Genomic DNA, 144,179 nt, shown 5'->3' with positions numbered 1-144,179 from the left:
TCTGGTTGTACAAAATAAATCGTCTGGTGGTAAAAAACCGTCTGGTGGTAACAAAATATAAATCGTCTGGTGGTAAAAAATCGTCTGATGGGAGTACAAATGGATTGTCTCGTGATAATCACAATAAATCGTCTGGATGTAGTAAAGATTAATCGTCTGGTGGTAGTCAACAAATGATCTAATATCTGCCCGAATAAATCGTCTGGGGTAGAATAAATCGTCTGCGTATAGGGAAAATTTGTTACAAGTTAAAATAAATCCCGGAATAAATCGTCTGGTGGTTGTAGGAATATCTACCGGTCGAAGAGAAAATCGTCCGGTGGTAGTAAAATCGACTGATGGTAGTAAGTTGTCTAATGGTTAAATAAATCGTCTGGTGGCAGTGAAATCGTCTGGTAGTAAAAACCGCCGGTGGTAGTCAAAACAAATCGTTTGGTGGTACGGTAGTAAAATAAATCGTCTGGTGGTAATTTAAAATCTGGCCAGTCAAAATAAATTGTCTGTTGGTAGTCAAAAGAAGTCGGCTGGTGATAAAGGTAAATCGTCTTGGTAGTCAAAATAGACCGTCTGTTCGTGGTTAAAATAAATCGTCTGGTGAGATAAACGGTGTAGGAAATCAAAATTAATCGACTGTTGACGTCAAAATAAGTCTTTTGAGTCAATATAAATCGTCTGGTAAGAAATAAACATGTTGGTCATTAAAATAAATCGTCAGTTGAGTCAAAATAAATCGTCCGGTGGCAGTCAAAAATAAATCTCCTAGTAGCAGTAAAATTCGCTTGGAGGATGTCGAAATAAATTATGTGACAGTAGTAAAAAATCATCTGGTTTGAATAAATCGTCTGGTGGGAGGCTAGGCACAATAAAAACTAGAAATCACTAAGAGAGCGCATACCTCCGCCAATGCCATTAAAAAGGATCCGGATCCGGATCCGGATCCGTGGAAATATTGTGTGGAATACATAGGATCCTGATCCGCCCCCAAATTTAATCCAATGTTTCTTGACCCATGGCCCACTCTTCCACAAAGTTCTACTGAAATTAACTGAGAACTTGGAGATCTTGTGGGGGATACTCCGGATCCGGATCCGGGTCCGCCCCCAAATTTAACCAATTCTTTTTTGGCCCATGACCCACCCTTCCACAAAATTTCATTAAAATTATCTGAGAACTTTTGGAGATATCGTGTGGACAGACTAACATAGGCGAATACATAACCTCCAACTTCGCTGGCGGAGGTAAAAATGATTGCAGTGATGGGGTTAATGGATGCTTTCTGGCCGAGAATTCCTGAACTGGTAGAGACTGGCGATTTTAATCCGGCAATCCAAAAGAAGAAAAAATATTGGAATGATGAAATAAAGGAGACAGAAAAATAAATCAATAAATAAAGATACAGATATAAAGCAAGGTTTCAGAGGCAATAAGCACTAATTGCAGTTCTGAGACGTCTTCACTATGAACGAGCCTTCTGTTCTTGTTATTACGTACTACCCGATACTATGATTAAACTCAGACAACGTCTGAAGAGCTAGAAACGGTCTCCATTAACCCCGTGGTTTCCAACCTTTTCTAATTCTGGCCCCCCCCCCACTGAATGACACGTTCCCTGCGCCCCCTCCCCCCTTCCTCAAATACTGAATTTTACTGGCATAGTTGGCACGTGTCAATAAATATAGATTCTTAACCTCTGAAATTGTTTATATATTCAGATAACTAGATTTTTTATTCATATCTGAAATATTTTCTCCATATTTAGAAATTACTGAATTCCATCATAATTCATAGTTTTCAAAAATAATTGCCCTCTTTATCAAGCCTTCGCGCTCCCCCAGGCAGCCCTTCGTGTCCCCCTAGGGGGGCGCGCCCCACAGGTTGGAAACCACTGCATTAAGCCATTCAGGGCGAGGACGTTTTACTATTGCTGCCAATACCCGTAAACGGATTATTTAAAGGAAAGAACGCTTGAATGAAGGGATTAACGTGAGTAATACTGGGTTTATGGAGAGAGAGAGAGAGAGAGAGAGAGAGAGAGAGAGAGAGAATAATTTTTAATCAAACCACACATATTGTTTAGGTCCTTGACGATAATGCAGTCTTTTCGTCCGGTACCTCCTTTATCTAATTAATGTTACCATCACACATCTTTGTTCAGCTGCGGGGAGGCCTCTCGTGGAAAAGGTGTTTCCTTTAACCTTCTCATGCTCGGAACAACTCTTAGTATTCTATTGTTGCTAACGATTCGAGTACATTCAGCTCAGTGAGTGAGTTGTAGGAGACTAAGTGCTGAAGTTGGTGCCACTAACACGTTCATGGTCGGGACAACTCAAATATTTCACCGCTGATAACGCCTGATGATTTCACTGATATGTGAGTCATAGGAGCCTGAGAGTGTTAATCATCAGTGCGATAACGTCTTTGTATAGGTGCGTGGCTATCTTTCATACTGAAGAGGTTCACCCGCAGGGCGACTAGGTCATTCGTAATTTATTCTACCTGCTACCATCCAATTGCACTGAACTGTGTGTGAGAGAGAGAGAGAACTGTCACTGGATGAGTTAATATATATATATATATATATATATATATATATATATATATATATATATATATATATATATATATTGCCTTCATTAATCCATATACAGCAAAATGCTCTCCCGCAATGAATGAAACCGTCTAATGGTAGCAATAAGCCATAACGAAGATGTTAATTACAGAGTTCCGAGACAACTGTGGATGCAATAATCAAATTTAGGAATAAACAGCTCGTATATTTCTCATCGAATCATAAACATATCTTGAAGTTTTGAATAATGTTAATTTAGAGCTCACTCATTTTACGTGGGCGGAGATTTTTGTCCCATGTCACGTAGTTCAGTGGCATAAAACGACACTGCCACGGCTCTAAAGCCTTCACATTAGCACTTCCGGACTGGCACCACAGTCTACTGTTTATGTCGTTTTGGCTAAACACTGAAGACGGAGAAGTTAAAATTACGCATAGTTAAAGCGAATCGGGTATCGTATATTTTTAACCAATATACCTCTATACTTATATTATCTCTTGAAAACTGAAAGCTCTGGTTTGATTCACACACACACACACACACACACACACACACACACACACACACACACACACACACACCTTACGATAATTTACCTCAGCAAATTTCGTTTTCACCGGGTTAAGTGAATCGATCGGTATGGTCAAATATGGGACAAGCTGTTCAAACTCTTCTTGGCATCGCCAGACGATTTTATTCAGCTTAGAAAACTTGAGAGCTGAGGATCCTATTCGTAACTACATATCCCCTTCATTACGTGAACTCTTCCCTCTAAAAATAATAAATAAATAATCCCTTCATTACGAGAACTCCACAATAAGCATCACCATCATAAAAAAAAAAAAAAATTCTTTTAGTACGAGAATGCCCTCTCAGAACTCCCCTGAACAAAACAAAAAATCGTATGTAGCCAGTAAGACGTCCTCGTGCTGAAGGGGTGGGCAAACAAATGCAGTGTACAACCTGAAATCCAATTAATCCCCTCAGAGGTGCTCATGTCCTCAGCTGAAATCCACTCACGTGTTATTTTATTTATTCTTGATATTTCAATTTCATTAACCTTAAGGGAACGTCTCTCGTACCGGATTACTGGGATGGGATTCTCGAACATAAATACGATCGATTCCCTATCTTACCTGTGATATTTTGTTTCTGCACGATGGACAAGGAAAATGCACAATATTCCCATATATCTTGTTCTTGCGGGAAAAAAAAAAAAATCAGAAAAAAGTTATCTCGATTTTGTACTCAGCGCAAGAACAGTAAAATCCTTCCGTCTCTCTCGTTCTTCCTGGATAAAAAAGTCACACCAGGATATCGATCGTAAATATGTTAAAGAATTCCATCCCAGTCTTACTCCTCAACAGTAAAATGCGTCTCCCAAGTTAAATATAATCGTCTTATTAAAAAGCATTACTCCAAATAATAGAGTACTTTATCATAGTGAAGGGGTTCAAAAAATAACTATCGCAGTGAAAATATTTGTTAACTGCAGCAATAAAGAGTAAAGACAAATGGTACAGTACGGCATCGTGATGAAAGGATTTATAAAATACATGGTACATCGTCGTAGTGAGTGTCAAATAAGGATAAAGTACCAGACCTTCAGGAATAGTGTAAATAACTGGTATGTCGTAGCAAATGGTGTACGGTACTCAGAACGCCGAGAGCGAGGGACGGAAAAGAGTAGAGAGCAGCTGTTCGATTTACCGGGGTCGGGGAGGTGCCAGGCTTCACGTTAACGGGGCTCTGGGGGGTAACTCATGTATTCTCTATGCAATTATAATGTAAATGATGTGTAATTGAACCGTGATATTTCGCCGACTACCTATTTAAAAGCTTCCCAAATGAGTATAATTTGGTGTCTGCTCGAAGTAAAGAGGTCTTGGGAGATTTAAAAAAAAAAAAAAATCTGCTTTACAAGAGAAAATTTCTACTACATATACAACGAAAGGCTATATAATTACGTTCGTTAATGTCGTAGCTATTGACAAGGCCCATCAATTATTACTAAGGTAAAAGGAAGTGCAATTACACCTTATTACTTATGCAATGACGCTAATTTACATATGACAATAATATATGAATGCTAGCGGCTGTTATGTCCTGCCTGCACGTGTTGCAAATTTCCGGCAAAGCTAATTTCTGCCACGGTTCGATCTAGTTCACTTCCAATGCACGCCAAAACGGATAGTTAATCTTTATTAATTACATAATCCGGTCATCAATTAACACAAACGAATTAACAAGTAATGCAAGAGACAAACTTTATAGGTAACTGATGCCATGTGTAATGGAGGAAAAAAAAAAGAGGAGGCGCCCATGGAACACACTTTACTACGAGGTGATCATGAATGAAACTGTACACGCCCACCCACCTCGGCTTTGTGTGTGTGTGCGTGTGTGGTATGCAATTTTCACATGCACATCTAGATGCGTGAGAGGGTAAAAAAAAATATATATATATATATATATAAGAAAAAAAGAACAGCTTCAAAATCCCACCTCGACTGTATAGCTTTGGTTCCGAAGTAGTAGCCTCACTGCGAAATTAACTTCTCGCTAAATATTCATTCTCCTGTTCAATGTCAAGGCCGACTCAGCACGTGTAGTTCACGAGACTAATCGCGAAAATAAGAACCCACCAAAAGCCGGCATGCAGAACCCTAAGTGAAAACTGAAAACAAAACCAGTGAAGGAAGCAGTGATACACGCACTTCCAACTCCGCAGTCGATAATTATAAGATGAATTACAGACTGCACACATTATCACCTCGTAATCATAAGCACAGGATATCGTAAACTAGTCACCGAGAACCGCTGGTATGATTTGAAACCAGGATAGGGCGAGTGAGAAGGAAAACACGGGTTGAGGAGGTGGGCGGGCGGTGGGATTGGGGTGAGTTGGCTGGGTTGCTGCACCTTAACTCGACAAAGACTTGGTCGGTCGGGAGGGAGTATGTCTGGCGCTTAGGCTTAACAAGGCAACACACGTCACTAATTTATGTCCCTCAACAAACAGTCCCAATCTACATAATCCCACCTACCTGGCTGCCGGGGTGGTGATGCAGCTTCTTGGATAGGCAGGGAGTCGGGATTCGCCTGATTAATGGTGTTTTAGAGTGAAAATGTGGGGAGATATGGGCCGTACCTGCTACCCGCGGAGAAAACTGTTCGGACTTGAGCGCTCTCGCACACACACAGGACGGCAGCGTGACGTCACAGGGCTTCCAACCAGCTCTGCTCTTTTTCACATTCATTTAGCCTCTCTACTGATGTGTTTCTCGGCGTACACACGCTATTTACACCTCCGGAGCCGCTGCATGTAGGGGAATCGGTATGGGATGTACGGATAAGACTGTGGATGAGCGGTACAAGGTGATGGATGTAATTGGTGTTTGTATGCAATGAATATGATGATATGGTGACACAATGAACTTAACACCCCGCTCCCTTTGCCTCAAACATGGCGAACTTATTTGGCGTTGGCGTGCCGCATTTGGAGGGTATTTTTTCCCTAGCGTGGCCTATCCTTTGCATCCGTTCATTGCCACTTCTGAGGTATTACCTCAATCTGCGCGGTGTCGATGCTGTCCGAACCATTTTGGAAAGTACGAAAAGAAACGAATCAAGGCGGAGTGACGCATATCTTTGTTCAGAAGCTCGCTGTATAAAAACGGTGAATTGATTGAAGGTTTTCGCAGCCATCCGCCCGTGCTCTTGTAACCAACTTCCTCTAAAATTTACTCCCACTGCTGTAGCGACTCTAAACACGGGTTCATTACAGAGTTTTCCCACCGTAGTGAAGGGTGAGAACAGGTGTATTTTAATGCGATATTTATGATGCGAGGAGCATTGTGCGACGTTTTAGAGCAAGACACTTGTATCAAAACGATCAGCCAGCAACTCTCTACTTTCCCTGCAGTTATCGTGTACTTGTATTTGGTGGGGCCGGGGGGAGGGGCGGAGAAGGTAGTGTTGTGGTGGTGGCGGTGCGAGGCTTGGCTTGGGTACTCGGGCGGGGAAATGAGGCGATGCAAAAAGAAACGGGCGGAAAAAGAATGATGACATAGGCGCTCTGGGAGACAATGGTGATGGTTTTGATGAAGAAAGGAGTATGGAGTGCGGCCTGGCGGTGATGCTCTTCTTATAAATTATAAAACCCTTGCCATGACACATGTATAGGTGACTATTGCTTACATGAAGAGAGAGATATATTACTCACTCTCACCGCTAAGAAAGAGAGGACAAGAGGTACAGAGGGAGGGAGGGAGAGTGGGAAGGAAAGTGGATGGTGGGAAGGGGGACTGGGGAGAAGAGCTGGAGTCAGGAGCGCTGTCTCAACGAAAACGGAAATATTTCATATCTGGCGGACGCAAGTGGGATTCGTTCATTACGGTATGGATGTCGTTGCTTCAATATCATATACCGGGGCGCTGTTACTACGCTACACACGCCCGCGCACTCAATATGTATGCCTGCGTCTGTGCGTATACATATTTACCAGAGAGGAGAAGGCGGGAGGGAGATAGAAGGGAAACAGTTGGTGGTGGGAATGTAGCGGCCATGATGGAGACTGTGTGGTAAGCCTTGTTTGGTGGCAGTGCGGTGGTGGGGTTGTTCTAAGCGTGACGGGCCACATATCCACTCATCCCTCCCTCCCTATCATCTCATCATCTACCGTCCCTCCCACCATGTCTCTCCCAATTCATCATCCTCTCTCTTTTCCCTGCCACCATTACCAAACTTAATGCATCCACTCATCCGCCCTTCCTTCCACACTTACTCCATCCACTATTCTATGTCTCATCCCTCTCTCCGCCTCTTCCATTATTCCCTCCTCCTGCTCTTCCACACTGCCATTATTCATACATTTCTTCTACCACCCCTCTACATCTCTCCAATTCCCCAACCAGATTCCATCCTCCTATCATCTACTATCTTCCCCATCGTCTACTGTACTATCTTCTGCTACCTTCTCCATTACTTCCGTCTCACCTCTACCCAATTCTCCCACACCACTAGTCTCCATCCCCCACACTCCCCATCATCGTCTACCGAACCACTATCACCACTACTCAACCAGCTGCACCACAACCACCACCCACCCAAAACTATCAGCACCACCACCAACCACCCTCCTAACCATCACTATCATTACCAACCATCACTATCAACCACCCTCCTAACCATCACTATCATTACCAACCGTCACTATCAGGAACCACCCTCCTAACCACCACTATCATTACCAGCCATCACTATCACCAACCACCCTCCTACCCACCACTATCATTACCAGCCATCATTATTACCAACCACCCTCCTAACCACCACTATACCAACAATGATCACCAGTCGCCAATCATCATCCTCTACCACTATCACCGCTCCATTCCCACCACCACTATCATTACCATTACAACCACCTCTGTCACCACACCACCTCCAATCATCCTTCTAACACCATCACCGCCACCACCAACAACCACCACCCTCCTAACCCCCTATCACCACCATCACAACAAACACCCTCCTAACGACCTAACCATCACTATCACCACCATCAATCACACTCCTAACCACCAGCATCACCACCACCAAGTCAACCCACCGCATGTGGCGTCATAGTCACCACGTACTCTACCGTATTATCGAGCACTTGGGAGACTCGCTAGTGTCTTCTAAACACCAGCCCATTTCAGTGTGCAGCACGTCAATGTAGTTTGTTATACAAACTACGTCGTATCGTTTCGTCGCATCGCATTATTTATACAAATTACGTCAGTTATAAAAGAAAACCATACAAAACAACAGCAAGCCTTTCGTTACCAGGGGGTCTTCCTTCAGCAGCTGAATAAAATTGCCTACCGGTGGTAATGTAAGAGATTTTATTCTGAGTGACTCGAGATACTGCGTAACACATCCGATTTGTTCTACACATTACACTTCAAAATCCCTTCGCAAGCAATTGGTGAAAACTACTACCCGTACGACATAACACAATAGAATGCTAGGGTGTCATATATCGCTTAGGAGGAAGTGCCAGTCTCCTATGCTATCTAAAATGTGGCCCTAAATGGATCACACAAACTTCTAAGTACCTTTCACGAGGAGTGTTCTGTTCCAAACAAAATCTACGTAACCTATAAAACTGTAATGGCGTTCACTTTATTCTTGCATCCACCAAAACGGTTTAATCTTACCTGGGAATTTTCTATCTGAAAACAAAGAAGATCGTCTGGAGCCAAAAAGTCAGAGCCAAACAGCGGGTCATAATATCAAGGGGGCACATTCTTACCCGTACTGGAGGGGTAACACCGTAAAATATTTTAAACTGTGCGGCTTGGAATTCAGAGGCGAGATTTTTTTTTTTTTTTTTTTTTTTTTTTAGAACTTGAAATCAACTCGAATAAGTTTTTAAAGGAAGGACGAGCGTACGAAATATCACGTGTCTCGTTCCTCGAGTAACAAGTAATAATAATAATAATAATAATAATAATAATAATTAATAAATGTAAATTTTAATTACGAGGAAAATTTCACGCTAATTTGTTTTATAAGGATGACAAATGCGAATATCAAATATTGCCACAGCTCTTGTTCTCACAAAAACGAATCATGGTGTATGCTTAAATGTTTACCCGTGAGTCACTCAATGGTGACTGGTATGCTGAAACACACTGTGGATTCGACATTTGTATGATATTTGCATACTGTTACGTCCCCGTCCCCACACTGCCACAGGCTCCAACAGCAATAGTACAGTACAGGAAGGACGTTGCCCAGTGAGTTGTTCTTCTTATGGTCAGTCTTTAGCTGTGCGGTACACAAGATCAGCTGAGGCGAAAATAAACACTGGCTCCTTAAAGTTCACTGTCTTTATTTTCCAAATAATTCCACTTAATGCTTTTCAACTTCACTGTTCTCACAAACACTGGAGTTACAGAATACACACTTTACTAACTGCTATTACACCTAATGCTTAACAACACTTCACAGTTAGTACACTTAATGCTTGCTAACACTTCATTTATTACACAAGTACTGAAAATAATCTTCACTGACAGTAATTACACTTAATACACTTCACTGTCTTCTCAAGTTCCACTGATATACAAACTTCGATAACCCGTCACTGCCACTGTTTTCACAAATACCAAAAATATACGATCTTCACTGACACCGACTGCATTTCATACAAACTGACCTGAAACCAGACTAAACTCCAAACTGACTGACTAAGCTCTTCCTCATCCTTATATAAGCTTGCATTGTTCTAGAAACGTCCACTTCTCCAACATTCAAGGACATACTGTCTTGGATCAGCCCCTAGCAACAACAGTTACGTTACATAACACTCCAAATCATTTACAATACGAACTGGAATTACATAATTTAACAAGCAAATACTTAAATAAACATTATAAAGAAAAAGAGCACAAAAATAAATGAATGTTTAACTTACGAAATAACTACGCTCACAAACACCAGGCAAACTGGCAACTCTGACTACTCGTACCGAATTTACGGTACCAGAAACGTCTCGAAGGTACGAGACTACCTAACTAGCAAATCCCCCTTCACAATACTAACCCCTCCCTAGTTCTTTGTCTTCCCGACAAAACTACACAGTATACACAAACATAAACCTTAATCTTAAAAAAAAAAAAAAAATCTAACTATACACAAGATAATCTTTCAACTTATCAGGTCTTCTATGCCGCTTCTGACGATGTCCTTGCTCTTCCGCACAGTTCACTCCTCCAGGAAGGTCTTGGTCCTCTTCTTGACACAGCACACATCACAGGTCCGACACCACTCTTCAACATCCTGACGCATGCCAATCCAGTAGAACTTGTGTCGCAGCCGGCGTGGAATTGTCTTCACTCCCAGGTGCCCACTAGGTTATGGGACTCATCCAAGATCTTGGACCTCATCTTCTTCGGAACCACCAGTTGCCAACATTCCCTGAGGCCATTAAGTGTCTCCCACTGACGCTCCAGTAGTCCGTTGCAACAAAGAAGGTCCCACTGACTCCAGCAGCTTTTGGTCACAGGGCCCAACCTGGAAACTTCTCCCCATGATGGTCCCACTGCACTCTGCTGCAGCCACCCCAGCACCGCTGGTAAATCTGCACCCTCCATCTGCATCCTCCCCAGGTCTTCTTCGTCCGATGCCAGCCTCGTCACTACAGTACAGCTGCATTTCTTCCTATGATTCCCATTCCTCCTATGCTGCATGTCATCTGTCCTGTCTTCTCGCACACTATTCATCAAGGTTCTCTTGCATTTCTTCAGTGGTGGGTCTTCTGCACCCTTCCTCTTATCATCCCAACCATTCTGATCCGCAAGTAACTCAAACTGTGCACGGTAAGCTTCCCAAAATACACTACCATCACTTTCTTGAGGTTTCTTCTTAACTGGATCCCCATTATAGCCATGCACTTCACTGGTTTGGGGCCTAATAACTGAGGCTGTGGGAAATATTTTCCCCCAGAGCAGTTGCGCTCTATACTTTTATCATAGTTATCCCTGGTTAAAGGCAGAGGAAAACTTGAGACCATTGTTAATTGTTCAAGCGGTTTTAATAACCCAGAAATTACGTTCTCTTTAATAATTCTTGTTATTGATAAATTAAATGCTACTGCGTTTAACCCCCGTGGACAACTATACATTGTAAATACATGTAATTATATGGAATTTTCCACTTCTCTAAACTGCGTCTGCGTGTTAGATGACGTGGCGAGTAGGAAAAGATTCTCGTGTTAAGCAGATGTGGAATTAAGATATTTACACAGTTTAAGGGAATATTTGGTTTAACTTTAGTTTAATTAAAACTAAGATCAATTTGTTAGATTTAACCTGTACATATCATGATGTAATCTAACTGTATTTGGTACTGTAAATAATTAAGAGTTGGCAACCTACCATTCTATGACGGAGGTAGATCCTGCCGCACACACTCTGTTCCTAGTCTTACTCAAGCTAGCAATGTTGTACAGTACATAAACACCTAAAGGACGCTTGATTGCTCAAGCAATTACACTAAGCAGCCTCATCGTCATCGGTTATCGATCACTCCCTCTTCACTAGCTAAGTAACCTTTACGAACTGGCCAATTCAAGGGGGGATTAGCTATGAGATAGAAGAGAAATAGTTATTGTAGGTGAGTTAAGGTTAAGTTACGTTTCACCTAACTCTGAGACTTGTTTGATTTACTTAGTAACGACCTACGAGTTTACCAGAAATTTCTTGCATAGCGGTGCCCCGGCAGGGATACCGACTTGTATACATTAAATATTTTTCATATTTTGGTGCCCAGAAAGAGGGCCCCGATTTTAATACCATAACCTATTAAACATCTTTCACATTTATGGTGCCCAGAAAGAGGGCCCCGATTTGTTTACCAGACCTATTAAATATTTTTCATAGAGGCATCATAATTAAGTCCAGGACTTACAACTTCTGCATTCTGATTATTCACCCCTGTAATGCCATCTTCAGATGCCCGGGATCCGTCAAGATTCACCATACACTGTCCATTCCCTTCATACACTCCCTGTACACTAACCTGAGGCTCAGCAGTGCAATATTTCTCTATAGCCTCAAATTTCTCACTAATTATCTTCTCATGATTGACTACATGCTTCAACTGGTTATCTACATGCTGTCTGCACTCCATCACTATTTCCTCACTAATTGACATAAACTGGTCGTCTACATGCTGTCTGCACTCCGCCACTATTCCCTCACTAATCTTCAGCTGGTTGTCCACATGCTGTCTGCACTCCGTCACTATTTCATCATTAACTGTCTTCAATTGTTCATCTACAAGCTGTTTACACTCTGTCACATTATTGCTTACCTCATACTTCTGCTGTTCACGCTTGGCATCTTCCTCCTTAACCCTTCTCAGTTAAACCTATAATTTTACCGTACTTAGGTAATGTGGGGTCTGTCAGACCCCAATCTTTAAAAAATCGTCAAAAATAGTTACAACTTTATTGAAACAATCGCTTTTACACAGCTTCTGTAGGCCTTTTCCTTCAATTTAGTGCAAAATGTATGGAAATATAAGTGACGAAATATTTTATGGAAAATTAAATGAAAAAACATTGACAAATTTTATACCATCTGAAATTAGTGGCTGCCATACCAACACTGTTATGTTCCACCAGTGTTCTATCATTGCATGCTGTACAGTAATGGCCAATGTTTCTGTAAGCAGTAAGAGAAGCACGTCATAAAAAAAAAAAAATGTATGGAAGATATATATATGGGAAAATAATCATAGGTTAGGTAAAGTGGGGTCCACTGGACCCCAAAGGCCCTTTATCGCGAAAACAGAGCCAGATCCCGAACTGACCCCATCACCTCCCTAAACTATCAGGAAGGTAGAGGGAAAACCAGATCCCAAGACCTTATAGTAATATATGAAAAACACTAAGAAAAATAGCGTGGGGTCCCACAGACCCACATTACTTGAGGAGGGTTAAGCTGTTGCTGTTCTTCCTTCATTTCCCCCATGAATCCATCTAGCTGTCCTTGGACCCTCAGTTGTACTTCCCTCTGTTGCCTTTTGAAGTTGCTCATATCGTTCTCTTTGTTCTTCACGTTGTGCCTCTAGTTGTTCCCTCTGTGCCTTCACTACTAGAGTTCGTGCCTCTATTAGTTCTTTGAGTTCTTTCTCTCCTTCAATCATTGCCAGTAGTTAGACACTTCGTGCTTCCAATAGCTTCATGATTGCAACCAATGTCTCCTTGTCTTCCTGCCCTGCTCGGCCTCTTGTCTGGACACCTTCTTGCTCCATGTCAAAGATTAGACTCACTGCAGCCCTGAATCAATAATCCAACACTCCTGACACCAGTGTTACGTCCCCGTCCCCACACTGCCACAGGCTCCAACAGCAGTAATACAGTACAGGAAGGACGTTGCCCAGCAAGTTGTTCTTCTTATGGTCAGCCTTTAGGTGTGCGGTACACAAGATCAGCTGTGGCGAAAATAAACACTGGCTCCTTAAAGTTTACTGTCTTTATTTTCCAAATAATTCCACTTAATGCTTTTCAACTTCACTGTTCTCACAAGCACTGGAACTACAGTATACACACTTTACTAACTGCTATTACACTTATTGCTTAACAACACTTCACAGTTAGTACATTTAATGCTTGCTAACAGTTCACTTATTACACAAGTACTGAAAATAATCTTCACTGACTGTAATTACACTTAATACACTTTACTGTCTTCTCAAGTTCCACTGATATACAAACTTCAATAACCCGTCACTGTTTGCCAGTTTTCACAAATACCAAAATTATACAATCTTCACTGACACCGACTGCACTTCACACAAACTGACCTGAAACCCGATTAAACTCCAAACTGACTGACTAACTAAGCTCTTCCCCATCCTTATATAAGCTTGCATTGTTCTAGAAACGTCCACTTCTCCAACATTCAAGGACATACTGTCTTGGGTCAGCCCCTACCGTAGCAACAACAGTTACCAACTACGAGACACCAAAACATGCTAGAGTTTTCCTACATTACATAACACTCCAAATCATTTACCATACGAACTTGAATTACATAATTTAACAAGCAATCACTTAAATATAACATTATAAAGAAAAAGAGCACAAAAATAAATGAATGTTTAACTTACGAAATAACTACGCTCACAAACACCAAGCAAACTGGGAACTCTGACGACTCGTACCGAAGCTTACGGTACCAGAAACGTCTCGAAGGTACGAGACTACCTAACTAGCAAATCCCCCTTCATAACAATATCAAAGTTGCCAAGAAAATGTGACGCACATAAAGGTTCAAAACCGTTCTTAGATATAATGCAGTGAAATACCATAAAACCACACTTATTCGCCGTCATGCCACAGGTGTGACCAAGCATACGAATCCACTCGTGGAGCGCGCCGATCTCACAATAATGTGGAATGCCACAAACAATAAATAATAATAATGATAATAATAAGCATCCGATCATTAGTTACGAAAGAAAAATTATAACAAATTTGTTGATGAATCCGGGCCCGGATGTGTGGGTATTAGGACCTGAGCTTGTCAAATTTTTATCACTTGTGCCCGGTCCCTTCATGCATTTTCGTTGTTTTTCATTAGTCCTAACATACGATTTCATAAGGCAGAACTAACCCCCCCTCCAATAGCGAACAGGTTGATGAAAAATATTTTCACTCCATTTGGTAATTACTTCTCGGTCGATGAAAACCATCTGGGAGTGGAAAGAAATGACTAAATCAATGAAGAACATGTCATATTTAACTTCTCGAGTTCCCAGTGTTTCTCCCAAAACTGCGTAAATTCATCTGGAATTAGTTACAAGAAACAACAAAAAAATGTCAGCGGTTGAAAGGATTAATAACATCTGAACTGTTTGAGTGGTCGTATTCTAACCGACAGCTGAAATGTAACACCATTTCCTTCGTGATTTATTCTGCACAAGGCACCATATAATAAAATGTTAGTGTGTAATAAGCTAGATAAATCACTGAAGATGATTTACTAGGAAACCACTTATGCCACAGAGAATACGGCTGTGTGCACCATCCCGCTTATTAATCTATCATATAAAAAAGATTGTGTCTCCCTTAACCCCTTCATCATGATGACATTTTTCACGATTCTTGTTGCCTCCAGGACGATTTTATTCAGCTCAAAAGACACTTCCCCTACTGTAGGTGTTATGTCCTTCATTTGTCCTTTCAGTACGAAATCTGTCCTAAGTAAAACAAAATCATCTGGAGGAAGCAAGATTACAGCATAAATAATCGTCTTCAAGGGGTTAAACTAAATAAAATCGTCTCGACGTCAAAATGAGAATAGAAAAAGAAAAAGCGCCACCGTAATGAAGAAGTACAATGGCAAATCAACGGTACGAATAAACTGACTGGCGGTAGCAACACCGCACTAAAATGGAGGTGATTCCAGGTAAGGGGTTACGGTAAGTGTACCTAAATTTGTGGCCAGATTCAGTACATGAATTTCATAAAAACCATCCGGCAGTCTAAGGTTCATACTCCATGTGGTTTTGGAGATTTCGTAACTCTTCTTCCTGAGCAATTTATAATGCATATAACATCTAAATATCTGCTTGTATGTTTATGTATGCTATGGGGATAATATAACAATATCAATAGTGGAAGAGAACTGTAAGTGTAATATGCAAATTAAATCGCTGAGGTGCTACGAATTCTCCTATGCCACTTGGAATAATGGTTTAACGAACTTACAATCGATTTTCTGTCGTAACTAAGAATGGATCACGAGGACTCTCTCTCTCTCTCTCTCTCTCTCTCTCAATACGATTTTCAATTTTTTTCAATCATTTCCTGTGGCACCCCACGGGATGCATAGGGCCTCAATGAACTCTCTCCACCAATATTTGTCTCTTCCCATCTCCTTCAGGTCCCACCAACACTCCTCTCCTGCTTCTTTTTTCATCGTCCTCAACCAGGTTTCCCTCGGCATTCCTCTACCTCTTCTTCCTCTAGCAGTCCACTCTGGCACATCCTGCATTAAACTACCTTCTTTTCTGTATATGTGCCCCAGCCACTTCCAGCGAGACAGTCTCACGTTAAAAAGTTTCAAAAACGCATTCATCAACTCGACATTTTCCACCTTAAGCATTTCAGGGAATATTCCATCCTCTCCTGGGGCCTTAAAATTCTTTAACTCCTTTATAGATTTTGCTACCTCTTCCAAAGTTATATCCCCTGTTTCTATCTGCAAATCTCTCTTGGCTGGCAAAATGTCCTTTTCAGCTGGGATTGGTCTATTTAGAACAGATTCAAAGTGCTCTTTCCACCTTCTTTTATATCCAAATCTTTAGTCATCAAATTACCATTTCTGTCTCGTACAGGTATTTCCTTCCTTCTCTTTTCAGTCCCAGTTAACTCCTTTATGGCCTGATACGCTGCTCGTGTGCTCTGACTGTCATTTTTACTTAATTTAATTTCTGTCTTTGTCGCCTTTTCATCATATAGTCTCCTCTTATCACGTCTAACGAGTCTTTTTACTTCAGAATGTAAACTCCAGTACTTTGCTCTAAGTACTTCAACTACCTGGCCATCAACATGTTGTTCTTCACTTCTTAACTTAGCCTCTTTCCTTTTCTGAATTGCATTCCATGTTTCATCTGACATCCACTTTTTCCTTCTCGCTTTTCCCTTTTTCTTAATAGTAACCTTAGCACTGTCATGCAAAACCTCTTTTACCTCTCTCCACATTTGATTAATATCATTGTCTTCAGATTCCATCAAAGTCTGCAGGACTAGAAACCTGTTCCTACATTCCCACCGAAACTTTTCCCTCGTGCTCTCATCACTTCTCAGCTCATCAAAATCATAATTATTACCTCCTGTACAATTACAATTAACGTTTCTCTTAAGTTTTATTTTAATCTTTGACACAAGTTGATGATCACTACCTATATCTGCCCCCCTCCTTACGCAAACATCTTGCAAATAACTCCTGTGCCTTCTGCTAATTGCAATGTGGTCAATCTGGTTACAATATCCACCACATGGTGAAATCCAAGTAGTCTTATGTATTTTTCTATGCTCAAAGATAGTTCCACCAATTATAAGGTCATTTGCCAAACAAAAACTTCCAAGACGCACCCCATTTTCGTTTCTTACACCATCATCCTCCTTACCCATACATTCTTCAAAGCCATCCCTACTACTGCCAACAATCGCATTAAAATCACCAATGCAAACTAACACATCATGTCTTGCCACTCTATTCACTACATCCTGCAGCTTCTCATAAAAGTCATCCTTCATTTCATCAGCAGCCTCATTTGTTGGAGCGTACCCTACAACCATACTGATATTACCATGGTCAGATTTTAAACGAGCATAAAGCAAGCGCTCATTAATTGGTTCAAACTCACATACTGCCTTACAAGCATCTCTACTCAGCAGTAAGCTTACTCCTTGGTAATGATTGTCATCACTCCTACCAGAAACAAACATAGTAATACCATCTTCCAAATTCATTTAACAATTCCAAGCAACCTCGTTTCTGTAAGAGCACAAATATCCGTCTTGTATTCCTTGAACACTGAAATAAGCTCTTCCATTTTACCAGCCTGATTGAGAGTTCGAACATTCCAGTTTCCTATTCTTAAGGTTCTTTTTGGATGTATAAACTTATTTTTACACCGTGGGGTTCTTAGCACCCCCTGCCCACGTAAGGGCTGCACGGAACTGAGGGCCATTGCTTCGTCACCGGAGTTCGTCAAGATTTCTTAGGCAGAAAAATATTTTACCCTGGAGCCAATGCCAGTGACTCGCAGGAACCAGACAGTGGAGAGAGGAAATTAACTAAATGAAAGTAAAATGCAGAGGGTTTGGACAAAGTACAAGGGAAAGAAAGAGAGCAAAAAGAATGTAGATAAAAGTGTCCCTTTTAGTCGCCTCTTACGACAAGCAGGGAATACTGGGGAAGTATTATCCAGGTTAAAAGCGCTTCAGTAATAGATTTACGAAGGCTAACTCGCCCAATTCGAAGTCTCACTATGCTTAAAAAAAAAAAAAAAAAAAAAAAAAAAAAAAAAAAAATCTCAGGTCCACTGGATTAAAGGTCTTCATAAACCTCCGACTCTATAAAGCATCGCAACATCTACAGTATATGCCAAACTTTTTAGTGCTTAGGTCAAATAAAGAAGAAACATGTGCAAAAGGTGCGTGCGTGTGTCGTGTTTGGAATGTTGCGAACGCGTCATCGAAAATGTTGCTTTAAGGCAAACTTAGGTATTATGTAAAATGATTATTGGACACTATTTCGTATTTCCCTGACAAATGTCATTTTTAACACTGATCCAACGAACAGACTGCTGTATTTGTTTTGTATATTTACTTGCATATGGTTCTCAGAAAGTCTTAGTAAATTCTGAGACAAGTATCGGACATCCTTCTATATGAGTACTGCCGACTGAGCTTTATAATATGAAGAAGGTTTCTCATGCGTAACAGCGTAATTTATGTAGCCGCCGCCAGGGCGGCGCTGGTGTAGTGGCAGCCATGTTACACCATGCTTGATGCCCATGGTTTTTTAGCACTGCTTGCCGGCCTACAAGCCTGCACCTCAGTTCCTGACTTTGTCTTCCTTGTGAGTGGTCACGATTGCAAGTATGGCTGTGTATGCAGTTGCGTTTGTGGTGGTCCCCTATCTCCTCCAGGTTGTGGCCCTCCTCTGCTGCATTCTTGTGTGTGTGATGATGGCCGCACCAACACCTGAGAAGCGGAAGAGGAAGGTTTTGACTCTCGAGAAGAGGCATGAGATACTGAGCAAGGTAGATGTGCACTGGATCAAAGGACGCATTCTGTGGGAATATGGTCTAGCCGTTCAACACTGTTTGATATCAAGAAGTCATACGACAAGCTTACGCAGTACGGACAGGATTTCAGTGAAAGCACACATAGGGGCGACAGGAAGGTCGTGGCCCAGGCCCAGCATGCCGTTATTGACCGGTCGACTTTGTTGTGGTTTCACTGGCAACATGGTGCCAGTGTACTTGTGTGTGGGACTGAGGTGAAGGCTGCAGCTGAGAAGTGTGCACGCCTGCACAATGTACATGACTTTAAGGCTTCCAAAGGATGGATCTTTCGCTTCAAGCTTCACCATGGACTTGTGGGCCATAAGGCACATGGTGAGGCCTTGGATGCAGCAACGAAGGATGTAGACCCGTTTTCCCAGATAGTGCAGCACGTGATCAAAGACGAGGGCCTTGCCCTTGGGCAAGTCTATAATACTGATGAAACTGGTCTATTCTACCACTCATTGCCCACCAACTCCCTTCCAGAGGAAAATGAGAAGGCTGTGCCTGGTCGAAAGTTATCCAAACAGCATGTCTCTGTATTGTGCTGTGCTAATGCTAACGGGATGCATCGGCTCAAACCCGTTATTGCTGGGTATTCCAAACAACCGCATTGTCTGCATGATTTGATGGATAGCCTGACTGTTGTGTGGTACCATTTTGTGAAGGCCTAGTTTACTGCCAAGATCTTCAGAGACTGGTTCTGCAGACACTTCATCAAGGAGGTTATCTGATATCAAACGGAGGTCCTTTGTATCACTCGCGGCTAAGTGAAGGCACTCCTGCTCCTTGACAATGCCCCTGCGCATCTGTCTGAGAAGGCTTTGGTTGCTGGTGATGGGCACATTAGGTGCATGTTTCTGCCACCTAATAAGACTGCTCTGATGGACCAGGGTGTTATCATGGCTGCAAAGAGACTGTACTGGTGGAGGTAACTCAACAAGGTGATGGTGATGTTGGAGGGCAAAGATGCACGTGGGGAGCAGACCTTGCAGAATCTTCAGCGTTACGACCTGAAGTCTGCATTGTTCAACTGGGCAAACGCATGGAAGGAAGTGTCCATGAAAACCCTCAAAAGCAGTTAGTCTCATCTCCTCCAGGGAATCAAAGCTGAGCACGACTTTGAGGGGTTTGATGCAGATGATTTCCACCGCCATCTTCAAACAGCAGGAGTGCAGGTGGATGTCGACAACGTGAGGGATTGGCTGGACAACAACGGCAGCAATTTTTTGTTATCAGACCATGTCTGATGAGAAGACCACCGATGCAGCCTCTGCAGGCACAAAAGAGGTCATCGACACTGATGAGGACGAGTATGAGGATCCTGACTCACAGCCCTCCGCAACTCCATCACTCCCTCATCTCAGTGCCCTACGTGCCATTCTGGAGGAGGTGCTGGAGTATGCCGAGCACCCGCACTGTGACAGGGAGTTGGTGCTGCTCAGTCTGGTGATAGAGCTGTGGACAGTCAGGGATGCTGTCATCCTTCGGCAGAATCGTTGGTCCTATCGTCAGACCAGAATTAACTCCTTCTTCAAGCCTGCCACCACCACGGGTGCCAACCCATTCTCACCACCACCACCACCACCATCACCATCAGACCTGCGACCGAGCCCATCGACAGCCATTGAGTCTCCGTTGGACGTTAAGTTTGCAGCTGTCTTTGGAGTCTCCTGAGGTTGGTAGGCCACCATCGCCGCACCGCACGTCACTACTTATCGCTCAGCCCCAGCAGGTAGAGGAGGAGGAGAAGGAGAAGGTCTTTGACCTTCGCTAAATGCGAAGGTTAGCCACTAGACCACATGGGATAACTGTACACCTGCTGGAGGTGTGTGGGTTACGAAGCCTGTCAGCAGTGCACTGGGTGGTAAATACCTCAATCGAATATTTTTTTCGCCGGGAACTTTTGTTTTTTTCGTAGATTCCTTGGTGTTTAAATTAATTTAGGATATTCCCATGTGTATTTTGGTGTCAAAATATAGCAGATTGACCTGAAAACAGTGCCAAAATTAGGAGTGGTACTGTACATTCAGTAGTGTATAGGTAGGGTGATTTATAGTTTTCAGTGTTTTTTTTTTTATGATCTTCTTGGTGTTAATAATTGCTTTAGATATTCCCATGTGTGTTTTGATGTCTAAATATGGCAGAATGACCGGAAAACATTGCCAAAATTAGGAGAGGTACTGTATATACAGTAGTGTATAGGTACGGTGTTTTTTTGGTCTTCACTAGTTTTTTTGCATGTTTTTCTTGGTGTTAAAAATTACTTTTGATATTCCTATATGTGTTTTGATGTCTAAATATGACAGAATGACCGGAAAACACTGCCAAAATTATGAGGGGTACTGTACATACAGTAGTGTATTGGTAGGGTGTTTTTTTATGTTCATTTTTTTTTTTTTTTTTTTTTTTGCATGGTTTTCTTGGTGTTAAAAATTATTTTCGATATTCCCCCCCGCCAGGGGTAGGGGGGTTTCAGGAATACTCCCTCAGTATCCCTCCTTGACGTATGAGGCGTATGAGGCGACTAAAAGAGTTGGTGGTGGGTTGTGCCCCACCCCGTAAAAAGAACTAAACAAGCGAACAAAGCGCGGACCAGGACGGACCATACGTTGACGAACAAGGAACGGACAAAGGACATTCTAAGGATGGGAACGTGAAATGTGAGAAGAGTGAATGATGAAGCGAAAGAAAGAGTGTTCAGGTGCTTGAGGATGCAAGAATGGATGTACTGTATGTGGATTGACTGAAAGTAAATGAAAAGGTGAAAGGGTGAGAGAATGGGAGTATGGTTTAGGAATATGTGCAGGAGTTAATGAGAATGGGAGGGCAAGAGAGGGAGTATGCCTGATGATAAGCAAGAAGTGGAAGGAGAATATAAAAGAGTATGGAACAGTGGGTGCAAGGATTGTATGGGTGAGGATTAAAGTTGGTATACAAGCTTGGGCGATTGTATGTGCATATGCGTCGACAGAGGACCGAGTGGCAAGAGTGAAAGATGAGTTTTGGGCGAGTGTAGAAGCATGTATGGATAAGTTTGAGAGGAGCGAGAGAGTGTTTTTGATTGGAGACAAGACTGGCAAAGTTGGGAATGTATGAGTGGATGGTCAGTGGGGTGTACCAGCTGAAGTAGATGGGAATGGTAGTGCTTTGGTGGACACTTGTGCTAGTAAGGGGTTGGCAATAGCCAGCACCTTCTTCCGGCATAAGATGATCCACAGGTATACATGGAGAGTCGTGAAAAGGATGGACGGTGAACTTGTTGAACGAAAGGCAGTGATAGATTACGTGTGTGTGGATGAGCGAATGAGAAGGCAAATGTTGGATGCAAGAGTGTGGACAGGGTAGGGGTATGGAATCTCGGACCATCACTTAGTGACAGCCAAGGTAAGGCTGCGAAGAAAATGGATGAAAAGACGATGGGGAAGACAGGAGGAAACAGCTCCTGTGAAAAGAATGCGGAAGTTGCAAGACGGTGAGAAAATGGCAGAGTGTAAGAGCACAGTGGAAGAAAGATTGGGAAGGTATGAGTTAGAGAAGATGAAAGGGGTGGAAGAAGTATGCAAGATGTTCATGGAAGAGATAGGCGCAGCGTGCGAGGTGGCTTGTGGAGTGAAGAGGAGATGCAGGGGTGTGCAAGGGATAGCATGGTGGAGTGATGAGGTGAAACGAGCTATGGAACAAAAGTAGGCATATTGTAACTGGCTAGCAAGTATAGGTAGGGGAGAAGATGAGACAGAGAAGAGAGAGGTATATGTGAGCAGGAGAAGGGAGGTGAAGAGATTGGTAAGAAGAGAGTGAACGAAGAGTTTGGGAGGAATTTGAGTGTGAAATGGAGGGAGAATAAGAAATTGTTTTGGAAGGAGGTAAAGAAAGTAAAACTGTGTGAAAAGGAAAATAGTAGGGGAGTGAAAGATGGGAATAATAGATTGCTGGTGCAGAAGAGAGAAAATGAGGAGATGGAAGGAGCACTTTGAGGAATTTGAGAGGAGAGAGGAAGAGATCAGTAGGGCGGAAGTAGTTGATGCAGTGAAGATCAAGATGAGAAAGGTCCCATTGAAGGAGTGTGTGGTAAAATGCTGAAGGATTGGGGTAAGATTGTTGTGGAGTGGATATGGAAGTTCTGTAGATTGGCTTGGGAAGAGGGAAAGGTTCCAGAGGACTGGAAATCAGGTATAATTGTTCCTTTATGCAAAGGAAATGGGGAGAGAGAAGTATGTGGTAACCATAGGGGTATTAGCCTTCTTAATGTGATTGGAAAAATATATGGTAGAATACTTATTTATAGGGTTAGACATAACAGAGGAGCTAGCTGGTGAAGAACAAGGGGGATTTAGGAAGGGAAAAGGGTGTGTAGATCAGATATTTGTTCTAAGATGTTTAGCGGAGAAGTATCTGGAGAAGGGAAAGACAGTGTATGCTGCCTTCATGGACTTGGAAAAAGCATATGACAGAGGAGATAGGCATCGTATGTGGAAAGTATTAAGACTATATGGAGCGGATGGGAAATTGTTGAGTGCTGGGAAGAATATGTATGAGGGAGCTAGGGCTACGGTGCGAGTGGATGGTGAGCTGAGTGAATTCTTTGATCTAAATGTGGGACTGAAACAGGGGTGTGTGATGTCTCCATGGCTGGTTAATATATTCATGGATGGGGCTCTAAAAGAAGTGCAAGTTAGGGCAGTGGATGCAGGAGTGGCTCTAATGAATGAGGGTGAGGTGTGGAAGATTCCGGTGTTGCTGTTTGCTGATGATACAGTATTGTTGAGTGAAGATGAATGGGAGTTGCAAGGTTTGGTGAATGATTTCGGGACAGGGTGTAAGAAGAGGAATCTGAAAGTTAATGTAAACAAGAGTAAAGCTGACGGCTGAAGAGTCACACTATCGTGACCATGAATGAGGATACAAAAACCCACACTGGCAGACGAAAAAAGATGTATTCCAAACAGTTTCGGCGACAGCTGTCGCCCTCTTCAGTGGATCTACAGAGTAAAGTTATGGTGTTTGAGAGGAATGATGTCACAGGATGCACAGTGAGGTTGAATGGTGAGGATATGGAGAATGTGAGTGCATTCAAGTACTTGGATAGTATGATGAGTACGGATGGAAGTTTTGGGGATGAAGTGCGTGACAGGGAACAGCAGGGAAGGAAGGCTTTGGTTCACTGAATGCAGTGATGAGAAATAGGGAGGTGAGTATGGAAGTTAAGAAGTCACTGCATGGTAGTACTGTGATCCCTACTCTGACGTATGGAAGCGAGGCGTGGACTTGCTAGAGCGGAACAAGTCAAGAGTGAGAGCAGTGGAAATGAGTTACCTGAGAGGAGCATCTGGAGTGACACAGAGGGACAGGTTGACGAATGGAGAAGTGAAAGAACGTTGTGGGAGGATGTGGTTGTAACTGAGAAAATTAAGAAAAATACACTGAGGTGGTTTGGACCTGTGGAGAGAAAGAAGAATGAAAGACTATGACCTCCATGACTAAGACGGTGTATGTAGGTGAAGTGGAGGGAGGGAGAGGGAGAGGGAGAGGGAGACCAAGGATGAGGTGGAGGGATGGAGTTGAGAGGTATTTGAGGGAGGGGGGAGTGAGTTGGTGGAGGGCAGTCAAATGGTGGGTGACAGAGAGACTTGGAGGTGTTTTGTCTGCAGCCACCCTATGCTGGATTAGGGCATCAGGCTATAGATAGATAGACAGATATTGATATGTGTGTTTTGATGTCTAAATATGCCTGAATGGCCGGAAAACATTGTCAAAGTAAGCAGAGGTGCTGTACAAATAGATTAGGTATAGGTTGGGTCTGGGTATAGTAGGGGGATATTGTTCATTATCCGGCCATCATCACTACCCAGACATGCCTTTAGCTCTATTACGTTGGATAATTGAGGGATTACTGTACATGAAAAGTCAGAGGGTCATATCAGTGCTATGTATACATGGGATGAGAACAAGAAGCCAGTACTTACAGACTCCTCCATACTTGATGCCATCAATGAGGCATACAACACGAAAGTCCAAGAGAATCGAAAATACATTAAAACAGTGGCTGAAGTACTTCTGTTGACGGCAACACAGAACATTGCACAAAGGTCATCGTGAGACAGAAGCGGCAGATAACAAAGGAAACTTTTTAGCAATGTTGGAAATGATTGGAAAACATGACCCAGTGGTACAGAAAAAAAATTAAGGGAAGGAAGAATGCCAAGTTCACATGCAGTATAATACAGAATGAAATCCTAGAATGCTTGGCCAATATGGTCCGTGATGATATAATTGAGGGAGTGAAGGAAAGTGAAGTGTTCTCAGTCATTGCTGATGAAACCAAAGACCTGAAAAGGGAAGAGCAGCTATCACTGGTACTTGGGTAAGACTATAAAGGGGCGGTGAACGAAAGCTTTCTTGACTCTCAGCGAGCTACATGTTTAGATGCAGAAGGACTTAAAGACAAAATCATACACTTTGGAAAGGTATGGCCTTGAGTACGAATTCAGTCTTGTTGTACAAGGTTATGATGGAGCATCTGTAATGAGTGGGAAACACTCTGGTGTGGCAGCCATAATATAGACTGAGGCAAAACATGCTGTTTATGTACACTGTAATGCACATTGCCTTAACATTGTACTTACTGATACTGTGAAGGCAGTCCTGGAGGCTGACTGCTTCTTTTCATTACTGCAGAAGCTTTATTTATACAGTATATGTCTGGGTCCTATGTTCACCGGAAGTTGCTGAACGTGCAAAAGGAAATGTACGGAGGTCAGCCAAGGGAGCTGCAGAAGCTCAGTGATTCGAAATGGACAGGTAGATACTGTGCCTGCATGAATCTAATGGACAGATTACCCGCTGTTTGTGTTCTGCATGGCATTGATACCGAGAACAGTGGAGAAAGATCTGTAGACGCCCGAAGTTTACTAAATCAGTTTGACCTAAGCTTTTTTAATCTTCTTGCAACTTTCCGAAGGCCTCACGGGGATGTCAGCAATCTGACACCCTCCAATCTCCCTCACTTGACCTAGCTATGGCGGTGGATTTAGTTAATGCACTTAAAACTTCAGTTCAGATGTGAATCATTTGTTGACGATGTGTGGAAAGATACTGTAAACACTGCCACACAGTGCACTACAGCTATTGAAAATGCGGAGAAAAAAAGGTCTCAAAAAGTCGCCTACAGACTTGGTGGGTCTGCTATGACATTTACAATAGGTCAACACAAATGTAGCGATGGTGACAAGGATACCTTTAGGAGGACAATCTTCTACCCCATTGTGGACAGCACAGTTGGCGAGTTAGACATGCATTTCTAAAGACAACTGTGACATGAGAGGAATACGAGCTCTTGACCCAAAAAGCACAAGTTTCCTTCAAGAGGACTTATTTTTGCTTAGGAGAAATTTATAAATGTAATTCTGAAGATCTCAGTCATGAACTACACCAAATAGGAAGCTTTTGCAAAGCAAACACCAAAGTGGAATGCAGAAGTTGTCAAGTTTTATTGAACTTGCAGTGTTCCTTGAGCCACATAAGGATGTTTCTCACGAGCTTATTTGTCTGTGTAAGATAGCCATAGCTCTGCCAGTAAGCAGTGCAGCATGTGAGCGCAGCTTCTCAGCTCGTAAACTCATTCAGACCATTTTCGCACAACTATGACAGACAACAGACTGAGCAACCTGGGTGTCCTTAGCACTGGGGCTAGAAGATCTGTCACTTGACATGGACAAGTTTATCAAACTTTTTGCTAGCCATCACCAAAACAGGAGAATTAATATACTGTAATTTAAGATGAATGAGCGCAGATCAGATCTTGTTTTGCAATATGATCTATGTGAAAGTGCTTTGTAGCAGAACTAACCTGTGTGGTGTTAGTGCAGTGCAGTGATCACCTCTAGAGGTTCTATTGTACTCTGTTGCTCTTTATTATAATCCTCTGTTGTTCATGAGAGTTTAAAAGTTTACATAACATTATTTTACACACTGTTTGGAGTTAATGTTTGTTTGGTTTATGTTATAATACCGGTATTGTTTCTTTACAGTTTTCGTAATTTAATTTTTAGTTGTGATCAGCATGGCACACTTAGCTTAATGTTGTAATCTAAAATGTAAATATAACAACCTGGCCTTGAATACAAACATTACAGTGGATTTCTTCATGAGTTTTGACATTCATTTATGATTCATCTATGCATACGTTGAAGCAATTACGATGCACTGAACATCTGTATTTACATATTTTGATCAATTAGGTGAGGAATTGGAAAATGTGAGTACGTTTAAGTATTTGGGTAGTGTGATGAGTAAGGATGGAGGTTTGGAGGGTGAAGTGCTTGAAAGGGTACAGCAGGGAAGAAAGGTTGCTGGTTCCTTGAAAGCAGTGATAAGAAACAGGGAAGTGAGCATGGAAGTAAAAAAGTTACTACATGACAGTATTGTGATACCAACTCTAACGTACGGAAGTGAAGCTTGGACGTTGTTGGAAGGACACAAGTCAAGAGTGAGAGCAGTGGAAATGAGTTATTTAAGAGGAGCTTGTGGAGTCACGTGGAGAGACAGGCTGACGAATGAGGATATAAAGGAGCGTTGTGGTGTTGATGTGGATGTGATAGGAAGCGTTGTGAGGAACACACTGAGGTGGTTTGGCCATGTGGAGAGGATGGAGGGTGAAAGACTGACGAAGAGAGTGTATGTGAGTGAGGTGGAGGGTGGAAGAGGGAGGGGGAGACCGAGGATGAGATGGAGGGATGGGGTGGAGAGGTATATGAGAGAGGGGGGTGTGAGTTGGGAGCAGGGTAGTGAAATGGCGGGGGACAGGGCGACTTGGAGGCGATTTGTTTGTGGCCACCCCAAACGGGATTGAGGCGTCTGGCAATAGAATAGATAGATCAATTAGGTTCGCTATGCCATGGCTACCCCGTACTAGCTATGTGTCCAATCTTGGCCACCCCAGTCAAAATGTCCTAGATACGCCAATGAGTATAAGATGCTACAACCAGCCGTTGTGACAGAACAGAGTGGTGGTAGAAGCTCATCAGCGCAGACAGTAGGCAGTCAGGCCAAAAGGTAGAGGCAGGGTGACTATCCGCAACCGACGCCACCTGCAGCCTATAAGCCCAGGAAAACCAACCACCCCCTGGGCATTCCCTTCTGCCAGCTAACAGTCCACTCCCGTACCAAAGGCACGGACTGACCACCGATCTGCCGAGGAACGCCGCCCCTCACACCTAGCGCCAGAGGTACCCAAGACCTTGCAGACAACGAAGGCACCCGGGTTGGATGAGTGGTCATGTATAAGGACCTGTTTTACCTGTATATCACTGTTTTCATGCCATTTTACCTTTTATCCCAATAAATGCCATATTATTACTGCCTATTGCTTGTGTCAAGGCACAAGACTGTAAGATTTTCATATACTACCCACTTCCTGTGTACGGGCTCCAGCTTACTGTAGAATGTACTACTTTAGTTGAGTGTGAAATAAGTATTCCCATCACCTGGGCGATATAGGAGAGTCAGAATATGTAGCCTGAAGGAAAGTATGTTTAATAATCATCATATACTCATTTACATATATTCCTTAGTCAGTTTAATGTGAAATGCATATTCTCATTAACCTGGGGGGGGGAGACATAAGACATAATTATAAAGTAGTGAATGAGATATTATCCCAGAGCACTGGCAGTGCGGGTGTCCGTTAATATACCCGGGCAGAGTATAAATTCATCTTACAACACATTTGCACTGGCAGAGATGATAAAATATAGCTGATAAAAATGAAGGTTTGGTTTGCTGGATAAAATTACTGTGCTTGCAGTTCGTGCGCATTTACTGTATTATCTGCAAAACAGCTGAGTGGCGAGTGAGGGGTGTAGTGATAGGAGTCACGGCCCTGGCCGTATACACAACTGTGAGCAAGGGAGCCATGATAATCCTACTGTACAATATTTCTTTCCAATTCAACAGTTCACCAATAAATGTTCAAGATTTATTTCTTCAGTCAATTTTTTCATGTTTGATTAATAAAATAATTAATGATGTTTCGCAAATTGAACTTACCGTGTGCATTTTGCACTACCGCAAGGAAAGCATTTACAAAGCTGGGTGGTAACCTTATAACCAACCAACACGTGCTCCCTCCGTGGCAACAAGTGGGTTGGCGGAGGGTTAATGCCCCTCCCCGGAAAACAACAAACTAAGTTTACGAACAAGAAGCCTCGGACCAGGACTGACCAAAAGATGACGACTAAGGACCGAAGAAAGGTCGTGATAAGGATTGCAATATGAAATGTAAGATGTGCAAATGATGAGGTGAAAGAGAGAGAGATTGTCCAGATGCTTGTGGGTGCAAAAGTGGATGTATATGGATTAACTGAAACTGGTGAGGTGAGAGAATGGTAGTATGGATGGGGTATATGTGCGGGAGTAGGTGCGAATGAGAGGGCAAAAGAAGGAGTTTGTATTGTTGTGAGTAACAGATGGAAGGAGAATAACAGACAGTATGGATGAGCTGGCCCAAGGATTGTATGGGGAAGATTGAAAGTTGGACTACAAATGTGGGTGACTGTGTGCGTGTATGAGCCAATGTAAGATCGTGCAAGCAGAGTGAGAGAAGAGTTCTGGACAAATGTGGAAGCGCGCATGGAAAAGTGTGAAGGGAATGAGAGAGTGTTTTTGACTGGCGATATGAATGGTAAAGTAGGGAATGTGAAGGTGGATGGAGTAGTTGTTGAATGGGGTGTGCCTGCAGAGATGGATGAGAATGGCAGTACTTTAGTGGACATTTGTGCCCGGAGGAGGTTGGTGATGGCCAATACCCTCTTCGGGCACAAAATGATCCATAGGCGTACGTGGCGAGTGATGAGAAGGATGGGTGGTGAACTGAATGAAAGAGAAGACAATGATTGATTGTGTGTGTGTGGATGAAAGGATGCGAAGGTGTGTAATGGATGCAAGAGCATATAGAGGTTGGGGGAGTGGACTTTCTGACCACCACTTGCTGGTGGTGAGAATCAAGGTCCAAGTGAAATGGAGAAATAGAAGAAGGGAAGGAAAGGAGGAAGTAGTATATGCAAGGAGGGTGGAAAGGTTCCAATAGGATGAGAAAAATGCAGAATATAAGAGAGAAGTCGAGGAGCGATTGGGTAAATATGGATTGGAGCAGAAAGGGGGATGTGGAAGGTGTGTGCAAGATATTCACAGAAGAAATCAGTGCAGGATGTGAGGTGGTGTGTGGGGTGAAGAGAAGACGAAAGAGGGTGCAAGGAACAGCATGGTCAGACAAGCTGTGGCAGAAAAGAAGAAAGCATATAGCGAGTGGATGAGAAACAGCGGAGTGGAAGAAGTTGAAAGACGGAAGAGAGAGTTATATGTAGAGAGGAAGAGAGAGGTGAAAAGATTAGTATGAGAGAGCAAGAAGAGAATGGATGAGGAATTTGGAAGGAATTTGAGTGTAAAGTGGAGGGAATGTGAGTAAATATTCTGGAAAGAGGCAGAGTTAGACAAGGTGGCAAAGAAGTTAGTTGGGGAAAGAAAGATAAAAATGGTAGATTACTAGTGCAAACGGAAGAAAAAAGTGAGCAGATGGAAAGAACACTTTAAGGAACTGTTGAACACAGAGAATGAAAGTAATGCGAGTATAAGCGGCTGGGGAATGGCTGGGAGACGGAGGGGTGTAAGAAGAGAGGAAGAAATCAGCAGGATGGAAGTTGTGGAAGCAATGAAGAAAGTCAAAATGGAGAAAGCCCCAGGAATTGATGGAATGTGTGGTGAAATAACGAAGCATGGGGGAGATAATAGTAGAACGGATGTGGAAGATCTATGTGGAAGACGTGCAGATTGGCCTGGGAGGAAGGTAGAGTCCCGGAGGAGTGGAAGTCAGGTATAATTATTCCCTTGTACAAAGGAAAAGGGGGAAAAAGAAGAGTGTGGTAATCATAGGGTCATTTGCCTTTTTTGTGTAATAGGAAAAGTATATGGTAGGATGCTTATTGACAGAGTTAGGGAAATAACAGGAGAATTAGTTGGAGAACAGGGAGGCTTTAGGAAGGGAAGAGGTTGTGTAGATCAGATATTCATTCTTAGATCTTTAGTGGAAAAGTTTCTAGAGAAGGGAAAGAAGTTGTATGCAGCCTTCATGGATTTGGAGAAAGCATATGACAGGGTGGATAGACAAGGATTGTGGAAAGTATTAAGAATATATGGAGTAGATGGGAAGTTGTTGAATGCTGTGAAGAGTATGTATGAGGGTGCTAAGGCTGCAGTCCGTGTGGATAGTGAACCGAGTGAATTTTTCTGCTTGAAGGTTGGATTGAAACAGAGATGTGTCATGTCTCCATGGTTGTTCATGAAATCTGTATATGGATGGGGTTATAAAAGAGATACAAGTGGCTGTTGGAGTGGCCCTACTGAGCGAGGGCAGTGTTTGGAAACTCCCTGTACTGTTGTTTGCAGATGATACTGTGCTGTTAAGTGAACACGAAGGGGAGCTGCAAGGCTTGGTGGATGAGTTTGGAAGAGTGTGTAAGAAGTGGAATCTAAAGGTGAATGAAGAGAAGAGTAAAGTTATGGTTTTGAGAAGTGAAGTCAGTGAATGTACAGTGAGGTTGGATGATGAAGAAATGGAAAATGTGAGTGTATTTAAGTACTTGGGTAGTGTGATGAGTAAGGATGGAAGTTTGGAACGTGAGGTGCTTGAAAGGGTACAACAAGGAAGAATGGTTGCTGGTTCCTTGAAAGCAGTGATAAGAAACAGGGAAGTGAGCACGGAAGTGAAAAAGTTACTACATGACAGTATTGTGATACCAACTCTAACATATGGAAGTGAAGCTTGGACCTTGATGGAGGGACAGAAGTCAAGAGTGAGAGCAGTGGAAATGAGTTATTTGAGAGGAGCCTGTGGAGTCACATGGAGAGAGACTGGCAAATGAGGATGTGAAGGAGCATTGTGGACGTGATAGGAAACGTCAGGAGAAACACACTGAGGTAGTTTGGCCATGTGGAGAGGATGGAGTGAGAGACTGATGAGGAGAGTGTATGTGAATGAGGTGGAGAGGAGAGAGGGAGGGAGCCAAGGATGAGATGGAGGGATGGAGTGGAGAGGTATTTGAGAGAGGAGGGTGTGAGCTGGGAGCAGGGCAGTGAAATGGCAGGGGACAGGGTGACAAGGAGGCGAATTGTTTGTGGCCACCCCTTGCAGGATTGAGGCGTCTGGCTGTACGAGACCAAACTGAAACTTAACAGATTAATCACTGTCTGGCCGGGATTCGATCCTGGGCCCTCGCGCTTAATATGCGCGCACGTTACCACTGAGCCAAATGCCTCTAAGCAACGCGGGCTTTTATACACCCCATTACATCACTCTTTTCTTCCCCTGGTGATTAATTTGGTCAATTTCGAATACACGTGGTAGCATAGCACACTGGAGGCCACCATCGGGGGAGCCCGCGAACCACACGGACAACTCACCCCCAGGATGTAAGGCTTAAGAGGAGCCTGTGGAGTCACATGGAGAGACAGGCTGACGAATGAGGATATAAAGGAGCATTGTGGTGTGGATGTGGATGTGATAGGAAGCGTTATGAGGAACACACTGAGGTGGTTTGGTCATGTGGAGAGGATGGAGGGTGAGAGACTGACGAAGAGAGTGTATGTGAGTGAGGTGGAGGGGGGAAGAGGGGGGGGGAGGGCAAGGATGAGATGGAGGGATGGGGTGGAGAGGTATATGAGAGAGGGGGGTGTAAGTTGGGAGCAGGGCAATGAAGTGGCGGGAGACAGGGTGAAGTGGAGGCGATTTGTTTGTGGCCACCCCAAACGAGATTGAGGCGTCTGGCAATATATATATATATATATATATATATATACAGTATATATATATATATCATCATCATCATCCGGACCTCCTTTCCCACCCCAGGGCAGGGTGAGGAGTAGCAATGTCCAGACAGCCCCAAATTGCCCAATCCAATAGGCCACGCTTCCATTCACTCATCATTCAAGCCCCCGGAATCCTGGCTCTATCAGATACACCAAAAACATTCACGACATTCTGTAGCTTCACATAATCGTATCTGACAGAGTCAGTCCAGATGCTGCCACGTTAAAAAGGGGTGCCAAAAATCCCTGATCATGCACTTCTCCTCACAAAATTCATCCAGCCAGCTCGATCTCCTGTCAGTTCCCTAGCCTCACCGACTTCCAAACCTCTCTTCCTCACACATTCATCCACCATATCTCTCCACCTTCTCCTTAGTCTACCTCGCCTCCTCCCTCCTTTGAATTCACTCAGATATACCTTTTTCACCACTCTATTGTTATCCATTCTCTCCACATGACCATACCATCTCAGTACACTCTCTTCAATTCTGGTGTCCACCGACTTCCTCACTCCGCATCTTTCACGAATCATATTATTTCGTATCCTATCCAGCCTCTGTACTTCACATACATTCCTCAGCAGTCCCATCTCCTCTGCTCTTACTCTTGACTTTTCATTTTCATGCCACACCATAGTCTCACATCCGTATGTTAAAGTTGGCACTAACACTCCTTCATGTAAGCCTTGTGCAGCTGCAACACTCAAGCCTCTGTTTCTTATCAAGGCCTTCATTGCACCAGCTACTTTTCTTCCTTGTGTCACTCTACTTTCAACTTCTTTTGCACATTTTCCTCTCTTTTCTATCACTGTACCCAGGTATCTGAACTCTCTCACCAATTCCAGTCTCTCTCCATTCACTGTTACATTGCACTGGGAGTCACCTTCTCTCTCAATAACCATCACTTTACTCTTTTCTACATTTACTCTCAAGGAACGACGCTTACAGACATCAGCAAAACTCTGCACTAGCCTACCAAGTTCTTGTCCGGTACTTGCAAGCAGTACTGCATCATCAGCATACGACAAATTTGAGATATTCCATCCATCACCATACATTACCAATGCCATCCCTCTCTCCATTACTCGTGTTTTTACTTCTCTCATCACCCCATCCATATATATATTGAACAACCATGGGGACATCACACAACCTTGTCGCACGCCCACACTGATCGTGAACCATTCACTTAGATGCCCATTAACCCTTACAAATGCTTCACTACCATCATAAAAACTCCTGACGGCACCTAGCAGCTTACCCTCTACACCATACATGCACAAAACTTTCCCCAATCCTTCTCTGTCCACTTTGTCATATGCTTTTTCCAGATCCATGAATGCCATAAACACCTTATGGTTCTTCTTGCAAGCCTTCTCTACTATCTCTCTCACTGCAAATATTTGGTCCACACATCCTCTGCCACTCCTAAAGCCACCCTGTTCATCACTCACTAGGACTTCTGATATCTCTCTTACTTTCTCTATAATAATTCTTCCATGTACCTTCCCTACCACACTCAGTAAGCTTATGCCACGATAATTCTTGCACTCACTTCGCTCACCTTTATTTTTGTACAGGGGTACAATCACAGCCTTTTTCCACTCTGCAGGCACAGTTTCACTCATCCATACCTTCTTACATATCTCCAACAAGCACTTCATTCCATTCTTTCCACTGCACTTAAGCATCTCTGCATACACCTCATCAACCCCAGCTGCTTTTCCATTTTTCAGCTGCTTCACAGCACTCTTCACCTGTGCGAGTGTTACATCTCCTGGCACTACATTCCTTCTCTGCACACCCCCAAAACCAATCATGTTTACAGCCGCTCTGCTCTCTCTATTCCCATTCATCAGGCTTTCAAAATACTCTTTCCATCTGGTTCTTACTTCATCTCCATGAGTTAATAATCTACCACCTGCATCCTTCACACCATCCCGTTTCTTTCTGCTTTCACTTTTACATTTCCACACCTCTTTCCAGAATAACTTTCTATTTTCAGAGTAGTTCGCATTCATTTTTCTTCCTAGATCCTCATTTACCTCCTTCTTTTTCCTCTTCACTAGTCTCTTTACATGCTTTTTGCTCTCAACATATTCAGTTCTTGTTTCAACTGAACCCCTATCCTGTAACCACTTTAGCCACTTCTTCCTCCTTTCCTCCACCGCTCTCCTTACCTCCTCATCCCACCATGCCGTACCTTTCTTCTTTGTTGTTACTCTTGCCACACCACACACCGCTTTAGCATTCCTAACTAAGCAATCTCTATATGCATTCCACAGTGTCCAAATCCATTTCATTCCAATTAAGTTATTCTAACTCATCCTCTACTTTGGTCCTGTATTCATCTGCTATTTCTTTGATCCTCAGCTTCTCAACTTTCAGTCTTTCTCCCTGACTGCTCCTCTCTCTCCTGATCCACCTCACTCGTCTCAGCTTGATCTTGCATACCACAATCATGTGATCTGACAGACCTCCACATTGTCCTCTCACAGCCCTCGTATCAGCATCCATTCCCATCATCGACCTCTCTACAAGCACGTAATCAATCAGGCTTCTTTCAACACGATCCCCGTTCCCTCTATACCATGTATATTTATGTGCATCTCTGTGTTTGAAATATGAGTTACAAATGTACAACCTCCTCTCCTGACACATATCCTTTAGTCTCTTCCCATATATATATATATATATATATATATATATATATATATATATATATATATATATATATATATATATATATATATAATGGAAAATACAGCATATACATAATGGAAAATGAGCCATATATCATATTTTCCATGCTTTATTTTGGCACAGATTATGGTCAGCTGTTCATTTGCAAGTCAAATGGAGACATCTAATTTACTTCATCATACAATTACATACCCTCTTTCATCTCATAACCCTAAAACAAGTTTCCAATAAAATGACAATGTTGATTTTTTTTTTTACTTGGTGCCATGGGTGATGCCTAAACTATAGCTCACTGTGACCTAAAAATTAAGGAATATATACTTCATCAAATCTATCAATCTGTAAGAAGAGAACTGGAATACTAGAAACTTAGAAAGTCAATGTCTATTGCACACCACCAAGGTCCTTTTGAATCCTAATGGCACAGCTGATGAGTTAAGAATATTCTGGGTAACAGCATCCATAAGCCAATAATGTACTCCACAGTCAATATGCATTTATATAATGAATTAATTCAGAATAACTGCTTTCAAATTTGTGAACATTAGTGCAATCACATGAAAATCATGCAAGTTTTCGAGAGATGTAACTTCTACAACTTTTTCCTCCTCAACAAATAAATTACATGTACTGTGCTGTATTAGAATGACATTAGTAAATCCTACTACAACTATAATTTATCAACAGGTAACCTAAATTACACTCTTGTATATCCTACAAATACCAACATCTACCCTAAATCACACTACTGCACATATCCAACAAATACCACTATGAAAATACAGTACGCTACTGCTACCTACCCTTACCCAGCAGGAGCCGAACCTTCAATACTTTCGGGACGTGTCTGATGGTTAGTGATATCCTTGTTCCTCTGGTCAGTACATCTCCAAGTTCTCGTGACCTCTGATTGAATATTTTTTCTGAGACCATATCTTCTGATGCCTCAGCAATCCCATGCAAGTAAGAAGTGTAGAGATCATCTTGCAGAATGAGTAGACTCCGGGGTTCTAGTAACAGGGAGCCAATATGGCGATCAGAAAATAAGCTGGAACTAACTTGGCAATCTGAAATTGGTTTGCTGTCTTTATCTTCTTGGTCTTGAGCTCTGGTCTCTACTTGGTCTGGCAATATAACATCCTCCTGATCCAATGGGAGGGGTGTGTAGAGGTCCAGGATGGAGTGGCTTCCAATACTGATGGTGGTGATGGTCGGGTAGAACATGGGGCCATCAACATGTGGCTGTGGGGAGAAGAGTTCATATTAGTGGCGAGGGGTTCATCTTAGGAGTATGGTACTTATAATCAGTGAAAACCAAGGCATGAGTAAAGAAGGATAAAATGACAAATACAGCCTTTAAGACTAGCTATTAAGATACACATTTCATTTAATACCATTTCTATTTTACTTTGACTCAAATAACATATTGCCAACTATATTTTTCTCCTTCGACTAGTGAAGTATTTAGCATAGCAACATACTGAGTGCTGTTGTGCATGGATTTATTCATGGAGTATTTATACCCATTACAACATTGTAAAGGATTAATAATACATTATATTTATAACTAACAGTAAAGCCCTAGGATCCTCCTATGGTTGTTATTGATTAACCCCAGCCTGGTTGGCCAAGCACATCCATCTACTGCAGGCAAACAATCTCCTCTGCAGGTGTCCAATGCAGTGAACCAATTTTCCCGTCCATTAGACAGTGCCTCACCACAATGAGGTTCAGGGAAGTGTGGGGAGGCTAGCCTCCTAGATGGATGCCACATTTGGATCTCTCCACCCAGTTAACAAGGGCACCATAGTAGGCTCCACAATTCTCCATTATTTGTTTATATGGTTACCATCCAGCAATGTAAATACAGTAGTTTCCTGGTTGCTGGAAACCATTAGGATTGTCACCCAGTGTAAAGCCACCTGTAAAGAAGAGTAACAAGAAGTGACAGGATGGGAGAAACAGGAAGATAAGAGGGTAGACGAAAAAAACAACGATACGAGTGAAGGAAGATGGCAGCAATACATCAAATGAGTGGAGGATGGCTGCCACCACCTTTGTTGAAAAGGAGAAAGGAAATGTGAGGGAGCTGAAGCAATGTCATTGTTTGGCAAGGTGGCATTTACATTGTATTCTTATAGAAAATATCGGTTCCCTACAAAGCGGTTCAATAAAAGTTCCATTTTTTTTTTTTTTTTTTTTTTTATGCAGGAAAGAAGGGATCAAAGAACATGAGCCCGCAAAGTTATTCCCTCCATGAAAAAACAAAAACAAGGTAACCAAGAGCCAAATTCAATATCTGTTCATTTTGAGATGCCTGGTCACACTGCATTTGAAAGACTGTAGATCATAGGCAGCAGTAAAAACTGACAGAGGGGCACAGGTCCACAGTTGACCTGTTGAATATGACAAGGTTAACTTAAAAATTTTCATCCAGTAAGACCAAACTTTGTGGAAAGGTTCAGGGTAAGACAAAGATAATGAGATTTTACTCTAAGCAGTCAGTCAAATGTTGAGATCACAGGGCAAGGTCAACTCAAACAGATCTGATTCAATTTCGATCAAACTTGGAGGCATGGTTAAGGTTGGGGAAGATTGAAATTACAGTAAAACCTCGATATAATGGACTTCAATAGACCGGAATTCGCTTTTATCGGACTCAAGGAGCTACCGGACTAAATTCCTATATATCAGAAAAAGTCCAATAAAGCCAGAAGTAGTCTGGACTGCCTGACCACTTCAGGTATGTTCACCACAATAAGGTAAATAAAAGACCTGTTAATCAGTGTATAGTACAGTAATATTATACTGTATATATTATACCATTTGATGAATGTAGTGAAGTTATAACAGTACAGTACCACAAAGGAAGTCAAAACAGTGTAAAAACTGATCATACAATCCGGACTAATGTCTGATATATCGGAAAAAGTCTGGGTTAGCAGGGGGAAGTCCGGGTCACTTTTATCGGAATTTCGCGTTTTTCGGACTGGCTTGGGTCCCAATTAGTACGTTATAGTGAGGTCTTACTGTATTCAATTTTGAGAACTATCGGTTCAAGATCAAGGTCACAGGGCTAATTCAAATGTTTGGCCCATAGGCCAACTGGTGAGTATAGATATTGCACTCTGAGTTCTGCTGCCGCTCCTCCTCCTCTTCATTATTTTTTTTTTTTTCATTGCATCTGACTCTGGGCAGGGGCTCAACAGCCCGTTCCCTTAAGTTCAGCAGTCCTGCTACGTACCACATACCTTTCACATGTCACCACTTTGGTAATAATGCCCATTTCCCATACTGAATACATGATAGGGCTGTCTCATCCCAGACTAGTGTACAGTGAAGTCGCCTAATCTGCAGCAATTAGAGACTGGTACCTACCAGTGGATTATGAAATCCGTGGTTTACAACATTAAGAACCAATGGGAAAAAAGGATATTTAGTCTGGGCCCTGGTGGAACCCCCTTACAGCATCCTACCTACACCTAACTAGCCAACAGCAAACAAAAACAGACAATCTTAAAAATATTCAATGCATGTATTTAATGAAAATAAACAATAATTAAGTGGAAATGAACAATATGTTAGCCTCATTCTTGTAAATGGTGCAAATTGTTGACTCGTTCAGGCTGTACTCCCTGGCCAAGTATGCAAGCTTCTCTCCTTTCTCCACTCGACGAAAAATGTCCAAACACTGCTGATAACTGAGAAGAGCCTTCTTCTTGGACCCCAGCTGGGTCAAACATTGCCTTGGGGGGTTGGGGCCTTCCTTAACAGAGCCCAGAGGGAGGTAACCGTGACAAAAAAAAAAAGGTCCAGGTAGTGCCCAGAACTCATGGGGGAACAAACGTAGTTTGCGTTGGTGGGGCAAGAGGTAAACATAACATGGCGGCTGTAATGTGTACACTTGCCACCATGCCTGGGCTGTGATTGGCTGCTGGGTCTAGGCTGTCTGTAATTGGCTAGCAGCTGCGGAATACATCATGGGTGCCTGGATATTGTAAATCTCCTCAGAAATGGGCCACTTTGGAACCTAGGAACCACGTTTTTCGAGTTATTTCCACGGAATACAAAAAATAGGGACTGGTTGGGGAAAGTTCCGTGGATTACAAATCCGTGGCCTACAGATACACGAATCAGACAACTTTACTTTATTAGTACAGTATTAGCGGGGGTATATTTACAATATGTTGGTGGGTATTACGACAGATCAATAAAGTCTGTTTTAAATGAAATTCATATCCTTAAAGTTTGTGATAAGTGGGTGAATATGAGACATGATATTAGAGGCCAGCTATGAAATAATTGTGATTCTGTGTGTGCAGTGTTTTGGGAAGAGAATGCAGTAGCAGGGAGGCAAGAAAGGATTAACCTTACTGGAGAGTCTCTTGAGTGTCTTTAAGTTTTGCAATCTGGACGACATGATCAATGCTGAAGCTGGGGCTGGAGCTAGCTTGATGGCAATTGTAAGGCGTGGTTGGAAATAGTTCAGGGAGCTGTTGCCTCTCCTGATATTGTGAGGGCTTCTCTTTCGTGCTAAAGCGTGGTATGCGACATGTGTTGAATGTAATACTGTACAGTAGTGAAAAGCAAGAGGATATTCATAAGTTCAAACATACAAAGATAATAATGACAAGATGGATGTGTAGTGCGTCCTTGAAAGACAAACCTGGTGGGGGGGGGGGAGTTAGGAGTGCAAATGAAGAGTTGAGGGGAAGGATGGGACCTGAGTGTATTACTGTTGGCATGAAATGGGGTCGGGTTGCTACAGGCAGACAAAAATAGACTGGGGATAAGAGACTGAACAGAGAGCCTGCTAGAGATTAGGCAGTGTGGATGGCCACCATTAGGTGACCAAGGCTGATGCATGCAGGCTGGTTGGAGCCTTTACAAATGAAACGAAAGTGTTCCCTGTCTCTCCCCAGGATCAAGCTTTCATCCATTGGTAAACCAACATCACAGCTCTCTAGCCACTAGGCTGTACTGTAGTTTGCAGCCTTGCATCACAACGCAGCAAATTTCTCAGTCAGGTTTGCCATTTACATTAACCCCTTATGGGCGGGCAACTTACCAAATATATGACCGTGTGGGGCGGCTTATTTTCGGTAAAATAAAGTATCAAGGAACAAGCCTAAACATGCATAAATCGATGAAAATGGGTGAAAAATGAAGGCAAAGAGGTGTTACATACACGGTTATATGTCTCTGCTGGCTGTGGGAGGAGGAGAGGAGTGGGGAAGAAGCGCGGCCAGGCAGGATATCACCAGGTGCGCCCGGGGCGAGGCTAGCTAACTTTTTGCTCATATCCTTTTTCTTCAAAACTGAACACTATATTTATCATTTATGCATTATTTACACTATTCATTGTCTCAAAATCTTATGTATGTGTTTCCTATATTACAGTACTTGAATGCTTACAACAATAAAACTTATGTACGTATATTCTATTTTACTTGAACACTTACAGTATAACACTACAACTTGTATATTCTATTTTACTTGTTTCAAGGCTTGGGAGGGTAGAGAGCAGGACAGTAGGTGACAAAGATGCCTTATCACCTAATTTCACCAATAAATTAGGTCTGAAAATGGCCGGACGTTACGTAACGTCACCTGCCTCTTCACGCATGGACTTTACGTAACATCGTCCTCCTGTTAGGGGTTAACCTTTAAAGCTCAGGTGATGGCACAAGCCATCAAAATGCAGGTGTCTGGGGCATCCTGGGTGACAGACATAGCCATTCTGTTTTTCCTGCCATGGTTTGAAGTGACTTTCATTTTTAATACTCACCACTGCATCATGCAGGCTTGTGGGAGGCAGGTGAATGGCACTAACAGTCTACCACGCGCTATGGAAATGCTAGGAATGATAAGTTCCAATTCTGCATCATCCAATTCACTTGCCACTGCTGCCACCACCCCCTCAGCCCCGCCACCTCCATCCCTATCAAGCCACCCACTAAGGAAGGTGAATGAAAGCGCGGTCAGGAGGGAATTTTATGTGACAATGTCGTCACTGCTGAGCGGGAAGATGATGCTTGTGGATGGAAGTTACCATGTACAGTGACATGCCCTGGACGCCCTCCCATGTCTCCTCTCATAGCTCCATACTGCCCTGATGGCCCTCCAGAGTTCAAGATATTCCCCTGCCCTTCTGATGCCTGGCGAGCCCTCTTAGGTGTTGGATTCTGAGGACAAGGGTCAGGCAACCATAAGTCATATACAACATAAATGCCACATTACGGCCACACAGCCTCCTTTGTGGCAACTTTGTGAAGCTCATGCATCACTACCACCCACATCATCCCAGCCTGATACTTTGTGGGTATGCAGAAATGCATATAGTGTAAACATGCACATAAAATAGAAAAAATAAATGGAATAGAAAAATAAGGAAAATTTCAGTGTAGTGAATAAGTGTCTTTATGAAAGTGAGGACTGACATTCATTTAGTTATGAGTATAGAAAAAAGTACAATATCCATAGTTACAGAAGATAAGGAAAAAAAGGGTGTTGGAAATTAGTATTAGGACCAAAACTGTACAGTGAATTTGTAATGTCCAGTATATAAAACAAGCATTGGGGTGAAAGTGAAAGAGAGCTTTTGGGGCAAGTGCTGTACTGTACAGTGATGCCGTATAGTCCACTCGTACCATGCTGTTTATAATGACTCCAACATGCTTCCATGGATCAGCTTTGAACACCCAGTGGCAGCTCTCATGTTGCTCGATCACTGGCGTCCTCTCTATTCAGTCCATTATTCCTGAGCCCACGCTCTATTACCTCGTTCCAGGTATTTTTTGGTTAATCTCGTAACACTACCCCTGACATTCACGCATCTCACCTTCTGCACCCAAATGTCATCCTCCACCCTCTCAATAGGCCTAAACCATCTTAATCTAGCTCTCCTCATCACAACACCAATACAGTAGATCCTTGCTATACAGGACCCCACTAGACTGGATATTAGATTTAATGGACACTTTGAGGACCCCCAGACAAACCGTCAGGACATACTGGATACCATCCGTTCCATGGGAAAAACCACGTGCGTAGATCTACTGGACAACTCTTGGTCCGCTGAACCCTTTTTTGCATTTAACATATACCAGTACTATCTGTTACATGGGGTGTATGACACAAGCCCACCAGATTGCTCCCCACACATGGGAGGGGCTCAGAACATAGTTACCAATGCTGGCTGAATTTTTTTCCACCCACTTAGGCTAGGTTGGGGAGGAGTGATTGGGATGCAGTTGCATGTGGGGCTGTTTTGGGGCTGCTTCTGGTAGGCCTGGGTAGGACCAAAGGCTGTGGACACACTGTACAACACGTGGCTGACCTCAGTCTTGGCATCTTTCACTCATTAACCCCTTAACGGCGGGGCGTCACTTTCGTGACGCTTGGGAGCAAGGGATCATACCGCGGGGCGTCGCTTTTGTGATTCTGTGTTATTTTGAATTCACACGGGCTTCCAAGTGGGGGCTTGTATCATCTATCAGTACTGCCAATGTCCAACACTAGTCAGCACTCCTAATCTCATCTGTACTCCCATTCATTGTTGACAATTTAGCCATTTCTCCCCGTTCTTGACTTCCCTCCCTAACCCCCCTCCATTACCCAATCCTCTCGCCTGCCTGGCCGTGCTACGCTAAGTAAATCTTCCCTGGAATTTTTCACTGATTTCATCCATTGAAATAAGCCCTATGCCCTATTCTTATATCAAATAATATATACAAGAAAGAAATCAGGTAAGTGAGAGTGCCATACACCTGGAATTGGCTAATTATCACCTGACAACACTTCACATGCACTCGTTCGCTAATTTTCGCTGTTTATTTCCCCTTGAAATATGCCGTATAATCTATTTTCGTAATAAATATACATATAAAGAGGGAAGGGAGAAGCCTAAGTGATATTTACATTCACCTGGAACTACCTAATTTATAATGTATTGTCTAGATTTCCTGCCAATCATTTCAGTGCTATAAATAGCTGTGTCAAGAGGCTAAACGTTGGCAGTAATGATTTCCCTGTAGGCCTCCACCCCGGCCCACCCTTATCAGTTCACTCTCATCTTCCAGTGTGGGGGTACGTCTGTTCACTCTTGCTAGCTTCAGGGCCTTTTCACCCCCATGCAAAGGGCCCTGTGACCTTTACCCCCTACTAAACCTCGTGTAGAAAGAGGTAAAGGGCTGACAATTGATAAAAGAGTAACTACGATCTTTCTACTGAGTAAAACAGTGCAAGTGGAATTGTAAATAATGTGTAAATAATGTGTAAACAGCAAGTGAAAGTAATGAATGTAAATATACGTGAACAGTGGAAAATAGTTTTATAAGTTACTTCAAGTGACAGTGCATAACACAGTGTAAATAAAATAGAAACGTAAATAACGTAAATAAAATTGAGAACGTAAATAGAAATGTAAATGAGTAGTATTATAAGAATACGAGTATATACCCTAGGAGTAATGAAAGTGAAAGTTTCACTCTAGCATGTCTGAATACTATGAGTTATGAGAGGGAAATTGAAAGTGACATTCACTCTCAATGCTAATATACAGGACGAGAAAGTGAATGCTACATATTTTACTGGAAGAAATTGAATCCCTACAGTGACAATAAACTAATACTACTGAAGGAAACTTATGGATAAAGACTGTAGATATATATAAGTGTTATATAGTAATAGCAATATAAAGTGTGAGGGGTTTTATGAATAAATGACAGAGTACCAAGAGTGAACTAGCGCAAGTGCGACGGTCAGACGCGCTCGTAATTTTCATTGCTTTCACAGTTGGTTTTTTTTTGAAGTATGGATCCCAAACTACTTGAAAATTATAGAGCAGTGTTTATAGTGTTAATATCTGGCTGTGGTAATCATATTACGGGTTTTCGGGAAGTGTAAAGTGGAGACTTCGTTACCCAACTTCAGAGGTCTCCACAAGTCCTATGGTAACCGACGAAAGCTCAACAAACATTCCAGGAGAAAGCTGAAGGTATGTGCCATAAGCATATGTAATTTTAATATTCTAGGACTAAGAACTGATTTTTGGCAAAATATTTTTTGAGTGTCGGAGCCTGAATAACCCCGCGGCACACGCAAAACATTGGTAAACATGCCCACGGTGTAGGGGTTAATATCTCAGTCTTCACATCTTGTCTCTCAAGTGTGAAAAGTGTCACCCAATACTGATTCTAAAAAATGGCATCTCATAAGGAATCATCTCCCTCCTCTACCGAGAAAGCAAAGAAGAGGATTATGACCACTGGGGAGAAGATTGGAATGATCACGGTGCATGAAAATGGTACAAACAGGGACAGCTGTCACAAGTACAGCATACAGAGGTCAATCCTGCATGACATCCTGAAGGCCAAGGACAAAACAAAGGAGGTTATGAAGAAAACAGAATGTGTGAAGATGGGTAAGGATGTGTTCAGGAGCAGAAGCTGCCCAATGTGAAACTGGACAAAGCAGTGTATAAGTGGTATACAAAGGAGAGAGTTGGCGTGTTCCTGTATGTGGCCTGGTCATCCAACACAGAACAAAAAAGCTTTCTAACCCTGGAGCAGAGGATTTCAAATGTTGTGATGGCTGGCTATGGAGGATTAAAAGGTGCCATAGCACTGTTAACATAGCCATAACTCGGGAGATGCTCAGTGCCGATGTTGATGCTGTGGAGTTTTTTGTCCAACATGTTCAGGAGCTGATAGAGGATGAGGGCCTGCATGAGTTCCAAACTTACAATGCTGATGAAACTGGTCCCTTCTGGCAAGCCCTCCCTCAAAACATCCAGGCTTTGAAGGATATTGGCGGCACTTCAGGGCATCAGACAATAAAGGATCATCTCTACATTCTGGCCTATGCCAATGCTGATGGCTCTTATTGCATACAGCAAGTAAGAGCAAGTGACTTAGGTCACTCAAGAACATCATGGCCAAGCTTCCTGTGTAGTACCATGGGAATAAATCTGCCTGGTTTACCCAGGATATCATTCATGACTGGTTCTACAACAGCTCTGACGTTTCTGTGAGGCAGCACCAAATGAGGTATGGCATCAGTCCTGGTGGCATGAAGGCAGTGCTGCTGTTGAACAATAAACCAGCCCATCCCTCTACAAAACAGTGCAGGAAGAATGGACAAATCGAGGTTGTTTCTGTCAGCCAACACCACTGCTCTTGTCCAACCTTTGGACCAGGGAATTATACAAAGTGCAAAGACGAAGAATAGAAATCTTTACTTGCACCAGTGCCTTGTTTGGACTAAGGACAGGATGAACCAGGAAGACTATGAGGACACCAGAGGTGAAAAACCCTCCATAACTTCAAAAAGTACACCATCAAAGATACCATCTTCAACTGGGGAGAGACATGGAAGAAAGTGTCTCTTGCCACACTCAAAAGTGGTTGGTGTAAACTCCTTAGAACTCCCAAAACACCGGCATCACTGCATAATTTTGAGGGGTTTAGGCCACTGAAAATGGCAGAATTGTTGGCAGCTGCAGAGCAGGGTGATCTTGCAGATGAGGAGCTGCAAGAATGGCTGGATAAGGATGCTGGTGTGCCTGGCTACCATCACTGGACAGACAAGGAGGCTGCTGATGAACTGCAACAAGACAAGTCACAGACAAAGATGGAGATGAAGATGCACAGAAGGTGGAGGCACCTGGACAGTCTCTGGCTGCAGGCACTGATGGTGCAGACACAATTCTTACCATCATAGAGTTGGTGGGACTATTGCTCACCATTATGAGGGCATATGGCTCATCAGATTGGAAATAATGCAGCAGCAGCAGCCAAGGGAGGTTCAGGTTAAGATCTCCCAGTTTTTCTACCCTATGCCTTCTCCTGCTCCCAAGAGAATCTGCACAGAGACAGAAACCCCCAGTTTGTCTGTAACATCATCCCAGCTTCCACATAGCCTCAGAATCCAGCAGTACAATCTCTAGGACCCCAACCCCCAGCACCTCAGAGCTCTCTATAGCAGATGTGACACCAGAGCCATCAGAAACCATCTTTGCTGACAGTGATGATGGGTTATCTCGGCCTACATCATGTGAGGTGAGTGAGAGTGTGAGCAATCTACATCCATCTCTACGAGGTGCTATCCAAAACTTTCTGGACTAATGCTATATAAAATTGAAAACCCACCATAGCTCCTATTGGCCACCATCACCCTCGAGGTAATTCCTTTGCGTATTGACACACCAGTACCAGTGCTTCCTCCATTGCTGGAATGCTCCCTGGAAGTCCTATTCGATGAGTGTTAAGCACCATCGGCTATTCCTTCTGGATGTCCTTAATGGTATCAAAACCACACTCTTTCATTTTTGGGAACAGAAGGAAGTCACAGGGGACCAAATCCAGTGAGTGAGGAGGGTGGGGGATGACAGCCATGTTGTTCTTGGCCAAGAACTGTTGAGTGTTGAGTGCACTGTGAGCCGGGGAGTTGCCATGGTGAAGCAGCCAGTAGTTGTCTTGCCAAAGGTTGAGGCGTCGCCTTCTCACATCTTCACGCAGTCACCACAAAACATCACAAAAGAAGTTGGAACTGACAGTTTGACCAGTTGGGACGAATTCTTTGTGCACAATCCCCTTGATGTCAAAGAAAATGATCAGCATGCTCTTGACACTGCTTTACACTTGTCTGGCCTTTTTGGGTCTTGGTGAAACTGTCCGACCAAAAGATTGCTCACCAGACGCTTGCTGAACCATTGCCAGGGTCTCTGTTGCATCTGCGAGATTCGCACAAAATTTTATGCAATTTCGCTATTCCTTTTTTATATCCACCTCGAATGTCACCAGACAACAAAGGCACGACAACAAACAAATGAATGTTACTAATCCCCAGACCCCACGTCACCCTAGCTCCGCGCCGAGTGGCACACTGACTCACAATGCATGTTAGGATGTACTGCCACCTAGAGGCACATCGCACTACTACAACCCATTTAGGAGTCGCGATCCCAGTCTGGAAAATTTTGGATAGCACTTCACACTAGTACAGTGTACAATACTGTACAGTACATGAGTTTCCTATCCTTTTCACCCTAACCAGGCCCTCTCCCCCTCATGACTGCTAAGTTGTTGTACAAGCCTATACAGTAATAATACTGCGCTAATCATGATGTAGTGCTATGACAAGAGTGTGGAATTTTCATGGGCCGAGTTAATGTAAAATGGGTATGGTTTTCAGTTTTAGCACTAGAATATGCTATTTTAGTCATTTATTTTCCATTACTTGCTTGAAATCCCACTTGGAGGGTGGGACCACCGGATATACCGGATTATCGGCTTTATCTGATCAGGCTCCCCCCCAACTGATCTGGTGTAATGCCGGTCTACTGCACTAATACTGTATTGTTCAATGAAGTCACATATTTCCTCTTTTTTGTTTTGTGTGCCCACTGCATTTTTCTTGTGTAGCCAGTTTTTTCATGTTTTCATGTCACCACAGGGTATGGCCCTGCAGGGGTGACTGGCTGATAAGTCTGTTTGACCATGATAATTGCCTGGCTGTGGTTTATAGGTCTGCTTGACCAGATGGAGTAGTGTTAAACAACAGGAACAAGTGCTGTATGATGTACTGTAGTGTCCTTTTACACTGATTTTCAAAGTTAGGTTACGTACAAATGGGGGCCAGGGGAAAGGTCCATTATCCGGACAGAGCCATGACCCAGACATGCTTTTTGGCTCTATTATGTCACGAAAACGAGGGATTGCTGTATTTGTAATCAGCCCCATCAATTTACTCCAGATCCATTCTCTTTCTGAACTAGATAAAAAGTTGAAATTTGCTATGTAGTGTTATCATCATGCTCACACACTAACCCACATTTATATACGGTGGGGTGTAGGTGGTAGTGACCATCATCCACTTGCTTGATGTAGTGTTGTCTATTTCTTCCTTTCCTTTTCTCATTCTTAGTGTCTGTCATCCTCTCTTCCTAATTCTCCCTTTTCTCCCTGTCACCTTTTTTTTTCTTTTTTTACTCTTCTTTCCACTTCATGAGGCTCTTCACTGAGTGACAGGCTTAATGATTTCCTGTAACCCAGAAAATAATTTACAATGCTGAGTAGTAACCAACTACTGTACCCAAATTACAGAGTGATGTGAAGCCTGTAGAGGTGGTTGCTTTTCTGTAGCAGAAGCATTTGCTTGGCCAGACAGACTGGGACTGATCAACAACAACAACATAGGATGAAATGCCTGGGTCTATGATCTCATTAACTATGTACATACATACACAAAGTACATACAAAATGAAAGTCAGTGTTTCATGTTTGAATATCTCAGCTTTTTTGCCTGATGTCTTCTTTACAGCTACATGGTCTTGGGCACTGGAGAACCCTAGTACCTGGGTCTATGATCTCATTAACTATGTACATACATACACAAAGTACATACAAAATGAAAGTCCGTGTTTCATGTTTGCATATCTCAGCTTTTTTGCCTGATGTCTTCTTTACAGCTACATGGCCTCGGGCACTGGAGAACCCTAGTACAATTTGAGCTTTCCTTATACCTGGGACCTATGTGGCTAATTGCACTAAAAGTGCAGAGCAATGGGACTTGCACATAACTACAGCAGTGCAAAAAGGGTCTGGTAAATAGGTGTGACCAGCAAGCAATTTATCGGAAGCATTCCCTCTCTGTTTAGAGTATGACTGTTTTGGGAAGAGAGAGAGTAGGTTGATTACATATGAGTCATGGGGAAATTGAAGCCAGACTATTTCCTGGTCAGGAGGGCTGATAGGAAGTTAGTGAGGGAAGTTACAATTATAGGGAGCGAGGAGTGTGTGCAACAACACAAGTTACTGATATGCGACGTGGTGCTCAAGAAGCGGGTGATGAAAAAGAGGGCCTATGCACCTAGGAGGAAAAAATGGAAACTGAAAAGCCAAGCATTAAGGGATGCCTTCTACTGCGAGAAGAGGAGAGTGGTGGCTGACCAGGGAGAAGTTGACACAGAAGTGTTAATGAACAGTACAGTGCCCTCAAGAGCAAAATCTTGAGAGTTACTGATTCAGTATGTGGATGGAAAAGAGGCCCACCAAGACATAAAGTAACTTGCTAGTGGGATGAGGGTGTAGAAGCTGCAGTTAAGGAGAAAAGAAGGCTTTTCTGGGAGTGGAGAAAGGGTGGTAGCAGAGAGCAATACTTTGTTGCCAAACATAGGGCTAGAAAAAAGGTTTACAGGGTGAAGTCTCAGTCACAGAGACTTTTACCTGATAACCCAAATTGGGAGAAAAGGAAAAATTTGATATTAAAGGTGGCAAATCAGATGAGAAAGAATAAGGATATCACAGGTGAGTGGTGTGTGAAGAATGATGAAGGAAGAGTAGTGAGGAACAGTGGGGATAATAAAGGTGCATAGAGACAGCATTACAGCCAGTTGTTAAATGAGGAGTTTGACTGGGACAGGGAAGGTTTGGAGCATGCAGATCCAGTTTTTGGCCCTTAGCCTTTGAATGACGCTGCTACTGTGAGCGGGGCAATAGGTAGGATGCAGGTGGAGAGGGCAACAGGTGTGTCTGGGTTGACTGATGAAATGTTGAAAACCTCAGGAGATACAGGAGTGAGGTTAGTCACCGACCTGACAAGTATGATTATATGTGTGTTGTCCCAGATGACTGACTGAAGGGTGTAATTGTAAATGTATACAAGAGGAAGGGTGATACCCTGGAAAGAGGAAATTATAGAGGTATAAAACTTTTATACCAGATAATGAAGGAAATGGACAGAGTTCTAGAAGGTATGACTAGAGAAAGAGTGAATATTGATGAGATGCAGTTTGGGTTTATGCCAGGCAAAGGGACCACTGATGCCATATTCATTGTTTGACAACTTCAGGAAAAATATGTAGGAAAGAAAAGGGAACTGTACTTTGTTTTTGAGACGGCCTTTGACAGAGTCTCTAGAGACATGGTGAACCAGGCAATGAGAAAACATGGGATCAAGGAGTGGCTGGCTGGGGTGGTTATGGCCATGCGCATCGGTGCTCGCACCCAGGTAAGGGTGAATGGAGATTTGAGTGATGAGTTTTCCGTGAATGTTGGTGTGCACCAGGGGTTAGTTTTGAGTCCCTAGTTGTTTGTCATGGTACTTGAAGCCCTCTCACATGACTACAGAAATAGACTCCTGTGGGAGGTGTTGTATGTTGATGATTTGGTGTTGATTGCAGAGAATGGAAGGGAGGCAGCGGAAAGATTTATGAAGTGGAGAGATGGGATGGGGCACAAGGGCTTAAGAGTAAATGCAGATAAAACAAAGGCGATGGTATCTACCGCTAGTGGTGGTACTGTCAAAGAAGACGGAGAGTGGCCATGTGTGATCTGCCACAGGGGCATGGGAAGTAATTCCATCTTGTGCAATGTCTGTGATAAGTGGATGCGTATGAGATGCAGTGGTATTAGAGGCAGACTGTGAGATAATGCTGATTTCATGTGTGTGGTGTGTCGAGGAGAGCATGTGGAGATTGGCAGGCGTGAAAGGATTGAACTTGCTGGTGAGTCTGAGTCTCTTGGGTGAGTGGAAGAGTTTTGTTATTTGGGAGACATGTTATACGCTGGAGGTGGGGATGAAGCTAGCTCTGTAGCTAGAGTGAGGAGAGGTTGAAAGAAGTTCAGGGAGCTGTTGCCTCTCCTGATATTGAGAGGGCTCTCTCTCTCTCTCTGCAAAGGGAACTTTGTATGTGGCATGTGTTCTAGGTGTAATGCTGTATGATAACGAGACCTGGGCAGTAGAGGAAAAAGATATTCTTAGGCTCAAACGTACAGAAGTGAAAATGATTAGGTGGATATGCAGTAAGTCCCTGAGTGTGAGGCCTGGGGGGGTTAGGTTTATGATGGAAGAGTTGAGAGGTAGGATGGGACTGGAGTGTATTGGTGTTGTGATGAGAAGAGTTGGATTGAGATATGTTTGGGCATGTGGAGAGGACTGGGTGCAGAAAGCTAGAAGTGTTATGTTGGGGGTAGGGTTGCAAGAGGCAGACTGAAAAAGGCCTGGGACGGAGCCATTGAGGTGACCTCAGGGATAAGGGACTGAAGGGAAGCTGCCAGAGATCGAGCAGCATGGAGATCCGCCATCAAGTGACCAAGGCCGATGCTTGTAACATGTAGGAGCCTTCAATAATGAAACAAAATGAAACAAAGCCAATGTACATAGTAGTCTGTACAGTTTACCCCATCACTAATTACTGTGGCCTAGCGTCTAACAAGCATATCGTCAGTACTAATCATCTTTGGTACGACACTCAAAATATTCAGTTTGTTTCATTTTGTTTCACTTATAAAGGCTCCAACATGCTTAACTGCATTGACCTTTGTCATTTAAAGATGGCTCCCCATGCTACTTGATCTCTGGCAGACTCCCTATTCAGTCCCTTATCCCTGCGGTCACACTGTACGACCTTGTCCTAGGTCTTTTTCAGCCTGCCTCTCGCAACACCCACCCCCAACGTTCACATTTCCCACTTTCTGCACCCATTTGCCATCCCCTATCCTCTCCACATGTCGAAACCATCTTAATCAACCTCTCCCCATTTCAGCATCAATACACTCCAGTCCCATCCTTAATCTTAACTCTTCCATTATACACCTAGCCCCCCAAGGCCTCACACTGAAAGACACACTGCACATCCACCTAATAACTGTCCTTTCTGTATGTCTGGGCCTGCAAATACCCTCTTCCTTTATTGCCCAGGTCTCACTACCATATAGCATTACACTTCTAACACATACCACATACAAAGATCCCTTAGCACGGACGGATAGCCCACTCAATGTCAAAAAAAGCAACAGCTCCCTGAAATTCTTCCAACCACTCCAAACTCTAGCCATAGCCTCACCTCCAGCACATAACATGTCTCCCAAGTAATAAAACTCCTCCACACTCTTGCAAGACTCACCAGTGAGACCAATCCTTTCACGCACAACAATCACCACATGCTCTCCCTGACAGACCCCATGCATGAAATCAGCATTATCTCGCAGTCTGCTTCTAATACCACTACACCACTTATCACAAACACTGCACAAGATGGAATTACAGTACAATGTAATCCCTTTATTATCCGGATGCCCACTATCTGGACTCCCCATAACCCGGACATTTTGAGCCTGGGTCTTGGGGGGGGGGGAAATCAACCGTACTTTGAAATTGGTGAGCAGCGCCGAACAGCTGTGTTTACACTCACCCCTTGCTTCCCCCTCCCCAGTTACCACCTAACTGCCATCCTGACTAGACACTCACCGCAATGGATGCTGCACGTGCTCGTTTTTTTAATAAACTGCAATACCTCACCACTAGACCACAGAGGAATTTACAGTGTTGTGCAGTGTTATGAAATTAGATTTCACAGTGCAAAGATGAAGTACAGAGTGCAAACTGGCGGTTGAAACTGGCGTGGTGCAATTAAGAACAGAATGTGCAGTGTTAAACAATTATAACACATAGTGCAAAGGATTAAGTAGCACAACACTGGACTACTGTACATGCTTCAAGAGCATTTTCACCACTGCCAGGGCCTTGGAGGAGGCGGGTTAACCTTCATAACGAACGGCCACGGATGTGTTGTAAGTACCCTGTACACTGCTAAATATTTTCCATATTCACTTCTAATTCCTCATTCTCTGGTTCCTATTCATTTATTTCATGCTTTCTGTCCCTTATTTGTGTGAATAAGGTCTTAAATAGGTGCTATGCATGTCCGGTAGAGAGTTATGTACAGTACGTGGTTTTCTGAGTTAGGTTGGGTTAGGGTCAACAAGTACCAGTTCAGGACGCAGGGGCCCACTATCCGGATGGATCCACTTTCTGGACATGCCTTTGGCTCTATTACATCGGATAATGGAGGGATTACTGTACTTCCCACGTTCTAGTAACAAACCACACATAGCCACTCTCCCTCTTCTCTGACAGTACTGCCACCAACCCTCAATACCATCACCTTTGTGCTATCTACATATACTCTCAAGCCCTTGTGCCCCATACCATCTCTCCACTTCCTAAAACTTTCCTATGCTTCCCTTTCATTCCCTACAATCAATACCAAATCATCGGCATACAACATCTATTGGAGTTAATTTCTGAACTCACATGAGAGGGCTTCAAGGATCATGATAAACAACAAGAGGCTCAAGACTGACCCCTGATGCACACCAACATTCACAGAAAACTCATCACTCAAATCTCTATTCAGTCTCACCTGGGTGCAACAACCCAAATATACAGCCATAACCACTCTAACCAACCACTCCTCGATTCAGTTAACTGAGAAACTGGTTTAGTACGGGAAACTTATGTTAGTACAGTTTGCTTCCACAGATGTGCATAAAATTTGTGGAGCTTTTTTGGGGGTCTGTTGTTCTGGGAAGCTGTGAGGAGCCACAGTCAATAATATGCTTTGGGCTCCTTATACTCGCTGGTGTACTAACGCCGTAAGTGTGTGTTGGGCAGTACCCCCCCCCTTTTTTTTTTTCTTCCCCCCCCCCCCAATACCTGCCCTTTTTTTATCATGCCAAATTTCAAATTTGTGTGCTTGCCTCTTAGTGTTTACAACATTTTATGGAATCTTGTGCCTTAAATTTGAGTCTTGTCTGACTTAAATAATTTTCCCCATATTTTATTAAGGTTTATCTGTCCAGAAGGAAATTATCCTGTATGGCAGTGCTGTCTGATCTAAGCAGAGTACTGGATAAGAGGCTACTGTATTTGTACTTTAAATCAAAGACAAGCATTCTAACCATGATACCCTGGCCTGGAAGGTACTCGTTGACCAAAACATGGTTGGGCAGCTTGTCCCCAAAGGCCCCTAGGTTTGCCACACGGTCCATTTGCACCTGCAACCACTGAAATAACACCAAAACACATTATCAGGCACCAAAATACCATGCTAAAGTCACGTTCTAAAAGACATTTAGGTTAAAATACAATACAGTGATCCCTTGGTTAACATGCACTTAGTTATAGCGTTTTTGATATCAGTACAAAATGAAAATCTGCACTCCTGCTGTTATCATGCATTTCCCAGCTCAAAAACATTATCAAATACCTGAGCTGGTTTCTGCCGATATTGATGGTGCACTCTCTGCGTTTTATATGGCTTTCATGGATTACAAGATGAGGTCCTACTTGTGCAATTAATCTCAGGTGGTGATCACTAACTTCCACCCTCCAGCCTCAGAACCTGTTACCTCAAGCCTATCTCAGGTCTCCCTGTGGCACATGTTTCTTCCTCATTGTGCCTTTTTCATCACTTTCTATTAACCTGCCCCATCCCGACCGATTTTCCACCACTGACCCCCCCCCCCAATCCTGACCAATTTTTTTTTTTTTTTTTTTTTTTTTTTTTTTTTTGGCTCAAACCTCCGCTTTTGGTGAGAAACATCGAAAATTCACAGAGAAATCATTCACCTGAGGTTTAAAATACTCGATCCAGGTAGCAGTACTCCTTACCTTACTGGGTTTTCTATCAGGCTGGCTCCAAAGAAAACGAGTTCTATGGGAGGGTAACTATTCCACACCACTCATAAACGATATTTATTTATTTATATGGTACGAATTTATCTGTAGTACGAAAGTATATTGGTTTTCACACAGTAATATAGGCAATATAAGCATTGTTTCACACACCAAACACATCAACATACCTGACCTTTTTTGGTGACATTACCTGATCATCATTTCTGACTGTTTCTTCCTTAATGCTACATAAACTTTGTCCTCCACATTGTCATCGATTGGGGAATCATTCTGGCCCTGAATTTCGTACTGTGGCATGACATGTCTTTACTGGCCAGGTCACTGGTAACAGGTGAATTCCCGAGACAATGGCGTGCGGAGGGTGGGGGGGGTCATGCGGGATAAGGCATTGTCCCTGCCTGGCATCTTGTAGAGGAAGGCGTCCCGTGTATATGTACCAAAAATCATGCGCAAAAATTGAAAATTGTGCAAATTTGGGACCTTGCAAATGATGTGCGTTTAAGTACATCAACGGGACTGACAGTGGCAAAACATGTGGACGTATATATACGTCAACGGGATGCGACGGGTTAACCTAACCATGCCTGTGTGAGTTTCTGATACTGTACAGTACTTACCATGGTATGCATTCTAGTGGGTCAAAATTATTGTAAAAGGAAAAACTGAGATTTGCATTTGGGATGCCTGGTACCAAATCCCACAGGTTTTGGGCTTTCAAACCTATGGTCAGTGGGGGAGCCCATCATCCACTCACTCAGTGTTTGCTAATCCAGGGTTACTACACAGTCCAATGATTTCCTGTAAGCCAGGAAATCATTTAATACGCTGGGTGGCAACCTTATAACCAACCAATACGTGTTCCCTACATGCCAACAAGTGAGTTGGTGAAGGGTTAGTGTTGCTCCCCAGAAAACAACTAACTAAAAAGACAGACAAAATGCCTCAGACCAGGACTGACCAACAGGTGGTGACCAAGGACTGGCCAAAGGACATGGTATGGATTTCAATATGCAATGTGAGGGGTGTGAATGATGAGGTGAGAGAGATTGTCCAGGTGCTTGAGAATGTGAAGGTGGACATGTGTGGATTGACTAACACCAAATGGAGAGGTGAAAGTGTAAGAGAATGGGAATATGGACTGAGTATATGTGCATGAGCTGGTGAAAATGAGAGGGGAAAAGGAGGGTGTATGTACTACTGTGTGCAAGAGATGGAATCAGAATACTGTATAAGAGAGTATGGATCAGTTGGTTCAAAGATTGTGTGGGTAAGACTGAAAGTACGAATACAAACTTGGGCGACTGTGCGCGTGAACAGTATATGTGGCAACAGAAGACCATGCAAGCAGTGTGAAAGAAGAGTTTTGGGCAAATGTGGAAGCATGCATGGAAAAGTTTCAGGGGAGTGAGTGTTTTTTATCAAAGATCTATCTATCTATCTATTGCCAGACGCCTCAATCCCGTTCGGGGTGGCCACAAACAAACTGCCTCCACATCGCCCTGTCCCCTGCCATTTCACTGCCCTGCTCCCAACTCACACACCCCTCTCTCATATACCTCTCCACCCCATCCCTCCATCTCATCCTCAGCCTCCCCCTCCCTCTTCCCCCCTCCACCTCACTCACATACACTCTCTTCGTCAGTCTTTCACCCTCTATCCTCTCCACATGGCCAAAGTACCTCAGTGTATTCTTCCTAACGCTTCCTATCACATCCACATCATAGCACTCCTTTATATCTTAACTGTAGTAAAGACACTAGAGTCAAAATTAGCTGAGACTGCCGTGGAAACACAAGTTGTGGCACAGCAGAGTAGAGCTATGTTACCACAAATAATGCTTCCGGAGTTTGATGGGGAACAGAATTGAAAATCCTTCTGGGACCAGTTCAAATATTTGGTACGCGATAAAGCAGATATCCCTAAAGTCAGCAAACTTATGTATCTGTTAGGACAGGTCAAAGGAACACCATATCAACTGATAAAACAATTACCAGTAGAAGAAAATAATTATGAGGTGGCCTTGACCATCTTTAGACAAAACTACGAAGACAGGGAGCAAGTTATTACTCAGTTTCTGAAGGCTCTAATAGAATTACCCACGCCTAGACACGATTTTGATTCCTTGCAAAATTTTTGGATTACACTAAGTTGTAATTTAAAGGCCTTAGGTACTTACGAAGATATTAAGACATCAGATTGGGTGCTTTCAAGAATTGTGTCCTTAAAGCTTCCACAGAAAACCAAGGATGCTTTGTATGGTAGGTATCAAAAGGATAATTTCACCTGCGAAGAGATTGAGGAAGGCTTGATGCAACTCTGTAAACATTTGCAAGGAACAGTAAAATCTACAGAGGTCAAACAGAAGACTGAAATAAAGAAAAAACCCACTAACCAACTGGTTGGGAAAGCTAAGTCAGAGAAGACTAAGTATGTGCCTAAAGAAGAGATAGGTACTTTCCTTAGCTCCTTAACCCCTTAACCACGGGCACTGTTTTGCCCCAACTGGCCTCTCCTGCGGGGGTTCCAGCCAAAATGTAAACAAACTTTAAACCTTTATAACTCTGCATATAATACATCTAGAGCGAAAAATAAGGTACCATTAGAAAGTACTAACCTTCGGCTTTGCAATGATGTAGGTTTCATGATTTCGTTGACTATCACTGGATGGGCAGTGCCATTAGAAGTGAGCGATCTAAAAATCACTATTTTTCGCTCACACACCATTACCAAATGCCAACCTCATTCTGATAATAATACTATAAACATATATGAACACTGCACATATGATAAACACCCACTCTGTGTTCAGTGAGGCAGGTAAAAGGCACTGTAACTCCCCGCACTTCACTGCCACATCAGCAGTGTTGTCACTCACACAGCTGGTCAGATACTGATGCGTGTCTGGTCAGGGGTGGGGTGGGGGCCCGGGGGGTGGGAGGAGGGAGGTGGGGGTCGGCTGGAGTGAAAGAACTTAATAGCTACTCTCCCTTGAAACAATTGGCGCACAGAAAAAACACGTCGTATTTAAAATATTCACAAACATTCGAGAATGACACCCGCGGTTTGGTCCAGTTTTTGCAATGTCATTCTAGGATGACACCCGCGGTTAAAGGGTTAAAGGCTGAGGATAAAGTATTAAAGATAAGGAATAGACATGCTGAAGATATTAAGGAAGTAAAACCTTCCATGGTAAAAGGAAAGTTTGTGTATTTTGTGGTGAGCAATATTCCAGTGCATCTTGTCAACAGTATCCTGATTATGCTTCTAGACTAGGAAAGCTTCAGGAACTGGGGTGTTGTATAATCTGTATGAACTCCGAACATACTGCTGTGGACTGTAAGGCTAAATTAAATCTTTGTTTCAAATGCAAAAATGATCATCATCATAGTGCTTTATGCCCTAGGATGAAGATTGAGGTTCCTAAACCTGCAACCATCAATATGACAATTGCAAAAGGGAATGCTTCATTAGTAATGCCAGCTGCAGTACCAATGGCAGATGTGAAAGTATTGTTTGGGAATAGAAACCTATCAGTATGTACCCTGTTTGATACGGGTGCTCAGAAAACCTTCATTTCTGCAGACATTGTGAAGAAATTAAAGTTACCAATTATTGTCAAGGTAAATCTAGCCATTACAGGATTCTTAACAACTAAGAACGCTCAGTCTTTTGATTTAGTTAGACCTGTAATACAATTAGGCAGATATAAATGCCATATAACAGCAGCTGTGCTTGATAATATGGAGACAGGTATATACATAAAGGGACTGAAGGAAACCTCTGATCATCTACAAAGCTCAGGGATAAAGTTGGCTAAAAGGAATGTGCAATCAGACACTGTGGGTCCCATAAAAATGATAATTGGTTCTGATTATTGCGGAAGATTCCTACATAGGACTTTCAAAAGAATAAGTTACAGTTGTTCAAGAGTCCAGGAGGTATTATGGGTCAGTTGCCTTTTCCAAAACAAGTTAAAGGAGAGGCCAAACTAATAGACTCAGTCTTTGTTACCCCCACACAGTCACTGATGGTAGCTAGAATAGGTGCAGAACTAGAACCTACTCAGATAAATGACTTGTTGGATGAAAATATTGAACCTGTACATAAATTGTGGGACCTAGACAGTGTAGGTATACACTCTGAGGAAACAACCCCTGAAGATAAAATAACCTTGGACTTGTATAATCAGTTCGTGGAATTTAAGGATGGACAGTACTGGGTAGGATTACCTTGGAAACTAAACCATTCAGAGTTACCAACAAATTACCAAGCAGCTATAGCTCAGTTAAATTCTCTTCTAAGAAAGTTGAGAGATAAACCAGAACATTTGATTATATATGATAATATTATAAAGGATCAATTGAAGAATAAATTTATAGAAGAGGTAGAATTCCCTGTTAACCACAAAAATGGACACTATTTACCACATCATGCTGTAAGCAAGGATTCAGTAACTACTCCCATAAGGAGTAGTGGTAAAGCGTCCAAGGGATCAGCTAGCTTGAATGATTGCCTATACTCTGGACCTACACTAACAGCGAAGTTAGGGAATGTGTTACTAAGATTTAAAGAGAAACCTTATGCTTACACAGCAGACATTAGTAAGGCTTTTCTCAGAATAGGACTGAGAGAGGAGGATAGGAAATTTACAAAATTCCTCTGGCCTCATGATCCTCAAAATGAGGATAGTCCATTGAAAACTTACTGTTTCCGATCGGTGCTCTTTGGCTCTTGTGCTAGTCCTTTCCTACTATGCAGCACTTTAAAGCATCATTTTGAAAATGCCAAATGCCCAGAAATACGGCAAGCTTTTTACATGGATAATTTGCAAGGTGTTGCTGAAACAGAGTCGGAAGTTTTGAAGGCTTACGAAGTGGCCAATTCCGAATGTGGGAAGGCAAATTTGCCGTTACAGAGCTGGAATACAAATTCATCGCTTTTGAGGAATAAAATACAAAAGGACTATCCAGATTCTGACATTCCCAGAATTCAGAATCTGTTAGGTCTTAACTGGGATACAACAGCTGATTTAATAAGTTTGAAACCAATTATGTTCTCTGATGTCATTCTCACCAAGAGGTCCTTGTTAAGTCAGGTTTCCATGTTATTTGACCCATTAGGGTTGGTCAGTCCTGTAGTTATTAGGGGAAAATGTTTAGTACAGGAGACTTGGCGAGAAAAGTTAGACTGGGACACTGAAATAGGTGGGACATATGTGGAACAATGGAAACAGATTAGAAAGGAGTTTGAAACCACATCAAGCATATCTATTCCCAGGGAAATAAATAGTAATGAGAAGTCGCACTTACACATGTTTTATGATGCTTCTCAACGGGCCTATGGAGCAGTAGCTTATTGCACAACAGGAGAGGATAGTAAGATTATGATGTCCAAAGCCAGAGTTGCGCCAATTAAAGGAAGAACCCTACCTCAAATGGAACTGGCTTCCATAGAAGCAGGAACTAAATTGGCCAGGTATATAACCATTACTCTTGATACTCAGTTTGAGGATATTTACATATGGACTGGCAGTGAGATTTGTCTTTACTGGATAGGGAAGGAAGACAGTAAAATTCCTTTCGTCCGTAACAGAGTGAAGACTATTAACCCCTAATGCGCGGCCATCGACAGCCGAACCCCCCCGGATCGTGGCGTTCAATCGCGGTCTGAGTACCTGTAGGAAAATATTAGCCAAAAATCAGAGATTAAACCTAGAACATTATACTTGGTATCGCAGATAATACTTACATTCAGCTTTCTCCAAAGACAGGTGTTGAGCCTTCGTGGACTATCCAAGGACTTGTGGAGACTTGCAAAGTTGGGTAACAAAACCTTCACTTTCACACCTCCAGCAACCCGGTTTCCCCCTACCACAGCCTCATTCTGTCACAGTAAACTTTATACTACAACGTACAGGTAGTTTGGAATCCGTATTTGTACAATAAGCACTGAAAATAAGGCTAAAATCAACGAAGCGTACGGCCGACATGCAGCGCGGCGGCGGTCTTCCCGTCACTCAACAAACATTTCCATTTTCACAGCTAAAAACACGTACACTACATTATTTTCAATCATATTACTTCCCAAAAGATCAACGCAGTGCGCTTTTTATTCTGCCTTACGCCTGTCACTTTATTCTCATTCCTGTCGGCCGCTCGCACTGACTCGGAAGAGCTAGAACTCGCCATAATGTCACTTTGAAAGCCTGCAGTAAACTGACGCTAAACAGGGGCAAACCGTGCAAAAAAAAAGCTAGTGTTACAACTGGGGAAACAAGCGTTCCTATTAGCATAAACTGCTTGTGAGAGGAGAGCGCAGATTTACAGTTCTGAGCAGTCAGAGCGCTGCCATGTATCACAGCCAGGCTGGCCGGGCCGTGGTGGGGGGGTGGAAGGGGGAAAAAACGCGATACTTGGCAACAACGGAGGTCAGTAGTACAAAGGTAAAGTATGCTAATTGTAGCTAAAGGGTGGTGGTACTGATAGACAATACCAGCTGGAACATCCTTGCCCACGTTTATTCAAAATTAACTCGAATCGCAAACGCGACGCTCCGCCGTTATGTTCTTTTTGGCGAGCGTCGCAAACGCGACGCCCCGCGTTTTAGGGGTTAAAGAGCTGTCTTTCAAATTTAATTTCATGCATGTGTCCTCCAAACAAAATCCAGCTGATCTCCTCTCGATAGGTTCGACCGTAAGGAGACTGATCAAAGATAATTTGTGGTTTAAAGGTCCTAAATGGTTACTCACTAAGGATTGGCCTGAACAGAAACAGTACAGTATTGCTGAGATTAGTGTAGTGAACTTAGATCCTGTAGTACATGAGCCAGAAGTAACTGACATCAGACAACTCTTGTCAATAAGACAACTTCTAAATACTACTTAATTGGTTGTTGAATTTTTTAATAAGAAGGTGGGGTTTCAGAAATTAGATCCCCTAGAATACTGGCTAAAAAGAGTACAAAGAAATTCTTACGGGGAAATATATAAACTTTTAAGCCAAGACACTGGGAAAGGGAATAAGCTGATGAAGAATTTAGGCTTGTTCTTAGACGGAAAAGGTCTGATACGATGTCGAGGCCGATTGGTAAAGGCTGACTTGCCCATCCAAACCAAACATCCCATTTTATTACCCAAGAGTGGATGCTTTGTACAACTTATTATAAAAGAAGCCCATGATTCCACTCTCCATGGAGGTGTACCGCAGACCTTAGCCCAAATTCGGGAAAGGTACTGGATTCCTAAGGGTAGATAGGTTATTAAAAAATATCTCAAAAACTGCATCATATGTAGGAGGTATGAGCAGCGACCTTATATCTACCCAGGACCACCAGCCTTACCGAAGGATAGGGTGAACATAAGTCGGCCCTTCCATATAACAGGAGTGGACTACACAGGGGCTATAACTGTTACAGGTGAGGAAACTCCTCATAAGGTTTACATTTGTTTATTTACTTGTGCCAATACAAGGGCAGTCCATCTAGAATTAGCGGAAGACCTAAGCTCAGAGACATTCCTCAATGTCTTTCGCAGATTTGCCACTAGAAGATCTTGTCCTGGCAAGTTAATAAGCGACAATGGAACTAATTTCGTTGGAGCAGCACCTAAACTGCTGAACATAATGAACGACCCAAAGGTTAAGTCGGTGCTGGGAATCTGAAATTGTATTTGGCAGTTCACAGCTCCAAGAGCTCCATGGCAAAATGGATTTACTGAAAGAATGATTGGTATTGTCCAGAACTGCCTGAGGAAAACATTACATAGAACTAAGATCATGAGAGAAGATTTAAGAACAGTAATAACTGAAATTGAAACCAGGATTAATAATAGACCTCTGACTTATCTAGATGACACTAGCATCTCGCTAAAGGCCTTAACACCGGCTCATATGTTACATGGCAGGAAGCTCCATCCGATGCCCTGTGTGGATATCCAGGAAGAAATTGATGATCCTAACATAGAAAATAATGATTTAGGACAACATCTGCGGGAGGGATATCAACGTCTGAAAGGGGTGTTGGATACTTGGAATAGACATTGGAGCGAGGGGTATCTTTTGAGCCTAAGAGAGGTTTTATGGAGCTCAGACTGCCAGCAGCAAATCAGTTATTAACAAAGGAGATGTGGTCTTAGTGAAGACCGAACAGCCAAGATCCCAGTGGCCATTAGCTAAAGCGATCTCCACAAACCCAGATTCTGAAGGGGTGCTGAGACTCGTAAAAATAAAATGTAGGGGACATACCAGCATAAAAACTATTGATAAACTGGTACCCCATGAGTCAGCGGCCACTCCGGATCCAGAGGATGGTGAAGATCAAAAGGGTCAAGAGGCGCGACCTAGAAGGGCCACAGCACAGGGTTCTCAAGATCTATGGAGGGAACTCTTGGCTAAGGGTCATATTACATGATATAGCGTATCATTTTCCGCTGGCCCCAAAACTGTGGGAAATATTTTCCCCCAGAGCAGTTGTGCTCTCTACTTTTATCATAGTTGCCCTTGGTTAAAAGCAGAGGAAAACTAGAGATCGCTGTTAATAGTTCAAGCAGTTTTTATAACCCAGAAAGTACGTTCTCTTTAACAATTCTTCTATCTATCTATCTATTGCCAGACGCCTCAATCCCGTTTGGGGTGGCCACAAACAAATCGCCTCCAAGTCGCCCTGTCCCCCGCCATTTCACTCCCCTGCTCCCAACTCACACCCCCCTCTCTCATATACCTTTCCACCCCATCCCTCCATCTCATCCTCGGCCTCCCCCTCCCTCTCTCCCCTTCCACCTCACTCACATACACTCTCTTTGTCAGTCTTTCACCCTCCATCAATTCTTGTTATTGATAAATTAAATGCCACTGCGTTTAACCCTCGCGGACAACTATATATTGTAAATACAAGTAATTGTATGGAATTTTCCACTGACCTAAACTGTGTCTGCGCGTTAGATGACGTGGCGAGGATGGAAAGATCTTCGTGTAAAAGCAGATGTGGAATTAAGATATTTACACAGTTAAAGGGAATATTGGGTTTAACTTTAGTTTAATTAAAACTAAGATTAATTTGTTAGATTCGCCCTGTACATATCATGATGTAATCTAACTGTATTTAGTACTATAATAATTAATAGTTGGCAACCCACAATTCTATGAGGAACTGGGGCCTGCCGCGTTCATGCACTCTGCTCGTAGTCATAGTCAAGCTAGCACGTTGTACATAAGCACCTAAAGGACGCCTGATTGCTCAAGCAACTTTGGCTAAGCAGCCCCATCGTCATCAGTTATCGAGCACTCCCTCTTCACTACCTAAGTAACCTTTATGAATTGGCCAATTCAAGGGGGGATAAGCTAAGAAATAGAAGAGAAATAATTGATGTAGGTGAGTTAAGGTAGTTACGATTCACCTAACCCTATGAGACTTGTTTGAATTTACTTAAGGACAACCTTTGGGAAGAGTAACGACCTACGAGTTGTTTATTAGGAAATACTATAAATATTTTCCACATTTTGGTGCCCAGAGTGAGGGCCCTGATTTGTTTACCAGAACCACTAAATATTTTTCACAGTGCTTGACTGAAACCTGGTTGTATGAGTCTGATATCGATGTTATTCGTAATGCTTTGCCTAGGACACAATCTATTATTAGTATTCCCAGGCCTGCTGCTGACTATCCGGGAGGAGGTGTAGCATTAATCTACTCGGCAGCACTTACAAACGTTTCTATCATTGACTCAGACCTGACCCCATCTTCATTTGAATTTATGGATGTATTAATAAATTTCCATCAGAATACCATTAGAATTGCAACTGTCTATTGACCAGGTCATCCGGGCAGAGATCGAGGTTTTATGGAGGAGTTTGGGCAATTTCTTGAAGGGTTCTGTCTTAAACCTGGAGGACTTCTTGTTTGTGGTGATTTCAATTATTGGGTTGACAGTCTAGAGTCAAAACCATTTTCTTCAGAATTCCTTGAGTTGATCACCCAGAACAATTTTTTCAATCATGTGAGTAATCCAACTCATGTCTCAGGACATGTCCTTGACTTGATCTTGTCCCCTGTTGGTTGCAGGTGTGTATCAGATGTGGAGGTTGACTCATTTGACCTCCTCATTTCTGATCACTCTTAGTTTTGATGTCCCAAAATCCCCTTCATATAAAAAGGTCATCAGGTTCAGAAATTACGGGAATGATGACCGCCAGTTGATGCGTCTTGAAACTGATCAACGTTTAAACTCCATTGATTCTTCCAGTCTTTCTTCTGATGAATTGGTTGATATTTACAACAAGGAGCTTAGGTTAATTTTTGACCATTATTGTCCTGAGGTACTAAAAACAATCACTGTACGTGATGATTCTCTGTGGTATGGTCCATCCATCAATTCTTTTCGTAGACAATGTAGAAGGGCAGAACGTGAGTGGCGCTTGCAACGGACCGAAAGTAACTCATTTGCGTTATGTTTTTGCAAGAAGAGCAGTCGTTCACTCTGTAAAAGCCCCAAAGGCTAGGTATTATCAGAATAAAGTTGATTCATGTGGTGGTGATAAAAAAAAACTGTCAGCAGTTGTGAACAGCTTGGTTGGTCGGAGGAATGTAACTGTTAAACCAACTTTTGTATCTGATACCCAATTGGCTTCTGATTTTGCTTCATTTTTTTTACAAGTACAATATCTCGCATAAGAAGTGATTTAGACAGCAGTTCTCCGAGTGAAGCGTACTCAGTTGACTTCCAGCCACGGTGCACCGGGGATCATTTGCTTTCAACATTTCATCCGCTGGATGTAAACAAAGTCAAATGTTATATCAGAGAACTTAATAAAACATTTTGCTCACTCGATCCATGTAACATGTCACAACTGCCTGATGTGTATGACCATGCTGCAGAATTTATCTGCAACATAATAAATAGATGCTTCTTAGAAAGTACTTTTGTGCAGTCTGAAGAACGTGCTTTGCTTAGGCCCCTAATCAAGAAACCTGGCCTTGATGGCGAGAGCATGACAAATTATCGTCCCATCTCTAACCTGTCTTTTATATCCAAGAATATTGAGCGGGCCATACTCGATCAACTCGTACCTCTACTGGAACACAACAGAGTTGTTCCTGTTGTTCAATCAGCATACAGAAAATACCATTCAACTGAAACTGCACTAACAAGGATTCACAGTGACTTGGTGGCAAACACTTGTAGTGGGATGTCCTCTCTCCTAGTTCTGTTGGATCTGTCTGCAGCTTTTGATACAGTAGATCATAAACTATTGTTGGACGATCTGTATTTTTATGGCATTCGTGATAGTGCCCTTTTGTTCCTTAAGTCATATCTGTCGGACAGATCTCAGAGAGTGGTAGTAGTAGTTGTTGTTCCCTAGGCAGTCTGGCCGAACAGCCCCGAGTCCCTTAGGAAGGCCATGGCCGAGACCGGGCTTTCCCACAGAGCTTTCAAAGAGTGTATGTTGTGTTGTTAGCATAGGTGATTGTGTGCAATGCAGTCTTCCATAATGTGCTTAATAGTATGGGGTGCTGTGTTGCATCCTGGACAGGCATCAGCGACGGAGTCATCCAGCCTCTTCTGGTAGCTTAAGAGGGCTGGATGATGCCCACATCTCACCCAGGCCAGGTGGACCCTGTCCTCACGAGGAAGATAGGATTCAGAAGGGTGGATGTCAGGAGGCAGTGCATGCAGCTGTGTGTTGTCTTTTAAGTGACTGAATGGAGCGGAGAGTGATCTGAGTGTGGATATGCTTCTGGAAGCTGGTCTGAGGTGGGCGAAGGGGGAGAGATGAGAATATTTGTGTTTGGTATCGTGTGCTGGGTGTTGTTTTGATGTTCCTTGGTGTGGGTGGATATGCTGCCATGTACTGTAGTGGATGTTGTGGGTTTGTGGAGGCTGCAGCAAGAAACTGGGTGCCTCTCATGTCTAGGTGACCCCTGACTTTGAGGACTTTGGTTTCTTGATGTAGGTGGTCTGTGGGTGTAGTAGCTGTCCAGCCTGTGATTATTTTTAGGGCCTTGTTCTGTATGGTCTGTAGAGTGTTGTAGTGTGTTTTGGTCAGGTTAGAAGCCCAGGCAGGGCTTACATAATTCATCACTGAAAGTATGTATTATTTGTATACTGTGGTGGTGGTTTCTTTGTTGTGTCCGAATGTTGTATGGGCAAGTGACCTTAAAGCACTGAGTCTTGGTGTTATTTTATTTTTAATGTTTGTGATGTGTTGTTTAAATGACATTGATGTATTGTATGTTACACCAAGGATTTTGGGTGTGTGTGTGTGTGTGGTAGGGGAGTGTTGTTTATGGTGAGGTGTGGGATGTGACTGTATTCTGCTGTCCAGTTTGTGAGAAGAGTCACTGCAGATTTGGCTGGGGCTATTTTGAGCCTGTTTGTGGTGAACCATTCGTGTAGTGTGCTGAGGTAAGGCTGAATGAGGTGTGCAGCTGTGTTTGCATTTTGGTGCATACACGTAAGTGTTATATCATCTGCATAGGAAGCTATGTGTATCTGTGGTGTGTGGGGTGTGGGTACGTCGTGCATGTATAGATTAAAGAGTGTAGGGGACAAAACAGATAATGGGGGATGCCGTTTGTGAAGTTTTTGATGTTAGAAGACTGACCGGCAAATGTTACGTGTGCACATCTGCCTGCTAAGTAGTTTGCCAGCCATCTTTTTGTGTTATTGTGCATGTTTGTGTTGAGTATTTTGTTTGTGAGGTTGTGGCAGGGGATGGCATTAAAAGCTTTGCTAATGTCTAGTGTGACTAGGAGTGTTCTGTGTGGTGGCCTAGCTGAATTCATGCCATCGAAAACTCTCTACGTAAGGTCTGTAAGAAGGGTGTTTGTAGAGTGTAGTGGCCTAAAGCCATGTTGTGACTGGGCTAGGGAAATGTGAGGTGTGACTAGTTGTAGTATCAGTCATTCAGTGACTTTAGAGGGGGTGCAGAGGAGTGTGATGGGGCGATGTGAGGAGGGTAATGTGGGGACTTTGTTGGGTTTAGGGATAGTGATGATATTGCCATGCTTCCAGATGTTGGGTATTATGTTGTGTGAGTAGCTGTAGTTTGATATGTTGGTGAGTGCTTGTATGCCTTGTGGTCCTAGGTGTTTAAGGTGAATGTTGCTTATGTTGTCTGGTCCACAGGCAGATGAATGCTTGAGGTTGTTAATGATGTGCTTCGTCTGGTTGTAAGTGAAAGGTGCGTAGTCTGGGTCTGTGGGGAACTGTCTCTTACGTCTGATGATACGTCGGTCTTCCGGATGGGGGGTTAGATGGCTGACTTGTGAAAAGTGACTGATGAGAGTGTTTGCTTGTTGTTTGTTTGAGGGTATGGTGTCTGTTGTTGTGATGCCAGAGTGTGATTGTGTGGTGTTGCTGTTGGAAAGTGTGCTGCTGTTTAGTGTTTTGTAGAGTTTGCTGATGTTTGTTTTGTGGTCAAGTGTTTGGAGGTAATTTTTCCAGTTTAGTGTTTGCTGTTCTGATATTTTACTGTTTATCTGAGTGCTGAGTTCTTGTATTTGTTGTATGGTGTCTTATGTATGGGGTGTTGGGGAGTGTCGCAGTGTGTCCCGTTGTCTGATGAGGCCTTGAATTTCTGGTGTGAAGTTGGGGTTGTCTCTCTTTCTGTTGCCTCTAGGGATGTGTCTTTTGTCTGCGTTTTGTATGACTGTATTGAAAGTGTTCACAGTGGTGCTGATGTTTGTGATGGGTGTACTGTTTAGTGTTTCGAAATGTTGTTCTGTTTCAGTTACAAAGGCCTTCCAGTTGGCTCTCTTATAATTAGTGTGTGTGTGTGTTTGTGGCAAGCTGGGGTGATTCTGGTTTTGGTAGTGATGATGATTGGGAGGTGATCAGAATCTAGGGTTTTGACCACTCTCCATAATGTAGTGGGAGCGAGGTTTCGGGAGCAGAAGTTGTTGATTACGCTAGCTCTGATTCTGCTTCCCTTGTATTTGGAGTCCTTCAAGGATCAGTTTTGGGTCCAATTCTATTTACCATCTACACAAGTAGTTTATCGTCTCTACTTGATGCTCATGATGTGTCCTATCATTTTTATGCTGATGACACCCAGCTCTATGTTAAGATGTCAAATATCAACGATATTAGGACAAAGTTTGAATATCTAATGTCTGATATTAAGATTTGGATGGCTAAGAGGAAACTTAAGCTGAATGATGGCAAAACTGAGATCATCATCATCAGAGGAAACAGAAGGGGTGATGACACTGACAATGCCCTGGCTTTGAACATTGGTGTGTCACAGCTTCATTCAGTCAGTTCTGTTCAAAATCTGGGTGTTCATTTTAATTCTAAGTTAAATTACAAAGAACATATTAATCAGGTTTTAAGAGGGTGTAACTTGCATATCAGAAATCTGTACTCTGTGAGAAAATTCCTGAATTGACAGTGCCTCTTAACAATGGTCAATGCAGTGGTCTTGTCTCATGTTGATTATTGTAATTCACTGCAGGTTGGTCTTCCATATAATATACAGTATGTACTAACAAAAGTTCAGCCTGTGCTGAACAGGGCAGCACGGCTTATCTTTGGTCTCCCCCTGAGAACCTCAACTATCCCGTTTCTGACTGAGTTGCATTGGTTACCAGTAAAGGCTACAATTGAATTTAAACTGTCTTATTACATTCAAGGTTCTTAAGTTTGGTGAACCGAAGTATCTTGCTGAATTGTTAAAACTCCCATCGGCACGCCCGGGTGTGATGTTACGCAGTGAAGATGATTCCTTGCATCTTGATGAGCCAGGAGCCATTCACCAGTCATCTTTCTCTGATCGTTCTTTTGCGTATAGAGCCCCTAGATTATATAACCGATTGCCATTGTCCATAAGACAACTCTCTACTGTTGAATCCTTTAAGAGACAGCTGAAAGCCTTTCTTTTTTCAGAATGCTATGACCTGGAGAGAGGTACTATGAGAGATGATTATAAGGTTTAATTATTGCCACTTTCATGTATATATGATGTAGCTTGTATTATATGCAAGAAATGGCACAATTCTTGTAACTGTAAAAATAATGTATGGGTGTCGAGCGCTAGTGAATTCCCAAAGGAAGAAATGGCATTTTTGAGAAACAAAAGGTCAGATTATTATTATTATTATTATTATTATTATGTGACATTACTGTGATTCACAGTTTCAAACAACAGTACAGATATTTAACAAAGAGAAACAGGCTTTTTAAAAAGCATGGGAATGTGTTAAACTAGAGTCTGCTGTGCCCTCTATCGGATACTAGTTTTGAAAGCACCCCATTGTGAGCCTTTAGTCGCCAAAATAAAGGGCATAATATTTTTAATTTTCCCACTTACTGCAAATCCGCCAAAATGGAGGGCTTACTGTATATATACAGAGATTGTCATGCACGATAAGACTGATCCTGCTGGTGAGTTTTTTGAGTGTGTGGAAGAGTTCTGTTACTTGGCCAGAGTGAGGAGGGGTTGGAAAAAGTTCAATGAGCTGATGCCTCTCCTGACGTTGAGAGAGATCTCCCTCTGTGCTGGGGGATCTCTGTATGCATGTGTTATGAGAGTAATGCTGTACTGGTAGTGAGACCCGGGCGGTTAAGGAAGAAGATATTTGTAGAAATGACAATGATTAGGTGGATGTACTGTACAGTGTGTCCTTGAATGCAAGGCCTGGGGGGTTACAATTATGATGGAAGAGCTAAGAGGAAGGATGGGACTAGAATGTATTGGTGTTGTGATGAGGAAGGGTAGCTTGAGATGGTTTGGACATGTGGAGAAGATGGGGGATGACAATGGTGTATTTGCTGATTATGTAAATTTTAATATTTTTATATTTGTTTTTCCTCACCATCCACTCACTCGATGTAGTGCTGCTTTGGGTGTCTGCCCTTTCCTCTCTTCCTTCCTTCCTCTTCTGTCTTTCATTCCTTCATTCTTTCCTCGTTCTTCTGCCTATAGGTGACTTTACACTCTCTCTCCTCTTTCTTTCCTTCATTCTTTCCTCTTCCTTCTGCCTATGGGTGACTCTGCAGTGAGTGACAGGCTAAATGGTGTCCTGTACACCAGGAAACCATTTACTACACTGGATGGTAACCATATAACCAAATTATGGCACCTGGTGGTTTAATGAGCAATTATGGTGCTCCAATAGGATTGAGCCGGTGCAGGTTGATATCCAAGGGGTGGTTAGGGTTTATTGCTCACATAATGCCACTCAGGGATGAGTGAGGCTGGTCACTCTCATCTTAAATGTCAGGACCAATTTGCCAAGCCCCGGGCTCCTACGCTCCTCGTGGGGCAACATAGGATTGGACGATGGATGGATGGAAGGATTCTACATTCCTACCTATATAGTCCTCACAAAAACAATACTGACAGATGCAATTCTGTTCTAAAATATCATCAGTATGAATACAGCATCTTCAAAATTTGATATGGATCTGCCTTATAGATGGTATATATCTTTTTACGAATACAGTAATCCCTCATTTTTCCAGACACGCAGTATCTGGATCTGTTCAATATCTGGATACTGGGCCCTGGCTCTATTAAATCATTATCCGAATTTACTTGCTATAATCCGGATGTAAATGTCCCCGAGAACTTCGGCCAGCTACCCAACATGTTCAAACATTCAGTATCGTGCCTACTGGGCTCTAGCCATGCACAGAAAATTGGCCATAACCCAAAACCTGAGCTAAAAAGTCTGTCTGTCCCTGTACTGAGGGGTCAAAGTCGAATGCTGGTCCAATCACTCCCTGCGAACCTCTAGCACCCGAGTAATACCGACCGTAACCCACAAGCAGTGTCAAAATGTCCGTACGCATCCCCACCGAATGTCCAAAGCCAATGACCACTGGAATTAGCCTTTCCCGACTGCCATCACATGTCTAACAGAGACCGCAGGCCACAACTCAGGTGAAAGCACCAGTCCGTCTCTAAACTGAATGTCAAAGTCGCCCGGTCACCAGAGTTTTGTTTCCCAACGGCCAACGAGAGTGTAAGACAGACCACAAGCCACAAGTCTGGTGAAGGCGCCTGTCCGCCTCGTGACAGAAAGATGAAAAATTGCCCACAGCCTCGTTTCCCCCCCCCCTCCCTTCCCTCCTCCATACCCTCCCATGCTCCCCACCTTTGTTAGCTGGGCCTCCTGGCTCCCCCCTCCCTCCCTCAGTTCCTCCCCTCCTCTGTGCTGAAACTGACCTGTGCCTTTTAAAAGTTTTTGGTGATTTATTCGAATACTACTGGTCATACCAAAATTCCGGGAAATCCGAGAGAAAGCTCATGAATTTCTGCATCTAGACATATGCTTAACTCTTTCAAGGTGTGGGCAAAATTTTGCACTAGGATGGTGGGAAGTTATATGAAGGGTAAGTTGTACTCTTGAACACCATTTATTCTCACTGCACTTTTATTTTACTCATCAGTTTTCTGCGTTTTTATTAGCTTATAGTATAAACACCAGCGAAGATGATGGTATACCATTCATACCAATATAACCAATTTCTGGTGGCCTATTTGGCTGTGGATTTTTCTTTCTTTTTCTATTTTTTTGTGCTGGGATGCTATCATCTGTGTAACAATGATAACTGATTTTCCAAATGTCTTCAGTTTTTTTGTGCATTTTTGTTGGTAGTAAACATTGTTTTCTTGGTGTTTAGCACTAATATATTTGTTGTTTTTTAATGCTAGGAAGAAGGAACCAAAGGCCATGAGCCTGCAATAGCTGTTCCTTCCAAGAGAAAAAGAAAAAGAAAATACAAGAGAGAGCCACATTCAAGATCCGATCATTTCGAGATGCCTGGACACACTGCGTCTGAAAGACTGGAGATCGTAGGAAGCAGGAAATACAGTCAGAAGGAGAAAATTCCAGAGTTGACCTGTTGCATAAATGAAGGACTGGGAGTAACGGTTAACTCTTGCATTAGAGAGCTGGACAGAAAAGGGATGAGAGTTTGCTGCTAGATGGGTGCTACGCGCCCGTCGTAGAGGTGGAGGAATGCAAGCAGACAGTTCAGAGGAGCAGTGACCATGGCAGTAGCGATAGAAAAGAAATACAGATGCAACAGTGCGGCGAAGAGACAGAGGTTGAAGGGAGCCAGTAAGAGGAGGAGAGTTAATGAGACAAAAAGCCTTTGACTCCACCCTATTCAGAAGAGCTGTATGTAGGGAACCTCCCCACACATGTGAGTTGTACTCCACACGGGGGCAGATAAAACCTCTGTATAGAGTCAACAATTGTGCAGGGGTAAAGAAGGAACTGAGTCGGCTTAGCACACCTAATCTCTTGGAAGCAGATTTTACAAGAGATGTAACATGAACTTTCCAAGATAAGTCCCGAGTGAATGAAACCCTAAGCGTGTTCATGGATGATGCAGGATTAAGCTAAATATTATTAAAGATTAGTGGGTACACCTCTGGAATATTCTGTCAGGTTGATAGGTGTAAGAACTGAGTCTTTGATGCATTAAAAACAACAAGATTATTTTTACCCCAGTCAGAGATAGGAGCCAAGTCAGACATTAAGTGTGCCAGAGCCTCATCCCTTGTTTGTTGAAGTAACTGTTGAGATGGATGTTGCGGGAACCAAATGAAAAGGTGAAGAGTGGAGTTATCAGCGTATGAGTGGATTGGGTTAGACATACAGCCTAGAAGGTCATTGATGAATAAATGGAAGAGAGTTGGTGATAGGACAGAGCCCTGAGGAACACCACTGTTGGTAGATCTAGAAGAACAATAGCCGTCTACAACAGTGGCTATAGAATGACCAGAAAGGAAGCTATAGATGAAGGCACAGATAGAAGGATAGAAACCGTAAGAAGGCAGCTTGGAAATTAAAGATTTATGCCTATGTGTTTTGATGTCTCAATATGGCAGAATGACCGGAAAATCTATCTATTTATCTATTGCCAGACACCTTAATCCCGTAACAGGTGGGCACAAACAAATCGCCTCCATGTTGTCCTGTCCCCTACCATTTCACTGCCCTACTTCCAGCTCACATCCCCCTCTATCATATACCTCTCCACTCCATCCCTCCATCTCATCCTTGGCCTCCCCCTCTCTCTCCCCTCCTCCACCTTGCTCACACACACTCTCCTTGTCTGTCTTTCACTCCCCATTCTCTCCATATGGCCAAACACCTCAATGTGTTTCTCCTAACACTTCCTATCACATCCACATCCACACCACAATGCTCCTTCACTTCCTCAATTGACACTCTGTCTCTTCATGCGACTCCACATGTTCCTCTCAAATAACTCATTTTCACTACTCTCACTCTTGACTTCTGTTCCTCCAGCAAGGTCCAAGCTCCACTTCCATACATTAGACTTGGTATCACAATACTGTCAAGTAGTAACTTCACTTCCATGCTCACTCCCCTGTTTCTTATCACTGCTTTCAAGGAACCAGCAACCTTTCTTCCTTGCTGTACCCTTTCAAGCACTTCACCCTCCAAACTTCCATCCTTACTCATCACACTACCCAAGTACTGAAATGCACTCACATTTTCCATTTCCTCATCATCCAACCTCACTGTACATTCACTGACTTCATTTCTCTCGAAGACCATCACTTTACCCTTCCCTACATTCACTTTTAGATTCCATTTCTTACACACTCTCCCAAACTCATCCACCAAGCCTTGCAGCTCCCCTTCGTCTTCACTTAACAACACAGTATCATCTGCAAACAACAGTACAGGGAGTTTCCAAACATGCCCTCTCTCACTAAGGCCACTCCAACATCCACTGCCCTACCTTGTATCTCTTTTATTACCCCATCCATATAGAGACTGAACAACCATGGAGACATGACACATCCCTGTTTCAATCCAACGTTCAAATAGAAAAATTCACTCAATTCACTATCAACATGCACTGCAGCCTTAGCACCCTCATACATACTCTTCACGGCATTCAACAACTTCCCATCTACTCCACATATTAATACTTTCCACAATCCTTGTCTATCCACCCTGTCATATGCTCTGTCCAAATCCATGATGGCCACATGCAACTTCTTTCCCTTCTCTAGAAACTTTTCCACTAAAGATCTAAGAATGAATATCTGATCTACACAACCTCTTCCCTTCCTAAAACCTCCCTGTTCTTCTCCAACTAATGCCTCTGTTATTCCCTAACTGTCAATAAGTATCCTACCATACACTTTTCCTATTACACTAAGAAGACAAATGGCCCTATGATTATCACATACTTCTTTTTCTGCTTTTCCTTTGTACATGGGAATAATTATCCCTGAATTTCCAATCCTCCAGGACTCTACCTTCATCCCAGGCCAACCTGCCCATCTTCTACATCCATTCTATTACTATCTCTCCCCCATGTTTCAGCATTTCACGACACACTCCATCAATTCCTGGGGCTTTCCCCAACTTAATTTCTTCCACAACTTCCATCCTACTGATTCCTCCCTCTTCTCACATCCCTCCATCTCCCAGCCATTCCATATCCACTTACACTCGCATTATTTTCATTCTCTACGTTCAACAATTCCTTAAAGTGTTCTCTCCATCTGCCAAAATTGGAGAGGTACTGTACATATGGCTAAGTTTTTGTTTTTGGTTTCTAAATTTTTTTTGCATGGTTTTCTTGGTGTTTAGCATTGTTTTGGATACTCCTATGTGTGTTTTGTCTAAATATGGCAGAATGACTGGAAAACGCTGCCAAAATTAGGAGGGGTACTGTACATACAGTACTGTACTGTATAGCTAGGGTGTTTTTTAGTCTTCAATGTTTTTCTCAAATGGTTTTCTTGATGTTAAAAAATATTTTTGATATTCCTATGTGTGTTCTGATCTCTAAATATGCCTGAATGACCGACACTGCCAAAGTAAGCAAAGGCACTGTACAAATAGGTTAGGTATAAGTTGACGGTGGGTATAGGTAGGGACTGGGTATAGTAAGGGGATATTGTTCATTATCTGGACATTGCCACTACCCGGACATGCCTTTGGCTCTATTACGTTGGATAATTGAGGGACTACTGTATTAGTTATTGAAATTTCCCAATGCTTCACACCTATACCTCACAGAGGTGAATTATAAACTTACTGATTGGGATATGAATGAAAATATTAAAATTCTGACATGCACTTGTCCCTGCTCTCCATCTTCAATATCAGAGGAATTCATTTCAACAAATATTTCTTGGCCAAATAAAGTGACAAAGCTGATGACACAGGGCAGAATGTTACAGTGCAAGCTTTTAGACTGGCACCACTCAGTACAGTAGGGCACGTAATTGGTCAAGCATAAGGATGACAACAATGGTGGGTGTAAGACACTTGCTCATTTGGTTGAGCACCAGCCCCCACCTCCCGTGACCTACACCCCTCTAGTGACTGATCCAGATTTAACTTTTTTTTTTTTTTTGCACCTGGAGACAGGTAACTTTCAACTCTACTTACACCCACCTTAGGGTCGAGTTTCCTATCGAAAAAGGTACCACATGGTGGAATGAGAGTAGAGGAAGGTGATGCAGGTAGAAAATGAAAATGGTGCATATGGTGGTTCTGCCCCTATAGTACTGGGCGCCTCATATAACCAAATAATGGGGTGATGTGGAGCCTGCTATGATGTCCTTGTTAAATGGGTGAAGACACAAAAGCAGTGTCCATTCAGGAACCACAGCTCTATATACCTTGCTGTGACAAGATACTGTCTGCTGCAAGGGAGCATCGGGTCATTGCATGGGACAGTCCGGCTATGGTGGTTGTTTGCCTGCAGTTGATGTATCTGCTCAACCAGACAAGCCAGGGTTATTCAACAACTCAAAAAGAAGGCCTAAAACAACTAAGAAAGGAGAGATACCTAGAGTCATGATATACTAACCACAGGAATATTCTCAGCCACCATTCCTTTTGGATGAGGCAACCCCCCCCAATTTTGGAGTCGACGGTGAGACAGCACCTTCCATTTGGGTCGAGGAGCTGCATAAATCTGCTTCATCAGGTGGCTCTCCTCTTCCTCTGTGATGAAGTCAGGTATGTAATATGCAGCTGCTGGTGCCTACCAGGGTATATGGGAAAGAGAATGAGTGAAATATATCAATAAAGGCAGGAAAAATAAAGCAGCTTCCATAACTGTTAGTAATCAAGAGAAAAAACCTTACAACAATCTCTTCATAGCTGCATATTTATCATCATGAAGCTCTGGAGAAACTGTGATATGATGGTGGTATTGGGCTATTTTCCCTACAGAACAGTCAGAATATACTGTGCATCAACACAGAATGCACTGCATTCCCAGACCACAAGATGCTAATCACCACCATCTGAACTCTACTTGCCACTAATAAAATGGGTTGCTAAAAAAAATATATATATACAGCAGAGAGAGAGAGAGAGAGAGAGAGAGAGAGAGAGAGAGTGTGTGTGTGTGTGTGTGTGTGTGTGTGTGTGTGTGTGTTTGTGTGTGTGTGTGTTCTTACCTAATTGTACCTTCACAGGAATGGGTCAAGCTCGTACTGTCCCTTGTATTAAACTATTTTCATCATACATATCCTTAAATTTATGAAGAATTTTGGCACACACTATCTCATATAGGTAGTGCATTCCACTGATCAATTGCCCTCCCTATTTGTGAAACTGAATTTCCTTATGTCTTTATCGCCTCTCTTTTTATGCAGTTTTTTGACGGTGTCCTCTTGCTGATGCTTCCCCATAGGTTATATATTCATTTATTCCATTTTCTCTTTCCTTGAGATGCATTTATATAGCATAATCATGTCTCCTCTTTTCCTTCTCTCCTGTAGTGTTGGCAGATTCAATTTCTCCACCTATCTTCGTAGCTTAGATCCCTTAAGCTTGATACCCATCTTGTAGCTGCCATTTGTACTTTTTCAATCTTATCCATGTGTTTTTTGAGATGAGGATTCCAGACTACTGATGCATACTCTGGGGTAGGTCTGATGAATGATGTTACATACTATCTTTCTCAGCATGTCTTCATTTATATATGTGAATGCTATTCTCATATTAGCAAGCAATGTATACATGTTACCTATCTTCTCACTGTTTTTTTTTTTTTTTTTTTTTTTTTTTTTTTTTTTGTGAGTAAGAAGGAACCAAAGGCTAAGACCCCACAAATAATTCCTTCCAAGAAAAACAAAAACAAAACAAAAGTGACCCAAATTCAAGATTTGTTCATTTCGAGATGCCTGGACACACTGCGTTTGAAAGGCCGGAGATCATAGGAAGTAGGAAATAGAGACAGAGGGAGACAATTCCAGAGCTGACCTGTTGCATAAATGAAGGACTGGGACTAATGGTTAACTCTTGCAGTAACGGTTAACTCTTGCATTACAGAGTTGGACAGAAAAGGGATGAGAGTTTGTTGCTAGATGGGTGCTACGCGCCTGTCGTAGAGGTGGAGGGATGCAAGCAGACAGTTCAGAGAAGCAGTAACCATGGAAGTAGTGATAGAAAAGAGACAAAGAGGCAACAGTGTAGCAAAGAGACAGAGGCTGAAGGGAGCCAGTAAGAAGATAGCTGATGAGAGAAAAACCTTTGACTCCACCCTATTTAGAAGGGCTGTATGTGGGAAGCCCTTCCCACATATGAAAGCTGTACTCTACACAGGGGCGAATAAAACCCGTCTATAAAGTCAACAACTATGCAGGGGTAAACAAGGTATGGAGTCGGCTTAGCACACCTAATCTCTTGGAAGCTGATTTTACAAGAGGTATAATATGATCTTTCCAAGATAAATCCCGAGTGAATGAAACCCCGAGCATGTACAAGGATGATGCAGGCTTGAGTTGGTTATTATTAAACATTAGTGGGTACTCCTGTGGAAGATTCTGTCGGGCTGATAGGTGCAGACAATGAGTCTTTGATGCATTAAAAACAAGATTACTTTGACCCTAGTCAAAGATACGAACCAAGTCAGACATTAGGTGTGCTATAGCCTCATCCCTTGCTGAAGTAACTGCTGGGATGGATGTTGCGGGAACCATATGGAAAGGTGAAGGGTGGAATCATCTGTGTACGAGTGGATAGGGTTAGATGTACAGTTTAGAAGATCAATGATGAATAAAAGGAAGAGAGTTGGTGATAGGACAGACCCCTGAGGAACACCATTGTTGATAGATCTAGGAGAAGAATGATGGCTGTCTACAACAGTGGCTATGGAATGACCAGAAAGGAAGCTGTAGATGAAGGCACAGATAGGATAGAAACCGTAAGAGGGCAGTTTGGAAATACAAAGATTTATGCCAGACTCGATCGAAAGCCTTTGAAATGTCAAGTGCGATGGCAAAGCTTTCGCCAAAGTCCCGAAAGGAGGATGACCAGGAGTCTGAACGGCAGGTGAGAAGATCGCCAGTGGAGCATCCATGACGGAACCCATACTGACGATCAGAATGATGGTTGTGATAGAAAAGATGCTTCAAAATTTTTCTGTTAAGAATAGACTTGAAAACTTTTGAGACACAGGATGTTAAAGTAACTGGACAATAGTTAGAGGGTTGGGAATGGTCACCCTTCTTTGACACTGGCTGAATGAGAGCAAACTTCCAGCAAGAAGGAAAGGTACAAGTTGAAAGACAAAGGCGAAAGAATTTACCTAGGCAGCGTGTATGCACAGAAGCACAGTTCTTGAAGACAACAGGAGGGACCTCATCAGGCCCATATGCCTTGTTAGTATTGAGACCAGTGATGGCAGAAAATACATCAGCTGAAGAAATTTTAATGTCAGCCATGAGGAAGTCAGAGAGGAAGTGATGGAGGAACAGCACTGGAATCATCTAAGGTGGAATTGGAGGAGAAAGTCTGAGCAATAATAAGTATATTTATAGAATGACGGGGAATCATCCAGGGTGCAAACTGTCCTGACGGGGAATTGTCCATGGTTTGACGGTGAATTGACTTTATGGGGAATTGTCTCAGAACCGTATGTTTGGGGTGAATGAGTCAACTGTTAGTACAATAAAGAAGGCAGACTGTAGCACATGGGAGGCAGTGATGGCTAGCGCACCAGACTGTGCTAAAGTGTCTCCACCTACGCCTGTGAATTGTCTCGGAACCGTATGTTTGGCATGAATGAGTCAACTGTTAGTACAATAAAGAAGGCAGAACGTAGCACATGGGAGGAAGTGATGGCTAGTGCACCAGACTGTGCTAAAGTGTCTCCACCTAGGCCTACGCCTGTGAATAGTCTCGGAACCGTATGTTTGGGGTGAATGAGTCAACTGTTAGTACAATAAAGAAGGCAGAACGTAGCACACGGGAGGCAGTGTTGGCTAGTGCACCAGACTGTGCTAAAGTGTCTCCACCTAGGCCTAGGCCTGTGAATTATCTCGGAACCATATGTTTGGGGTGAATGAGTCAACTGTTAGTACAATAAAGAAGGCAGGACGTAGAACATGGGAGGCAGTGAGGGCTAGTGCACCAGACTGTGCTAAAGTGTCTCCACCTACGCCTGTGAACTGTCTCGGAACCGTATGTTTGGGGTGAATGAGTCAACTGTTAGTACAAAAAAGAAGGCAGAACATAGCACGCAGGAGGCAGTGATGGCTAGTGCACCAGACTGTGCTAAAGTGTTTCCACCTACGCCTGTGCTTGTCAGTTTTCAGTAAGTGTTAGGGATTACTGTACTGTAGTACGATGTTTGGCTGAGAGGTGATGATAACGGGGGCACACATGAATAAGTTGAAAAGACAGGGCTTTGAAGGAGTGGCGGGACATGAATCATAACAATGCCTGAACGTTGGTGCCGCCATCTTGCCTGAGACAAGCGACGGTCACCTTGCGTGTTCCTGGCGCTTTCCAATGGAAAAATCATTATAACGGGAAATTTATTGTAAATCAAATTTTGGGGTGGAACTTTTCTATTATCGTTGTAGCGAAATATCGTAAACCGAAACATTGCAAAACAAGTAATGACTGTACACTTTATCTCCATAGCAAATGCCTGCATGTACTATATATTACAATCACAGACAACACAAACAGATTTTCAAAAAGCAATAACAAGGAATGTTAACAGCATTTTATTTACCCTAAAAGTACTAAGTACTAATCAGGTTCATGCCCCACACCTCCGGTATTAAAGTATATTCCCACATTCGATCTCGATTCGGTGTGATGTGAGACTACTGTAACTTGTCCCTGATGTCTCATTACCTAAAGACAACACAGTCACTTCCTAACCTAAAAAAACATCCTTAAACAAACCTAATGAAATACAACACGCGTTTTTTCTGCTCAGCAAACATGCTCATGAACACTACGTTGTTGCCATCGCTAATTATGTACTCTCACTAACCTCTGAGTACCTCCACAATCATAATAATAATAAAATAAATGTAGCACTTGTATATACACACTAAACAAAAACCAAATGAAAATATTTTACGAATGAAGTTCAGTGTGGCGAGATTGTTGGGAACAGTGTGTACGACGTACAGATGTCTCTACCCTCTTCTCTCAATAACAATAACACTCCCTCACTGACAGCGCTGTTTGCCTTGTAACATCAAATATTAACAAAACATTCTTAACTGTTCACAATTTACTAAACACAGTCATTCACCTCAAAACATATCAAATATAGTGAAAACATTTAAACATCCACTGTTATGCCTTTGCTATACCATTGTATGGTAAGTGACAGCTCCAAGGATAGTGCAAGAGAAATGCATCCCCATTTTCAAATATCAGAACATAATTCTGCACTGGAAATGCCAAGTGGAATATCAAATAGAGAGCTAGATAAATTAAATTATAGACGATAGGTACCAAGACATTCTTTCTACCACCCGACTTCCCTACACACAATACTTCTTATTAAATGTTACGTCAAAATCCCAAGTCACTAACTTCATTTTTTACCAGTTTCAGCAAAAGGGTTAGGTAAGTAAGGGACAGCCTTCTTTCTTATCCTGTTTTATTTTAACAGTTTAGTCAGAGAAGCTGGCAACATGAGCTAACCAGCCTACTGCAATTATTCTCTTATTATTCCTAATGCAAACGTTTTTATTGAGCACAAGCGATTAGTGAAACTTTTCAAACTAGGGGCATTTGATTCAGCCCACACGAACCCCTTCAGTGCACGATGTTTCCTGGACTGGATAAAACCATCTGACGAGCAAGAATAAAGTACCACATAAAATACCGGTACATTAATGAATTGGGGGGCTATGATAAGCGGTTTATCACTGTGCCCCTACCTGGACTTCTCCCACTCTACACTCACATTCATACCCACACATACACACTTTGGGCTGCATTAATTTTTGCCGATTACGATAGCTTTGCTAAGGCAGCAATGATGAAGATGGTGAACAGGTTCGATCACTGATCAACAATGAGGCAGAGAGGGTGAACAGGATTGATTGCTCTTATTGCTTTGTCAGCCAAGAATACAACAAAAATGGTGGCTGCGGATGCTATTATTAATGCCCATCTGGTACAGCTAATTTCAAATATTAATTATCTACTCAGTAAATTTTATCCCATTTTCATAACACAGTACTGTAAGTGGCTGATCCCTGATTGGCTTCAGTCACAGCTGATTTTTTTTTTTTTTTTCTTCTTAATAGAATGGAGGAAGGAAAAACAAATGAATAAGAAAAAAAATAATCCATACACCAGATTACTGGTGTCCTCTGTTCATAAAATATCTGTAACAGTTACAATTGAACAGCTGTAGGTTGAAATTTGGAAGGAAACAACTCTGGGGAAGTGAATTCCAGAGAGATGCAGTTTGGGGAATGAAAGAATTCTGATAGGCAGAAGTTCTGCAATATGGCTGAGTGACATTCCAGTCATGAGTGCTACCAGATGCCCCTGTAGCACGAGGGAACGCATGGAGAGGTGGCACAACGGATGCAACTTCGTCTGAGCATTTACCATAAAAATATCTGTAAAATAATGCAAGGGAAGCAACATTCCTTCTTACTTGCAGGGGAGGTAGCTTATTTGTAATGGCAGGGTAGTTAATAATTATAACAGCTTTGTTCTGAATTTTGTCTAGTTGTTTTAATGCAACCTCTCCACATCCAGTCCACAAGGGTGAGCAATATTCAAGCTCATCAGCGAAGAAGTTACGGACTCTGTACAATAATCCAAGTTTTTTGACGCGGTTTTAGCAAATGATCTGACATAACAGGTCCAGCTAAGGGCATTGTTAGGTGAGACGCCAAGAATTTCAATACTTTTGGAGATGGGAATATTAGTAGCACTGAAGGTAATGTACGAATCTGGCAATATCTGTCTATTAGTAAATTGTATATACTCCTTTCTTCGGAACTGGGTAGATATTGGCTTCTTTCCATGAATTTGGGAATGAGGAAGTACGATGCATAGTCTGAATAATTTAGCCAGAACAGAGGCAAGTTCTGGGGAACACTTTTTCAAAACAATTGGCGGAATTCCATCTGGGCCTGGAGCTTTGTTGGTAGGTAAATTGTCAGGGATGGATTTTACCTATCTTGTCTGTATTTTGTAGGGCAATTTCGGGGAGGTCAAGTTCTAGCACTGGGATGTTCTGGCTGGCATAGTCTATGGTAGAATTTCTGGCAAATGTACTGGCAAAAATATCAGCTTTCCCATGCGGGTCATTTATAATGTTGCCATCTGAAGATTCTAGTGGGGGAATGGAAGATGACTTGTTAAAGTTATTATTGAAAGAATTAAGAGCTGATCAGAATATTCTATTGTCATTAGGGTTGTTAAGTAGTTTTGACGCTTGCTTTTGAAGAAAGTCTGATTTAGCTAGATTTATTACAGCTTTTGCATGATTTCTAGCAATTTTAAATTGAGAGAGTGATTCAGATGTTTTTGATTTTAAGTAAGAGTTATATGCTAATGACTTTTGGGCTGTTACTCTGGCACAGCTGCCATCAAACCATTTTGGAGAGTTCAATCTTTTAGTGAACTGATGACTCGGTATGAATAAATCCATACCAGTTAATATTAAGTCGCAAATGTGGGACTGGGTAGAATTACAAAGTGTAGCTGTAATTTCAGGTAGTACTGTTTGTTACAATTGTTTTTCCTGTTTTTCTCTCTACCAATAATATAATACTGTTTCCTTGTAAAATACACTTGTCTTGAATTAAACAAAATACCAGTGACAGAAGCCATCCTAACAAGGTGATCGAATTTCCATATGGGACAGACGTCTTTTATAATGACTCAGCAGTCTCGCTGGTCAACCTCCCTTCAATATGACTGCCTTGCTAGTTAGTGAGTGGATGGCAAGTGAAGTGATCATGACTGCCTTTCAGCAGTTAGCAGGCAGTTCACCAGTGATCATGCTAACTTCCAACTGGATGAATGCTGGACACTGAACTACTAAATTGCTAAACTGCTATGATGCTGTAATTTCATGCAGTATTATTTAACATCGCAACAGTTTTTCCCATTTTTCACCAACAGTAATATAAGACTGTTTCATTCTGATATTCTTGTCTCGAATGAAACAAAATATCAGTAAGAGAAGCCAGCAAACAAGCGTTACTGAATTTCCATATGGGACAGATGTCTGTTACAATGACTCAGCAGTCATGCTAGCCAACATCTCCATTACGATTCCCTTATTAGTTAGTGAGTGGATGGCAAGCAAAGTGATCATGACTGCATTTCAGAAGGTTAGCAGGGAATTCAACATTGATCATGTTAGCCTGCTGGAGTAGGGTGTATGCTACATGCTAAACTGATGTACTGTTAAACCCCTAGACTGTCACATGGCCAGTTGTAAACAAACCTTGAGCGCTGTTCTTGAGCTTGGGTGTTTCTAATCGTAAAATCTGAGTACTGTATATACAAAAGTGAATGTAATTTTTTACAATAAATCAAAGGTCTTTATACTCTACAAAATACTTGTGACTGCCAAGTAGTGAGATGATCATCTGTATGAGATTCTTCTGAATGGAGCAAAGCAAACCTGTCTAGTCTGGCCTCCTGGATGCATGGGGATATTTGAAGGTAATTTTGAGGCAAAAAAAAAGTGCGTCTTATGCCCTGCGAAATATGGTACTTCTTAGCAACTCGCATTAAAAACTTCTGTCACCTGTATAATATCAGAGGCACCAATTACAAACACTGAGGTTCTTTGTTCAAGAGAAACATTAGTTCTAGCTGCATCACAGCACACCAAAATAGTGGACACAAAGCAGGTCATAAAAAGCCCACTCAAACATGAAAAGCCATCTTTTTAAATGTGTGTATGTACAGTAACCTATGTATTACTTTAAATGAACCATACTATACTGCACCATATATGCAAAAGTGTAACACAGACATATTATGGAATTACACTGTACACAAGGTTAAAGCAAGGTAAACCTGACTGAAATGACAACACAGTTACCCATGGTCATTAATACACCAAACTGTTCTCTCTCATAATTTTATCTAACTAAAGCCAGACACTTTAATCCCACAAAGGGTGGCCATTTGACTCAGATGTTTTATGGAGAGGGGCACTAACTTTCCACCAACCCACTTGTTGACAAGTGAGGAACATGTACAGGTTGGCTATATGGTTACCAATCAGTGTTGTACAGTAAAAGTCCTCTCATTCAGCATCTGGTCTGACGGTATTTCCAGTCTTTCGGCAGTTTTCATTAATACAGTTGAGTCATCTAATCCAGGCAATATGGTTCTGGACCACTGCCATGCTTTAGAAATTCCGTGGATTATAAATAACAACTTATGGGAAAAATTACTTATGGTTCTGGCCTCTCGGCCAAGCTGTCACATATCACCCTACCTACTGTGCACCCAACTAGTCACCAGCGAACACTAGCACACACTCAAAAAATTATTCAGTGCGTGCATTATTGGGAATAATGAGTATTAAACATTAAATAAACAATATTGAAGGGTCTTACCTGACACCGACCGATGACAATGCTTAAGTGAAAGAGGTGGGGGTGAGGGTTCTGAGGCTACAGGCAAATTAGGACCTCTTAGCATGAGGCAAGTGTGGTGGTGCCTCATGCTGCTGCTGCCTCAGCCCCATTCTGCCTCCTCAGCCTCCCTCAGGAACCCCTCAAAGTCCACTGCAGAGATAAGTGAAGCGGTGTCATCATCATTCTCTGCTGTCTCCATGTCGTCGGGTGAGTGCGATGGGCCAGGCTGTGGCTTAGGTTGTGCTCCTACCCAGGCAAAGTAGCGAGTGATAAGCTCCTGGTGACACTCGTTAACACACCTGTTATGCATTTCCTTGTAAAATGCCACTGCTTTTTCCATACTGGCCACAAACTCATTATGCCTTTCTTCATTACTCTCAAAGGCTAGCACTTTTTCCTTCAGAATTTTCTAAACCCAGTAACATATCACTCAGGTCTTTCATGGAAGGCTCGTGCCTCTCCACCACACTCCCTCCACCTGCCTGATGCTCACTTTCCAAATAAACAATGGCAGGAAGTAATGTGTGCATTTGCCACCAGGGAAGGGTTATGACTGGTTTCTCATTGTTTGTCATGCTTGCCTGTGAATGGCTGATGGATGCAGTTTGCGGCACATTATCCATCTACCTATCTATTGCCAGACGCCTTAATTCTGTAAGGGGTGGCCACAAACAAACCGCCTCCATGTCGCCCTGACCCCTGCCATTTCACTGCCCTGCCCCCAGCTCACACCCCCTTCTCTCACATACCTCTCCTTTCCATCCCTTCAGCTCATCCTTGGCCTCCCCCTCCCTCTCCCCTCTTCCACCTCACTCACACACACTCTCCTCATCAGTCTCTCACTCTCCATCCTCTCCACATGGCCAAACCACCTCAGTGTGCTTCTCCTAACGCTTCCTATCACCTCGACATCCACATCACAACGCTCCTTCACTTCCTCATTTGTTGGTCTCTCTCCATGTGACTCCACATACTCGTCTCACATAACTCATTTCCACAGCTCTCACTCTTGACTTCTGTCCCTTCAACAAGGTCCAAGCTTCACTTCCATACGTTAGAGTTGGCACAGACACACGCCACAGAAATCTCAACGGAAATGCATCACTTTGGCGCCGAAAGTCCACACTTTACCCCTTAACCGCGGGGCATCACTTTCGTGACGCTTGGGAGCAAGGGATCATACCGCGGGGCGTCGCTTTTGTGATTCTGTGTTATTTTGAATTCACCCGGGCTTCCAAGTGGGGGCTTGTATCATCTATCAGTACTGCCAATGTCCAACACTAGTCAGCACTCCTAATCTCATCTGTACTCCCATCCATTGTTGACAATTTAGCCATTTCTCCCCGTTCTTGACTCCCCTCCCTACCCCCCCTCCATTACCCTATCCTCTCGCCTGACTGGCCGTGCTACGCTAAGTAAATCTTCCCTGGAATTTTTCACTGATTTCATCCATTGAAATAAGCCCTCTGCCCTATTCTTATACCAAATAATATATACAAGAAAGAAATAAGGTGAGTGAGAGTGCCATACACCTGGAATTGGCTAATTATCACCTGACAACACCTCACGTGCACTCGTTTGCTAATTTTTGCTGTTTATTTCCACTTGAAATATGCCGTATAATCTATTTTCGTAATAAATATACATATAAAGGGGGAAGGGAGAAGCCTAAGTGATATTTACATTCACCTGGAACTACCTAATATTTTATAATGTATTGTCTAGATTTCCTGCCAATCATTTCACTGCTATATATAGCTGTGTCAAGAGGCTAAGTTGGTAGTAATGAATTTCCCCAGGTAGGCCACCACCCCAGCCCATCCTTATCAGTTCACGTTCATCTTCCAACGTGGAGGTACGTCAGTTCGCTCTTGCTAGCTTCAGGGCCTTTTCACCCCCATGCAAAAGGGCCCTGTGACCTTTACCCCCTACTAAACCTCGTGTGGAAAGAGGTAAAGGGCTGACAATTGATAAAAGAGTGACTACGATCTTTCTATTGAGTAAAACAGTGCAAGTGGAATTGTAAATAATGTGTAAATAAAGTGTAAACAGCAAGTGAAAGTAATGAATGTATATATACATGAACAGTGGAAAATAGTTTTATAAGTTACTTCAAGTGACAGTGCATAACACAGTGTAAATAAAATAGAAATGTAAATAACGTAAATAAAATAGAGAACGTAAATAGAAATGTAAATGAGTAGTAGTATAAGAATACGAGTATATACCCTAGGAGTAATGAAAGTGAAAGTTTCACTCTAGCATGTCTGAATACTATGAGTTATGAGAGTGAAGGTGAAAGTGACATTCACTCTCAATGCTAGTATAAAGGACAAGAAAGTGAATGCCATGTATTTTACTGAAAGAAATTGAATCCCTACAGTGACAATAAACTAATACTACTGAAGGAAACTTATGGATAAAGACTGTAGATATATATAAGTGTTATATAGTAATAGAAATATAAAGTGTGAGGGGTTTTATGAATAATAAATGACATCGTACCAAGAGTGAACTAGCGCAAGTGCGATGGTCAGACACGCTCGTAATTTTCGTTGCTTTCACAGTGGGTTTTTTTTTGGAGTATGGATCCCAAACTACTTGAAAATCATAGAGTAGTGTTTATAGTGTTAATATCTGGCTGTGGTAATCATATTACGGGTTGTCGGGAAGTGTAAAGTGGAAACTTCGTTACCCAACTTCAGAGGTCTCCACAAGTCCTACGGTAACCGACAAAGGCTCAACAAACATTCCAGGAGAAAGCTGAAGGTATGTGCCATAAGCATATGTAATTTTAATATTCTAGGACTAATAACTGATTTTTGGCAAATATTTTTTGAGAGTCTGTCGGAGTCCGAATAACCCCGCGGCACACGCAAAACATTGGTTAACATGCCCGCAGTGTAGGGGTTAAGCATATAACCATGGTTTCTGCTACTTTTGGTTCTGAACAGGAACCACGTCGTGGATTAGAAAACCATGGCTTACAAACACACATTTTGTGGGACTTGACTGTAGTCCCATTACGAAAGTTCTCTGCTCTTCTGGCACATATGCCAAGCCAATCAGCCAATTTGGCAGTGTTGGCGCTAGATCTAGCGCTTTTCATGATATCTTGGCACCAAAAAATATTAGATTTTCTTCTATATCTAGCGTGTTTTGAAGTCCAGTTTAACGTGAAAGTTTGTAAAGTTCACCAATAGCTTAGTGCGTTTTAAAGTTGAGCTTAGCACTGTTGAAGATTTCTCCTTGTCAACCCTGCATGCGTCATCGGCCATCATGACTTGTGAGCATCTGGCTTTTTGAGCAGGACCTTTCGAAAGTTTGAAAACTTTGTTGGGCTATTTTACAGTCATCCTCTTGTTCTCGTGTTGCACTATCGTCTCTACTAGTGGTTTTGTGCAAAAATGCACCATAAGGTGCTACCATCAAGACGATTGAATTATTGAAAAAATTGGAGGCGGGTGTTCCTAGGACGAAGATAATGAAAGATTTCGGTGTGAGCTCTTCCACTATATATGACCTTAGAAACAAAATGGATTTTGGTGTGAGCTCTTCCACTATATACAACCTTAACAAACAGAAGGCCAATTCAATGCTTAGGGTTGACCAATAATACTTGCTAGACACTGTGATTGCGTTGGGGTGACTGACCATAATTACTACAAACTTTTCTGGCAGGTTTTCCCGGTCTTCCAGCAATTTCTGCTCTTTTGGCACCTGCTTGGTCCTGTAGATGCCAAATGAGAGGATTTTTACTGTATATGGTTTCATGGCTTACAGGAAACCACAATCTAGTAATATTCTGGAAGGTCATTGAATCATTAATCTATAAACAGCAAACTCACTCACATTTTCCACTCTGTAATCCTTGTATGAAATCATTATGGATTATATCTCCTTTGTCAGGGCTTGATGTCAAATAGGTGAAACCATACACACTGCCACCTTCCAAACTGTGAAAAGAATAACAGGGATTAAAAATACTGTATGAACTATCTATTATTGCCCTAATCAACCAATAGGTAACTTCCATCTGTAAGAAGCATACCATACAAAAATACTGCAGTATTTCCAAATGAACATAAAGAAACCTGCTGTTTACTATCACATTCAAAGATGCTGATACTATGCAGCAGCATTTTAATCCTGTGTCCCACCGTCACAGAGGACAGGGAGATCTAAAGCACAATATTCCTCTTAGAAGTTGGAGATCTCAGTTGTTACTCACATCTGTATCACTGGTGCTACAAGGCTGCCAACACCAAAACTGATGGGCAGTGGGGCTACCACATCCCTATAATGAAAATTTGCAGAATGTACCTAGTACAGTCATTATACTGTGCAGTTGCCCAAAGAAGATGACAGAGTGTCCAGAAGTTTTCAATAAGCGACACTGAACGTGCTTTTCCATATACCGTACTGTATCACTACAATGTTAAACCCTACCAGTAATTTGTGAAATTGTTGTAAAAAACTATCGTTAAAAGCCAAAGTGCTCATGCTTTACTGAGGTGGACAGAAATGTGGTGAGAATGCATTGTCAGATGTGTGCTACTGAGGAGAGATGCAAGCTAATAGTTCAGAAGAGCAGCAATCATTGAAGAAGAGATAGCAGAGACAAAGATGCAGAAATGCAGTGAAGAAAGAGAAGTTGAAGAGGGTCAGTAAGAGGGAAACTGAGGAGCACAAAGCTCTTGACTCCATCCTGTTTAGAAGACCTTTACGGTGTGTGGGGAGCTATCCCACTTGGACTCCACAAAGGAGCAAATAAGGTCCCTAAAAAATGTCAACACCTGTGCAGGGGTAAAGAAGGCACAGAGCTGGCCAAGTGCACCTGATCTCTTGGAAACAGATTTAGCAAGAGAAGTAATATAATCTTTCCATGACATGTCCCAAAAGAATGAAACCCCATGGATGCTGACAGAAAATGAAGAGCTGAGATATGCAGTACTGAATATTAAAGGATACTCCTGCATAAGATTTTGGCAGTCAAATGAATTTACAATGCATTAAAAACAAGGTTCTTTTTAACTCAATCAGAAATAAGAGCCAAGTCAGAAAGTGGGTGTGCCACTGCATCATCCTATGACTGTAGTAGTAGTACTGTAGTTGTTCCCTAGCCAGTCTGGCCGAACAGCCCCGAGTCCCTTAGGAAGGCCATGGCCGAGACCGGGCTTTCCCACAGAGCTCTCAAAGAGTGTATGTTGTGTTGTTGGCGTAGGTGATTGTGTGCAATGCAGTCTTCCATAATGTGCTTAATAGTATGGGGTGCTGTGTTGCATCCTGGACAGGCATCAGCGACGGAGTCATCCAGCCTCTTCTGGTAGCTTAAGAGGGCTGGATGGTGCCATCTCAGCCTGGCCAGGTGGACCCTGTCCTCACGAGGAAGATAGGATTCAGAAGGGTGGATGTCAGGAGGCCGTGCATGCAGCTGTGTGTTGTCTTTAAGTGACTGAATGGAGCGGCGAGTGATCTGAGTGTGGATATGCTTCTGGAAGCTGGTCTGAGGTGGGCGAGGGGGGGAGAGATGACAGTATTTGTGTTTGGTATCATGTGCTGGGTGTTGTTTTGATGTTCCTTGGTGTGGGTGGATGTGCTGCCATGTACTGAAGTGGATGTTGAGGGTTTGTGGAGGCTGCAGCAAGAAACTGGGTGCCTCTCATGTCTAGGTGATCCTTGACTTTGAGGACTTTGGTTTCTTGATGTAGGTGGTCTGTGGGTGTAGTAGCTGTGCAGCCTGTGATTATTTTTAGGGCCTTGTTCTGTATGGTCTGTAGAGTGTTGTAGTGTGTTTTGGTCAGGTTAGAAGCCCAGGCAGGGCTTGCATAATTCATCACTGAAAGTATGTATTATTTGTATACTGTGGTGGTGGTTTCTTTGTTGTGTCCGAATGTTGTATGGGCAAGTGACCTCAAAGCATTGAGTCTTGGTGTTATTCTATTTTTAATGTTTGAGATGTGTTGTCTAAATGACATTGATGTATTGTATGTTACACCAAGGATTTTGTGTGTGTGTGTGTGTGTGTGTGTGTGTGTGTGTGTGTGTGTGTGTGTGTGTGGTAGGGGAGTGTTGTTTATGGTGAGGTGTGGGATGTGACTGCGTTCTGCTGTCCAGTTTGTGAGAAGAGTCACTGTAGATTTGGCTGGGGCTATTTTGAGCCTGTTTGTGGTGAACCATTCGTGTAGTGTGTTGAGGTAAGGTTGAATGGTGTGTGCAGCTGTGTTTGCATTTTGGTGTGTACATGTAAGTATTATATCATCTGCATAGGAAGCTATGTGTATCTGTGGTGTGTGGGTACGTCGTGCATGTATAGATTAAAGAGTGTAGGGGACAAAACAGATCCTTGGGGGAAACCGTTTGTGAAGTTTCTGATGTTAGAAGACTGACCGGCAAATGTTACGTGTGCACATCTGCCTGCTAAGTAGTTTGCCAGCCATCTTTTTGTATTATTGTGCATGTTTGTGTTGAGTATTTTGTTTGTGAGGTTGTGGTGGGGGATGGCATCAAAAGCTTTGCAAATGTCTAGTGTGACTAGGAGTGTTCTGTGTGGTGGCTTGGCTGAATTCATGCCATCGAAAACTCTCTGTGTAAGGTCTGTAAGAAGGGTGTTTGTGGAGTGTAATGGCCTAAAGCCATGTTGTGACTGGGTTAGGGGAATGTGAGGTGTGACTAGTTGTAATATCAGTCGTTCTGTGACTTTAGAGGGGGTGCAGAGGAGTGTGATGGGGCAATGTGAGGAGGGTAACATGGGGTCTTTGTTGGGTTTAGGGATAGTGATGATATTGCCATGCTTCCAGATGTTGGGTATTATGTTGTGTGAGAAGCTGTAGTTTGATATGTTGGTGAGTGCTTGTATGCCTTGTGGTCCTAGGTGTTTAAGGTGAATGTTGCTTAGGTTGTCTGGTCCACAGGCAGATGAGTGCTTGAGGATGTTAATGATGCGCTTCGTCTGGTTGTAAGTGAAAGGTGCGTAGTCTGGGTCTGTGGGGAACTGTCTCTTATGGCTGATGATACGTCGGTCTTCCGGATGGGGGGTTAGATGGCTGACATGAAAAGTGATTGATGAGAATGTTTGCTTGTTGTTTGTTTGAGGGTATGGTGTCTGCTGTTGTGATGGCAGCATGTGATTGTGTGGTGTTGCTGTTTGAAAGCGTGATGATGTTTAGTGTTTTGTAGAGTTTGCTGATGTTTGTTTTGTGGTCAAGCGTTTGGAGGTAATTTTTCCAGTTTAGTGTTTGCTGTTCTGATATTTTACTGTTTATCTGAGTGCTGAGTTCTTGTATTTGTTGTATGGTGTCTTGTGTATGGGGTGTTGGGGAGTGTCGTTGTGTGTCCCGTTGTCTGATGAGGCCTTGAATTTCTGGTGTGAAGTTGGGGTTGTGTCTCTTTCTGTTGCCTCTAGGGATGTGTCTTTTGTCTGTGTTTTGTATGATTGTATTGAAAGTGTGCACAGTGGTGTTGATGTTTGTGATGGGTGTACTGTTTAGTGTTTCGAAATGTTGTTCTATTTCAGTTACAAAGGCCTCCCAGTTGGCTCTCTTATAATTAGTGAATGTGTGTTTGTGGCCGGCTGGGGTGATTCTGGTTTTGGTAGTGATGATGATTGGGAGGTGATAGAACCTAGGGTTTTGATCACTCTCCATGATGTAGTGGGAGTGAGGTTTGGGGAGCAGAAGGTGATGTCTGGAGATGATGGGAGGAAGAGGGCTTGGTGTGGGATATGGGTATGTTGGTCTAGACTGTTTAGTATGAAAAGATGATCTGTCTGGGATTGTAGTACCAGCCCTCTGTCTGTGTCAGGGTTGTTGACATGCCAGGCCGACGACTTGGCGTTGAAATCACCACCCAGGATGATGGGTATGTTAGTGATGTGTATCTGTGGAGAGTAATTGTGTGGTACTGTGGGGGACGATTGGGGGGAATGTATGTGTTAGCGATTGTTATGTGTGAATTGTTACCAGTGCATATTTTAATTGATTGTATTTCTGTTGTGGTGTCATGTGGGGGGAGAAGTGACTTTGGATGTGCACTGGTATCTGCAAAGTTGATGGATTTGTGTACCTGGGTGATGAGTCCACCGCCGCCGCCGTCGGCCCGATCTTGTCGAATGGTGGTGAAGTTATGAAATGTCGGTGTTTTCTGTGCTCTGTGTAGTTTTGTTTCTTGTAAGATGGCAATGTGTATGTTCTGTTGTTTGATGAATTGTGTGAGTTCATGTATTTTGGTGTTTATGCCATCTATGTTTAACTGAAGGATGTTTATGTTGTGTGTGCGATGTGCGTCGGCTGCTGCAGCACGGGGGGGGAGGTGGTGTGGGTGGCGGGGAAGGGGTAGGAGGAGGTTGTGATGGAGGTAAGGGTTGAGGTGGATTAGGATGGGTTGGAATGGGAGGAGTTGGGGGATTGGTTGGTGTGGGAAGGGTTAGTGGGTTTGGCTGTGGAGGTGTGAAGGAAGTAGGAGTAGGATTGGAAGGGGGGTTGATGGGTGGGGGGGGAAGGAGCATAAGAAGCAGGTCCAGGTGTTTGTGTAATGTTTCCTGGATGCAAGTGTTGTGCAGGTGTATAGGGTCCAGTTCTTGCAGGAGTTGCATTGAACTGAACCCTTTGTCTGTCGGCTCGACATGATAGGTTTTGAGCATGTTGGACATAATGTATTTGTTGGTGGGTCCTGGAGTGCTCTCAATGTCCCCGGCTAGAAGAAGTCGTCGAGAAAAGACAGCCAGGGAGTCATTTCTCGGTGTAGAAAAAACGGTGTTGTTGTGTGTGTTGTGTTGGGAGATGTGGTACTTGCCCGGGCGACCGAAGCCACTCCCAGGTACTCGAGCCCCGTGAGGGGCCGAGGGGGGTTTGCGGTGGTTTGGCCCCCGTGCTGTCCTCCTCTTCTCTTCGACAGCCTCTGGGGGGTAGACCCACGGCGAAGATGCCACACCACTCCAGGTCCTCCTATGACTGTTGAAGTACCTGCTGTGTTGGACATTGTGAGAAGCAGATGAGGAGGTGAAGGGTGGAATCATCAGTGTATGAGTGGAAAGAATTATATGTGCAGCTCAGAAGATCAATGATGAAAAGATGGAAGCTTTGATGAGAGGACAGAACCCTGAAAAATATCACTACTGACAGCTCTAGGAAATGAATGGTGGCTGTCTACTATAGCAGGTACAGGGCGAAAGAAGGGAAACTAGATCGAGGCACACACAGAAGGGTAGAACTAGAAACTGTAAGAGTGCAGTTAAGAAATTAGAGATTTGTGCCAGACTGTTGAAAGTGTGGGAATCTGGGTCTTGCAAGAGCTACTTTAAATTTATTTGTGACTGTGATGCCCTCTGTCAGTCTTCTTGGTTGTTATTCCTACCATTTTCCCCTACTAATCTTTCATGAATGATCTAATGAAAGCTGCATTACTAATCCCTCAGCAAATTAGCAATGACCTGGGAGCGCTGAGTGTGACCCCATCTGCCCACGACAGGAAGCATACCTTTTCAAATATGTTGTCGTTGTGATGGCTGCACTCCAGCGCAGTGGGACATAGTCCAGCGATGTTTTTAAAATAAAGTAGCAAGCATTAAGATTTTTTGCAGTCATGTGGTTAATAACCACTAATGTGAAACGTCCAAAATATGATACAGTATGCTGGTATAATGCAGAGGAGATATTGGCAGGGCTATAATTCCTAAAGTCTCATGTGCACCAGGCTGCAAGCACCCCTATCCCCGCCAAATTCAATGGGGAGAAACAGGACAAATATGCCGAAGTACCTGTGGTATTCTAAGGTAGGTAGCTAGCCTAGTTTTGAATGGTTTTCAAGGTTAGGTTTTGTGGCAGTGTGAATAGTTAATATCATGGTGGGGTTGGGGAATAAAGCCCTCCCCACCCCCCATATTAGGTAACTGATGTTGGTGTGTATGTGTGTTTTTTTCGTTTCAATTGGTTTCCTGATTGTCACTTGTTGGGAAAGCTTTTTTCCCTGCTGTGGGAGGGGGGAGGGCTGGGTCAAAAATGGCGAATTAATTTTGGTACAGGTCTGGCAGATGTCCTACATCAAGCTCGTCAATTCTGATAACTTCTGGAAATAGATCTCACCAATACAAACAACTTTTATTAAATGCTAAACCATTGCAAATTGACATTTAAGATGCTCCGTGAAATAGTACAACTTTAAAATATATCGGGGACCCATCATTACGAAGCAGGATTTCTGGCAGCTGGAGGGAGGACAGGAGAGGAAAGTAGGCTCCGAGCGCGATACAAAACAGCTAATCAGAGTGAAGATACACTCTTAAGTCAGAAACTTGCACTTGATCATGACCAATCAGAGGACTAGGTTTGAATATGCCTTTCCCTATCCCCTATTCAAATTCAGTGTTTTGATGGCAGCCCTCTATGAAGGTTGCAGTTCATTTAACGGCTGCATTTTCAAGGAATGCTTTGAGGATAACGAGATCAGCTTTTAATTTCTTCGTTCTTACAGCATTCTACCTCTAAACATGCAATGCCCTACGTGTGTGAACCATTAATGGTATACATTTATGAAAATTGAGCATCAGTGGCATTGCAACAGTACAGGGCCTCCTTTCTTCACCAGTACAGTACAATTTTTAAGCAGGCAGAAAACCAAGAAATCCACTCCTATTTTAAAGAAGTTGCAAAGCTCTATCCTCATCGGCACTGACTAAGGTACTGTGAATTGTTATTTAAGAAATAACAATCGTAGCACATGTTAAGTTGGGTAAGGTAAGGTTTGGCTTGATTATGTTATTGTTATTATTTTTCCATGAAACCTAGTTTTGGGTCAATTTTTACACGTTCACCTCAGACGATTTTTTCATCCAACCTGAGTGTTTCCTGCTGTTTTTGGTGTGATTTGATCGATTTTGACCTGTTTCTATTGTAAGTCGCAAGTTTATGCCAAAAGCAACTAGCAACTTCCGGTAGAAACTATCTATCTATCTATCTATTGCCAGATGCCTCAATCCCGTTCGGGGTGGCCACAAACAAATCACCTTCACGTCGTCCTGTCCCCCGCCATTTCACTGCCCCGCTCCCAACTCACACACCCCTTTCCCATATACCTCTCCACCCTATCCCTCCATCTCATCCTCGGCCTCCCCCTCCCTCTTCCCCCCTCCACCTCACTCACATACACTCTCTTCGTCAGTCTTTCACCCTCCATCTTCTCCACATGGCCAAACCACCTCAGTGTGTTTCATAACGCTTCCTATCACATCCACATCCACGTCACAACGCTCCTTTATATCCTCATTTGTCAGCCTGTCTCTCCATGTGACTCCACAGGCTCCTCTTAAATAACTCATTTCCACTGCTCTCACTCTTGACTTGTGTCCTTCCAGCAACTTCCAAGCTTCACTTCCATTCGTAAGAGTTGGTATCACAATACTGTCATGTAGTAACTTTTTCAATTCCATGCTCACTTCCCTGCTGCTTATCACTGCTTTCAAGGAACCAGCAACCTTTCTTCCCTGCTGTACCCTTTCAAGCACTTCACCCTCCAAACCTCCATCCTTACTCATCACACTACCCAAGTACTTAAACGTACTCACATTTTCCAATTCCTCACCATCCAACCTCGCTGTACATTCACTGACTTCACCTCTCTCAAAGACCATCACTTTACTCTTCCCTACATTCACCTTTAGATTCTGTTTCTTACACACTCTCCCAAACTCATCCACCAAGCCTTGCAGCTCTCCTTCGTCTTCACTCAACAACACAGTATCATCTGCAAACAACAGTACAGGAAGTTTCCAAACACTATCCTCTCTCACCAGGGCCACTCCAACATCCACTACCCTACCTTGTGCCTCTTTTATTACCCCATCCATGTACAGACTGAACAACCATGGAGACAAGACACATCCCTGTTTCAACCCAACCTTCAAAGAAAAAAATTCGCTCAGTTCACCATCCACACACACTGCAGCCTTAGCACCATCATATATACTCTTCATAGCATTCAACAACTTCCCATCTACTCCATATATTCTTAATACTTTCCACAATCCTTGTCTATCCACCCTGTCATATGCTTTCTCCAAATCCATGAAAGCCGCATACAACTTCTTTTCCTTCTCTAGAAACTTTTCCACTAAAGACCTAAGAATGAATATCTGATTTACACAACCTCTTCCCTTCCTAAAGCCTCCCTGTTCTTCTCCAACTAATTCCTCTGTTCTTTCTCCAATTCTGTCAATAAGTATCCTACCATACACTTTTCCTATTATACTAAGAAGACAAATGCCCCTATGATTACCACACACTTCTTTTTCCCCTTTTCCTTTGTACAAGGGAATAATTATACCTGACTTCCACTCCTCCGGGACTCTACCTTCCTCCCAGGCCAGTCTGCACATTTTCCACATCCATTCTACTACTATCTCTCCCCCATGCTTCAGCATTCACCACACACTCCATCAATTCCTAGGGCTTTCCCCAATTTAACTTTCTTCATTGCTTCCAAAACTTCTATCCTACTGATTTCTTCCTGTCTTTTAACCTCCCTCCTTCTCCCGGCCATTCCCCAGCCACTTATACTTGCATTACTTCCTTCCTCTATGTTCAACAATTCCATAAAGTGTTCTCTCCATCTGCTCACTTTTTCTCCCTTCTCCACTAGTAATCTACCATTTTTATCTTTCACTCCCCTGCTAACTTCACTTCCACTCTCTTTTTCTTTTCACCTCTTTCCAGAACATTTTCTTACAGTCCCTCCACTTTACACTGAAGTTCCTTCCAAATTCCTCATCCGCTCTCTTCTTACTCTCTCTTACTAATCTTTTCCTCTCTCTCTTTCTACATATAACTCTCTCTTCCGCCTCTCAACTTCTTCCATGCCCCTATTTCTCATCCATTCATTGTATGCTTTCTTCTTTTGTGTCACAGCCTGTCTCACCTCTTCATTCCACCACGCTGTTCCTTGCACACCCCACCGTCTTCTCTTCATCCCACACACCCATCACATGCTGCACATATTTCTTCTGTGAATATCCTGCACACACCTTCCACGTCCCCCATCTGCTCCAATTCACATTTGCCCAATCGTTCCTCCACTTCTCTCTTATACTCTGCCTTTTTCTCATCCTCTTGTAACCTTTCCACTCTCCTTACAAATACTCCTTCTTCCCGTCCTTCCCTTCTTCTATTTCTCCATCTTAATTGGATCTTGATTCTGGCCACCACCAAGTAGTGGTCAGAAAGTCCACTCCCTCAACCTCTATAAGCTCTTGCATCCATTACACATTTTTGCATCCTTTCATCCACACACACATAATCAATCATTGCCTTCCTTTCATTCAGTTCACCACCCACCCTTCTCATCACTAGCCATGTATACCTCTGGATCATTTTGTGCCTGAAGAGGGTATTGGCTATCACCAACCCCCTCCCAGCACAAATGTCCACTAACACACTGCCATTCTCATCTATCTCAGCAGGCACACCCCACTCACCAACTATTTCATCCATCTTCACATTCCCTACTTTACCATTCATATCACCAATCAGAAACACTCTCTCACTCCTTCCAAACTTTTCCATGCACACTTCCACATTTGTCCAGAACTCTTCTCTCACTCAGCTTGACCGATCTTGCGTTGATGCATACACACACACAATCGCCCACATTTGTATTCCAACTTTCAATCTTACCCATGCAATCCTTGACCCAACTGATCCATACTCTCTTATGCTCTTCTTCCATCACACCCAAAACAACAGAAAACACTCAGGTTGGATGCCTGTTACCACATGAAACATCCTATTTTTATAGCTACAGGAAATTAACCTAACCTAACCTATCAAAATTACCTAATCTATCTTAGAAGCTTACCTTAATCAGTAGGTCAAACTTTACCCTAACCTAACCAACCTAACCTAACCAAACCTAACCTGCTGCAGTGGAATGCTTACCTTAGAGATAAGATGGTCAAGGTCATGCAGGAGCCTACAGTTTTCTGGTACTTTTAGAAAAGATTAGAGGACCTTCATTTTTGTTGGAAATGGTTCATTTTACCTCTTTTCCAATCATGAACTCTGACTGGATAAGGAGCTGAAATGAAGAACTTTCAACAGAAAACGAAGGCAAATATCACTAAACTCGCATCAGAAACCACCAACTGGAAACACTTGTTAACACATAAAAAATCAATATTACACCCGAGGCACTGATCACGTCCTTCTTCTTTGGAAGCCATGGCGAGAAGAATTTAAATCTTCCACCGAGAAGGAATCAAAGACCGCGCTTCAAACTGATTGGTAGAATACCATCACGTGACCTAAAGTATGCCTGTGAGTGGGTGAAACAGACCTAGCAGACGCATGCGGTCGAAGGAAAGAGAAACACACATACAAACACACACATTTTTTACACGGACTGGTCGAGTGAAGATCCAAGGTATGGTTTTGGGTGGAAATTATAATCATGCGTAACTCATTTATTATCAATTTCCGAGTGAAATGTCATAAAAGAAAAGATTCTTAGAATGACCAAATCTAATAGAAAATGTCAACAAAAAGGAAAAAAAATCGCATGAGGTGTACGTGTAAAGTTTGACCGAGTTTTGATTGTTTTTGGTGTGATTCATACAATTCGAACTGTCAAGACCTCTGGAATGGTCATCCCACCAACCAAACTGTCAGTTCACTAACTTGTAAACTATGCATTATAAGGGTCGAGTCGAATGAATCACAAAAACTATCAAAACTGCCAAGCTTCATGGAAATATACCTGTTGGGCATCTGCTGGACAATTACCATAACTACAACAATGAAATGACCATAAATAATGCTTGAAATGACCATAAATAATGCTTGAAACACATATTTCATTTAAACAAAAAATAAAATAATAACTGGGGTGAGGTAATATAAAAAGTATAATAGCATCTAAAACTGTGGGGCAATTTGATTTTGGGCATATCAAAAACAAAAATCCAATTATAGAGCAACGTTGGGTCTGGTTAGTACTTGGATGGGTGACCGCCTGGGAACACCAGATGCTGTTGGCATCCCTACGTGTCAAGTGGGGTTGGTGGAGGATTAGTGCCCCTCCCTGTAAAACAATTAACTCTAAGCCCTTGGCCACCCCATTTGGGATACATGGCGTCTGGCAATGGATGGATGGACATGACGTCCACCTACCGTAATCACCAACAAGAAATATGCCGGGTCACCGAACTACATTTAAGTGCTCAGTACCGATCGTGTCGTCCACTAACACGACTACAATACAGTAGAAGAAACGGTTCCGGGACAAACTCACCGTTAAGTCACCGTCACAAGCAGTGATTTGTCTTAGTTATTATTGTGACTTGAAGTCACAACAGTAAGACAATTCGCCGTCAGGACGATTCCCCGTCATTTATTTACATATCAGTTCATTTAGCAAGTATATTAGTTTTCGAGTTATATGAGTTATAACGTGTAATGCTAGGTGTATTAGGTTCAGTTGCCCGCACTTAAAACACCTAACATGTAGCGGGGTCCTCTTTCGAGACCGGGGCTTAGACAAATAGGAGAGAGGCAGGACACAAAAACTCAGGCAATAACCTTATACGTGTATTACTGTCAGACAAGGAAACAGCAGATGTTACAGACACGATATTCTGGGTGATCACATAAACTCTTATAACTAGGTAGGGTGAATAGTATCTCGCAGGATACTGTCGGGAATATAAATTGAAAACAATATTCGAGGCGGAGTGTTTTACGCGCGTGGAGAGGCTAGGGCTAGTTCTCACAAGAGGCGGGGGTGTAAGGCACTGGGGTCTAATTGTGATTATAGTACTATGAGGCAGAGTTTGATGGTAGCGTGTTCACTTTGTTATTTTCTGGTATAGGGTTACTTGGTCAATTACCGTTACTTACTCCACGGCCTTGGTATTGGTCTTATCACTGTATAGCCTTTCAATGGATCTATCTCTCTTTCCAACTTTTGGTCTGAAATACAGCATAGTGTCCCCGGGAATGCCCAATCCCCTCCACCAGGGATTCAGCGTAGTGCCCCCGCAAACTCCCCGACACCCCCACAAGGACTCACGGAGGAGCAGCAGCAGCACACCGAGACTCAGCGCGACAACGACACAAGCCAGCCTGGGCCGTACGCCCCTATGACTCGGAGCCGCCCCGCCGTCGCCATGGCAAGAATCCTGCACTACCTTCCGGGTGAAGTTCCACCAAACCATCTCGGGGTGGAGCTGTCTGTCCAGCTCCGATCAGCACCCCTCTGGAGTTGGCCTGTAGCCACTCCCGCCTTCTACAGGAGTGTGCCAGTAGCCTCTCCAAAGGTGTCTTCCCTCTTGGGACGGCCAGTAGCCGCCCGCCCCTCGTAAAGGAATCAGCCCAACGCCGACCTGAGGGTAATCAGGAGACGGCCGGTAGCCGCTCCCGCCTTCGTCAGAAGGTGTCCTTCCAGAGACACCCGGTAGCCGCTCCACACTCCCTCCTGAAGGAGTCAGCCTGTAGCCACTCTCACCTTCGTCAGACGGCCGGTAGCCGCTCCGAAGGCATTGCCCCCGAGTCGGCCTGTAGCCGCTCCACACCCCTCCTACAGGAGTCAGCCTGTAGCCGCTCCACACCCCTCCTACAGGAGTCAGCCTGTATCCGCTCCACACCCCTCCTACAGGAGTCAGCCTGTAGCCACTCCACACCCATCCTACAGGAGTCAGCCTGTAGCCGCTCCACACCCCTCCTACAGGAGTCAGCCTGTAGCCGCTCTCACCATTAGATCACTAAAACAACTATGATATTCATCCCAAGACATATAAGACATGGCAAGTGATGAGCCCCCCACCAAACGAATAACTCCCACAGACTTAAACCATATTTTAATGAACAGTGCATCGGTCTGCATTTTTACAGATGTAAGGGGGCACGGTGGCTCAGTGTTAGAGCATCAAGCTCATAATCGGGGGATTGCGAGTTCGAGCCTCGGCCGGGACTGCCGTACCGGGAGTGGTAGCGCGCTCCTGTAACCTAATGGGGCTATATGATCCAATACAGGGTCTAGCTCGGGGGAACGCCATTTCTCCATTTACAGATGTAAGCAGTGGAAACGAAAAATTCCTCCTCTTTGCTTACCTCTTGTTATGCGGGGTGTTTTTAGTCCGACTTCTCGTCCTAAAAACGCCCGCGACTGAGTGGAGTCCTCTTTCCGGACCGGAAATAAAGCACCAACAGAGGAACAGGGCATAAAAACTCGGCAGTACACCTTAACACATCTATTGTATTAGTTCAATACACCTTACAATATAAGAACAGTGAGACACTGGACATGGCATGGACAGGAAGACAGAGCGGGTTTACTAACACACAATGTACCAATACACACAAGAATGTCAAGGGCAGGATTCATATATATGTATAGGTGTTGGTAATTACTGGAACATGGCATCGGTATCATAAACAGTGAATAATTGTCATTTAGTGTTCTGGACCGGATGTACAATATATGATGGGAACAAAGGGTCAGGTTGGCTTATATTTACATACACTCGTTATAGCACGCGGCACGGCGCCAGGAAGTCACTTAGCCGCGGCGACACTGTTATACTGGTTTTCTCGTTCTTTTGCCACTATTGGAGTTTCTTTACATCCATTCACTTTACTATATATGTTCGCTGACCCTTGTTTGCTGCCTTGATGTTCACTGAGAAAGTGCGTTACTTTATATTGTTTCCCTCACTGTTTCACTGTCACTTTTATCACTGTCTCTGGGGTTTACACTTATGCATGACGGGTGAGATGCGTTGAAGTCGCCACTAAAGCCAGGGTCCCTGGGCTAACAGAGGTGGTGCCCGGGTGTGGGAGGGGGGCCTCTTGGGGAACCCTCCTGCAGGAGGCAGTGGACCACCTGCAGGGGCGTCGTCGCCCGGGCCTGCTTCGTCAGGGGGGTGCAGGGAGGCCCTTCCGTCTGGGGGCCTCGACCTGATAGGTGGCCCTTGTGTTGGGGCCTTGTCGGTGGGATGCAGGGAGGCCCTCCGGTCTGGGGGCCTCAACCTGATAGGTGGCCCTCCGGTCTGGGGGCCTCAACCTGATAGGTGGCCCTCCGGTCTGGGGGCCTCAACCTGATAGGTGGCCCTCCGGTCTGGGGGCCTCAACCTGATAGGTGGCCCTCAGGTCTGGAGCCAAACAACTCCAAGAGCCGGGCCTGCTGCCTCTTACTCCTGGTGGAGGGCCGTGGGGGAGTGGGGCCTGGATGGCCCTGCTCTGGGGCCTGCTGACTGTGCCCTGGAGGTCCGGATGCTGCGGTCGCCTGTAGGGTGGGGTGCTGTCAGGAGTGAACTGCGGCACCTCTTCCGTGGAGCGTACGTCAGGGGCTGGGGTCGTCCAGGGGTCGGCTGCAGGACTGGGACAGGACCACGCCACCACTCTAGGAACAGCAGCACCTCCGGGGAACCACACCTGGAGGGAGATAGAGAAGGGCGTCCCACGCAGCCAAGAGGTAGGGGGCCAGCCGTGCAAGGGACCTTCCCCTAGGAACTGCAGATGAAGGTCGTACGATGGCCGCTTCTTCCCCCACACGCACAATGGCCATGTTGGCGGTTCCGCAGCTCCTATGGGAAGCAGCCGAAGGGTGTACGGTGGCCGCTCCTTCCCCCACACGTACGATGGCCGTTGTGGCGGTGCTGCTCCCGAAGGAGGAAGAGGCAGATGAGGGGCATACAATGGCCGCTCCCTCCCTGGTACAAACAATGACTGTTACCGCGGCTCTGCCTGTCCGATGGGAAGTAACTGAAGGGCGTACGGTGGCCGCTCCTTCCTCCACACGTACAATGGCCGTTGTGGCGGTGTTACTCCCGTAGGAGGAGTAGGAAGTGGATAAGGGACGTACGATGGCCGCTCCCTCCCCGACACATACGATGGCCATGTTCGCGGTTCCACTTCTCCTTCCTTTGCCTGTCGGTGTGCGCTCAATAGCTACTCCACCGAGGCTGTCTCCAGATGGGTCTGTAACTGAAGGGCGTACAATGGCCGCTCCTTCCCCCACACGTACGATGGCCGTTGTGGCGCTGTTACAGGGGGAAACAACTGAGGGGCATACGATGGCTGCTCCCTCCCCGGTACGTACGATGGCCGTATCCGCGGTGTTGTTTGGGACTATTTCTGGAGCAGTCCCACCCTGAACCTGGTGAAGGCTGCCCGGCTCGCAGGGTCGTCTCTTCTTCCTGCATGGTCGTTGTTGGGTCAGTTCCATGGAAGAGGGACTCAAGGTGGAGGCGCCCCGGCGCCCTTCTCGCTCCGGGTCAGTCTTACCCTGCCCTGACCTGCCGTGGTGTCCTCCTGGGGTGGTGGTGGGGCTGGGAGTCGGCAGTGGGGTGGGGGGTGGCGGGGTGGTTGGTCCGACGGTGGTGGAGGTGTGTATTTTACCTCTTGGCATCTTAACTTCCCTAAGAGATTTCCTGTACAACACGGGTGCCGCTCTTAATTACTCTGCTCACACATCCCTGTGTTAAGCCGAATGTCTGGCAACACACTCTGAAATAAGCCACTTGCATAAAATCTGAATGTCATTAACACCTGCAAATGACATGGCACAGCATGGGATCTTCTTGTCGCTGGTCCAACTAGTGGTTCAACTCTTGCATACCAGTGAAGGAGTTCTTGTCTGGGAAGCCTATAATATCTCAACAAATGTTCGTCACTCAATGAGGTGTAAATGAGGCTACTGGTTGACATGGGAGCAGCCAGATCCTGCCTCTACCACCATATTTACTCGTACAAAAATGGCAAAGCAAAAATTGCCCCGACTGGATACCACCACAAATATTCTCTAAGTTACATCGACAGGGCATCCACCTATTAGCCCATACTGGACGTATAGCGCTCGATCCTGACACCTCCCTAGAATCGATGACTAACACTCAGACAACGGCATACATCTAGGGACCAATAAACTCCTACAAGTATTTAATGATATGTATTGGACACCCTGCCCCTCCACCTTGGTCAAACAAGTCATGCAGGCCTGTCACGCTTGTGCACTAGGAAACGACGTGACATGGATGCTAAGCCCTTCAGGAAACATCGCTGCTCACAAGCCATGACAACTTTTGTCTGTAGATGTAGTCAGGCCCCTCCCTCCTAAAGCAGGCTACATCATAACTTTCATGGACACCTATTCAAAATTCCTCATTGCCTGCCCGGCCAAGGAGCAACACGCCGTTGCCATGGCCGACGCCCTTGTCCACCACGTTTTTCCCTATCTTGGCATTCCCCAGGCCCTTCATTCCGACAATGCCCCAGAGCTTACCAGCAAAATATGGAAAGAACTCGCCACCATCTTCGGGTACAAGCTATCTCACTCTTCCCCATACTGGCCAGAGGGAAACAGGATATGCGAAAGAAGTCACCGTACCTTCCTCAACGAAGTACGAGCCAGAATGGAAGAAACACGAAACGAAGATTGGCCAGCCCACGTAAAAATTGCGCAGTGGGGAATGAACACCTGTCCCAGAGAAGACAGCATTACTCCTAATGAACGAGTGTTCGGAGAAACTCCCCTTCTCTTACCACTTCGACAGCTCCTACAGCCCCCCTCCACGTACCCCACATCCGACCCTTCACCACCTTTTTTTTTTTTTTTTTTTTTTTTTATAAATAACAGAACGGAGGAAGGAAAAACAAATGGAAAAAAAAAAATAATCCATACACCAGATTACTGGTGTCCTCTATTCATATAATATCTGTAACAGTTAGACTTGAACAGTTGTGGGTTGAAATTTAGAGGAAAACAACTCTGGGGAAGCGAGTTCCAGAGAGATGCAGTTCGGGGAATGAAAGAATTCTGATAGGCAGAAGTTCTGCAATATGTTTTTTTTTTTTTTATGCGAGGAAGAAGGAACCAAAGGCCATGAGCCCGCAGTAACAGTTCCCTCCAAGAGAAAAACAAAATACAATATAGAGCCAAATTCAAGATCCGATCATTTTGAGATGCCTGGACACACTGCGTTTGAAAGACTGGAGATCATAGGCAGCAGGAAATACAGACAGAGGGAGACAGTTCCAGAGCTGACCTGTTGCATAAATGAAAGACTGGGAGTAACGGTTAACTCTTGCATTAGAGAGTTGGACAGAAAAAGGATGAGAGTTTGCTGCCAGACGGGTGCTACGCGCCCGTCGTAGTGGTGGAGGAATGCAAGCAGACAGTTCAGAGGAGCAGTGACCATTAAAGTAGCGATAGAAAAGAGATAAAGATGCAACAGTGCGGCAAAGAGACAGAGGTTGAAGGGAGTCAGTAAGAGGAGGAGAGTTAATGAGACGAAAAGCCTTTGACTCCACCCTATTGAGAAGAGCTGTATGTGGGGAGCCTCCCCACACATGAGAGTTGTACTCCACAGACGGGCGGATAAAACCCCTGTATAGAGTCAACAATTGCGCAGGGGTAAAGAAAGAGCGGAGTCGGCTTAGCACACCCAATCTCTTGGAAGCAGATTTAACAAGAGATGTAATATGATCTTTCCAAGATAAGTCCCGAGTAAATGAAACCCTAAGCATGTTCAAGGATGATGCAGGATTAAGCTGAATATTATTAAACATTAATGGGTATACCTGTGGAAGATTTTGTCGGGTTGATAGGTGTAAGAACTGAGTCCTAGATGCATTAAAGACAACCATATTATTTTTACCCCAGTCAGAGATACGAGCCAAGTCAGACATTAGGTGTGCCATAGCCTCATCCCTTGTTTCTTGAAGTAACTGTTGAGATGGGCGTTGCGGGAACCGAATGGAAAGGTGAAGGGTGGAGTCATCAGCGTATGAGTGGATAGGGTTAGATGTACAGCTTAGAAGATCATTGATGAATAAAAGGAAGAGAGTTGGTGATAGGACAGAGCCCTGAGGAACACCACTGTTGATAGATCTAGGAGAAGAACGATGGCTGTCTACAACAGCGGCTATAGAACGACCAGAAAGGAAGCTAGCGATGAGGGCACAGATAGAAGGATAGAAACCGTAGGAGGGCAGTTTGGAAATTAAAGATTTATGCCAGACTCGATCGAAAGCCTTTGAGATGTCAAGTGCAATGGCAAAGCTTTCGCCAAAGTCCCGAAAGGAGGATGACCAGGAGTCTGAAAGGTAGGTGAGAAGATCGCCAGTGGAGCGTCCCTGACGGAACCCATACTGACGATCGGAAAGAAGGTTGTGATAGGAAAGATGCCTTAAAATTTTTCTATTAAGAATTGACTCGAAAACTTTTGAAATACAGGACGTTAAAGCAATTGGACGATAGTTGGAGGGTTGGGAGTGGTCACCCTTCTTTGGGACTGGCTGAATGAGAGCAAACTTCCAGCAAGAAGGAAAGGTACAAGTTGACAGACAAAGACGAAAGAGTTTGCCTAGGCAGGGTGTAAACACAGAAGCACAGTTCTTGAGAACAACAGGAGGGACCCCATCAGGCCCATATGCCTTGTTAGTACTGAGGCCAGTAATGGCAGAAAATACATCAACTGAAGAAATTTTAATGTCAGCCATGAGGAAGTCAGAGGGGGGAAGTGATGGAGGAACAGCACCGGAATCGTCTAAGGTAGAATTGGAGGAGAAAGTCTGTGCGAAGAGATCTGCTTTATCAGTAGAAGAAATAGCTACAGAACCATCAGAGTAGAAAAGAGGAGGGAAGGATGATGAGGTAAAGTTGTTAGAAAGATTTTTGGCAAGATGCCAGAAGGAGCGGGAAGAATTCGAGTTGGAGAGTTGAGAGCATTTAGTATGGATGAAATTATTTTTAGTGGAGCGAAGAACAGACTTAGCACGATTCCGGGCAGAAACGTAAAGATGATGTGATTCAGGGGTGGGTTGGCTCCGGTACCTTTTGTAGGCCCTCTCCTTGTTGCGGACAGCATTAGAACAAGCGTGATTAAACCAAGGCTTTCTTGCGTTAGTCAAAGGATATGAGAAAGGAATGTATGCTTCCATGCCCGAGAGAATAACCTCCGTAATGCACAAGGCACACTCAGATGGCTCACGGCCATGGAAGCAATAATCATTCCAGGGAAAATCAAAGAAGTACTGCCTGAGGGCCTCCCAGTCTGCGGCTCCAAAATGCCACAGATGACGTTTCCCTGAAGGGTCCACAGGCCGTACCGGAGTGATAGGACAGGTTAAGGTAATAAGGTTGTGATCGGAGGAGCCCAACGGAGAGAAAAGATTAACAGAGTAAGCAGAAGGATTAGTTGTGAGGAAGAGGTCAAGTATGTTGGAGCTCTCTCCAAGGCGGTCAGGGATACGGGTAGGGTGCTGTACAAGCTGCTCTAGGTCATTAAGGATAGAAAAGATGTAGGCTTGTTCGCCAGGTGGATCCGTGAAAGGAGAGGAGAGCCAAAGGTGGTGGTGAACATTGAAATCTCCAAGAATGGAGATTTCAGAGCAAGGAGAAATGGATAGAATGTGTTCCATCGTAGAAGTAAGATAGTCGAAGAATTTTTGATAGTCAGTAGAATTAGGGGATAAGTAAACAGCACAGATATATTTAGTCAGAGAATGACAGGAAAGCCGAAGCCAGAGTGTGGAGAATTCAGAAGAATCAAGTTCAGGAGCACGAGAGCAAGATAAGTCGTTGCGTATATATACACAACAGCCACCTTTGGCTTTGAAATGAGTATAGAGAAAGTAGGAGGATACAGAAAAGGGTTTGCTGTCAGTTGCCTCAGACAGCTGAGTCTCCGTTAGAAAAAGAAGGTGAGGTTTAGAGGAGGAGAGGTGGTGTTCAACAGAGCGAAAGTTAGAGGAAAGGCTGCGAATGTTGCAGAAATGAAGAAGAAGAGAGTCAGACAGTGGTTCCAGGCACCTTGAGTCGTCACCGGGAGAGGGGCAGATGGTAGGGGCATTTATGGTCCCCCCCCCTGGGGACTCTGAGGCTTGATAAAACGACGCCATTTTTGGTAAATTTTGAATAGGAAGTGTAGTGTGTACTGTGCATGTAGTTTGGTGAAGATAGTTAGAGTGACATTCCAGTCATGAGCGCTACCAGATGCCCGTGTAGCACGAGGGAAGGCATGGAGAGGTGGCACCATGGACGCAACTTCGTCTGAGCATTTGCCAAAACAAATATCTGTAAAATAATGCAAGGGAGGCAACATTCCTTCTTACTTGCAGGGGAGGTAGTTTATATGTAATGGCAGGGTTGTTAATGATTCTAACAGCTTTATTCTGAATTTTGTCTAGTTGTCTTAATGCAACCTCTCCACAACCATTCCACAAGGGTGAGCGATATTCAAGCTGAGAGCGCACATGACTCTTATAAATTATAGCTAACTGCTCATCGGCGAAGAAGTTACGGACTCTGTACAATAATCTAAGTTTCTTTGAGGCGGTTTTAGCAAGTGATCTGACATGAGAGGTCCAGCTGAGGCCACTGTTAAGTGAGACACCAAGAATTTCAATACTTTTGGAGATGGGAATATTAGTAGCACTGAAGGTAATGTACGAATCTGGCAATATCTGTCTATTAGTAAACTGTATATATTTAGTTTTACTAGCATTATAAGAGACAAGGTTGTTTTGTCCCCATTCACTGATTGTAGCTAGATCTTGATTTGTGGAGATGGCTGTACTGAGTTGAGAGGTAGAGATATTAGACTTTGTAAATGGATGTCTGAGTGTGAATGAACTATCTAGTGTTGAGTCATCTGCATATGAGTGAACGGGATTGTGAGTGACAGATAAGAGATCATTAATATGAACCAGAAATAGGGTTGGCACCAGAACTGATCCCTGCGGCACGCCGGCGTTAATTGAGTGGAAATTCGAATATACATCATCTACTTTTACTCTTATTTTCCTGTCACTAAGATAAGAAGAAATCAAAGGAACAAAAGACGTTAGTCCATAGCAAGGAAGTTTGGACAGCAGGGAACGGTGCCATACTCTGTCGAAAGCTTTAGAGATATCAAGAGCTACTGCATGAGTTTCTCCAAAAAGATCAATTGATTGATGGATGGTATGAGTTAAGAGATTGAGTATGTCAATGGTGGATCTTTCGTGGCGAAAACCGTATTGTCTATCACTAATTAAGTTGTTGGATTCAAGATGTTTAATAATATGCTTATTAAATAAAGTTTCAAATACCTTACCAAGAGAAGATGTGACAGCTATTGGTCTGTAATTGGAGGGGTCAGACGAACTTCCTTTCTTCGGAACCTCAGGCACCGACTGCATCACCTACAAAACCAACAAGACCTTCAGCCTGACATCACCCCCATCAATCCCTATAAGACTGGCAACTCAGTTATGGTTTGCCCAGCTACCCATCCCTAACAAACTAACACCCCGATTCTCAGGCCCCTACACAATTATCAACGTTCCCAACCCCTACCAGGTCACCATCCAACATCACAACAACATGCACATACCGGAACTGCCACATGCGTCTCTTCCACACTTCACCACCCACCTCACCCACTGCCTCCCGACCACGCCGCACCCACTCTCTCACCCAGCATGCCACACCACCACTCACCTCCCCCGCCAACACAACTAATTCATACACGTGCTACATCACACCTATACACTCCTCACCCTCACTCACTCCTCATTCCACACTCACGTCCTCCACCATACCCCCCACCAACTCCATATCCTCCCCACAGACCCCCCGCACACCCCCGGCAACCTCACCTCCCATATCACAACCACCAACCACCACCACCAAACACAATGAAAATGCCACCCAGCCCAGGAACTCCCCACCCACACCCGGCCACCTTACCTCATGACCCGAGCTCCTCGCCGCCTACACCTGTCCTCATCACCACCACTACTAGATCCGACCGTCTCTCTCGCCCACCAGCAAGATATGCACCAACACCCTCACCCCCACCTCCACCAGTTCCAACACCACCCAGCTCCCCCACACCAAACACCTCCTCCATAAACCTCAAAATGCATCAGGTGGGAAATAAACTTTTGGTGGCCAGACCAACCAGGACAATTAAGGTGTGTCAATCCAGTACTTTTCCACCCGCGCGACCTCATAAAATCCACGTTGCCTCACCCATTTCCAGCATTCAGCCGAGTCACCGGCCAGTCACTACACACCGCACCTCCAGATATGAAGATCAAGCACGTGCTCTGGACCCCCACCCAGGGAAACAAACAATGCCTCCAAGGTACATCACAACTTCTGCGTCTCCTGCAAAAGACCACACACTCACCTCCACCCTCAAGATAATGTACCAGCCCCATCAGAAGCCAAAGATACCCATTCAACACTGGATCTCACTCCTCCAACACCTCACACCAGCCTATAAGACCTCTACCTCTAATGTGTACCACCTCCAGTCACAAGGACGTGACTTCTTCAGCCGCGACGGTGGTGAAATACGAGATGGATATGGAGTAGTACCAAGGAGAGACCATATAGAGGGGCAAGAAGAGAATGAGCAATCGGGACAAGACAGACATACGTCCCCAACCACCACACACCCCTCTTCCCCTCAACAGAATCGACTAGAGGTACGTTGCCCTTCCGCATTACCCTCCACCTGGACCAGAGCTCAACGGAATTGAGGCAAGATCTGTGTACTAGCAGACTCCCCAAGTAGGACCGCGACGACGCCCACCATGCTCGTCAGGGAAAGGACGCCCGCTGTGCTCCCTTCGCTTACTTTCCTCAGTAGGACGGCAATGACGTCCACCATGCTTGCTGGGGAAAGGACGTCAACCGTTCTCCCTTCACATGCCTTCTGTAGGATCATGATGATGCCCACCGTGCTCGTCGGGGAAAGGACACCCACTGTGCCCCTTTCGCCTACAGCCACCAGCAGGACCGCAACGACGCCCACCAAGCTCACTGGGGAGAGAACACCCACCGTACTTCCCTCACCTGCTGCCCCTGTCCTGGGCAGGACCGCGGCAACACCCACTGTGCTCACTGGGGAGAGGACGCCCATCGTGCTTCTCTCACCTGCAGTCCCAGTGCCTAGCAGAACCATGGCTGCATCCACTGTGCCAGTCAGGGAGGCACCGCCCACTGTGTGGACCTCTCCTGTGAGGCCTAGAACAGCAGGGGAAGGTTCGAGGAAAGGACATGACTTTCGAGCACACCACCCTACAGGCAGAACCACAGCAGCGCCCAGCAGGGAGGCCCCGCCCACTGTGCGGGCCTCATCTGCTGAACCTTTGGCATCTACAGGGGGTCACAACCCTTGCTCGCCTCACTCCTCCAGAGGACGAGCGGGTCACGCCCCTTGCTTGCCTGGCTCCTCCACAGACCGAGTGGGACATCCCTCTCTCTCTCAGCACCACAGGGGGCAGAGCAGGCTCCCCAGTGGAGTCACTGCTGTAAGAGGTCTGGAGTGGCCCTATAGCGAGTCCTGGGGTACACTCATTATACCCAGTACCTCTAAGACACCAGTCACTGTCGGACTCCCAAAGGAGGCGAGACCGCAAACCTCTGACGGGCTTCTTGGAGAGATCACAGGCAGCCCCTGTTGGACTCCTGACAAAGGCAAAACCGCAGACACCAGACAAAAAGGGACGCTCCCAGAACTCCCAGCCGAGACCTCCCTTGACAAGCTGGAGAACTGTCCTCCACCATGGGCAGGAGCAAGGAAGCACACCCACTAGACCTGTTCGGCCCCAGCCCCGAGGGCTGACACACTGATGGAGGCTGCTCCAGTGAAAGACCTCCCTCTACACCACCTTGCAGCCCTCGCCCGACGATCAAGAGTAAAACAGTGGTCCCGCACCCCTTCAGAGAGCACAAACCTGAGAAGACACCTCCCACACCTGGGCACCACCTGCAGTTGTCTTACCAGCCCACTACTCCCAGACTCAGATCCTTATGATTCATATAGTGTGTGTAATCTATCATATTGTATTTTGTCAAGTCACTGTATTCTTTGTGGGTAATATACGTGTAAGACTGGTTAACCTGTGTTTTTAAGCCGTTCCTTTGGTTGCATGCTCTGGACCCGATCTTGGAAAGAACCCAATATCAGACCCACATACTCAGAGAGCAAGAGGTTGATCTCTGAGTACGTGGCATAACAATATTCATGCATAATGATTCGTGTATATAATACGAATCTGAGGTTGCCAAAGTACGATAATGACAACCTTAGCGTCGTGCGCCGCAACTACACCACCAAGCTGGATCACTTCCTTCTAAATCGGCTCCAAGCTGGCGCAGGGAGCAGAGCATCGGAATGACGTCGACTAGCACGAAACCCCAGTTCATGGTGGTGAGTGGCTGCTTGCTCCTCACCAGATCATTTTCAGACCGAAGTTAGGGAAGGGACTGAAATGTGAGGGAAGGTGCAGGGGTGTGTGGGAACCTACTGCTGTACTATAGGGTTAAACGAGTCCGCACTTCTTCCCTTTCTCCGTTTTCCCTTATTATAAATGTTTGAGTTTGCCCTTTTATACATTTTCTGTTAGTTAAGCCAAATGACGTCACACGAGCCACGCCTCCCTGCGCCCTGATGGAAAGTGATCCGACTTGGTATTAATAGTTAGATTTCAAGAACGATGGATCCTTGGTTTTTTGTACTGACGTAAGTGGCCCAGTGCTGAAACTTGGCAGGGATTTTGATGCAGAAGAATGGAAATCATTTATAGATTCATGTGAAGGAAGCTTGAGAGGGATACTTCATAATGGTAATAAATATACATCAATACCTTTTGCTCGTTGTGCATTCCTGGCAAATATTCCCGAAAAAAAAAAAAAAAAAAAAAAACTACAATGAACACCGTTGGTTCATATGTGGGAACCAAAGTTCTGTGTATCTAGCCGAGTCAGCAGTCAGGGTATACAAAATTCCTTTGTTTTCTCGGGCTGACCTAATGCCCAAGGTGTGGGTGATGGCCTATAAGCCCTAACAAACTGACCGGGACGGGAAAGCCAAGGATTTACATTGGGTTCAGATGGAATGGCCAAACAGAAAAATTCTACAGCTTGGAGCCAGAAACATCAGACCTACAGCAGCTTGGCGTAGCCAAACTATTGCTACCACTGCTTCATATTAAGCCTGGATTATTGAAGCAACTTGTCAAAGCCCTATCAAAAGATGGAGCCTGTTTGATGTATTTGGGCCAAAAGTTCCCTGGTTTGTATGAAGTTCAATTGAAAGAGGGCGTGTTTACTGGATCTGATATTTGAAAATGATTTCGATGCAAACTTAGATTGTGCGATGAACGACCTTCGACGAGAGGGATGGGTATCATCCAAAGACGTAATTTCTAAGTTGCTAGATAACAATATGGATCCACATTACAAAGAAATTGTGAGAAATTTGTTGGTCAAGTTTAAGAAGTTGGGTTCCAACATGAGTATCAAAGTTCACTTTCAGGATTTGCATTTGGAATTTTTCCCAGAAAATCTTGGAGCAGTGAGTGAAGAACAGAGTGAGTTTCCATCAGGATATCAAGGACAAGGAAAGAAGGTAACAGGGACGCTAGGATGTTCAGTATGATGGCGGACTACTGCTGGATGATTAACAGCGACGCACCAGAAAAAGTGTACAAACGACTGGCCACCAAAGTTTTGGAGCATAAAAACTGAGAAGTTACAAAGACTAGAGAAGTTATATGTGAGTCATGGAATATACTATGTTGTTTCCTTTATGTACAGCGGTAGGTGGGGGCGCTCACCATCCACTCATGTGATGTAGTGCTGCTCTCGGGTGACTACCTTTTCCTCTCTTCTTTCCTTTTGTCTTTCTTCAGTCTTTCCTCTTCCTTCTGTCCAAGTATGACTACACAATGAGTGACCAGCCAAATGGTTTCCTGTAGGCTACAACGGGAAACCATTTACAACGCTGGGTGGTAACTATGTAACCAAATTATGGCGCCTGGTGGCTTGTGGGTAATTAGGTGCTCCAGTCGGTTTGAGCCCGTGCAGAGTTACATCCAAGGGATGGTTGGGGTTTAATGCTCATGTGAATATGTTTTAAAAATCACACTGGCTAAATATTTTAATTTTCAATTTAGAACATTACTGTATAGACCAATTGAAATTTATAATTTTCTATACTTCAATTAAATTTATTTTTAATTTTGTATTAAATGTGATATGATGAAAACATTCTAAATGTATTTTTTGCGCCTACAGGTGCAATAAAAAATAACTACTCAGAAATTAAACAATTTTTAATGATTAATTGTACAGACCTGTGTTATCATTCTTCCATATACCCTTCCTACAACACTCAGACTTTTCAAATGTATTGACAAATCACATTCCACACCAGTTACAACTCCAATCTTATTCATGCCTTCTGGTATTCTCCGCACAAATAGCTTATTCCATTTTCTCCACCACTTGTCATTTTGTGCATAAGTGGGTCTTTGTTTTACAAGGGGTCTTATCACACAATTCACATTTTGAGCAGTAAAATGAACCTCAGCACAATTCACTTAGTGCAAAAAATTAGGGAAATTCCCAACACGCCCCCCCATCCACAGCCACTGACCCCCATGACAGTTGCCGACAGTCGAACTCCTGCATGATAACATGCGCCAATATGCCCGCTACACTTGTGAACATAGCATCCCCCTTACCCCCTCTCCCCCTCCTCTGAAGCAACCTTGATTTCCTGTCACATGCGTTATTATCCCATGCAAGTCCAGTATGTTAAATTCAAGTGTTGCTTGGTCTGCCATGGCTTTCAAGGCCCCCCAGCTAGCTTCTGCTGCAGCTAGAGTTAGGGGAAGAAGGTGTCACTAATGCTAGAAAAATGAAATTCTGCAGCAGTTGGATGCAAGGGAATGCTTGCCTGGCTTTGTGGAGAGTTTTAGTGTTAGGAATCGGTGGAACAGACACTGAAAAAGAAAAAAAGGAACAAAAATTGAGCATGTATTGAAATGGTGGTACATGAGAATTCACATCAGGAGCTAAGTCCCTGAACATACAGATAGTGCGAGGCACTCACTGCTATAGTGCCGCACAATAACAAACTACTGAATCTCCTCAGTGAACAACGTGTCAAGATGATTAACAAGTCCCAAATCTTTGTCACCACCTACTCCAGTGGTTTCCAACCTGTGGGGCGCGCCCCCCCTAGCAGGCACGAAGCGCTGCCTGGAGGGGGGGGTGGCGAAGGGTTGATAAAGAGGGTAATTATATTTGAAAACTATGAATTACGATGGAATTCAGTAATTTCTAAATATAGAGAAAACATTTCAGATATAAGAAATCTAGTTATTTGAATATATAAACAATTTCAAAGATTAAGAATCTATGATATTTATTGACATGTGCCAACTATGCCAGTAAAATACAGTATTGGAGGAAGGGGGTGCGGGGAACGTGTCGTTCAGTGAGGAGGGGCGAGAATTAGAAAAATCTGGAAACCACTGACCTACCCGATGCCTGCCCTGCCATCTCAGTCTCCCCAGCTAAGCACATCTGTAGAGCTAGTCTCGTCCAGACCAGCTTCCTATGATGAGGAGAGGGGTAACTTGGAGGGTTCCAAGGCCTAGCCGCAGCCCTCAAAGGGTCAGAGGCACTGCTTATTCCTCCATCTATAGACCCTCAGCCTCAGATACCCCCCCTTCCTGAACACCCAAACACTGCTCCGTTCCTTGTCATGTACAGCTTGTGCGTTTAATACAATGAATATATGATTGGAGGGAGGAGGTCAAATATTTTCAAGAGGGCCAAATGGAGGACCAGGATAATTTTTGGATTTCCTTAAATACATTACCAGGAAAATTTTTGGATTTCCTTAAATACATTAGCCAAATAAAAATGGCTTATATGGTACATTTTAAGCAATTCTTTTTTATCAGTTTTCAATACATTAACCAAACAAACCATGGGTTCACTGTCTACTGGTCTTTATTCTACAGCTTATTCCACATAATTTTATTCACCTTAAGATTGAGAGTCTCGGACTAAATGGGTCAATGACCCAAGATTTATAGATGCACATCTATCTTCTTTTTACTATACAGCTCGCTGCTATAATCTACCAAAAAAAAAAAAATCTTAATGAAGCGGCTAAAAAAAAAAAGGCTATGACAATAAGCCACTGGGTACCTGTCAAAAATATTAATCAACATATTCTTAATGAAGGGTAGCTATTTCTTATCGTATGGCAGCTACTTACGAAAAATTTTATGGCCATTGGTTAAACTGCATAAAATTATAAATTCTCCAAATTTTTCTTAATCTATGGTAGTTACCTAAGATGTAAACTGTAAAACAAAGTCACTGGCTAAAAAAAAAAAAAAAAAAAGCCACTAACTGCACAATAACTAAAAATTCATCAACACATTTTGTTGATGTATGGTACTGCCTTTAGAAATAATGTTAAACCAATAAGCCATTGGCTTGATAAAAAAAAAAATAGTTAAACTGCATAATAACTATAAACTGATTAAAACTTTTTTTTTTTTTTTAATGTACGGTAGTTACTTGAGAAGTACAATATTAAAACAAAGTACAATATTAAAACAATAAGCAAATGCTAAACTAAACTTATATATATATATTTTGCTGCTTTGGGTGTCTGCCCTTTAATATCTTCCTTCCTTCCTCTTTTGTCTTTCCTTCATTCTTTCCTCTTCCTTCTGCCTACGGGTGACTTTAGACTTCTGTCTTTCTTTCCTTTTCCTTCTGCCTACAGGTGACTCTACAATGAGTGACAAGCCAAATGGTTTCCTGTACACCCACTACGCTAGGTGGCAACCATATAACCAAAACATGGCGCCTGGTGGCTTAGTGGGTAACTAAGGCACTCCAATCAGATTGAGCCTGTGTAGGTTTATATCCAAGGAGTGGTTGGAGTTTATTGCTCACGTAATGTCACCCACGGATGAGTGAGGTTGGGCACTCTCATCTTACATGTAATGACCAACTTGCCTAGCCCGGGCTCCTAACACTCCTCATAGAGGCAACGTAGGACTGATATATATATATATATATATATATATATATATAATGCGCCTTGGCTGTCTGCCCTTTCCTCTCTTCCTTCCTTCCTCTTCTGTCTTTCTTTCCTTCATTCTGCCTATGGGTGACTCTGCAGTGAGTGACAAACCAAATGGTTTCCTGTTCACCAGAAAACCATTTACTAAGCTGGGAGGTACCCATATAACCAGATTATGGTGCCTGGTGGTTTAGTGGGTAATTAAGGTGCTCCAGTTGGATTGAGTCTGTGTAGCTTTATATCCCAGGGTGGTTGGGGTTTATTGCTCATGTACTGCCACTCAGGGATGAGTGAGGCTGGTCACTCTCATCTTAAATGTCAGGGTCAACTTGCCTACTCCCGGGCTCCTGCGCTCCTCATGGGGCGATATAGGATTGGGTGATAGATGTGTATATATATATATATATATATATATATATATATATATATATAGATATATACTGTGCCAGTACAGAATTTAAATGAAAAGAAATTTTCTTTAAATAAACAACATCTCCACCATACCCTAATACTTCTTACAATTAAAAATTTATAACATAACAGTATATACTGTATACAGTAATCACTCTAATATCCGGACGCCCAATATCCGAACATCCCCATTATCCGGACATAAGAATGTTTCATACTGTACTTTTTTTCCATACTATACTTACCTCATTTCACTCTTTAATGTCCTTTATTGGTGTGAATAGGGTGTTAGGAGCTATGCATGTGCAGTAGGAAGGTGTTTTTCTGAATTAGGCTAGGTTAGGGTCCATAAGTACCAGTCCAGGAGCCAGTCACCAGAATGTTTATTATTGTATGAACCTACTTCTAAACCCTCATTTTATGTTTCTTTTGCATTTATTTCAGTCATTTATGTGCCTTATTGGAGTGATTTGGGTGTTAAATAGGTGCTATGCATGTCCAGAGGGAGTTGTATAGGTGTTTCTCTGAGTTAGGGTCCATAGGTACAAGTCCATAAGCTGGGGCCCAATATCCGGACAGAACCAATATCCAGACCTACCTATGGCTCTATTACGTCGGATATTGGAGTGATTACTGTAGTACAATATTCTGTATACAGTACTGTACCAGTTAATATTCAAATTAAGAAACATTTCCTTTGGATATATAAATATATAAGTACTGCATAACTCAATACCTGTAATCCCTCTGTTATGGGCTAATGATTCAGCAAAATCAACACAATCTTCTCAAGCACAATAAGTAACACGTAAGAAATACAAAAGATTATGGCATAAGATACAGGTAACATGCAACTGAATGATGAAGAGCACTGTACAGGCATATCAAATGAAAGATGGTTAATGCAAAAACAATGAGTTTTGCATGTGGCACTCAAAACATGAATGTAAATAAAGAGAAAAGAAGTAAGGTAGCCTAACTACTCTGGTTTAAGATCCTCAAAAAGGTATACAGGACAGGTATCTTTATCTTCATTATTAATGGAGGTCTCACTGACACTCATAGGTGAACAGTTATTCTCCTCATCTTCCATGAATGTGGAGCATTTCTGCAGCTGGGTGTTCATCTCTTGATGTTCTAATTTAGAAGTGTTAAGTTCTACAGGGCTCTTGGAATCTTTCACACTAACTTTACAAGCTTTGTCATTGCTATTTAATGGAAAATCCTGTCTAACCATACCAGCATCCAACTTTTCTGTTATAGGCTTTGCCTGGCTTTGTTTTAAGGGTGGCTTTGGTCTCTCCTTGTGCCTTTTTGAAGCTGCCTTTACATCTAAATTTGGACTCACAGCTGGTACAATACAGTGAGACTTCTCGCTTTCCCGTAGTCTTCGACCTTTGTGCTTACGGGCAACATGACTTTTAAGATTCTTCAGTGAATAGCTGGAGAAGCTGCAGGAGGAGCAGAAGAAATATTTTCCTCCACTGTGTACCCGCATGTGCATATGCAAAGCCATGGAGGTCAGCAACTGAATATGACAGACTGAACAGCTAAACCTCTTATTTGGGCGCCCTCTCTTCTCTCCTCTGGATTGCTGTACATAGGAAAAGAAATTGTATTACTCATCCATAAACAGTACTTATCTCATTATAACTTTTGTATGGTCAAGGGTCTTACTGCTACATTTTGCCTGGTTATCTGAGATTAGTTCTGTTGGGATTACTGTATACATCTGACCAATATTTTCATTTTTGTGAAAGATATGTTTAATTTACTTGTGACCAGTTACTTCAATATGAAAGAAGACTATGTTTTTACTGTTTCAGATACGTAACAAATGCCAAATTCACGATACAAAACGGCAGTGGCTACACATATTTTTCGGCATACACAATGCACTTCTTTGTATATCTATCTATTTATCTATCCATATATATATGTGTGTGTGTGTATATGTATATATATATATATATATATATATATATATATATATATATATATATATATATATGTGTGTGTGTGTGTGTGTGTGTGTATAATATATATATGCTCCGGGATGAGTGAGGCTGATCACTCTCATCTTAAATATCAGGACCAACTTGCCTAGCCTCAGGCTGCTACGCTCCTCATGGGGCAAAGTAGGATTGATGAATACTGTAATTTTAGGAGAGGGAGGGGATGCATGGATCAGGTGTTTGCTGTGAGACAGGTGTGTGAAAAGTATTTTGCGTAAGGTAAGAATGTGTTTTGGGCGTTCATGGACTTACAGAAAACATATGATAGAACTGATAGGGAGGCTTAGTGGACTGTTTTGAGATTCTATAGACTAGATGGTTGGTTGTTAAAAGGAGTGAAAAGTTTTGTCCCTCGCGTTTAGCGTATTTCAAGTTAGCGATTTTCACATTTGGCGATAGGTTAGAAAAGGTACCAATTCCGCGCATTTTGCGATTGTCTTATGTGTTAGGGATGTGGGGGGTGAAATGCCTTGCCTGTCCGCCACCAGACCGCCATTGTTATCATTGTTGTGAGCATCTGGCGACCTTGAGACTTTTTTCTCTCACAATGCCGAGCATTTGGAGTTTTTCGCTGGTGAGTAGATGTATAACCATACAGCACTGTATCTGTATAATGCATTGCTAATACACTGTGTTTCATTTTCATCACTTAAAGTAGGAAATCAGGGTTCAAAAGGGTGACTTGGAGGATAAGCGCAGACTAACTGATGTTTTTCCCATATAAAGTACACTTCGCATTTAGCGACGGTTTTGCCAGACTTATTAACCCATACCATCCCAGGCATTTTAGCAATTTTATATCCACCCAATCCCAGACCAAAAATGGACAAAATTTTTACTGCATAAAACAACCCAAATGGACATATAAACCAAGGAAAGCAAAAAAAAAAGTACTCCTCATAGGAGAAATAAGAGCAGGATGGCCATCTGTTGTGTTTTTAGCCCAGTTTCCCAAGCCATGAACGACGTTTTCTAGGTGGGTGGGATGAGAGAGAACGGGAGGAGAATCGGGGATTCCCTGTTCCCAATATCCTTCTCCACAGGCTCATATTCCTCCCCAGAAGTCATCCAGGTCTTCCTCTTCTGAAGAATCACTAAATGAAGGGACAGAAGGGTCCACGTGACAATTTCAACAGCCTCCTCCAGCCCAACGAGACAGAAAAATGGCGTGGTTTTCGCGACATTCTAACGCTGTGACGGACAGTGGCGCACTGATGTTATCCAGCCATGCAGAACCAAACTCAGTACTACAGAGGCTTAGACACAGTATTGCCAATACGTTAAGCTACTCCTTAGCAAAAAATTAACTAGACTGAAGCAGTTTGGGATGCATTACAGTTTTCGAATTTTGCTGTCGGCACCATCACGTCACTAGGATTAATCGAGATGTTTTGTACTGTCGGCACCATGCCGATGGCGGGATTGTGCAGATTAAATCACCAAACGCAAGGGACCACTGTACTGCAGGTGTTTCCCGTGAGAGTGGGGCTGCGGCAGGGATGTGTGATGTTACCTTGGTTGTTTATATATATATACAGGTACAGTATATGTATATCAAGATCCGTTCATTTTGAGATGCCTGGACACATTGCGTTTGAAAAAAATGGGAGAAATGGAGTTCCCCCGAGCTAAGCCCTGTATTGGACTATATAGCCCCGCTAGGGTTACAGGAGGGAGCTACCCCTCCCGGCACGGCAGCCCGGGCGAGGCTCGAACTTGCAATCCCCCGATCACAAGTCCAGCGCGCTACCACTGTGCTACCACGCCCCCCCTGCGTTTGAAAGACTGGAGATCATAGGAAGTAGGAAATACGGACAGAGGGAGATAGTTCCAGAGCTGACCTGTTGCATAAATGAAGGACTGGGAGTAAGTTAAACCTTGCATTACAGAGCTGGACAGAAAAGAGATGAGAGTTTGCTGCTAGATCCCAACGTAGAGGTGGAGGGATGCAGGCAGACAGTTCAGAGAAGCAGTGACCACTGAAGTAGCGATTGAAGAGAGATAAAGATGTAACAGTGCAGCGAAAAGACAGAGGTTGAAGGGAGCACGTGAGAGGAGAGTTAATGAGACGAAAAGCCTTTGACTCCACCCTATAGAGGAGAACTGTAAGTGGGAAGCCTCCCCAGCTTCCCACACATGAGAGTTGTACTCTACATGGGTGAATAAAGCCCGTGTATAAAGTCAACAACTGTGCAGGGGCAAAGAAGGTATGGAGTTGGCTTAGCACATCTAATCTCTTGGAAGCAGATTTTACAAAAGATATAAGACGATCCTTCCAAGATATGTTCCGAGAGAATGATATCCCAAGTATGTTTAAGGATGATGCAGGACTGAACTGGATATTATTAAACATTAGAGGGTACTCCTGTGGAAGATTTTGTCGGAATGACAAGTGTAAGAACTGCGTCTCCGATGCATTAAAAACAGCAAGATTATTTTTTTATGGATGGTGTTGTAACGTTGATGAATACCCGTGTTAGGTGGAGGCTTGAGTCTGGCAAATGCTGATGGCAGAGTGTGGAATCTGGATCAGCTGCTGTTTGCGTATGATACTACACTGGTGGCTGATTTGGAGGAGAGATGAGACAGTTGGTAGAGGAGTTTGGAAAGGTGTGTGAAATGAGGAAACTGAGAATATATGAGTAATGAGTAAAGTGATGAAGTGTACGAGGCTGGTAGATGGTATGAGGATGAATGTAGTTCTGAATTGTGAGTTGCGTGAGGAGGCAGAGCGTTTTCAGTATTTAAGGTCACATGTTGCTGTGGATGGAAGAACAGATGTAGAGGTGAAGTTTAGAATGAAGTAGGAAAGGTGCTGGGAGGAATGAAAAACGTGTTTAGATGTAATTTGCTTAGAATGGATGTAAAGAGAATGTTGTATGAGGGTGCAGTGGTACCGACTGCATTATATGGGGCTGATACATGGAATATGGGTGTAGCAAAGAGGAAGACTTTGAATGTAATGGGGATGAGGTGTCTGAGGAGTATGTGTGGAGTGATGTGCATGGATCGAGTGATAAATGATGAAGTGCAAAGGAGAACTAGAGTTTTGCGGGAGATGACTGAACGAGTTGAACAGACAGTGTTGCGATGGTTTGGGCATATGGAGAGAATGGATGAAGAGATATTGGTGAAAAAGATACCTGGATCAGATGTGAAAGGTGTAAAGCTGAGAGGAAGATCACGAATAGGACAGATGGACAGTGTGAAGAGAGCGTTAGATGCGAGAGAGATTTCCGTAGGGCGAGGAAGTGTGACTGCGAGTGATAGGGATGACTGGAGAAAATGTGAATGAATAAATGGTGACGTGGTCCATGGGGTATATTCTCCCGCATTTGAACTGATCAACTGATCAGGTCAGGTGCGGGTCCATTATGATGTGGCAAGGGTAAACCAACTCTGCTGTCAGGCCCTGCTGTGGATGTCGCTGATTGCACTGTGCAGTTGACCCTCGTGCGGTGAGGATCTGTCCCTTCTCCCCTTGGAGCTAAGTACGAGTAAATGTGTTCTTACCTAATTGTATCTTTACAGGAATGAGTCAAGCTCGTACTGTCCCGTGTCTTAAACCATATTTATCGTACATATCCTTAAAATTGTGAATTGTTTTGGCACACACTATTTCATTCGGTAGTGCATTCCATTGATCAATTGCTCTGGTTGGGAAACTGAATTTCCTTACGTCTTTATCACCTCTCTTCTTATGCAGTTTTTTGCAGAGTCCTCTTGCTGATGCTTCTCCATATGTTAAGTAATCATTTATGTCTATTTTCTCCTTTCCTGATATTGTGTGTGTGTGTGTGTGTGTGTGTGTGTGTGTGTGTGTGTGTGTGTGTGTGTGTGTGTGTGTGTGAGTAAATTTGGAGTATGTCGTTCTGTCTCAGCTACCTCCCTTTTTTAGCAGAAAAGCAGCCTAGGTATACATATATACATTATATATATATATATAATTGCCAGACGCCTTAATCCGTTATACGGGGTGGCCACAAGCAAATCGCCTCCACGTCACTCTGTCCCCCACCATTTCACTGACATGCTCCCAATTCACACCCCAGTTGTTTCTCCTAATGCTTCCTATCACATCCACACCACAACGCTCCTTCACATCCTCATTTGTCAGTCTATCTCTCCTTGTGACTCCACAGGCTCCTCTCAACTCATTTTCACTGCACTCACTCTTGACTTGTGTCCCTCCAACAACGTCCAAGTTTCACTTCCATATGTTAGAGTTGGTATCGCAATACTGTCATGTAGTAAATTTTTCACTTCCATGCTCACTTCCCTGTTTCTTATCACTGTCTTCAAGGAACCAGCAACCTTTCTTCCTTGTTGTACCCTTTCAAGCACTTCAACCTCCAAACTTCCATCTTTACTTATCACACTACCCAAGTACTGTACTTAAACGTACTCACATTTTCCATTTCCTCATCGTCCAACCTCATTGTACATTCACTGACTTCACCTCGCTCGAAGACCATAACTTTACTCTACCCTATATTCACCTTTAGGTTCCGTTTCTTACACACTCTCCCAAACTCATCCATCAAGCCTTGCAGCTTCCCTTCGTCTCCACTTAACAACACAGTATTATCTGCAAACAACAGTACAGGGAGTTTCCAAACACAGCCCTCTCTCATTAGGGCCACTCCAACATCCACTACCCTTCCTTGTATCTTTTTTATAACCCCATCCATATAAAGAATGAACAACCATGGAGACAAGACACATTCCTGTTTCAATCCAACCTTCAAATAGAAAAACTCACTCAGTTCACTATCCACACGCACTGCAGCCTTAGCACTCTCATACTTACTCTTCACAGCATTCAACAACTTCCCATCTACTCCATATATTTTTAATACTTTCCACAATCCTTGTCTATCCACCCTGTCAAATGCTTTCTCCAAATCCAAGAAGGCCGCATACAACTTCTTTCCATTCTCTAGAAGCTTTTCCATTAAAGGTCTAAGAATAAATATCTGATCTACAGAACCTCTTCCCTTCCTAAAGCCTCCCTGTTCTTCTCCATCTAATTCCTCTATTATTTCCCTAACTGTCAGTAAGTATCCTCCCGTATATTTTTCCTACTACACTAAGAAGACAAATGCCCCTGTGATTACCACACACTTCTTTTTCCCCTTTCCCTTTGTACAAGGGAATAATTATACCTGACTTCCAATCCTCCAGGACTCTACCTTCCTCCCAGGCCAATCTGCACATCCTCCACATCCATTCTACTACTATCTCTTTCTCATGCTTCGTCATTTCACCACACACTCCATCAATTCCTGGGCTTTCCCTATTTTGACTTTCTTCATTGCTTCCACAACTTCCATCCTACGGATTCTTCCTGTCTTCTCATCTCCCGCCTTCTCCCAGCCATTCCCCAGCCACGTATACGCGCATTACTTTCATTGTCTACGTGCAACAATTCATTAAATTGTTCTCTCCACCTGCTCACTTTTTTCCCTTCTCAACTAGTAATGTACCATTTTTATCTTTCACCCCCTTACTAATTTCATTGCCACCCTGTCCGATGCTCACTTTTTCTCCCTTCTCAACTAGTAATCTACCATTTTTATCTTTCACCCCTCCTATTAATTTCATTGCCATCCCGTCTGACTCTTTACCTCTTTCCAGAACATTTTCTTACATTCCCTCCATTTGACACTCAAATTCCTTCCAAATTCCTCATCCACTCTCTTCTTACTCTTTCTTACTAATCTTTTCACCTCTCTCTTCCCTTCTACATATAACTCTCTCCTCCTCTTTCCACTTCTTCCACGACCCTATTTCTCATCCTTTCATTATATGCTTTTTTCTTTTGTGGCACAGCCTGTCTCACCTCTTCATTCCACCATGCTGTTCCTTGCACCCCCCCTTCATCTTCTTTTCATCCCACACACCACCTCACATGCTGCACACATTTCTTCTGTGAATATCTTGCACGCACTTTCCACGTCCCCCATCAGCCCCAATTCATATTTACACAATCGTTCCTCCACGTCTCTCTAATATTCTGCCTTTTTCTCATCCTCTTGTAACCTTTCCACACTCCTTGCATATACTCATTCCTCCCGTCCTTCCCTTCTTCTATTTCTCCATTTTACTTGGACCTTGATTCTGACCACCACTTGGTGGTGTGGTCAAAAAGTCCACTCCCCAACCTCTATATGCTCTTGCATCCATTACACATCTTCGCATCCTTTCATCCACACACACATAATCATTGCCTTCCTTTCATTCAGTCCACCATCCACCCTTCTCATCACTCGCCATGTATACCTGTGGATCATTTTGTGCCTGAAGAGGGTACTGGCTATCACCAACTCCTTCCTGGCACAAATGTCCACTTAAGCACTGCCATTCTCATCTATCTCAGCAGGCACACCCCACTTACCTACTACTCCATCCACCTTCACATTCCCAACTTTACCATTCATATCACCTAACAAAAACACTCTCTCATTCCTTTAAAACTTTTCCATGCACACTTCCACATTTGTCCAGAACTCTTCTTTTACTTTGCTTGCACGATCTTGCATTGGAGCATACACGCACACAATCGCCCACATTTGTAGTCCAACTTTCAGTCTTATCCACACAATCCTTGAGCCAACTGATCCATACTCTCTTATAGTCTCCTTCCATCTGTTACTCACAACAATACGTACTCCTTCCTTTGCCCTCTCATTCTCACCTACTCCTGCACATACTGAATACCCCATCCATACTCTCATTCTCTCACACTCTCACCTCTCCATTTAGTTTGAGTTAATCCACATACATCCACATTCGCACCATCAAACACCTGGATAATCTCTCTCTCTCTTTCACCTCATGATTTGCACCCTTTACATTCCACGTTGCCATCCGTATCATAACCTTTGTTCGGTCCTTAGCTGTCATCTTTTGGTCAGTCCTGGTTCGAGGTACTGTATATATATATAATATATAATATATATATATATATATATAACTGTAAATATATATATATATCTGTAAATTTATATATATATATATATATATATATATATATATATATATATATATATATATACACTGTATATATATCAATCATTTCCTGTGGCACCCTCGGGGATGCATAGGGCCTCGATGAACTCACACCACCACATCCTATCTTGTGCTATCTCCTCAAGATCTCCCCAACACTCATCTCCAACTTCCTGTCTCATTGTCCTCACCCACGTCTCTTTTGGCCTTCCTCTACATCTCCTACCAAGTGTCACCCACCCTGGTGTACCTCGTACTATTTCCTGTCTCCTATACACATGTCCTAGCCACTTCCATCGTGAGAACCTAACATATTCATCGACCGGCTGCACTCCCGTTATTTCTCTAATTCTACTATTTGGTATCCTTTCCCACCACTTAACTCCTAATATTCTTCTAAGTGCTTTGTTTTCAAACACCAAGAATTTATTTTCCACAGTCACTGTGCTGTACCAAGACTCGTGGCCATAAATTAAGATACTCCTAACCATTACCTTATAAAGTTTGATTTTTGTATGCACAGAAAAATTGTTATTATTCCAAATATTTTTAAGCATTCCCATTGCCTGATTAGCCTTCTTTAACCTTTCCTCGAATTCAAAGTTCAAAGAACCATCCTTGGCTAAATAAGTACCTAAATATTTAAACCTATCAACTTACTTTACAACCATACCTCCAATTACACATTCCTGCGCATTTTCCATATTCATATTGATTATTCCAGTTTTTCCACAATTAATAACCAAACCCACCTTGCGACCTTCACTCACCAAACAGTCCAACACTCTCTGCATCTCTTCTGGGCCATCACAAATCAAAACTATATCATCTGCATAATCTAAATCCAAAAGATTCTTGTTCTCTCCCCAAAGTATACCTGCACCGGTTTCTGTTCCAACGCGTTTCATAATGTAATCAATGACCAATATAAATAGTAAAGGCGATAGAACACCACCTTCAATTATATATATATATATTTTATTTATTTTTTTATTTATTGCCAGACACCATAATCCCGTAAGGGGTGGCCATTTGACTATAATAAATATATATATATATATATATATATATATATATGTACAGTACCCTCACGTCCAGCATGTTTGTCCAGTACTATTTTCGTCCAGTATGGTCAGCAAAAAAATAAAATACAGCAATTTATTACGGTGGCAGTATCGTAACCAATGAGGTCTTGCCTAAGCAAAGTATTTGTCGCTGCTACAAAGCTCGATTTGGGAAAAGTTGTAAAACACCACCTCAGCACTTTTGCGGCACCTCGGTTTGGTTTACCTTTCCTAGAAGGGTAATAAGTCGTACCCCACCTGCTCGTTGTGACCTCGCAGACACCCTGTTTTTTTTTTTGTTTTTTTTTTTCCCCCTAAATTAGGGTGACACAAATGGAGGCAGCACTAACTGGGTTTATTCCAGGTAGTATTGTATACTGTACTCTTTTTGCTGTTGTTGTTTTTACCATGAGCAAACAACACCAGTGCCATTGCTGCAGTAGGTCTGTAGCAAAAAGTGCACAAACACTGAAGTGCGCCTACTGCAGCAAGTGGGTTCATTTAGCTTGTGAAAATATGGATGCAAGTCACTATCCATTTATGAAAAAGTGCCACCAGTTAGGCCTTCGCTGGCTGTGAAGCCAATGTGTTGCACCAGCGGACGAGGTCTCGCCTGGTGGAGGAAGTAGTGTAACCAAGGAGTGTGAAGATGAAATTATTGGGCCAATATTTCAGGCTATTAGAGACGTTTCAAACACAGACTGGAAGGACTAGAGACCAAGGTCTCATCACCCATGGCTGTCACGCAAGACCAGGCCATGTCATTTGTGGATGCTGTTCGCAGGTCTGTCGTGGGGGAAGGGAAGGATCTGCCTAAGGGTGTAATTGAGATCAGTGCTCATGACCAGAAAAAAGCCATTCATAGTCAACATGTACTGATTGTGAAACCAAAGAGCGGTGCTGATGCCCTGACATATCAAATGGGACCAGAAGACATCAGAGGTGTACTTAACTCAGTACCGGTTGATAGCTCCCTTAAGACCACGGCTGGTGGGCTAGTAATGAAGTTTCCATCAGCAGAGGCCAAAGGTGAAGCAACTGGGGTGCTGAGTGATCATTTTGGCTCTGAGGGCACTTTTTGGATATCAGAGCCAAAGAAAATGTTGCCAAAAATGACCACAACAGGCTTTTCCTCTTCCTTGGGTGACTGACATCATCCCAAACATTCTGAGAAAAAACAATAAAATTGAGATGCTCGTTGATCGAGGTTGTAACCTTCAACCTTCTCTTCACAAGAACATGGAATGACACCAAAACTGCTGTCTTGACGATGTTGCCAGAGGTGAGATCCTCCATTGTAGAACAGGGCAATTACATCTATATGGATCTTACAAGACGCCACGCTTTTGAAACATTCTGGCCTACACAGTGTCATCACTGTCAGGGCTTTGGTCATGCATCTGAGAGACGTTCTAGAAAAAATAAAAACCTAAATGTGTTTTTTGTGCCGGAGCCCATAAATCTAAGGATTGTAGTAACAGAAATTCTCCCAAATGCATCAACTGCTCTTCCTTAACCCCTCCGTGGCCGCCAGCGTCAAATGACGTTTAGCCGATCAATGGCCGCAGGCGTCGTTTGAGCGTGGCCTATAAAAACTGCAAAAATTTTTGGGAAGTGAACGAACGTTCTGAACGTCTTCACACTGACCTACACTACACTCCCATACAGCTCATCAAGCAGTTCAAAGCCTGCTGCTGTGATGAGTGAATTTTCGATTTTTTCACTCCTAGCCATGCCTAAACAAGCACAACTACACCCATTATCTCGAACCAGGCAGAACATATCATCTTTGTCTTCTCTTGCAAAACACACAACCACCTGCTTACAATTATGAATACAGGCACATACAAAAAAGACATGATAGTAAGTGAAAAATACATTTTTGTTGTGGTATTGCTATGCTGGGTGTTTTTAGTCCGACCTCTCGTCCTCAGAACACCAGCGACTGAGCAGGGTCCTCTTTCTGGACCGGAAGTAAAGCACCCACAAAGGAACAGGACATAAAAACCAGGCAGTACACCTTAACACATCTATTGTCTCAATTCCTACACCGTTACAATATAAAACAGAGAGATACTGGATATGCTTTGGACAGGAACACAGAGTTAGCCTTTAATACAAATGTTCACAGTTACACTCAAGACATAGTACTCTTCACTTATACATGAATAACGGGTTCTAATATTGCGATACCCGTATACTGTTTATAGGCAGAATTGGTATTTTATATATTAAGTCCGATACACTAGGGGAGGACAGGGCCAAGGGTTAGGGGAATGCATATTACTGTAAGTGTGTAGGATGTGGGTCGCGACACTCAAGAAAGTCACTTAGTCGCAGTAGCACTTATTCACAGGTCTTTGATTTTTCCCGCGCACCACTGATCTTGACCCACAATTTCTATAAGTTCTCCTGTATATAGTTGTTGGTATTTTCTATTCTGCCAGGTATCGGGTCTCAGGATACTATTGGTAACTTAGTCACTTATATCATTCGGGCCTTCACTCCGTCACTTGTCACTATACATTCCTGTCTCGACTGTTCACGACACAAGAGTTGTTGAGGTCACTATATACCCGTATTTCCTGGGTATAATCTGCGGCGGTGTCCCGCACGTGAGGGAGAGGCCCTATGGGGAGCCCTCCTGCAAGGGGCAACGCACTGCCCGCAGGGGCGTCACTGCCCGGGTCGTAGTTGTCGGTGGTGTACAGGGAGGCCCTCCTGTCTGGGGGCCTCGACCTGGGAGGAGGCCCTCGTACTGGAGCCTCATCGGTGGGGTGCAGGGAGGCCCTTCGGTCTGGGAGCCTCGACCTGAGTGGTGGCCCTCGGGACTAGGGCCGAACAGCTACAGGAGGCGGGTCTGTTGCCTCTGGCTCCACGGAGAGAGGGAGCCTGGGTTGCCCAGGCCTGGGGGTCCGGGGGCTGCGGCCGCCTGTAGGGGGAAGTGCCATCAGGGGTGAACTGCGGCGCCACCTCCGTCGGGTGTCAGTCAGGGGCAGGGACCTCCCAGGTGAAGGTGGTAGGGCTTGGATAGGGCCACGCCACCACTCCGGCAGCACCTCCGGGGAACCACTCCTGTCAGGAGACAAAGGGCGTCCCACACAGCCAAGAGGGAAGGGGCCGGCCACACAAGGGACCTCCTGCTTTGGAAGGGCCTTCAGAATCACGAATGAAGGGTGTACGGTGGCTGCTCCTTCCCCATCACGTACGGTGGCCATGAACGCAGTTTCATGACTCCAAAGGCTCGCAGCTGAAGGGTGTACAGTGGCCGCTCCTTCCCCCGCAAGTACAGTGACTGTGCTGGCGGTGCTGCTCCCAAAGGAGGAAAAGGCAGGAGAGGGGTGCACGGAGGCCACGCCCTCTCTGGTATGTGCAGAGGCCGTAGCCGTGGGTCTGTCTATCCTGGTACGTACAGTGGCCGTAGCCATGGGCCTGCCTGCCCTTTGGGACGTAACTGAAGGGCGTATGGTGGCCGCTCCTTCCCCGTCATGTACGGTGGCCGTGAACGCGGTGTTACTCCCGTAGGAGGAAAAGGCAGGAGAGGGGTGCACGGAGGCCGCGCCCTCTCCGGTACGTACAGAGGCCGTAGCCGTGGGTCTGTCTACCCTGGTATGTACAGTGGCCGTAGCCATGGGCCTGCCTGCCCTTCAGGAAGTAACTGACGGGCGTACGGTGGCTGCTCCTTCCCTGTCACGTACGGTGGCCGTGAACGCGGTGTTACTCTTGTAGTAGGAGGTAGTGGATGAGGGGCATACAGTGGCCGCTCCCTCCCCATCACGTATGGTGGCCGTGAACGCGGTTCCACTACTCCTGTCTCTGCCAGTCGGGGCGCGTTCAATAACTAACGCCCCGAGGCCATCCCCAGAGGTGGCTGTGACCGAAGGGCGTACGGTGGCTGCTCCTTCCCCCTCACGTACGGTGGCCATGATGGCGGTGTCACAGGGGGCAAACAACTGAAGGGCATACAGTGACCGCTCCTTCCCCGGCACGTTTGGTGGCCGTACCGCGGTGTTGCCTGGGACTGACTCTGGATCAGTCCCACCCCGAACCTGGTGAAGGCTGCCCCGCTCGCAGGGTCGTTGTCTCTTCCCGCTTACTTGGTATTGGGACAGTTGCGGGGACGAGGGACTCAGGACAGGAGTGTCCCGGTGACCTTCTTGTTCCTGGTCAATAACCCCGCCGTGGTGTCCTCCTGGGGTGGCGGTGTGGTGGTGGCTTGGTGGTGGGGTCGGGGGTGGCGGGGTGGGTGGTCTGGTGGCGGCGGGTATTTTAGGTATCTTTACCTATTTGCTCAGGTTTGTTGTAATGGTTTGGATCATTTGATGCAGTGCAACTTGTAGAAAACTGTGAAAACCTTCGGGAAGTGAACGAAAATCTGGGACATGAGACTGACCTTGACTTCATCCTCTCACATATCATCTGTCAGATCACCACCTGCTGTCATGACGAGTGGATGTACGATTTTTTCGCTCGTGGCCATGCCTAAAAACACATAGATACACCCATCATCTCGACCCAGACAGAAAATACAATCTTTTTCCTCCCTTGCAAAACACATACAATCACCCTGTTTACGAGACAGCAATATATATTGCGAAAATAACAAGGTAAAATGATAAAGATGAACGTAAAATAAAAAAAGATGAACATGTTATTATGGAAAAAATACGTTTTCCCCCGTCAGTAAACTTATTTATTTCTGCTTTGTATCTGTATTCGTAATTATTAGACTTCTGAAACTGCATTACGATTCTATTTTTAGCCATGCTCGTGGTGTGGGAGCTCGAAGTTGCGACCCAACCTCCACTTTGCTAATCGGATCTAACCCTCCACTTTATTCTCCTGTGGCAGAGTCTAACCTTGGAGGACGTGCAGTTTTCTCATTTAGGACCGAAAATTCAACTCTTTCTCTCCCTTTTCCAAGCATGGGCACAACGATAACGTAAAAAATAACTCGAAACTACCATAAACATTTTATATCAAAAAGGTGAAAAAAGTATTCATAATTTTTTTTCCAGCCGTTCCTAACAGATTATGTACTGAAATCATTCGATATCATCATATCTCATATATGCACAATATTTCAGCACCATTCGTATTGTTTTGGGAGGTAAAAAAAAATAACAACACCTGCCCAGTTGCGCTGCGGAAGTGCCCCTGAGCGGCGATATCGGTTGCCGATATTTCTGCAACTTCCGCGCTCCATTGAAAGCAATAAAATGTGTCTAGGAAGCTGGGATTTGCACTATTAGGTGCATCTGAACTTTCTCTTCAATATGGCAAGAAAAAAAAAAATCAATTTTCGAATCTTCACAACATGGCCCCGGCGTAGGCCTGGCGTGCACGGAAGGGTTAAGACATCAAGATGCTAATTCAAATTCAGAGCCAGTTGCCCACTTTGCATCAAGTAGAGACTGTCCAGTTATGATTTCTCATAGGAATAGACTGATTGAAAACACCAATTTTGACCATTCAAAAAACTGACTACGTCCCTCTTGATCCAGTTAAGGATGGGTCTTTGTAATAATCATTCTATTCGTAATAAGATAGACTATATATTAAACTCTAAATCAGCATGAGCTTGACATTTTGTGCTTGACTGAACCCTGGTTATATGAGTCTGATATCGATATTATTCGTAATGCTTTGCCTAAGACACATTCTAAGTATTCCCAGGCCTGCTGCTGACTATCTGGGAGGAGGCGTAGCACTCATCTACACGGCAGCATTTGCAAATGTTTCTCTCATAGACTCAGACCTAACCCCATCTTCATTTGAATTTATGGAAGTATTACTAAATTCCCATCAGAATACCATTAGAATTGCAATTGTCTATCAACCGGATCATCTGGGAACATCGAGATTTTATGGAGGAGTTTGGGCAGTTCCTTGAAGTGTTTTCTCTTAAATCTGGAGGACTTTTTGTTTGTGGTGATTTCAATTATTGGGTTGACAGTCCAGAGTCAAAAGCATTTTCTTCAGAACTCCTCGAGTTGATCACCCAGAACAATGTTTTCAATCACGTGAGTAATCCAATTCATGTCTCGGGATATGTCCTTGACTTGATCTTGTCCCTTGTTGGTTGCAGGCGTGTATCGGATGTGGAGATTGACTAAGTTGACCCCATCATCTCTGATCACTCTTAGTTTTGATGTCCCGAAATCCCCTTCCTATAAAAAGGTCATCGGGTTCAGAAATTACAGGAATGTCGACCAACGGCTGATGTGTTTTGAAACTGATCAGCGGTTAAACTACACTGATTCTTCAAATCTTTCTTGTGATGAAAAACAATGAGCTCAGGTCAATTTTTGACCATTATTGTCCTGAGGTAGTAAAAACAATCATTGTACATGATAATTCTCCGTGGTATGGTCCATTCATTAATTCTATGTGCAGACAACGTAGAAAATCAGAACATGAGTGGTGCTTGCTGCGGGCCGAATTAACTCATTTGCATTATGTTTTCGCGAGAAGTGCAGCCGTTCACACTCTGAAAGCTCAATCGGCTAGGAATCATCAAAAGGAAACTGATTCATGTGGTGGTGATATAAAAAAAAAAAAAAAAAAAAAAAAAAAAAACTGCAGTTGTGAACAATTTGGTTGGTCGGAGGAATGTAACTATTAACCCAACTTCTGTATCTGATGCCAAATTGGCTTCTGATTTTGCTTCATTTTTTACAACTATCTCGCATAAGAAGTGATTTAGACAACAGTTCTCCCAGTGAATCGTACTAAGTTGACTTCCAATCATGGTGCAATGGGGATCATCTGCTTTCAACATTTCATCAGCTGGATGTAAACGAAGTCAAATGTTACCTCAGAGAACTTAATAAAACATTTTGCCAACTCGTGTAACATGTCACAACTGTCTGATGTGTACAAGCACGCTGCAGAATTTATCTGCAACATGATAAATAGATGCTTCTTAGAAAGTAATTTTGTGCAGTCTGAGAAAGGTGCTTTGCTTAGGCCCCTACTTAAGAAACCTGGCCTTGATGTCGAGAGCATGACAAATTATCGTCCCATCTCTAACCTGTCCTTATCCAAGATTATTGAGCGGGCCATACTCGATCAACTCTTACCACTATTGGAACACAACAGAGTTGTTCCTGTTGTTCAATATGCATACAGAAGATACCAATCAACTGAAACTGGACTAACAAGAATTAATAGTGACTTGGTGGCAAACACCTGTTGTGGGATGTCCTCTCTCCTAGTTTTGTTGGATCTGTCTGCAGCTTTTGATACAGTAGATCATAAACTATTGTTGGATTATTTGTATTTTTAAGGGGTTTGTGATAGTGCTCTTTTGCTTCTTAAGTCGTATCTGTCGGACAGATCTCAGAGAGTGGTTGTTGATTACGCTAGCTCTGATTCTGCTCCCCTTCTGTTTGGAGTCCCTCAAGGATCAGTTTTGGGTCCAATTCTATTTACTATCTACACAAGTAGTTTATCGTCTTTACTTGATGCTCACGATGTGTCCTATCATTTTTATGCTGACAACACCCAGCTCTATGTTAAGATGTCAGATATCAATGATACTAAGACTGAGCTTGAATCTCTATTGTCTGATATTAAGATTTGGATGGCTAAGAGGAAACTTAAGCTGAATGATGGTAAAACTGAGATCATCATCATCAGATAATGCCCTGGTTTTGAACACTGGTGTGTCACAGCTTCATCCAGTCGGTTCTGTTCGAAATCTGGGTGTTCATTTTAATTCAAAGTTAAATTAAAAAGAACATATTAATCAGGATGTCAGAGGGTGTAGCTTGCATATAAAAAACCTGTACTCTGTGAGAAAATTCCTGAACAGACGTTGCCTCCATGCAGTGATCTTGTCTCATGTTGATTATTGTAATTCCCTGTGGATTGGTCTTCCAAATAATATACTAACAAAAGTTCAGTCTGTGCTGAACAGGGCAGTACGGCTTATCTTTGGTCACCCCCCGAGAACCTCAACTACCCTGTTCCTAACTGAGTTGCATCGGTTACCAGTAAAGGAACGAACTGAACTTAAACTGTGTCTTATTATATTCAGGGTTCTTAAGTTTGGTGAACCAAAGTATCTTCCTGAATTGTTAAAACTCCTATTGGCACGCCCGGGTGCGATGTTATGCAGTGAAGATGACTCCTTGTGTCTTAACGAGCCCGGAGCCATTCACCAGTCATCTTTCTCTGGTCGTTCTTTTTTGTATAGAGCCCCTAGATTATATAATAAACTGCCATTGTCCATAAGACGACTCTCTTCTGTTGAATCCTTTAAGAGAGCTGAAAGCCTTTCTTTTTTCAAAATGCTATGATCTGGAGAGAGGTACTATGACGGCTGAATATAGTGTTTAATTATTGTCACTTTCATATATAATGTAACTTGTACAGTATTATATATGAGAGATGTCACAATTCTTGTAATTGTAAAAATAATGCGTGTGTGTCGAGCGCTTGTGAATTCCAAAAGGAAGAACTGGCGCTTTTGAGAAACAAAAGACCAGATTAGTAGTAGAAGTAGTAGTAAGGATTAGTACGAATCGGCTGCACAACGTGGGCCAAATCCGAGTTCTACTCTAGTACTGACGTGCTTCATCCAGTACTATTACCTGTGCATGCACGGGAAGATGGCCAACACCAAGGATCGTTTCCCTAGCACTGCCACGCCAGTCCAGTATGCCTTCCTCGTGACTTGTGATGTTCTTACCTTACCTAATTGTATCTTTACAGGAATGAGTCAAGCTCGTCCTGTCCCGTGTCTTAGACCATATTTATCGTACATATCCTTAAATTTGTGAATTGTTTTGGCACACTCTATTTCATTCGGTAGTGCATTCCATTGATCAATTGCTCTGGTTGGTAAACTGAATTTCCTTACGTCTTTATCACCTCTCTTCTTATGCAGTTTTTTGCAGTGTCCTCTTGCTGATGCTTCTCCATATGTTAAGTAATCATTTATGTCTATTTTCTCCTTTCCTGATATGCACTTATATAGCATTATCATGTCACCTCTTTTCCTTCTCTCCTGTAGTGTTGGTAGATTCAGTTTATTTAGTCTTTCTTCGTAGCTTAGGTCCCTTAAGCTTGGTATCCATCTTGTAGCGGCCCTTTGAAATTTTTCAATCTTGTCTATATGCTTTTTGAGATGAGGACTCCAGACTATTGATGCATATTCCAGGGTTGGTCTAATGAATGATGTTATTATCCTTCTTAGCATGTCTTCATTTATGTATGTGAATGCTATTCTCATATTTGCAAGCAGTGTATACATGTTCCGTACCTTCTCGCTGATGTGGTCAGCCGGAGATAGTCTGTTATTGATAATCACACCTAGGTCTTTCTCTCTTTCTGATGTGTATAGGGTTTTATTTCCTAACTTATAATCCCAATCAGGTCTTTTTCCAATTTTACCAAACTTGATTACATGACACTTGTCCACATTGAATTCCATTTGCCATGTACTACTCCATTCATGAAGTTTATTTAATTCTTCTTGTAGCTCCCTACAAGAGTTTGTGCTAGTAGTTCTCCTTTGTATTTTTGCATCATCTGCAAACATATTCAGATAGCTCTCATTTCCAGTGTTACTGTTTATATCATTTATGTACACTAAAAACATGATTGGTGCCAGCACCGAACCCTGTGGTACTCCACTAGTCACTTCTTTCCATGATGAGTAGTTTCCTCTTAGTACTGTCCTCATTTCTCTTTTTATGAGAAAGTCTTGCATCCAACAAAACAGTTTGCCTCGAATTCCTCCTTGATGGTACAGCTTCCATAAAAGTCTTTGGTGTGGTACTGTGTCAAAAGCTTTCTTGAAATCTAAATAGATACTGTCCACCCATCCTTCCCTTTCCTGTATTGTATTTGTTACTCTGTCCTAGTAGCTTAACAGATTAGTAACACATGATTTTCCTTTTCTGAAACCAAACTGTCTTTCTGTTATCATACTGTGTTCTTCTAGATGATTTACCCAAGCTTTTCTTATAAGTTTTTCTAAGACCTAGCTTACAACACTGGTCATTGATACTGGTCGGTAGTTGAGAGGATTTTGTCTATTTCCTTTCTTGAATAAGGGGACTATATTTGCTTTTTTCCAAATATCAGGTAGTTTCCCTTGACTCAAGGATTTCTTGAAAATTGAAAATAATGGTTTACTTAACTCCTTTGCACATTCTCGTAACACCCAACATGAAATTTCATCGGGACCACTTGCTTTTCCTCTGTCTAATCTACTTAACTCCTCCTGTATTACTTTTTCTGTTATTTGTATATCTGGTAGTATGTGTGGACATGCGTGTTCCACGTAGTCCCTCTCAAAATTTTTTTCTTCTGTAAAAACTAATTGGAAATTCTTATTTAGTGCTTCACAAATATCTTTCTCTTGTGTACAAGTGATTCCCTCGTCCGTAATGGATTGTATTATATCTTTCACTTTGGTTTTGCTTCTGATATAGCTGTAAAACAGCTTTGGTTGATCACTACTTTTATTTATTATATCCTCCTCAAACTGTTTTTGGGCTTCCCTCCTTATTCTTGTATAGTCGTTTCTTGCCTGTTTGTAATTATTATACGCCCTTTCACTATTGCATCTTCTGTATCTATTCCACAACAAATCTCTTCTTTCTTTTGATTTTTTACATTCTGTGTTGAACCATTTCTGTATTTTCTTATCTGCTTCTTTGTGCTGTGGGATGTACTTCTGGACTCCTATTTCATAAAATTCACAAAATTTTTTATATACAGCATTTAAATCTTGTCCTCTAAGCTCATTTTCCCAATCAACTTCTAAGAAATACTTCTTTAGGTCTTGATAATTTCCCTTTTTATAGTTTATGCTCTTTTTGTAACTGTCATTGCTGTTTACTATGTCATATGCTATCCTGAAGTTATAATTTAGTACTGCATGATCGCTTTTGCCGAGTGGAGGGTGATATATTAAACTGTCAATGTCATTTTCTTGCCTAGTAAATATTAAATCTAGCACTGAGGGTACATCAAGTCCTCTTTTTCTAGTGGTTTCCCTCACATGTTGCGTTAAGAAAAACTCTTGTACGAGATCCAGGAGCTTTTGGTCCCAGCAGCTTTCTTGGCTATTTATATCTAGAGTATTCCAGTTTATATTTGCATTGAAGTCCCCAGTTAGTATAATTCTTTCCGATTTCTCTTCCATTTTATGTGGCAAGGATCTTATACTTTGAATTGTACTCTCTGCCAGGTCCTCATATTCGTCTCTTTCCCATGTGTTTGATCTGGGTGGCATATACAAATTGGCTACAATTACTTTACCTTCAGATGTGTCGATCTCTACTGCAATCAGTTCTACTTGTGATGGTATATCTAGGTTTATTTCCTTGACTTTTAGATTTTTCTTAGTTAATATTATAATTCCTCCTCCTTTTTTTAAATTTCTGTCTCTTCTCCATATATTGTATTCCTCTAAGTTTAGTATGTCATTGGATATCCTTGGTGTTAATTTTGTCTCAGTTAGGCATATTATTTGTGGTTCATTTTCTCTGACATAATCATTCATCTCTAGTAATTTAGATACCATTCCATCCACATTTGAGTACATCAACTTTATCATCTTGTTTATATACTTGTCATGACATGGTTCTACTAACTTCCTCCTTTTTCTTCCATCCTGTTTGTGTACCACTTTCGTACCTGCAATCCTATTACTTTGTAAAAAAATTTCTTCTTGTCCTCTTCTGATCTTCCCTCATTTTTTGTTTTTGCTTCCTCCCTTTTCTCTTTCAGTAATTCCAGTTCCTCTTGTGTTAGGCATCTTTTTATCCATACATTTTTGAACTCCTCTTTTTCCATAAGATTCTTTGCATTTTTTAGTATCTCTTCCACAGTGTTTACACTCTGGAAAGCCACCTTTAGAGGTCTTGTCTTGCTTTTCTCATATTTCCCTAACCTTTTGTGTTCCTCTATGTCTTTACTACAGATTTCCTCTGATACTTCTTTCAGTAAGCTCATTACATTTGCCATCTCCTTTTTGTCTCTAGTGATTTTGTTTTTAATTTCTTCCTCTTCTATACCAGTGATTACTATTGATTGATTTATTTCTACTGAATCTCTGACTAACTTTGGATTGTCTTGAATTATTCTTTTCACTTCCTTTTTAATACTTTTTTCCTCCACCCTTGATTCTAAGTCTTTCTTTACTTTCACCATTTCAGCATACGTGGTTTCTACATCATTTTTGTAGCTTTGCACAGCTTCATTCACCTGTGTTATCTTCTCCTCAATATCACTGCTCTGGTCCATAAGACTGCTTGCTTGTCTAATTGTCTCTGTGTCATTTTTTAACTCTTCCATAACACTCTCGTGATTGACTACTGTACTTCCCACTTCACCCACTTTCTTCCTAAGCGTATTCAATTCCACTGTTAGTTCACTGATGGTTGTGTCTTTCTTATTGGCCTCCCTTCCTAGTTTTTCTATCTCTTCCTTTTGCAAGTGCATTTGCTTCTTTATTTCATCAATTTCATTTTTGAAATCCATTTCTAGTTTGCGTACACGTTCAACCAGTCTATTGTGAGTCTCAACTTCAACCAGTTCTTGGTAGAAATCATCATTTTGCTTTTTACTTTTATCCCTTTTCTTTTCCAAATTTGTTTTACTGAAGTATGTATCCATTTTGTAATACTAAATGAACAGAGTAAGTACTTACAGAGTGTGCACGCTTTCCCCGTGTTGCTGTAGTATAAACAAACCCAGCTGACTCAACACATCGTGGTTCTTTGTTGTTTTAACCAGTCTTATTTAAACTTATTATTTCTTTACCTTTTAATAATGAAAAATCATTTAGTCTAACCTGGTACAGAGCTTGACTCATTCAAAGATACTAATTTAGGTAATTGCCACTGTTTTGGTACGGAGCGCCGATGTCCGACGTCTGCATCTGATGACTCCCGTGTGTGTGTATACTGAGTATATATATATATATATATATATATATATATATATATATATATATACACACACAATACCCTTAGATGCGATACCTCGGCTTAACGATGGGGGTAGAAATACCACCATACTCCGCCTAACCATGGCCAAATCCCGGTTTAACGATGGGTTTTGATTTTTTAAAAATTGATTTCGATGATAGTCTAAAACTGTGTGTTTAGGTTGATTTATAAACTTTTAAGACTTAGATTAATGTAATTTATCCACAGGTGGGGTGAACATTGTCATTTTGGGGTACGGTTTACTAAACTTGATTTTTTCCAGACTTTTATAGTTGAAGATTTTCAGATCTTATTTGTTGGTTTTAGTGAGTTATTTATAGGTGTTAAGCTTAGGTTAGCTTCCCTGACAGCTGTTACACCATTTAGACTGGCTTTAAACTTGTTTTTGAGCTCATTCAGATGGGTTTGGGGGGAAACCCAAGACTGGTAAACAGTCCACATTGCTTTACATGTTAAAAGTACCCTGATATACGATATCCCGCCTAACGATGGGGTTTTACCAAACCAATTAGATTGTTAAACCGAGGTATGTCTGTATATTATATAAATAAACATATATATATATATATATATCTATAACTCTGAAAAGTCCCTATGCATCTTCAAAGATGAATGTCATGATTATAGATTGGAGTTAGCTCTGGCTCTAGTCAAAACAGTCTCATACACAGATGTACAGTAGTTATCTTATTACTTCCCTATCTTTAGTAGTGTGTCTAATAACAGAAAACATTTAACTAAAACTATTGATATACTCTGTTGTAAAACTCAAGATGCACCCGAGAGCTTAATCAGAAGATTTAGGGAAATTGACTTGGACCTACACACACACACAGAATTGCTATGGGAGAGTTGTCTGTCTTTGCTTTGTGTTTCCACCTCTACCAAGTGAATTTTCTGGGCAAGAAGTAACTGACAACTCCTCTGGTGTTGGCGGGAGGTGGTGAAACACTCAGCACGTCAGTGCTTGCCCAGAAGCGTGAGTGGGAGTATATGTTCCTGTCGCTCCGAGCTTGCACCTCCCTCTTTTTTCGTATGCATTACTGTTTCCCCTGTTATATTCCTAGAGTCGAGTTGTCATGCCTGGAAAGTAGTTATTTTCCTAGAGTCGAGTTGTCATGCCTGGAAAGTAGTTATTTTCCTAGAGTCGAGTTGTCATGCCTGGAAAGTACTGCTCAAGGGATGAGAGGGTCCGTATCATTGCATGGAGGCAGGATAATGTCCCTATCAACACGATTTGTGAATGTACCGGACATGCAAAGTCGACCGTCATGAATATTCTTGCTGCAGCGCGCGGCCTGCCACCTGATGTCGTTCCAGAGCACAAACATGGCGGTGGAAAGAAAAGGACGACTTCCACAGGTACAGATATGCTTCTGAAGAGGGAAGTAATCAAAAGTCCTCGACTGACAGCACCAGAACTAAAGAGAATGCATCCCCAGCTGTTAAGTCTCAGTTTCAACTATCCAACACCACTTGCAGAAGGAGCTGGGTTTGCCAAGCCACACCGCAGCCAAGAAACCGCTTCTCAATGACCGCATGAAGAAGCAGCACATTCAGTTTGCCGAGAAGTACACACACTGGACATCGGATGAGTGGAGAAAAGTTATGTTTTCCGATGAAAAGCACATTTCAAGTGTTCCAGGTGCATTCTGCCAAAGTTCATCGCCCTACCTCACGTAGTCGATATGACCCTGCTTAAAAGGTGATGACTGTTAAACACCCACAATCAGTAATGGTATGGGGAGTGTTTCTCAGGTGAAATGGGAAGGGGAGGCCTCTACTTTCTTTCTAAGAACCTGATGATGAATGGTGGCCGGTACATTCAAGTTCTGAAAGATCATCTGTTAAACTTTTTTGCTATTCATGGGTGTGACTTTTTCATGCACGATTCAGCTCCATGTCACAAGTCATGAAAGGTGACAAAATGGCTTCAGGATAATCAGATTGAGGTCCTCGACTGGCCTGGCAACATTCTGGATTTAAATCCGAAAGAAAA

General features: G+C 43.1%; 2 protein-coding genes across 6 annotated transcripts in view; both read right to left on the bottom strand.

Moving 5' to 3' along the window:
- The window catches only part of tou (bromodomain adjacent to zinc finger domain 2B toutatis), an 860,023-nt gene extending 854,296 nt beyond the window's left edge, over window positions 1-5,727 (bottom strand). For both annotated transcript variants that reach the window (XM_080276402.1, XM_080276403.1), the window contains exon 1: window positions 5,618-5,727. The gene's annotated coding sequence lies outside the window, so the exon portion shown is untranslated. The remainder of the gene's footprint in view (window positions 1-5,617) is intronic.
- A 29,886-nt stretch (window positions 5,728-35,613) lies between these two features.
- LOC145405069 (putative RNA/DNA demethylase ALKBH6) lies at window positions 35,614-101,156 on the bottom strand. 4 transcript variants are annotated; one of them, XM_080276571.1, is made up of 5 exons: window positions 101,104-101,156; window positions 89,680-89,783; window positions 76,800-76,976; window positions 54,247-54,351; window positions 35,614-36,742 (listed from the first exon to the last, which is right to left on the bottom strand). In XM_080276571.1, the coding sequence occupies exons 2-5, from the start codon at window positions 89,710-89,712 to the stop codon at window positions 36,296-36,298; spliced, it is 762 nt and encodes a 253-aa protein (XP_080132697.1). In that variant the 5' UTR covers window positions 89,713-89,783; window positions 101,104-101,156; the 3' UTR covers window positions 35,614-36,295. The 4 variants fall into 4 exon arrangements, with proteins under 4 accessions (XP_080132697.1, XP_080132700.1, XP_080132698.1 ...); XM_080276574.1 differs by having other exon boundaries at window positions 76,800-76,936; window positions 101,104-101,122; XM_080276572.1 differs by lacking the exon at window positions 101,104-101,156 and adding an exon at window positions 100,983-101,034.
- Window positions 101,157-144,179: the final 43,023 nt, after the last annotated feature.

Source organism: Coenobita brevimanus, chromosome 65, assembly GCF_032717465.1.
Source record: "Coenobita brevimanus isolate Jiangsu-jjx chromosome 65, ASM3271746v2, whole genome shotgun sequence".
NCBI classification, from domain to species: Eukaryota; Metazoa; Arthropoda; class Malacostraca; order Decapoda; family Coenobitidae; genus Coenobita; species Coenobita brevimanus.
The sequence above is the reverse complement of the archived record's forward strand: the minus strand, read 5'-3'. Positions and strand labels throughout refer to the sequence as shown.

Bases quoted from the DNA above. Each gene is read 5' to 3' on its own strand.
- LOC145405069 (XM_080276571.1), bottom strand. From the start codon at position 89,712: ATGATTTCATACAAGGATTACAGAGTGGAAAAT. The intron at 76,977-89,679 runs GTGAGTGAGTTT...ATACCCTGGTAG, and splicing joins AGGATTACAGAGTGGAAAAT to GCACCAGCAGCTGCATATTA. The intron at 54,352-76,799 runs GTTAGTATATCA...GTGTTATTTCAG, and splicing joins TGGCTGAGAATATTCCTGTG to TGGTTGCAGGTGCAAATGGA.